The sequence below is a fragment of the Sylvia atricapilla genome, chromosome Z (genome assembly GCF_009819655.1).
Source record: "Sylvia atricapilla isolate bSylAtr1 chromosome Z, bSylAtr1.pri, whole genome shotgun sequence".
NCBI lineage: Eukaryota > Metazoa > Chordata > Aves > Passeriformes > Sylviidae > Sylvia > Sylvia atricapilla.
In genome coordinates, this window is record NC_089174.1 from 84,389,133 (window position 1) to 84,533,311 (window position 144,179).

Below are 144,179 nucleotides of genomic sequence, written 5' to 3' on the forward strand. Positions count from 1 at the left end.
ATAATAACATTGTGCTCTAGAAGCACAAAAAGCTCTGAGTTCATCCAGCTCTGCTCCCTGGTACTTAATTTGATGTTTGATGCAAGCTCACAACCCAATGAGCACTTTCTCACTAGTATGCTCTCAAGCATTTTGAGGCATTTCTAGTTCTTGTTGTCCTGCTTCAGACAGCTGTCTAGACCTTTCTATATGTGATTAGGACTGGTTAAATATTTCCTGGAGGGGACAGACGAAATTCTTAGTAGTAACACTAGCTCATATTTTTGGAACACCTCTCCTAGAAATGTTCCTTCACATCCTGTTTTCGTTTGACTACAGCTGTGATTAAGATTAAAGCTACTGCAGTTTCTCCCTTGTCAGTATATTTCTAAATCACAGGAGTGCATCTTTCTTCATGGAAGTTTTTGAATAATTTCCCCACTCATTCTCCTGGTGTTTTTATAGCTGAAGGCAGGGGAAAATCTCCCATTGCTATAAGCAGTAGCACATTGGCATGCATAGTCACTGAGCTGTGACAAGCAGCCCAAATAATACCTGACTGTGGTAGTGTGAGTGGTGCAAAATTCCTGGACTTGTACATGCCATGCAGTGTTAACAGCTCTCCCATGTTTTCCCAAGTCTGGGAGAGACCCTTCAAAAATATTAGCCAAAAGAAACAGAGGCAAATACAGAGGCAAAGCCTCCTTGGTATGTTGGTAAGAATTTGACTGCTCTTAAGAGAAAAAAAGCTGCATCCCAATTCAAACCCATGACAGACACCAAACATGCTGCTGCTGAGGCAAGCAAATATGTAACTCTTCCTCCCTTGAGTGTTACTGGCAGAATAGTTCTAGCAAAGCACTGAAGGTCATTATCCATTATTCACAAGAAGAAAATTACATATTTATACCCTTGCAGCTCAAATAAATGTTGCCAGAAGCCTTGCACAGATGGGCCCTATTTATGGTAACACCTGACCTTCCCAAGATAAGGTTACAAGATGCTTTCAGATCTGGTCATATGCTGTGTCCTACACACAGTGCTGGTGTCAAGCACCTGTTCCCTCCCTAAATGGCCTGTCCCAGCTGCTTGCCTTCCCATCCCAGGGTTCTCTGGTCACCCTTAAACTGTAGGACTAGGATTATGACACTTGGCAGCTTTGGGTGAGGGTTGGCTGGTACAAGGGGATTTCTGACCTGAGCAGTCATAACTGTGCTGTTGAGGCAGACAGAAGACAGCCTGGGGCACACATCAGCAAGTGTCCTCTCTTCCCCTGCCTCTCAGGAAGCTGAAGTCAGCAGTTACAAGAGGGAGTTGCACCACTGATTTAGATGGATGCAAGATGTGGTCTGCTAAACAGCATCCACTTTGGCTGAGGTTCCTGGGTCAGTTTATGTACAAACTACAATTCAGCCCTGCAATTTGAATATTTGAGGACATCTGTGGAGAGTAAAGTTAAATTTACTTTTCCAGAAATGTAGTAATTCAAACTGTTGGGATGAGGAAAAAGCTTTCAACTGTAGAAGAGAAACTACTGCTGTACTACTGAAAACCTGAACTTGGGACAGCGACTCTTTCAAAAAATACAACTGTAGAGAATGAAGTATAGGTCAAAAATTAGTGACAAAACATTAACTTAAAAGTAACTTTAGATGCTAAACATGGTAGAAAACTGTGCCAGCTGCTCTGGATCAGTGTCCCCATGGAAATCAAAGTTGTCACTAAACTCAGCTAGCAATTGCATAGGTACTGAGTCTTGCTACTCTTAAACCTTTCTAATAAACTCAAGTCCACTCTGCCCATTCCAAATTGCAAATGCCTCAGACACAGAAATAACTTTAGAATTAGCGCCCCAATGACAAGCACAGGGCAAAATTCTGCTTTCAATGTATCTTGTTTATTGCAAATCTTGACAATCCCTCCCTTGAGTGATTTGGGCAAATTTTCAAACTTTTTCTGATCCTTACACATGGTAACTGCTGGTATAATTTCATCTTTGGAAACTAAACTCCGAGTATACTGACTTGCACTCTTGAGGAGGGTTCATATTAAGTATTAATTGGCTCAGTGGTTCAGTTTACCTTCAGCTGTTAAGTAAATAACACAGGTGAGCTGAGGTAAAATAACATGAGGTTTGTAAAAGCTCAATCAAAATTATTTTCTGGACTCTATCAGGTATAGAGGATACAACTCTAGTGCATATAAGCATTGTTATGTATGTTGAGCTTTCTTTCTATTAGGGCATAAATACAGATATTTCAATAATCTTTTTAGTGTGGTTCGCAAGCATAGGTGATGGATTAATCTGCAGTATGATGTGTAAGTCATGGCATGCAGTTGTTCTGGCAGTGAAGCTGGCATCAGATGCACAGTCAAGCTCTACCTTGACAGCAATTCATACTGGGGTTGGCAATGCTGGAATTGTTGAAGTGCAGAGAAACAGCTGCATCAGGATCCATGAGGACCAGCAAAAAATGCTTGTGAAGACTACAGCACCTGCTGATTTAGTTCTGTAGTTTTCCTCTGATTTTTTATCTGGTGGAAATGATGCTGAACATAACAGTCAAAACCCAGCAAATCTCCTGCTATCATGAGGGCAGTCAGCATTATGCAGCCTCTGGTAGTTCTGCGCTCAATCTGAATCACGGTATCTCAAAATCACAGAATCACAGAAACACAAAATCACAAAACAAACTAGGCTGGGAAAGATTTGAGAAACAGGCTTTTGAGATTAGCAAGTCTAAAGATGACCAACTCTACCTTGTCCACTAGACAATGGCACTATGTGTCACATCCAGTCTTTTTAAACGCCTTCGGAGACAGTGACTCCACCACCTCCCTGGGCATTCCAATGCCAAATCACCTCTTCTGTGAAAGTGTCTTTTTAATGTCCAACCTAAACCTCTCCTGATGCAGCTTAGGACTTAGTCCTCTTGCCCTATCACTGGTTGCCTGGGAAAAGGGCCCAACCCTCACCTGGCTGCACTCTTCTTTCAGGGAGTTGTAAAGAGGGATCAGGTCACCCCTGACCCTACTCCAGGCTACACAACCTCAGCCCCCTCAGCTGCTCCTTACAGGACTTGTGCTCCAGACCCTCCACCAGCCTTGTTGACCTTCTCTGGACATCCTCCAGCACCTCAATATCCTTCCTAAATTGAGGGGCCCAGGACTGAACACAGGATCTGAGGTGCAGCCTCTCCAGTGCCCAGCACAGGGAGACAATCCCTGCCCTGCTCCTGCTGCCCACACCATTGCTGGTCCAGGCCAGGATGCCATTGGCCTTCTTGGCCCCCTGGGCACTGCTGGCTCCTGTTCAGTCACTGTCACCAGCAGCCCCAGCTCCTTTTCCTGTGGGCAGCTTTCCAGCCCCTCTGCCCCAGCCTGTGGCCCTGCCTGGGGCTGTTGTGAGCCAAGGGCAGGACCCAGAATTTGGTCTTGTTAAATCTCATATTGTCAGCTTCTGCCCATGATCCAGGCCTGTGCAGATCCCTCTGCAGAGCCCTCCTGCCCTCCAGCTGATTGGGAAGCCCTCCTACTGGGAATTGGAGGGTAGGAGCCCTCCTACCCTCCGGCTCACTCCCAGCTTGGTATCATCTGCAAATTTGATCATGGTAGACTTGATCCCCTCATCAATAAAACTACTAAACACAAGTGGTCCCAACACTGATCCCTGTGAGGCACCACGAGAGCACAACCAGATGCAGCACCATTGACCACCACTTTCTGGGCCTGGTATTCAGCCAGCTCCTGACCCAGCAAAGGGTGCACCTGTCCAGGCTGTTCCAGGAGTGTGCTGGGGGAGACAGTGATGTCAAAGAAGGCACACACAGCACAACTGAGGATGGTACATGCTCGTGTAGACTAGTCACGTCTGTGGAAGATGAGTAGTAACTATAACAGCAGTCAGTGGTCAAAAACTGCATGCTGAATGAAGGACATGGGCAATGCTTACGGGCCTAGAGATGCTTTACAAAGCCAGGGAGTTCTGTTGCAACACTGGGCACAAGCTGGATCTATGGCATGTCACTGTAGCTGATAATCAGAGACCCCTCAGCACCTCTTTTTTACCGCATCCTGGGAACAATGAAAAGCTAACATTTCCTCCTATCCACAGAACACTAGAAATCAAGAATGAACAGTCTACTGGTCTAGGAAGCCACAAGATCCCCCATTTTTGACAGACTGAAAAGATCTGAGGAGCCATCATGTTCCCATGGAATCTGAAACACCTCCATAAGCTGATTGAACCTGTTAAGCTGTGTTGAAGAAAGGAGCTTCCACGTGGCATTTAGAAGCAGCAAGCCAAAAACTGCACACCAGGCTGGCCTGGCCCCTGCCACACCTATGCAAATCCAGAACTGTGCTAAGCAGCTGCAAGTAAATGACTGGGATTGAAGCTTGAGTTAGTCTCCTCTGCACAACCATTTCAATGTATTTTAAATAGCATCAGTTACGCCCCCACAATAGCTTAGAAAACCTTGATTTATACATATGCAGAATTATACTTAGGATATAAGATTTGCAGCACTTGACCTCCCTCATCTAGTCATAATTCTTCTCTATTTCACCATGCTCAGCCCAATTCAAGCCAAGTACAGCACTTCTTACTGTCATATAAGAAGCTACAAATAAACCCTTGGACTTTGGAGATGAATAATGGCCTGCAAAAGAAGACTGCTGCCTGAGGGTGAAGAAAATCCCACAGGACCTCTGCTTCTCCTAGGAATGAGCTCCCCTTGCATTCTGCTGCCCCAGCCTTTACCTGCTTTCATGCCATCACCATTGACTGCTGCACCCCAGTACAGCAGGCACTGCAGCAAAGCCTGACCTTACAGCATCCCTCAACAGCAGCAGAGGAATTCTAACATCTGTAGAGTGAAAAATTGAACTGAGGGCTCAGATTCCCCAAATGCTGTCCCCTCTAACCAGGGTGAATGGGCAGTGATGATCCAGGAAAGGTCTTTTGTGTGGAAACAAGCTGCACACTCCTGCTGAACTGCTAGAAGACCTCAGGGTGGGCAGTTTGATATAACTTCATTTGGCACCATCAGTGACTGTGTACTTACTGAAAATGAGGTGCTTTCTCATTCTGCTGAGGAACACAGAAATAAGAACGAAGAGAAGCCATGTCATGGTAATGTTTTACACCACAAGATAAAAGTATCCTCCCACATTTATTTTCCAGTTTCTAAAGGGAGACTGCGCTTTATCTGGCATTCAAATAATCACTGATCTTCAGGAAAAAACCCCATATACTAGGCAATCATGACTAAGAGAAAGGGAGAACTTAAAAATACATACATACACAAAGACAAGAAACATGCCAACACCACTTTACCACTTTTGTATTTTATTGTGGAACTGAGTTTGATTCTTTTACATCAAATATCCTCAATGGAAGAGGGGATATTGCACACAAATATCATAAAAGCACTACATATTACTTTCACTGGAAACTAATTTTCTACATTAGATATGACTGGATAGAATAGAAGTGATGCAGGATTATAAGACATAATACCATACACAGCTGCAGACTGACACAAACACCATTCAGAACAAGAGAGAGGAGGTGTGTGAGGTGCTTCTCAGCCAGCCACAAGACTTTCTTTCCATAGTTTGGAAGATAATGGCTGCATGCAAATGCGTGAAAGCATATTTCAGATTTTGTCTTCTACATTGAGATTACAGCCCAGTCTTGAAGAGGTAGCTCCTGCCATCTGGAGCTCTTAGCCTAGTAGAGAGAAACTGCTTCTTAATTTTTTTTCTTCCTATATTTTATGCCATTGTTTTATTTAGTTACTCATTTTTTTTAGATTTTTTTGTAAAGTCACAACAAACAAGAGTTTTTTTCTTTATTTTAAATTTCAAATAGCAAACATTTTTAAACCAGGTGAATAATATAATTGCATTCTAAGAAATGCATACCCCTAGTCGATTTTAGTATTTTGTTCAATTATTAAGTGAAAAGATGAAAGCTTTTGTTTCAAGTGTAAACATTATATTTCTTCATATTCTAGTAAATCCAGACCAAGAAAATTACTATTTCTCTCAAAAACATTATTACTGAGCAAGAACCTCTGGCGACAGATGAACAAAGAGAAGCGCATGACAGAAATGTTCCAAATGCACAGCAAGTGCTCTTTGGAGCTCATTTGCTTGTGTTGGGAGGGATTGAAAATTCAATTAACAAATTTATTAAATCTTAGTAAAAGAGTACCAGAACTCTCCTAAAATGCATAAGCTATCATAGACAATTAAAAAAACCCCAACATTCATATACACAGTTATCTCCATTCACCACATTGTGTAAAATAAGTAAAAAAAAAATCAAAAGTGATTTCTATGAAAGATGGGGTGAAAATAGAGGTCAATGAGTCAGGCCCACCTCAGGACTTTGAAAAGGCATGCAAGAGAGGCCCTGTCCAAGTTCAAGAGTGGGATGGGATCCCCAAAGTTAATTCTTCATTGAATTATATGAAGCATTATATTAATAGCATAAAGATCATGATTGGGAATGCTGTTATGGGTAAATACCATCATTGAAATGGAGTGTTCTTTGCACTCAGATATTGAATCTTTACAATTAGAGTAATCAATAACAAACCATGCTCCTAGAAATCTATGCTGATCAACAGCACTCATCGTTAATGTACACAGTACATTTTGATGACTGTTACACTAAGCTAGTTGTGTAGTACTAGGATTAGCACAGGTAGATTAGTTCCATAGGCAGGAAAGTCATTAAGGGCAAGAGGAGCCAATGGAGGAGCTCATCGCTGCGTTGTGCCATTGCCATTTGGAAGGGAGTGGATGGAACAGGCACTATAATACCTCAGAATAGCCAGACCAGGGTTTTAATATTCTTGTAGCAGCAAAAAAAGAAAAAAGAAAGAAAAAAAAAAGGAAAAAAAAAAAAAAAAGCAAGCAAATGTACATGTTAGGGTTAACTGCAACTGTCTAATTATTGTTATTATTTCAGAAGTAAGACAAATGCTTCAGCCATCATAAGCTTGCTTGGGCATATTTAAGGCTTGGTTCCAATTTAATTTACAGTAGGATCAGATGACTGTAACTTCCCTGACAGTAGTGAAATTGCTCCTGGTTCACAGGAGTAAGTGGCATAAGTGAGATTAGTCACAAGACCACTGCTGTACTTAAAACAATTTTCTACCAAAGCAGAGATACAAACCATTTCAGGTGTTGTCAGAAAATCAGAAAATCTGTTCCCACCCACTCAAAAGGTTTGAATTCCGACCTATACAATAAAGTAGACAAATCAGAAAGAATTGTAGAAATAGTACAACTATTCTGACAAAAATTTTGCCCATCTCTTTGCAGACTGTGTATTACAAAAGCATTTTTAAGTGAATGACATGAGCCCAGCAAACATGCTTGTTTTCACAATACATTTCCATCTGCCTTTTGTGCCATAGTCACTCTGAGTTATTCTTAACTACTTAAAAGGTATAGCAATAAATAAAACAGCATTGCTAAAGAAACCTAATAAAACAGAATATATTAAAAAGAAAACCAAAACCCCAACCAATGACAAACAGTAATTCACAGCATTAAATGGGCATGAGAAGCCCACATTTACAAGACTGTAAACCAGTATTAAAAACCCTCATAAAATTGGGAGTGCAAACATACACTATTAAACAAAAATATCCTAAAAATGAAAAATAGAAATAAATTATAAGTAGAGAAAATAAAATGAAGTTGTAGTTCACTACACTGTAAAACTACATACCAGCTATAATGGTGAATCATACAACCAGCACATAACTCCATGCTGGAGGCCTTTATACCTTCTTAAATTCAGATTTGCAGACCTTCTGCAATGCAAAAAGATTTTTTTAATTGGGGTAAAACTTCTGAGACTAAAAAATCCAAACTGTCTTAAATCACAGAGCAGTGGTGCTGTTCCTCTGTAAGCAGTCTAGAAGGGGAAGGGAAGGGAAGGGAAGGGAAGGGAAGGGAAGGGAAGGGAAGGGAAGGGAAGGGAAGGGAAGGGAAGGGAAGGGAAGGGAAGGGAAGGGAAGGGAAGGGAAGGGAAGGGAAGGGAAGGGAAGGGAAGGGAAGGGAAGGGAAGGGAAGGGAAGGGAAGGGAAGGGAAGGGAAGGGAAGGGAAGGGAAGGGAAGGGAAGGGAAGGGAAGGGAAGGGAAGGGAAGGGAAGGGAAGGGAAGGGAAGGGAAGGGAAGGGAAGGGAAGGAAAGGAAAGGAAAGGAAAGGAAAGGAAAGGAAAGGAAAGGAAAGGAAAGGAAAGGAAAGGAAAGGAAAGGAAAGGAAAGGAAAGGAAAGGAAAGGAAAGGAAAGGAAAGGAAAGGAAAGGAAAGGAAAGGAAAGGAAAGGAAAGGAAAGGAAAGGAAAGGAAAGGAAAGGAAAGGAAAGAAAGGAAAGGAAAGGAAAGGAAAGGAAAGGAAAGGAAAGGAAAGGAACTTATTTTTACTTATTGCTAGTTCTATCCTTTTTCAAGATCTTGTGAGGGTTGAGCACGTAGGTTACAACCTTGTAAGTATTGGGCAATCAGCTTCTCAAATCCTGTTTTCTGTGATCATCAACAGAATAATTTTACAATGAGGGTATCCTTCCATACCCTTCTCCCCAAAAACATATTGACAGTTGAATGTTTTCAGTAAATTTTACCTCAATATCCATTCTCACTAGAATCTTAACATCACTACTCATTTATCTTACAAAACTACTAAAAAGAATGCCTTCAGCTGAAAAATTTTCCTTTGCATTTACCTGTAAATGAAAATGTTTGTTAAAATCATGTATTAAAAATTCACACAGCACTAAAAAGAAAGGCTTCTGTACATTTGTTCCCATGTTCACTCTTAAATTAAACAAATAAAATCAAGTAAGACAAAGGAAGGTTGAATACTGTACAGGCTCACAGGTAACCTTTTCCATCATTCTGAATGTTTCACTAAGTTTTGTAACTCTGATACTGGACACCACTTCAATCTTGCTTCCACAGTACGAAAGGAGCCTTCAAAAACAGAGCTCATCTTGCCTTGTTGAGCTGTCCAGGTGCATCAATGAAGTGTTCACATAACTAATATATGCAATTCATAGCACCAAACCATTTGACCAGTCAGATAAGTTCCTAATACCACACATGCACACTCACGCTTCTTTACTGGTGTAACTATGATCCTACACAGATGTTTTATAAATTTGCTGTCTCAGCATTAAAAAATAAGTGCATCAAGTTTCTTTGTACATTCAAGTCACTTTCTAAGGCAAATTGTCTACTGTATGTACTCCCGACCGCTTTGGTATTTTGCTTCAGTTAATCGACAGTGGACATGGGTGTTCAAGCATGTGGACTGGTCAGTTCTGGCTGGAGTGAGTGGGCTTTCGCTGGAAGCATGCCTCAGACCAACAATTCTGCATGTTGTAAGAAAGGTTTTAGACTTCTGGATGGGCTGCAGACTACATGCATATTTGGCCTACGATTGTTACAGTGTGTCAGTATGCAGAGCTCAAATTAAAGTGGAAAGCTGCTGATGAGTGATTAGGTCATACATCCCTTCCTAGCCATGTTCTCTTTCTTTTTATTTTTTGAGCTAACTTAATTCTTTAAAAAAAGGATCCCCATAGTGATAGCTCAATTGATAAAAATTTAAAATTTTCTTCTCATGAGAGAACATAAGCAGACTGTAGTAAGCGATACATCTATTGCCATGAGACTAATGCAGACCTAATAATTTACTACTTTCTCCTCCTACCCCTCTCTCTTTCTCTCTTTTTGTTTCTTTAGAGGGCAAATGCCTCTACCTGGCAAAAGTCAGTTAGGGTTGCTAGCGCATGGTTTCAAAATGTTCAGTGGAGATGCAACAGGATCTGTATTTTCGCAGTAATTCGTACTCTACTATGGGAAGACTCTTATTTCCCTTAGCAACCAACAAAGACTGAAAAATATTAGTGACTTGCATCACTGTGACACAGTATAGCATTTGGCAGATATATAGTTCAGCAGTTGAAATAGATGAGTTGAATTTTCAGAAAAGGTGTTTTCAAATTGAAGAATTTCTGGAAACCAAGTTTAATCTTGTGATGCGCCGTCTTCTTCTTCTTACAGTTCAATCTTGCATGCAGGAAAAGATTCATCTTGCATAACAACAGTGCTGCTGCTTGCCAAAACCATGATGTTGAGATCCTGCTGTTTCTCATGGGTCTCCTGATACCATTCCCTCATCACTTCTGAGTCATGGGTTGGGATTAAAGTCACCTGCAACACAAAATGAATGTCCTGTTGAATGGACCACAGAAACAGTTGGTATGAAAAATATCTTTTCAAGAAGTCCCAGACAACAGGTATGTTTCCTTTCTGGAAAGAGAGGATTTTAATGTAATAAATATTTGAATAAATTGATGGATAAAAGGAAATCAGCAATAGGAATGTAAGTAAGGTAGAATGACTGCAAATAACTGGTTTATAAAAATGTTGGTTTTGTAAGGTGCTGAGATGCAGCTTTCAAGAGAAATATCAGGTTGTAATCTGCACTGGTAATTCTTCAGATTATAGACAAATATTTCGTCTACTTACTCACCATAATGGAAAGGCACATTAAATTTCCAAAGGCATGTAATTACTCTACAGAGTGTGAAACATTTCTTCCCTACTTAAAACTGCAACAATGCCAAACTCAGATCATATATGTGGTGTAGTAAAGTCATGAAACAGCCAGTCTTATAAACCAGTTCTCAACTGTTTTAAAAACCAGAACTGCTCTGAAGGCCAGAGATGTGGGAGCAGCTGAGTGCAGTGCAGCTCTGTGCTTCACACATCATCAATGGTTTCACTGGTGCTCAGCCTGGGGGCCTGCTGGGGTTTAGTATTATTCCTTTTGTTTCTTTCTCTTAGGGAATTTTCTCCCCTATGTGTTGCTAGGAGACAATAAAGACCGGGTGCTTTAGAGAGGCAAAAGAAGTTGCCACACTTTAGGGAAGGAGTGCAGCTAGTTACTCTCTGTTTTTACCTGGAGACTCTTTGGGAAGGGCAGAGATATAGGGAGAATTGGTCAGGAAAAGGTGTTGGGCGTGAGTCTCAGGTTTCTCCTTCCTCTCATCATTTGGATGGGAGAGAGGCTGCAGTACACTCATTATATTATAGGCTTTTCACAAAAGTTAAAATGAATGCTATATGTATAATGCTAAGAAACTTTGCTGTATGAATATAGTTTCTTTTATTTCTCTTATTAACAAAACTTAAAAATAGTAGTGTGATAGATATATATATTTCTAGGCTATAGCATGATTTGTAGAATGCTTTTTTGTTCATGTAGCTAACTAGGAGAATGGTACAGATAATCAGGAAATCCCCCACATTCTTGGATTATTCTGTCTGGATGAAGATAATGGTGACAGACCCCAGAACCCCAAAAGAAGAATTTACTGATCCTTTGTTATCAGAGAGTGGGACAACAGAATGAAGCCACAAGGAGATTTAATCTGCAGGATGGAGCCACAAGGAGAAATAAAAATATTGATCTACAAGATGGAATGAGGGCAGGCTGGAGGGGGGGTTTGAAACCAAGAGAACATCTAAACTCAAAGGAATGTTTGAATAATGCATGAGGGTCTATGAATATGCAACATGCTGATGCTTTTAAGAAATGTTTTCTGAGTTAGCCCTGAGCTCTTGGCTGAATGCCAAGCACCCAGCCATATTTTGCTTTTCTTTCTCCCAATTCTCTTTTTTATTAAACTTTTTAAATTTTACCAGGGTTTATTAGACTTTTTAAATTTTACCAGGGAAGTGAACCTCTTTTTTCACAGGCTGCCCCAGGGGTTTGTGAAGCAAAGCCTCTCCTCCATCCCTCCCCACCATGGCCCAGCCGCCATTACCGTGCACTCCCTGAGCCCCGCCCCACAGCGCCCCCTGCAGGCGTGGAGGAATCACCGCACTGGCCCCGCCCACCGGGAGCCACCAGCGCCCCTGCTGGCTGTGAGTGGAACTGCACCAAGGGGAAAGTGCTTAAAGAGCAGGGAAGAGACTGCTCATTGGGTTTTCTGGGGTTATTTTCTTTTGGTGGTTGTTGTTGTTGTTTGCTTGCCTTGTTATGCATACAAATTAAGAACTGCTATTCCTTTTTCCATATCTTTGACTGAAAGCCCCTTAATTTCAAAGTTATAGTTTATATAGTTATAATACATCATAGCTTTGAAATTAAGGGGGGTAGAGGTCACATTCTCCATTCCAAGGGAAGTTCCTGCCTTACTTGGCAGACACCTGTCTTTCAGACCAAGACAGAGCCCCATTCTCTGAAGCCACCATCCACTCCAGAGGTGCTCTAGTTACTCATAGCTGAGAAAGTTTAGATTTCCAGGCTGAGACAGGAGTGTAGAGCTTACCTGCATGTTGCTCTCCCACTGCGCCTTGCCCTCCAGCAGGGAGTCCAGAACAGCCCTGCTTGGTTCTTCGGCTGCGGCATCATTCCCGCTCACCACATAGTAGGATGACCGCACCCTCTTGAAAAACTCCACATCAACATTCTTGCTATTGCTGTGGTTGGGAATGTACACCAGATCCAAATACACTGGAGGTCCTGGAGGCACCGCTGTAGATTTTGCCACCTTAGTATTCCCGGGTCCTTTGGAAACCAAACAAAAGAATTCATCACAGGCTGGTTAAAAGCATGCATTTATTAATTACTATTATAACCACTGAGGTAAGATGTATTCAATTATGGAATTACCCTCCTACATATAATTACATGTTACAGCTTTGTTATACCCCAATTATGATTGTAATGGGAGGTAAAACCTGAAAAACTGGAACTATGTAATACAATAAAAAAATCACTACTGTGCAACAAAAATTGGGCTGAACCTTTTCCAGTAATATATTACTATTATCCAACAATTACTACGCAGGGTTGTGATTACTGAATTACCATTCAGTAAATGGTGGTATTATTTTCCGGAAGAAGAAGTGCAGCTTTCTGAAAGTCTAGGGTATGAATGATTATTAAATCTAGTATCACACAGGAAGCCATGAAAATTTAAAGAGTCCTGAAATCTGAGGTACATAGCAAGACATGATAGCAATTGATATGCTCAGGCTTCCTTACAGATGCATCAGGAAGCTACTACATGTGAGCACAAAGAGGGTCAAGGAGGAACTTGAAAGGAGAAAGTTGGAAAGCAATTCAGGGAACAGAGTCAAGTATTTGTCTGCCTGGTGTATCCTTATTTGCACACACAAATTAGCTACTTATTGCAAAAAGTAGGGGGAAGCATTTCTTTGCTGCTGCACATCATATAAATAGTGCTTGTTCTAAGAAGAAGAGCTTCGGTCCAAATGAAGTGCAAAATGTACACATTAAAAATGTTACACAAAAATTTGCATGTTTTGCTCTAAAATGAATCATGATATAAGCTAAAAATCTGGCTTCTGCCAGTAATTTAACCCAGATGATCAACGTTTGTGGTTTATTAGCTTTCTCATGTTTATTAAGCTTGGTAAACAATTATCTGAGCAATACAATCAATTCAGAGTCAAATAGTATAAGGGCAGCAAACTCCCTTACAGCTGTCTAGTATCTCCTGGCACTTACCATAGGGCAAAATGCCAAATGAAGTGATCAGATTTCCTGATTTAGAGAATTTCTGCTATTGTTTTTGTTACAAAATATTTTCTGATCTTTGATGATAAAAAAATCTCTGATGTCTTAATTGTGCACACTGACACTAAGATACTTGCTGCTACATTTTTACAATTTTATGTCATTACTAATTATTCCAGCACATACCTGAGAAGTGTGCCTAATGACTCTGATGTACAGCTGAAGTGCTGCAGAAATGCACAGCCTGAATAACTACATTGCTGCTTTGAAACGCCTCTTTTAACAAAGAGATGCAAACGATGGTGTGAGAAAGGAAGAGTGGATTACCAAAAGTGGGGAAGCTAAATTCAGCTGAATGCTGGTTTGTTTGTGCTGAATCCTAGAACTGCTTCTTGTAAAGAAGCTTTCAACAAAACACCAGTCCTCACAGCAGAAAAATCAAAGTATCCCCCAAATAGTGCCTAACAAGGTCTGCCGGAAACAACAGATTAGCACAATACCTCCTTCAGTAATCTAATTCATATTTTATTGCTACTTAGAACATACAGCAGACATTCAAAATTACATTAACTTTCTGTATGTTTAGTCATCACTGACGGCACAAGACCGGATTATGTGATGTACATGCTTAGTTCACTCAAAATGCTATTACTAATGTTAAATACTTTTAAATGCTGCTTCTAAAATCAATCCAGCAAAGTAATAAGAACATCCAAAGAGAGATAGTGACTTTGCCTCCCACAATATTAAATTGTATTAATTTATGTTAAAGAGAATTATATCTACTTATTTCTCACAATGAATAAAGGAGTTTACTTTACCACTGACTTTACTTCACCTACAAAAGTGGTACTTTAAATTCTATAAGATAGTTAACTGTTTAGACGGCTTTTATTAAATTACTTCTATTTTATGTAGTCTCTGGGCAAAGTGACATCAATTATCTCAGATTCCAGAAGTAAAACTAGTGAACTTCATGAATTTAAACGTGGCCTTTACATGCCGGGTTTATACTTAAATCTGAACTTCGAGGAAATAACAGAAGCCACACTCTCAGCTGATGTAACGGCAAACTAACTATACTGCAACAACTAAGAAAATCATAAAACTAGGGGATTGCTATTTGTCTTTACCTGTGGTTGCAGTCTTTGCCGACTTGGATGTTGTTGTATTTGCGGCGTTCTTGGTATCCTTATCTTTCTCTTCCACTCGAGACTTTACCTCTGGATTAGAGATATTTTTGGTTGCCTTCTCCACAGATTCCTTCTTTTTTGGAGAAGCTGTTCTGGAGATTTTGTCTAAAGATTCTTTTGTAGCCGGCTTTGGTGAAGCCACTTGTTTCGATTTACCATCGCTTTTTTTAACAGGAGAAGACGACTTGGTCTTCGTACCTTGCTTTTTTGTCTTTGTCTTCTCTTTGAGGTCCTTCTTCAAAGGCTTGCCTAAGTTCTGTTCAACTGGCAGAGCCTCTGGATCAACCATGGTGACATCAGGGTGCCTGGGGGATGGGCTGCGATCCTGCATTGGGACAGGTGGTGGGTCAATGTGTTTGTAGGTAATTGTCTTGTCTGTTGGAATGGTTTCTGACTCATCTTCTGAGTCAATGTTAGCATCTGCAGTGATGGAAGGGCACTCCTCAGTTTCGGGGGGAACATCTGAATCAGTCTGGGATGGGGCAGACTCGCTGACAGAGGTGGGAGGGGTTTCATCACACTGCCGCCCTTGCTGCTTTCCCCCAGAAGGAGGCTGAGCCCCCCCAGACTGAGTCAGCGGCTTCTCTTGATCTTGAGACTGTTCTTCACTCGCAAACCACTCGAGGGGATTTGGGTTGATAAACGAGGGTGAAAGCTCAGTTTTGGGATGTTTATACTCGCAAGAGGACACAAGGCATAAGTCAACATCTTGGCGGGATTCTGCTAACGATTTACTTGGCGTAAAATGTGCACTTGCTTCATAGGAATAGCTGGAAGCTTCGGGTGATCTCCCACTGGCAGCTCTCCCAGTTGTCTCAAACGAGTAATCTGTGGCTTCAGGTGAACTGGAGGCTTTCCCAGTTGTCTCATAGGAGTAACTCATGGCCTCTGATGACCTGGTGGTCCTCCCAATCGTCTCATAGCAGTAGCCAACAGCTTCTGGTGACTTAGAGGTTTTCCTCGCTGTCTCATAGGAGTAATCCATACTATCAGGTGATCTGGTACCTTTCTCAGTTAACTCATAGGAATAATCTGTGGCTTCAGGTGATTTGGTGGTTTTCCCAGCTGTCTCATAGGAATAATCTGTGGCCCCTGGCGACCTGGTGGTTTTCCCTGTTATCTGATAAGAATAATCTGTGACCTCAGATGAAGCCATATTTTTTGCAATTATCTCATATGAGTAATCTGTGCTCTCGGGTGACCTAGTAGTGTTCCTGGTTATCTCGTAGGAATAATCTGTGGTCTCAGGAGACCTAGTAGTTTTTCTGCTTGTCTCATAGGAAAAATCCATGGCTTGAGGTGATCTAGTAGATTTTCCAGCTGCCTCATAGGAATAGCTGATACTCTCTGGTGATCTAGTAGTTTTCTCTCTGGCCTCATATGAATAACTCAGTTCTTCTGGTGACCTGCTGCTTTTCTCTGAATCTTCTTTATCTGGGCTGAGTAAAGGTTCTGGACTGTGCTTTGATAGAGGTTCCTGATAACCAAAGGCTTTGACAGAAGACACTTGCTGTGACAACAAAGGCGCATGACTAGCTGACACCGCTTCTGTGATGGCAGGAGGTGAATCTGGAAAAGTAGGAGAATACAGGGGAGAAGATTCCCTTGGAGTTAATGGAGATAGGTCAGATTTTGGTGACAGCTTTTCTCCTAGGCTCTGCACCTTTTCTGAGGTAAAAGAAGAATGCAGTGACATCTCTCTGGGTGGAACACCACCTGAAAAAGTTTCATCTGGCAGTGGTGAAGCTACCTGGGAAGGTGTATGGGCTGATGAAGTTGACGATGAAGCTTCAATCTGAGAAACTGAAATAATTTCTGAAATGTCTTTGTCTTGAGAGTAAGATGACTGTTCCACAGGTGAAATCTTCCGTGCAAAAGGAGACTCCTGTATATCTGAAGGGCTGTAATCCACTTCTGTTGGTCCGTTTTCAGATATATGGTGTATACTACTGCCTACAGCAGGATATTCTGGAGACTGCCTGCTAAAATCCATTGCTAAAGACTGCTCAGGTGACTCCCGACCATATTCCACTGACATAGCTGACTGCTCAGGAGATCTGTGATCAAGCACCGGTGTTCTTGATTTTGCAGTTTTAGGTGAGAAATCTGGTGGAGAAATTGACATAGGCCTTGGGCACTCTTCTTTAGATGGAGACATTTCTGTTTCCTGAAAAGTTGTTGGTGTTTGTACAACTGACACTGAAAGGGAATCATCAACTTCAGTGGAGTGGGGAGAACCAACCTCAGCATGCAAAGAAGGAGACACATCATCAGTAGTTGGTTCTGGAAACGAACTAGTGGCAACAGATGCTGTAGAGACAGAAGCTACTCCTTCTATATGGGAATAGGTGTCTTCTGCAACAACCTCATCAACGGGAGTTGCAGACTTGTCAGAGACAGTGCCTTCAGAAATTGACATTTTGGTATCTTCTTTCAAAGAACCAAACTGACTGATATCTACTTGAGTTGGTGAGAGATCACCTGCTAACTTCCGCTCATCCAAGACCAGTGAAGACTGGGAGCTGCTGGGTTCTGTGTCCTCCATTTTCCTTTCCAGGCTGAAGCCTTCCTTAATTGCCATAAATTCTATGCTTTTCTCATCTTGTTTTTCCTGGAAGAGGCCCACAGAGCTGGCTTCAGAACCTGGGCTCATCTGAACAGGTGATTTATCTTTTTCAGGTTTCCCCTCAGAAGGACTTCCATAATCTCTGGTGGGAGACTTTAAATCAGCACTCAAAAATGTATCATAAGTGGTCTCTGAACCTATCAGTGGTGGACTCCGCAGAGGTGAGAGAACTTTTTCAATAGGAGATTCTGAATCTGGCACAGGCTCATCCATAGGGCTTATTCTGCATTTTGCAGACTCATCTTTGACTTCACTGAACTCAAAGCTAACAGGAGCTTCTGTCGACTTTTCACTGGTTTCAGAGGGAAGCTGACTGGACTTTTCATCAGTGGGAGACTGATAATAAGGTGTGTGGCCAGCACTACCAGCAGCAGACTGTGAGGGAGATGCTACTTCTAATGTTTTATCTTCAGGGCTTGCACAGTGCTCTTCAGCAACTTCTTGGTGTACATCAGGCAATTTAGCATTGGGGACAGACTCAGAAGGAACCTTGATCTCATTTGGAGTGAGTGAAAAGTTCACACTGCGTTCACCCAGTGGTGTTTTGGCAACAGGAGATGGAGGGGACAAACTGTCAACTGGGCTCTTTGCTGAACTATGTTTTCCATCATCTTCTTGATAGGGTTCTTTGATTTGTAGTTTGTCAGTGCCTTGGATTTCACTTTCTCTTTGCCGGTACACATCTTGGAAGGCAGATTTGCAGAATTTGTCTTCCTCTAATGAAGAAGGTGGGGAGATGGTGGAAGCTGAGGCGTTATAATCCTTACCTTCTGTGGCCTCTGTTTTGGATCCTTCAGATACTCCATTAAAAGCATCTGGGAGTGGAGAAAGTTTAGCTCTGCTGAACTCCTGAGAGTACAGTGATGTCTCATACTTGGTAATGTTCACATACTCCTGAGAAGGTGACTCGCTTTCCTCATTGTTAGTTTCATCACTCATGACATCTCGGGGTGTTGACATTTCATCCATTGGAGTTGGTTCACTGGATATTTCAATGGTGGACTGTGTATAACCTGAAGTAGCAGTGAATTCCTCAGGTTGATCTTCTCTGTTTTCTTCATCAGAAACAGTGGCTTCACTTTCTGAACCACCAGGCAGTGTCTCATCATGGATAGAAGAAGCTGGTTCAATCACTGGAGACTGAGACTCTGAGCGTTTAGTTGGTGTAATAATGAGTAAGCCATACTTGTCCTCAGCTTCACGAGATTCTGCAGCTTTGTCTACCACAGCCATCACATAGTCTTCTTCGGCTTCTGTTTTTTCAGTTTCCTCTTCATCTCTGATGTCTTCTGCTTTGTCTTCCTCATCTTCTTCAGTCTCTTCAGTTTCTGCCTTTTCTATTGCTTCTTCCCTGTCTTCTTCAGCTCGTTCATCGGATGGCTCATAATCTGCCTTTTCAATATACTTTTCATCTTTAATGTTGGCATCTACTTGAGTCATTACTTTTTCTGCAATTTTTCTTGATTCTTCCATGTATGGTTTTGTGCTGTCCAGTCGAGTTTTTTCTACTTCATTTTCATCTCGTTCTTCAGCTTCTTCTGTCTCTGCCTTTTCTTCATAATCTGCTTCAGATGATTCTTCCAAGCCAGTTCCCTCATCTTCAAACTTTTCATTGTCATCAACCTTGTGTTTCTCCACAGGTTCCAATTCTTCAGGTGTCTGTTCACACTCACCCTCAGCCTCTGTGGTAGTTATGCCTTCATCAGATGATTCAGCAGGTCCTTCATTATCCAATTTTTCCTTTTGTACTTCAAAGGCGTCTTTTTGTACTGTGCCGGTGAGTTTCAGATCATCCTTTATAAGGTCAACTTGAGATTTTTCTTTAGTTGTTTCCACTTCTTCAGCTTTTAACTCCTCAAAATCCTTTGTTAAGTCCTCTGGTGAAGACATAAGGGATCTCTCTGCTTCAAGCTCCTTTCCACCAGCTGTAATTTCTGCAGCTGCCACAGTTGCAGCTCCAACTGCTGCAAGGGCAGCTGGTGCTCCACTGACCTTGAGGTCCTTCTTCACACTTTTAACTTTTCCTTTTTCCTTTGGCTTTCCAGCAGGTACTGCTTCTTTTTTAGCAGGTTCCTCCTTCTTTTGTGGTTTAGGCTTTGCTGCTGGCTTTTTGGCTTCATTTGAAGGAGTAGCTGTCTTCTTTGTTTCTTTAGGAACCTTCTTGATGTCCTTTTTGGCTTCTTTGTCTTCCTTCTTGATTTCCTTCTTCTCTTCCTTTTTAGCCTCTTTTTTCACTTCTTTTGTTGAAGTTTCTTTCTTGATTTCCTTCTTAGTTTCCTTCTTCTCTTCCTTTTTCACCTCCTTTTTAACTTCTTTCTTGATGTCTTCTTTTTTTGGCTTTTCCTCTTTTTTGATGGGTGTTTTCTCCTCTCTTTTAGAAACCTCTTTCTTTGGCTTTTCTTTGTCCTCTTTCTTTTCTTCAGGTTTTGCTTTGACTTCCTTTTTCACTGTCTTCTCCTTTGACAGTTTTGGTTTTACATCTGTACCTTGTTTTTCGGCAACTTCAGATTTCACTAATTGTTCTTCCTTATTTGCCACCTCTTTTTCCACCACTACTGGTTTGGTCTCTACTTTTGCTGGTTTTTCTTTTTTAACTGGAACTTTTTCTTTGCTTTCCAGCTTCTGAGTTTTTTCTGGTACTGGACTGGGCTTCACAGGCTCTGGTGTTTCTTCTTTAGACTCCTTTCTGACAGGCTTACTTGGTGGTGTCTTTGCAGCAGGCTTCAGACTCTCCTTGCTATCTGTTCGTTGTTTCAATTTTGTTTGTTTTACAGCTGGACTAGCAATGTTCCCAGTCAGGTCTTTTTGTGTAACCACTGGCTGTTTAAGGAAGTCCAAGTGTTTGAGTTTTTCTAATCCCTCTAGAATATTGTACTGGGTGCTGTTTCCAGGGAAGAGAACTCGGATTATTTTTTCTGCAGGATTAGCTGGATGCCACACAATCAGGGATGAGACAGAGGTGAAGTAGGATAATGGAATGTCTAGCTCTTGGCCATTTGGTAGCAGGAATTCGGCTTTATCTCTGTTAGTACCACTCCACTGCTGCATAAAATATTGCATCTCTTTGCTATTTTTGACAGGATTAAGCACATACATCTCCAGCTTGCCAACTCCCATTTTCTGAAATAAAATGATAGGGTCAATGGTATTTCCTGTATTTCTGAAGAGAGATTCTGGTTTCATAGACAATTTATTTAAATACTGCAGAGTAAAACAAGCTTCTTCTACACTCCTTTTTACTTTAAAATTAGGATCCAGGTTTTTCAGGTTCTCAGGTACATTAAGGAACACAACTCCTAAATCAGGTGAGATCAGGTTTTTCATCCAGTCACTGTTGGTAGTAGACCCTTGAGACTGTTCCTCTTCCAGTTCAGCTATCTTTCGCTGGAGCATGCTGTTGATTCCTGGCAGATTGTCATCTCCAATGTGAGTGAGCAGAATGGAATCTACCCTGTCCAAGTGCCGGATGAGTTTCCAAAAACAGGATTTTCTTTCAGATCCTCCATTGATAAGCATATTGAATCCATTCACTGCGAACAATGCAGAGTCTCCTCTTCCCCCTGGGAAAATGTAACAGCAGGGTTTGGAGAGCTTCAAGAAACCTCCTGAGGTTGGAGGTTCCAAAATGTCAAAAGGTGATGGCACTTCTACTGATTCTGACAGATACTCTGTGAATTCAGAGAGTCCTTCCATCTCAGGCAGTATGGAAGCTGAGTTGAGTTTAATGTTAATGAAGTCTTGAAGGTTGTGTCTGTCAAGGTTAGAATTTTTCCAATCCCCTTCCTCAGGGCAGAAGAGAGTTAGGCTGGCTTTGTTGGCAGGGTGTGTGGTGCTCAACAATTCACCGATCTAGGGTTATAAAACAAAAACACAAGAAGATGCACACAAATTCATTTTTTTAAATGACAATTAATGTCAACATGTAGTACTTCCTGATCAGATAGACAAAATCTTTTTCATTCGGTTCAGCACTGGTAAGCCCCATCCTAGATGCTCAAGTAACCTGGTATCACAATTAGTTTACTGCCGTATTTTTCAAAATACAAAAATATTTTTTATTTTTCTTATTTCTGGTAAGTACTACCCAAAGGATGACAGGATACGACGTTCCCCCTTCCATACTTTATAGAAGGATGCTACTAACTATCATACTGAGAGTGTATGAGGACTGTGGGGATAATGTAGCCTGCTACTGTGTGACTACCATGGGCTCATGAGTCTCCTGCTGGTCCAGTCCATCCAGAAGAGACAGCTAAGTGTCTAAAGGACAAAGTGCAAGCTCTTAACAGGCAGAGTAACTGCAACAGAGGAGGCCAGCATCCTCCCATGGGCAGCTGCCATCTTTTCTCATTCTCTCACGGGACAGATTCCAGCACACCACTGTTGGTGCAGGTCTTTCTGTGGGCTGGCTCCTGAAAAGCCAGCATTGCTCCCAGATTTATCAAGACTGGCTGCAGGAGAGTTTTTTTCAGAACAGTGATCCACATGAGATGGTGGAACTCAGAATCCTGTGAGAAGGACGCAAAGCAGTAAGCAGGACTAGAATCCTGAACTTTGACCTCTTCAAAGACTGCTTTTGGAGGAATTTCATGCTTTAGGGCTCTAGAAAATACAGGGGTTCAAGAGAATTGTTCGGTATTCAAGCATCCTTCCTTCAAGCTCAAGACCAGTGTCCAGACCCCTGAGCAACAAATCATCCAAAGGGGTCAGGAGACCTGCATGGAGAAGAAGGGAATTTCTAGTAAATTACAAATGGAAGAAGGAAATCCATGAGATGTGGGAAAAGGCACAGACCACATGGAAGGACTATAGCAACATTGTCAAAACATGTAGGGATGTAACAAAGAAGGTCAAGGCCCACCTAGAAATGAGTCTGGTAAGGGCTATCAAGGGCAACAAGACGGACTTCTGCAAGTGTATCAGCAGCAAAAGAAATACTAAGGAAGAGGTGGGGTCACTCATAAATCAGATTGGTGTCCTGATCATGGAAGACTTAGAAAAGGTGGAATTACTGAATGCCTTCTTTGCTTCAGTCTTTACTGCTGAGGCCAGCCCTCAGACCTTGGAGATTAGGGATGCTGGGGAAAGGAAGAGTTTTCTTGGTCGTGGGGTTGCATTAGAGATCAGCTGGGCAGACTTAACATCCATAAATCTGTGGATCCTGATGAGATGCACTCACAGGTGCTGAGGCAGCTGGCAGATGTTGCTAAGGGACTCTCTGAAAAATCATGGAGAAAATGAGATGGATGATGACTGACGACTGCAGGAAAGTCAGTGTTACTGACAGGGCTACTCCTGTCTTCAAAAAGAGCAAGTAAAAGGACCCAGGAAACTACTGGCCAGTCAGCCTCACTTCCACCCCTCGAAAGGTGATGGAACAGATCATTCTGGAGGTCATCACAAAACAAATAAAAGAAAAGAAGGTGAGCAGGAACAGTCAGCAAAGGGGTCCCCAAGGGAAAATCATGCTGACCAACCTGACAGCCTTCTATGGGTCAGTGAGGGGAGAGCAGTGGATGTTGTCTGACTCTAGTTCAGCAAGGTTTTGGACACCATCTCCCATAACATCCTCAGAAGAAAGCTCAGGAGATGTGTGTTAGATGAATGGACACTGAGGAGGATCAAGGACGGATGGCAGAGCTCAGAGAGCTGTTATCAGCTGAGGAGAATCCAGTCATGTTCAAACTGTTTATCAACAACCTGAATGAGGGGATGGAATGGACCCTGAGCAAGTTTGCTGTGGCTGATATCCCTGAAGGCTAGGCTACCATTCAGCATGACCTCGTAAGGCTGGAGGACTGGCTGTAGGGAATGAAGTTCAACAAAGGCAAATATAGAGTCCTGCACCTGGGGAGGTGTAACCCCCAGTACCAGTAACAGGCTGGGTGCTGAACTGCTGGGAAGCAGCTCTGCAGAGAACAACCTGAGAATCTGGGTGGATGACAAGTTGATTATATGCCAGAAATATGGCCCTGTGGCCAAGAAGGTCAATTGTATCCCTAGGGTATAGAATTCCTGAAAAGCCAACACCACTCCTTCCATCAGGAAGAGTATAGCCAGCAGGCTGAAGGAGATGATCTCCACTCAGCCTTAGTAAGACCAATCTGAGGTGCTGTGTTCAGTTCTGGTCTGCACAGATCACGGAAGACAAAGAGCTACAGAGGGTCCAGCAGAAGCTAGAGAGATGATGAGGGGACTGGAACATCTCTCTTGGGAGGTGAGAATGTGGGAGCTGGGCCTGTTTACTCCAGAGAAGTCTGAGTCAATACATATTAAATATCTCAAAGGCAGGTGTCAAGAGGATGGTGCCAGACTCTTTTTGGTGGTGGCCAGAGACAGGACAAGGAGCAATGGCCATAAGATAAAACACAAGTTCCACTCCAAAATGAGGAAGAACTTCTTTATGGATGTTGGCATATGGAGGATGGCAGAGTGCTGGAATGGGCTGCCCAGATATTCAAAATCCACTTGAACATGTTCCTGTGTCACTGCTCTGGGTGACCCTGCTCTGGCAGGGGGTTTGGACTGGATAATCTCCAGAGGTCCCTTCTAACCCTGATGATTCTGTGGATCTGTGATTAAGAAATAAGTTAACACTTCAGAAATGGAGCCAGCTGTAAGTTTTTGGGCTCCTCTTGCCAAAGAAGACACTGAGGTGCTTGAGCATGTCAAGAGAAAGGCAAAGAGCTGGTGAAGGGCTTGAAGCACAAGTCTGACAAGGAGGGGCTGAGGTTGTTCAGCCTGGAAAAAATAGTATCTGGGGAATCCCATTGCTTCTGCAAATGCTTGAAAGGAGGTTGCAGCCAGCTGGGGGATTGCTCTCCTCTCACAAGTAACAAATGAAATGATGACAAGAAATGGTCTCAAATTGCACCAGAGGAAGTTGAGATTGGGTATGAGGGAAAATTTCTTCCCCAAACGGGTTGTAAAACAAAGAACAAGGCTGCCCAGAGAAGTGGTTGAGTCACCATCCCTGCAGGTATTTAAGATATGTAGATGTGGTGGTTGAGGGCAGAGTTTGGTGTTGAATTTGACAGTGTTGGGTAAGAGTTGGACTTGATGATCTTTGAGATCTTTTCCAACCCAAACAATTCTGTGAATTTGTCTTTTCCAACCTTAACAATTCTATGAATCTGTGATTCTAAGTTTTGCACTTTTGAGATTCCATGGTCCAGAGCCAAAGAAAGATCAAGAAAAAAAAAGATATAGAGTTAAAAATGCTCTTGTCACTAGTTTGATTTAAAATTCTTGGACCACAGAATTTGACATCTAGAGTAATTCCATTAATTTTGACGGTATTAGTTAACATTCTAGTACTAACTAGTGCCAAAACCAACTGCTGCAATAAAGGCACAGAAAATATGAATTTCCATGCCACAGTACAAAGATCTGTTTTCTACTCCAGGGTTCTGAACTAAAAAACAGTATTTAATGGTCCCAGATAAGAAGACAAACATGAAAAAGTGTGACATATTTTACCTTATCTCAGTTTCACAGATACTTTCATTTGACTTTTTCTAATTGACAATTCAGTTAAATGTAGCTCATTTCTGTTCTATTTGCTTTTAACAAAGATACCACCAAACTTCTATAAAGAAGTAATTCAGATGTAAAACAACCTCCTCTGCAGAGACTCAGTTGTCAGTTCAAGCTTTAAGAACAGTTTTCATAAGGATGATATAGATAACACTACAGCTGAATAATTAGAAATTCTTGGACCACAAGCTGTATCAACAGAGAAAATGAATGTATAAAAGATTAATGATGTTTGATTGTGTTAGATCTCTTCGGGCCTCTGTGTGTGTAGGTCTCGCTTTTTTCTTTATGTTATGTAACTTATTTTTAGCATTTACCAAACATAGAACTCAACAAAGATGCAGTGGCTGTTATAAAAAAACATGAAAACAAACCAGTCCAACCAAGAGATAAATAAAGCCCAAAATAAATATTTTCTACCTTCCTGTATCATTGTTACTGAGTATCTAAACCATTTGACAAGAGTATAAATAAATCTCACCCATATGTCAGACATGGCCCTGTCTGAATGACAGCAAATGAAAAAACTAAGCAGAAAGAATAAATGAAGAAAATGTCCTGAAAGAAAAGGACAATAGAAGAACCAGTGCTGTTGTTTATTGCAGAATTAGAAAAAGAGGAGCAGCAGGGATGACAGCTCTGAAATGGATTTAGAATCTCAAGAGTACTCCTCATGATATGTCTCTGATCAGGGTTGAAAACACATTATTAGGAAAAGCCAAATGTAATAAAAAATTATTTCCTCTGAATAAATAAATCCAAATCTGTTGCATACATAAGGAAATAAAACTGGAGAACAGACTGTTTCTCATAAACGGCTGATTTTCTGTCAAGATTAAAAAAAAATCATGTGGTGACATACTGGGCTAATGATAATACTGTGTCAAGGTTTGGGGTGAGTCCTCTTCAGTTTATATTATACCATATTTGGATTTCTGCTTCATACTTCTAAATTCTGATGGTTTTTGCTCCTTAATGTTGGCATGCATAATGCAGACAGTGTTAAGGCACTGGAAGCCCAGGCAAACAAAAAATTAAATAAGTTTATTCCAGGCATAGATTGTAACTGTTAGGAATAGCAAGTTCAGTCATGCCTCAGAAAAAAAGTATCAGTGGATTTGAATTTCAAGTGGTGACACTGGGGATAGACAGTATCACAACAGGAAGATGGAGCCACTCTTCTCTTCTCCAAATTCAAAACCATTGTGTAATCCAAGAAATACACGTGTAAACCTGAATGTCTTTTTAAATACTGAGATACATCTGTTGAGGAGTGATTAAGTTTTAAAGCTGTCCCAGCTACTGAAGACAAACAGTAAATTGGCTGCTCAGAGAAAACACAATTTTTACTTCTTACCCTGAATCACAAAGGTGCAAAAAAAAAGATTTTCCTGTTCTAGCTGTTGTTTGCAGAAGCAGGGGACACTTTACACCTTCCCACACAGGAGAAATTGAAAATCCTACTTTCAGGCATTGCCTGAAGAGAGTTCTGCATGCTAGAGACGGATTTCCGAATTAAGACTTTATACAAGTATCTCCCAAAGTTTATTGCAAGGACATTTCTTGACCTTAGTTCAGGTTTGGCCCAGTGAAGTAAAAGTGGGCAGAGGCCAGAAACACTTACTCCCACCTTACATGGTTATGGAATCATAAGAGTTGTTTAGGTTGCTACAGTCTCTTAAGATCATGGAGTCCAGCTGTAAATCTGGCACTGCCAAGTCCACTAGGATCAGGACAGCACAGCAATTTTTTCATCTCATCACCACACAGAAAACTGTGAAGGTTCTGGCTTCTTTCTTTCCTTGCCAAGGTCAGGATTAATACATGGGACATGTAGGTTTCAAGTTTGGACTTGGATGTTTATTATTTCCTAGCTATTAACAGACTCACAAGCTATGAGCTCTAATTAGCAGTTTAGAGAAACGAGGTAAAATGGAGTACCTATGACTCTTTCCAATGTTATTTAAGTGCTAATTACCCAATAACAAGGTGACATCTATATTTTTTATATTTCTGACCCAATAATGACCACCCAAAGCCCACAATGCAGACCTCTTTCACCCAATTACAGAAAACCACCCAAACCTACAAAGAAGAAGGAAGAAGAAGGTGAAGAAGAAGGACTCAGACAACATGCAAAATCCTCCATCTTGACTCACATGTATTACTATACACTAAAATCCAAACTCTCCACACAATACTATTCAAACTACACACCCACAACCCCAGTGCTATCACTCAGTTTTGGAAGCCTCTTCCATGGCCTCAAGTCAAATGTGATGCTTGCCTGAGGGTCAGCACCTTTTAGCACAGAAAGCCTGAAACTGTCGGCCTCCACGGTTCCAACAGAAAACCACTAACCTCTTTTTCTAGACCCCTCTTTACCTAATTTTTTTTTTCAATTTTTAAAGAAACATTGCACACACGAACTGAGGCATGGCAAGCATGATCTTTCTTTGGTTTTGTGAAAGCTTGCAGACACACTGAGACCCTGAGGCTTCAGAAACAACAGGCTGGAAGCCAGCACTTGCTGAGAGCCATGCCAGCTGGCTGGTGACCACACTGCCAGCCACAGAGATGAGCCAGATGAGCCTTACTCACAGCCCATGGGTCTGTGAACACCCTGAACACCCACTACTGCAGCAATCCCACAGCACCTGCAGCTCATGGCCAACCCCCATCCTTCCACTTTCCAAACATTAATTTTGTTTCCTAATGGCAATGGGTAGCATTTGCTCCTAGTTTTGCATGCAGCCATAAAGTAATTATGTGTTGCTAATTAGACATGAGGGACTTGAGTTTGTAATTTCAGAGAAAAGTAATCCTGAGAAGTTCCAGTGAATCTTAAGTTGCCAGGGCTGTCTCAGAGAGCAGGAACCAAAGCTCTTTCCCCAACCATTTGCTGAACAAAGAGGCTTTGAGGATGGATCATATGGATGCAATAAGGTCAAGCTAGAGCTCATGTAAACTATGCTGTTTCAGTGCTGAACTTTTATATCTCAGTCTACTGACATGCTCCTAATTAACAGTGGAAACTAAATTCGTATGGAGGCAGCCATACAGTTTATTTAAATATATACTTTACATGGCAGCCAAATTAAGTATGACAGCTTGTTTACTATGGATTTCTGCCCTATGGGAGCTTTCAGACACAGTACATTAAGGAAGAGAGCTAAGTAACAAGTCATGAAACAAATGGAATTAAATGCTGGTGTATTTCATGCTTATCTTTTCGGTATGTAAAACCTACAAGCTTTACAGATTCACTGGCTGTATTTTAGACACTACCATAAAAAAGTTAAGGAGGTAGATGGTGTAAAAAATAGTTATTCTAACAGCCACCCTCTGTCTTATTAATGCCACGTGCTAATTTGCCTCAGAAAAAGAACCTGGTGTCAAGTTCAATTTGGCCGCTTTGTATGTGCACCTTAGATGAAAAACCTGTGTATTTTAAACACAGCAACCTTAGATTAACGACCTGTGTATTTTAAACACAGCACTATCTCCTTCCATTGTCAAGGGCTCTTTGATTTTTCTCTTCCCGAAAGCTGTAATTTAATTTCCCAAATTATTATTTAATTTTTTTTTTTTGGTTAGGCAATTTACATGAAATCTAAAGTAAATAAATGTTTTGCGAGAAAGTTTATAATGACGACTAAAGACCAGCAGCACCCGGCTGCTTCTGGTAACTGTAACAAGACAAAGAGCCGCTTTTAGTCTTCTAGGAATCTCTGCCAGCACATTGCCTGGAAGACACTTTTCTGAACATACCTCCTGATCTGTGAAGATCTCAATGAAGTTCTGGAAGGAGAAGGATCCTGACTGAAGAATGAGTTCTCCTGTGTTTTCAAAGCACTGTCCAGTCAGAACAAGGAGCTTGTGCCTTGCAGCATCTGTGATCATTAAACGCACCTAGAGTGAGGAAGAGAAGCACATCAGCAATGGGAGTAACGACGTGTTTCAATGCAAGGTTATCTCTCCTAATTTAAAACCAGTCTCTGGAACAGGACTCCCAAGGCATTATGGAGTCTACAGTGCTGTTTACAAATGACAATGAAAAAGGGGAAAACAGGAAAAAAAAAAGGAGGGGGAAGATGTAATTAGAAAGAAGGTCTGAAGAATAAACCGCATTAATGAAAAAAACAGCGAGGAGCAGAGCAGAATAAAACTTAAATGAAGAAATATTTTTTTTTTTTAACAACAAACTTACTTACAGTATAGTTCTTGGTATACTTGTACAGAATTGTATCAGGACAACCTTGGTAAACTATTTAAAAGCACATGTGTGTTACTCTACTTGACCCTTGCTACAGCTCCTAAATATTCTTGTTTACCTCTCCCAAGAGGGAGATTTATGTGCATGCTAAGAGAAGCTGTATATTCTAAATTCAGGAACAAAACCAAACACAAAACCTGTGTAAGATTCTATACTGTTGAGTAAATGCTTTGCAAATACTTCAAAAGTCATACCCAACACTGAAAAAACAATTCAGTCTATGGTAAGCTATGAATTTCAAATGCACTAATTCCTCTATTAAGGAAGAATTAAATCAAACCAGAACAGTGATTCCAGAACAAAGCTACCCACAAATTAAACTAATTGAGCAGATGAGCAGAGTCCATTCTGGGACAACTCCATAGAATATTGCATCCAAGCTCCATCTCCATGGAGATGACACAATCAACTCAGCTCTACTAGCAAGATATTGTTTCCAAGGGTTATATTGATTGTTAAACAATCAATTTTTCTAAATAACTCTTGTGAATGCCAGGAGGCTGAGCCAGGAAGGCTTAACCTGAATCTCTGCTGAACAACTCACGTTTCCACTAGAACTAGAAAACACACACTGTAGAGTATGTATCTCAAAGAAGATCCCAACTCTACCATGTCTTCAGCATTATTTTATTAAATAAGTGACCCTGATACCAAGCAGCAGAAAGTCCCTTTAATTCAATGTAGGACTAGTTCTGGCCTGCCACTAATTGCACTAAATAATTATAAATTCAGAAATATCATGTATGAAGTGTATCTATTTCTATGTCAGACAAAAATATAGATAAGTGCAAACATTTGTCTGATCTGCATTACTCAAATCTTCTCTGTTTTCATGTTATTAAAACCATATCAGAACTGGCTTCCTCTTCTAAGTTTTCTTTTGTTGCTGCCAACAGTGCTCATCAGTTTGACAACTTTTGTGTAAACCCATCAGGTTTTCCAACATTAAAAACACATCCTGACTTGTGAATCACTGACATGTGACTGTCATATAATTCCCCTTCAACCTATTTTATTAATTGACAATAAAGTACATTCTGTAGAGTTAGCCAACTATGCCAAGAAAGTAAGTAAATAAATATTTGCAGATTACACATCATAATGTGTACACATGGAGGACCTTAAGAGAAACATAAATTATGTGTCTGGGTACAAATAAGATTTTTTGAAAGACTACCAGAAATTTGTCTTCTGATTTCAAGACTACTCAGTTTTAGAAGAAATACTGCAAGGTGATGATTCCATTCAGTTTAACTGTTGGTTAAAGTTCAAAATTGGTTGAAGGAAGTGGCATGGCAAGAGGCAGGCTCAGTCAAGACAGAGTTTAGGATGGAATGTGAACAGAGGGCAGCACGTCAGTGGTTTCCCAAACCTATGGTACAGTCACAAGAAAATTAAAGCAATGGAGTGGGGACTTCCTAAAAAGGAAGTAAATGTTCATCAGTGTTTTCTTCAGGAAACAACAATCTCTCTCCCTTTGGGCCTCTTTCTCGTGGGAGGTGTGTGGCATTTGACAGAACACAACAGGAACTTTGGGCACAATCATCAGTGGACTACCACCAAGTAAGGCTATTAATAGCCAGGTTACCAGGTATATTGTATTTCTTTCTCTTTTTTGTTTGTTTTGCCTTTTTTTTTTTTTCCCACTGTTTTACTTTGGTTTGTTTTTTGTTTCTTTGTGCATTTTGTTTTTTTCCTGAGTAAATAGATTCCAGTTCCTCTTCTGCTGAAGTCAGAGCTGCATGGTATATCTCTGTCTCCCCCAAATGCACCCTGGAAATCTCTGATATATGAAATTGAGTTTTCTATTTGCCATAGTGAACAGAGAATGCCTACTCCAAGCTCTTGCTTAATTCTGACACCTCCTTCTGATGGTCTCTTCCTGAATTGTGTCTATTCAGAGCCTTGCTTATCCAACCAAATTAAATCTCATCTGTCTGACTGTGACCAGTTTGGCAGGATGAAAGCAAAGCCAAGACTGCCTCCCACAGTCTTGTGAGATGATATTTACAGTAACTTAGCCAAACATCTTCCAGAGCCAATGCAGTATGCTCAGGGTTCAGAAACCATTAATGGCTGTCAGATCATGTTCTTCCATGTAGTCATCCATCAAAGGAACGACAAGTAACAGAAACAGCATTTCCCTGCATTTGTCAGTTTTTCATCTCTTCCACACCTTCACACATGCACAGTCAATGGCTCTTTACTCAGAAAGAAGGCACAGATCTGCACAGACCCCTCTGTCCTTACCAAACATCTCTAATGGGTTGTAATGAGATTTTCATGCATCGTATTTCAGAAAGTAAGTTCCCATTGACTAATGTGGCTTTTAAACTTCTACAGGTTCAGAAATTTCATTTGTTTTGGAGTCCTTTCTTCTGTTTGTGCTCAACATCATTTAACAATTGATAGCAAAATAGTTTTTTCAGAACCCTTTATCTTCCAAAAGAAATGAGACTGTGGCAGTGCTTCCCAGCACAGACCACCAATGCAATTATCCCTATTATTTCAACCTTCAGTCTGACTAGCTAAATAAATCAATTTTGTCTTTGAGCAACATAATCAGTTCTTTGACTCTACTGAGTTCATAAGGAGTTGGCAGTCCTCTTATGGGCACTCTCCAGGGTTCACTAATCATGTCACATGCTTTTTGAAGGACAGATAGATCAACCTAGAGTCACCACCACATAGCTGGTAATTCCTCTCAGAGCCAAATTTGTCCCTAGGCACTTTCAGACACTTTCATCATAAGTAAAAATAGGCATTTAGAGCGACCAAACAACAGCAAAGTAAAAGAAAAGCAGAGGCAGCTTAACCAAAGCTGCCTTCACTCCATCAAGAAGAGAATTTGATGCATTATGAGAAAATGTATGCTAGGATCAGAGGCATGTTTCTTTCCTATGCTTCTTACAAGTTGTCAGGAGTCTGGGAAACTAGGGACAAGATCAAGGGATGGGTAACATTTTTCATTATATTTACTCCAAATATATTCTTTCATTCACAGTCAGGACCTGCTCTCAGCATCTGCTAAGACTTTGAAAAATAGTATTTTAGTTAGTCAGTCTCTAAGCTGGCAGGCAGTGACTGATGCTCCATAATCACCTCAACTACATTTGCTTCAGTGCCCTCATCATGTCCACTTAATGGGGCTTTTAGGACATGTCCAACAAAGTATTTCCTGCTTACCTCAGTACTAACTGCTTCATCTGAGGGATTGATGAGGACTACAGTTTCTAAGACATCACTTCTGTGGTGAAGGATCTTCTGACCTGCAGAGAGGAAAAAAGAAAAATTAAATTCAACCATCAGGGTACAAACCAGGACTTCCCATGAGTTTGCTGTCACTGTGTGACAGCCCTCTGGCTGAAGGAGTGCCCATAACTCACCTTGGCCTCACAGAGCTGGGGCACATAAGGGAGTAACCATCATCATCTGAGCATTTGGCCCTGACAAACCAAGTGAAAACTAGAACCCACGCTGCCAAAATGTTCCCTTCAGCCTTCCACTGGTATTAACACTGGGACACTGCAAGAAGTTCCCTATGGGGATAGTTAGTCACTTGCCATGCTGCCTTACTTTATCTCACTCCTGCTCACAAAAGCTGCAGCAAGCAAAGTCAAGCAACAAGAGTGACAGGGCGTACAAATAACATCCAGATCCTGAATTAGTAAAGTCCGGGCAAGTTTGGAGCAGCCTCACTACTGGCTTTCATACTTACTCTGTCTCTGTATTTAATAGTGATATTCATCTGGCTGGGAGTGAATGCCAGAAAAACAAACAGGACTGTTGATTTTTTTTTCCCCTTATGTTAAATTGGCAAGTTCTTATCAGGGTCTCTTTCTGTGAGAACTGCAGTGAGATTAATTAGCATTGGATTGTCATTCAGAAATCCAGACTGGTAATTGGTCTAAACAAACCAGAAGAGCTGTCCCTTCTGAGCAAACTGCTTGGCGCAATATTAATCAATTAAAATAATTAATTAGGCTTAAAAGGGAGTACGGGACACAGACCTATTTGCCAACTCAGAAAACCTCCCCTGTAAAGAGACGTAAATTAACAAGGCTGAGGACAGGCAGGCTGAAAGGGGCTCCACATGCCTGAGAGCATCGTGTGAGAGGAAGGGCAGCCAGCCATTCCCACAGTGTTCCTGGCTGGGGCAGGCTCTGGGCTGCAATTCTTGCCCTGATGCCTTAAGTTTTAGCTCTCATGTTTTTCAGACTCTGTGCTGCCCAGGGGTGCAGTTCTGAGCCTCACATTCAGTGTCACTCAGCTTTTCACAGAGTAGGGAGATAAAAAAACCCTTTCCTGATGAAGACCAAGGACAACTTTCACGCCCAAAAGCACAAACAAGGGTGGGCTGAAGGAACAAGAAGGATGGGACCTCACAACCTGAAGCTGTAATTGGACAATAAAACACCAATATGCAAATAGAATAAAACTTATCAAAATGTAAGACCTTGTGACTGGTCAGCCATTTTGTGACATCTCTAAATCAACCTTGGGTATAGCCCTGGTCAGGCTCTGTCCTGCCCAAGATGGATCCTAGAGGCCTTTGAATAAATACCTACTTTATTCTCTAGCTCTGTCCAGTCTCATATCTACTTGGTTTGAAGAAACCTAGTTTCCTTTATATATATTCTTTCTGCTATACTTCCTTGAAAGAAGGATATAGATTATATTTTGCAAAATGGAAAGAGGGCAGGTCTCACTCTCCCTGCAACATCCAGTTCTGATATTACCCTTTGCAAATCCATTTATTTTTAAAATTTTTGTTCCTTGCCTATCAGAAATGCACATATAAAGCAGTACAGTACATATAAAAATCCAGATGGTTCTGTTACCACAGGCTGCTCTAGAAGATGTTCTGTGCTCTGATATTTTAGTTGTTTGTCAGATTTCCCTTAAATTAAGAGTTTAAGTGGAATTTATTGAATCTTATCACTAAGGAAATGAAAGGAACCATCACCCTTTAATGGACACTGAAACTTCTTGCTTAATAGCTGGTGATACTAACATATTTTGCTTCAGGCTAGACTAAGCCTCATTTATCATTAGACATAAACACATTAAGCAGAGGTAGAAAAAGAAATGCAATTAGCCACATGCAAAGCCTGACAAAGATGCACAGCTTTCACTTGCCTCAAAGAACATCCTTTGGGCTTGACTGAGGCTGCTCCAAGTCTGTGCAGCTGGGAAGGATTTGACCTGAGGAGCCACAACTCCTGCAGACCAACACCAGTGGTGGTTACTCACATCCTCCCACCCTGCTCCAGTGGTTGTGTGGGTTCATGGGCCCTGAGAGGGATCTCCAGAGGCAGGCAGGTTCTCTGTGCCACGCACATGCTGCCCACTCAGAGATGCCTCTGCGACTGCCTCCCTCATCAACCCCTTGGCACAAACATGTTACTGATTCCCATGCAGGGTGGGAGCCAGCACTGCCAGGGTGTGAGTCACTCCCATCCCCTGGAACACCTGGGAAGTCTGCAGCTCCTTGCTGATGTCAGTAACATGGTCCCATCTCACTGCTTGAGAAATAGCAAAGGCTTTGAAAAAAAAACTACTTGCAATTTTTTAAGAATGATGCAGGCTTGCTGCCCAGATTGATATCCTGAGATGCTCAGCTGGAATGAAGGAAAGTCTCCCACGGGAATAGTTTTATCAGAAAGAAATTAACTATGACAGTGAGGGTGCAGAAAGCAGCAACAGCACCTCATAAACTGGCAAGAGACTATGACTTGCTAAATTGCACACGGGAGTGGGAGAATGTGAGACTTGTGTACATCTGGGGCTGCTTTACTGGATTTTTGCAGCCTCTCTCTACACGTGACAGATCATTTCTGTGATTTGACAGAGGAAGAAAGGAAGAAACTTCCACATTGCATGGTTGGGTGGATAGATTTTACCTTCCTATAGTTCCTAGGAAACAAGTCAAAGCCCTTTCTAAAGACTTTAATATGTAAATATTATTTGTGTCTAGAAGAAATCCAAGTATCTGCTCATCTTTTGACTTTATTAATTAAAGCTTCAAATTAAAAACCAGCATGAGTAAAGAATCTGGCAGCTGTTTGATTCAGAACAAGAACAGAGAGAGGTAAACAGCATGTGAAAATTACTTAAAATTGCACTCATCAACCCAGTTTCTATGGCCATAGGATCCTAAAGCCCTCCTACTCACCTAAATATCAATTACATTTTTTGTGTGATTATTGAGATGGGGATGGTGCTAGTCACATCTCCTAGAAAAGTGACAGAACAGTTTTCTTAACTTACACAGTCAATTTTTCAGGCCAGTCAAGCAGCATGAACATGAGTCACCTTTAACAGTGACCATGTTAAATTTGTGCAAACACAAAATGCAAATGTATGGCAAGGGAAAGAAATCAAGTCCTCATTCAAGTTTTGTTTAACCAAGGATCACTACTGACACACTTCTTCCTGGGCATGCCTGTGCAACCCAGCCCACAGGTGTGCCTGCTCTAACAGGCCACTCAATAGAGGTGTATCTGTATCTGCAAGTAAGAGGAACATGATTTGCAGACCTGGAGAAATGCAGAAATGTCTAATATCCACTGGACTACCAGAACAGGACTTCACAAAGCTCCTTCCAGGAAAGGTCTGAAAGCCCAGCAGGTGATGTCAGGGACATGACTGCAACATTCAGTCCTATAACTAGCTGATACAATGGGGTGTGCATAGCACAGGCATAACTTCATTTATGCCACAGAAGATCCTATTATTCCAGGCAGACATCAACATTCACTTGCTCCCTGTCAGTACAATTCCTACACAAAGCAAACACAGAGGGCAAATCCTTCCCGGGGTCACTCTTGGCAAGACACGGCGAGAGGAGTATTCTCCCTGGAAGCATGCCTTCTCCCTGAAAATGCTAACTGTTTGACACCTGACCTGGCATTCGCACACATTCCTCTGGGAACTTTAAACACATCTCTCATTTCTCATTACAAGGAACTTCAAAGTCTCCATTGCACTGCCAGGAGACGTGACGGCCGTGTTGCGTCAGCCACCGCCGTGCTGGGTGGTATTTACAGATGGCACAGCTTGCAAGCCTGGCTAATGAAACTTCCCACACACCATGAATATGCAATGACCTCCTGCAGCTAGAAACCCTCAGTGCTCTGCACTTGTCAGCAGCTTCAATGCCCAGGTCCCCCACCCAGCTGCCCCTGGTCTCGTGGAGGAATTTCCAGACACTAAGGGGAGAAATCCTGCAAAAATGAGCCATAAAACATCCACCCCTAAAGTTCTAAGGGATGCTTAGACTCTTGAAAGACAGTATGGGAGCTTGTGCTGGGAAGCAATAACTGATGTACAAGACTCATCTCAACTACAGTCTGTTTCAGATTTACCATGTCTGATGAAGGTTATTGGAAGGTTATCACATTCCTTGCACAGGATACACTGAAAGCAATAAATTCCTTTGAAAAATAAAGAGCTTTTTGCATAGCCAACAGTAATCTAATAACTCATACATTTTAAGCAACTTCAAACTGCTTACTATTTCATCTGCTATTTCTAGTGTGGACTTAATTTTTTTCCTCCAAAACCAGGTGTGTAAATTTTGGGGTCTTTGTGGTTGTTCTATATTAGCAACAGAGTCTGGAGGAGTGTCATCTGATGGTTGCTATGTCTTGTAATAAATTAATAAATCTACTTTTCTTTGTCTTCAATACAAATATCAATGGGTATAAATTGTCAAACAAAACTGTAATCTGTACTGTGACCAGCCCCAAATATCCTGTCTGCCTGGAGGCACCACATTGCAACAACAATTTCAGACCACAGAGAAACAAACAAGATTCCCTTTTAGAGCAGACTATCAATTATCTGATGAAATCTTGCATAAATGATGTGGAGCACTCCATCCTCTTCACCTTCTTTGCTGAGAATGGTACATCAAAGCATGCTAAGCCTCCTGCTGAACTGAACTGCAATCTGGAGAAATAGGTAAGTGTCCAGCATTGAGCAAGGCAGTGATTTTACAGAGTCACTGAAGCAAATTCTGATGTTCTAAAACTGCAGAGTTCTGTATCTGCAAGTAAGAAGAAAATGATTTGCAGACCTGATGGAGAAATATGTAATATACAGGCATTGGACTACCAGAACAGAACTTCAGAAAGCTCCTTCCAGGAAAAGGTCTGAAAGCCCAGCAGGTGATGCCAGGGGCATGACTGCTACATTCAGTCCTCTAACTAGCTGACACAATGGGGTGTGCATAACACAGGCATAACTTCATTTATGCCAGAGAAGATGGATTCACTGCCTCTGGGCTCAATTCAGCCCAATGGCTTCTTAAATTTAGGCTGTCTGCAAGGAAGGTATAATAATTTTTTTTTTTCCTAGCAATAACTGCTATATACTTACGAATATGAGAATATTTTACACATTTCTAGGTGAAAATAAAATCCTGCTAGGATGCCAAGCTGATGTGACGGCTGTGAACAAATCTAATACTGAGTTAACATTGCTGAGCCCTCTGATGGAGACAAAGATTTGGAAGAATGACACCACTAACTGCAAAGTGTGACTATTTTCCTTGCCATCATTTAAACCTGCTTGCTCTGGACGTGATGGTAGGTTCAAATCCATATCTAATGTTACATGCTTTTTATAGGGAATTATGCATTATCTCTGCAAAGTTAGGTTAATCTTTCATGCACCTGATCACCTGGAATACTGAACTGTGTTGTGACTCTCCAGCAAGCATAAATCTCTAGTTTATTTTCTCCCTCTCCTTGCATAAATGGAATTGATATTTGAGTTTCATTAGGTTCAGTTGCAGTCTGGTGAAAGTTAAACAATTTTCCTACCCACATTTGACTTTGAACAATTTATTAACTGCAAGACCTGAGAGGCAATGTCCTGCATCCTCCTGTATTGTAATTTTTCATTTTTAAGCTCACATTTATTTAATGAAGTAAAGCCCATTGCATTCAATTTCATTTTTGTTTTTGGGTAAGTCCTTATCTGTCAGATCTCATTTGGGTTTATACCTCCAGATAATAACAGAGCCCTGAAAGTGGGAGGCTAGACACAAGATGATTATGCAGCCTGAACAGAGATTCCAAGATTCAGCCTCCAGTTACTGTACACAAACCTAGCTCACCAATCCTTGCTCAAGACTCTTAGACAGCACTGAGAGAATACAAGATGACCTGCTTGCACTGATTTTCATAGCTGGAGTCATGTTTTCTGCCTCAAACTTTAATCTCTAATACTTCCAGACTTAGGAACTGAGTTGTGCTAGGAGATGTTGCAAGAACTCACAGTGATTGCAGGGACCTCACTGCTCTGTGACCATTCACCCTGAAATATTCTTGAAGTTAATTCAAGACATTACACCACCTTCTTCACACCCTGTTGATCAACTAATCAGACTAATTGTATCATCTTTTCACACTAAATATTGATTTCTTGCATGCTTGCCAACTTTGTGTGACATCTAATCTGCTGTCAAAATACAGCCATTTATCAAGTAGAAGCAAACTGCTGCCCTTTCACTCCCATCTGTTGGTGTTGGGCAGATTAGTACTTTCAATTCTCATTCCTCGCCTTCAGAAAATGGTATTTCTTACTTAATTCTTGATACTGTACAATTTCATGATGCTATGATGGACTCCTAAAGCATTAAAAATCACATACTACCCTGAAAAGAGAAGTTTACATACTATAATTTTAATGCCTACTAAAATAGATTTATCTCCCAAAAGAGGGAATATGCTACAAAAACTGAAGAAAGTACCCTAGGGATATCTCTATTGATTTCACCGAGTCTCTGGACAGAAGTGAAATTTAACACCAATACTTTTGAAGACCTCAATAAAATCAGAGTTAAAAAGAAAACCCCCAAAACCCCAAAACCCCCACCTGCTGTTTATATGCTGAATTTGCAACACTAGTAGAATCCAATGCTCCCAATAAATGGGCTCACCCTTGACTTTGCTCAAGAAAAAGTATATCCAATAGTCAGTCAACAGCATCAATTTGTTCAATGAGTTCAACAAGTTATTGCTATGGAGCTCTAAAATTCAAAACCAGTGGGAAAAAAAGACCAGCCTCTTTGTGAAATGAGGGACAGTCTCTGATTGCTGGAGTACATTTTGGATTAGGAAATCAAACATTCCTGATCTATCCTATGACAACCAATTATTCCCAATACATAAGATTTCATCTCTCTGGGGAAACGACACAATATTCTAACCAGTTGTAGAGACAACAGACCCCAGGCAATAGTCTTGGCCTTCTTACATGATGCCACAGCCATGCATGGCTGTCTCTGAATTCTGTAATTTCTGTTCTTCCATTGACCTGTGCCATTTACAATTCACATGACAAGTAGAGATTAAATCTCAGAACCTTGTACACTAGTATTTAGCAGCACTGTGATTTCAGCAAGAGGATGGCAAGCACAGGACATAAATCTGAACTAGAACAGCTGGAATGAAGCTTTCCAAAAGGAGAGTGCAGCTTTATGATTCTACTCCAAGAAATTATCTTCTGTGACTACATAAAGAGAAAAAAATAAAGGAGAATTTAGAGAACAGAGTAGTTTATCATCAGGGCAGAAAGAGAAGAAAGAGTGATGGGTGTTTACTAGAGCGCCATGCAATGTTCCTAGTCATGAGAACCACCTTAACCAACACCATGGCTGTAGTCACTGCAGCTTTGAGAAAACACCTCTTTCCAGCTCTGACATGGGCTTTCACCAACAATTCATTCACCTGAAGCCACTATCTCCCTGACAAATCACTCTCCCAACCTTGAAACACATAGTGTCAAGAGATGCTAGAGGACTGCTCAATTCATCAACAGGTTTGCCCTTTGATCCTTTGTATATGGATTGTATAGCATTTTCCATTATTTTCAAGGCAACATACAGTACTTTTTAATGCTCTAGATAATTAAAATTTAGGATCTTCCTCAAAAATATTCAGAGTGGCCTTCTGAAATACATCTTAATTGTGTTGTAGAATATTTCCACATACTGGTTTTGTAGATATAACTCTATAGATACTGTGCTCTCTAAACCACTACTTTCACAATTTATTTTATCTTTAGAACAGATCTGATAAGTGTGACAGAATTTTAATCCCATAAAATACATACAGGGAAACAATTTCCAAGGTCATACGGAAACAGAAACATGAACCTTTAGAAGCCAACTAGAGTGCTGCAGCTAGAAAATTACTTTTGGTTCTGCAAGGACATTACAATTTTGTGTTTTAGAGAATACTGAATATTTAAAAAGCTAAGCTATGCATAATGGATTTTTTTTCTAATGGATCCTGTTAGCTACTTCCCAGAGCTGAAATTCTTCCATAAACTACTCCCCTGACTGCTCAGATATTGATATTTTTTAACATTAACAATGTTATCACTGCAGAGCTTGAAAACCTAGCTTCAAACAGCAACAGAAAACAACATCCAGTGAGCTTGGTGAGGAATTTGTCTGGGACTATCTAACCAAAAGCCAAGAAATTTCATCTTTTTTTCTGAATCTTTTCTGTGCAGATTCTGCAAAACTGAGGCAGGCAGGTAGGTGAACATGAGGTTCTCTGTAAGCATTTGCCTTGGGTTACATATCTCTGGATCACAGAAGTAATAATCTTAAGGAGCTCTTAAGAGCAAGACAGTAAATTAATGGCATATATATACACCATAGTCAGCCCTGCATTTTTAGGCCTTTTCATTGCCTCTCATTAATCTCTCTCCTACCCACAAATCTTAATTGCACAGAAAATAGCTTTGCTCTAGGATGCACTGCAGAACTGGTCCGTGGAGCTGGAGATTTATTTTCCAGCAGCACAGCACAGTGCCCTAGTGCTGCATAGAAACTGGCAGCCAACACACACCACGATGGGAGACTGCAGTAATGCAGAGCTGACTCATGAGTCCTGAAGGTCAGTGAAAGTCCTCAGCTGAAACTGCATTTGGGAGGGTTACTAACCAGGGAGAGAAGGAGAGTTGCACAACACCAGTCATCTTCCACAACCCTCTCTGTCTAGAAAGAAAGAAAATTTCTTCTTCTACTTCTGGAAAACATCTTGGACCCCGGGATTAAAATAATCCTGAGCAGAGCAGATAACTTCCCAGCATAATTTATTTAAAATAGTTCCTGCAATGTGATATTTTAACTTTGGTCCATTACTCAAAAAAGGTATCTTTCATATCTCAACTGTCAAATAGCCAAATAAAATCTTACTTGGGAAAAATGCTCTTTCTTTCTCAATACCCTATCTCATACTTCATGATTTATCAAACACATCATATTTCATAACACACAGGACTAGTCAGAAGCTTAAGTGTTCTTTTGTTATACCAAGTGACCAGTATATTCACATTACAGACAAAACTGTTTACTGGGCTGTTAAAGATGCTAAGCTGATTTTTGCATCAAACATGCTTGACACTTTTTCCAAGCACTGCTTTTAATGGGAAAAAACCAAAGTCAACCAACCAAACTACCAGATTTATTTTAATTACTTCTTTAAAAAAGTACAGTTGTGCCAGTCTCCATTAATTATCTTAGCATCTACCCCAAATCCAAGTGTACTCCACAGGAATATTGCCACTGAGGTCAATGAGGAATGGAAAAGGTTCTTTGATTATAAAGCTCTGCTTTTGAAATCAAGATAGGAAACATCAGCAATTATGGTTCTCTTTAGTGGTGTTTAACCAAGTAGCCAAGACCCTTCCTGTAGTTCAAAAAAATACCGAACAACTTCAGTTAAATTTATTTTATTTTCTTTCAAATGTTGCCATTGCTAAAACCCTTTTTTTTTTTTTTTTTAAACATCCTTTTATTTTACCTCCCTGTGCTGCAGTGCCTGGCTGTGCTGTTCAGCCCACAGCATCCTGACTGCCAGAGGAGGGAAGTTTTTTTTCTCCTTTCCTCTGCAGCACACTCTGCAGATGCTTCCTTGCCCTTCACTGCAACTCCCACTTTTATAAGGAAAATGGAACACAGCAGCATCAGGGAAGCAATGACGTAAATTTAAAATGCATTGCAAAGGGATAAATACTGAAACGAGTACTTCAGAAAAAAAAAATCCAGAAGTTTGCCTTTCCTCTTCCCAGATATCCCTACTCATGAATACAATTTTAGTCTTTCAAATCTCCTTAGGGAGAAGTATCTGAATTTTGATCACTTCAGAAGGTTTCTGTTAATGTTTCTAAATTGCAGCAGCCTTCTTCTTACTAATGGGTTTTCATCACTATGGCAGCTGAAGCCAAACCCAAAGCTCCAATTAAAATCCTCTGGAGGATATTTCTGGTCTTGGTATCATTACCTTATGTGCAATTAAGTTTTAAGTTCATCTGCCATTCCTGTCGAAAATCTGAGAAGTCAATACAACCTATAAGGGCTTCACACACAGGGAATCCGTTCTTTCCCTAGAGCACGTTTTCTTTGCCATGTATTTATTAAAAATTCCTCAGTTTAGATACAATTTTTATTCTTTCTCCTAGTTCAAATCAGAGAGGATTCCCTCATCTTGGCAGCCCACAAATAATGAATGACAGATCTGTTTGCAAGCACTAGGGCTGTTCCAGGAGCCTTGCACTGCAGGTTAGACACTTTACTTTGCAGTATTTTAAAATTACTTATGTTTGAATCTTCCTATGGTCTGGGAATCAGTGTATTTTCTTGGGCTAAAACCCCACAGTTAATAATCCACCCTTGATCCCTGTACTGTAATGTTTATTTCATACCACAAACCCCTATGTTTGTCAAAATATCTCCTTAAACATAATTTTCCTAGTGGTGCTCTTTGAAGAACTGTGAAGTTTTTCTTTCTCAAGTAACATCACAGCTTTATTGTTATTCCCTGAACAAACCATAGAATCATCAAAGTTGTATTACAGTGCAAAAGTGGTATTTTTTAATAATTGGGTTTATTGTTGTGCACTTTGGGAAACTGGGATTCTACTGAACGCAGTATTACTATCAACTAATTCACCAGCTGAGGAATACCCCTGAGTCTCTGTAACCAACACAAAATACAACAAGATGCTCTGTAAGCCTCTAATGAGAACCAGGTATAAGCTTTTCCCCTGGCAACTGCCCAGCTTCCTAGCTCTGCAGCAAAACTTGCCCAAAGCTTTTATTCTGCTTTACATATAAACAGTGTTGCTAATCAATTTCTGGATTAAATTCACTGTCTCTTTTTAGTAGCAACCAGTCTGAAAGAGCAGAGCAACTGTTCTGCCCCTAGGCAGACAAGAGAGAGCCTCTTAAAAGCCTCAAAGTACCTTCCTCCACTGATTCTTTACTGGATGTGTGCAATTCTTCACTGCCATGGTTTCATACAAACTGCAAATGTAATATGAAATCGATTGCCTCTGTGGGCAAGACAGGCAAATACTATTAATTAATGCTAGATTTTACAGAGAAGAAAATGAGAAGGCATACCTGTTTCAGCACAAAGGGAACATTCTTCTGGGTTTCATTTCTGGAGTTAAAACAAGCCATAAAATAGTCCCTCCAGTCTTTGGCCTTAAGTACAACCAATATTATAAAGCAGAAAAAGACAATACTACCCTCTAATTAGATTATCAAAAACAGGGAGAGGGGAAAAATCCAGCATGCTATCTTTGGGAAATACAAACTCATATTCAAACATTATGTTGCAAAGGCAATCTCTTTTGATAGGTAACCTCTAAAATTTCACAAACCAATTACCCTTATCAGTGGTTGGAACTGTAACAACAAAAAGCAATGCATGAACTAGAAACAGTGACAATCCATATCCACTGATACAAGAAAAAAATACCACCAACAGAGACCAGGGGACTTGGTGACCAGAAATCAATAAACCATCAAGTGTGACAGGAAAAACCGGCCCTCTAAATGACAAAGGGGAGTGATTTCAGAGGCCAGTCAAGCACCAGTTTGGATGATTTAATTTCTTTACTAGTCCTGGATTCCCTCCCTATACAAACTCTGTACAGAAGGATATGTGAGAAACAAATCTAGTTCTGAAAACATCTGTTTTAATCTTCAAATGTTTAACTTGTTAAATCTTCTTCTTAGGAAGAAGCAGGTGCTCCCAGAAATAGTTCAGGTAGCCTCTGAGGTGAGGAGGAGATGAGAGGATCTGTTTTTTTGCTTAAGCAGCCACAGCTTTTACAGGAGGAAACAGAAACACATGGTGCAAAGTTTACTCCTGTATATGCAAGAACTGCTGTGGAGAAATGTGCCCTCTCTAACCAGATAAAGATCCATCAAAATTCCAGAGAGCCCACAGCAATGCTCAGCACATACCAAAACAGTCACTTTAAAATGAAAAAAAGCAAAATCTCACCCTGTCACAGAAAGCAGAACATTTAATTAAATATGAGCTCTGCCTTAAGTTCTCTCTCTTGCAGATAAGCCTTCTTACCTTTTACTAAACCTTTACTGTTATTCTGGTAACCCTAATCACCCTTTATGCCTCAAAAACACTTCTCTCTGAAAGCACGTATTATCCAGTAGGAATAGTCATACAATTTGGGCCTGGTCCTTTGTGAAACTCTTCGATAGTATGATTGCTTTAACTTCCAAGTTTTATTCTTCTCTTTTTGTGCATGCTTAACTCCCACTAATGCCAATGAGAATTATGTGCATACGACAATGAAAGATTAAACTCTTTCACTGTCTAAGGGATGCTATCAGCCCTGTGGTGCTTCAGTGGAAAAAAACCCCTCAAGGATATTGCAAATACTATGGGGATTTAATCTCATTACACGCTACTAACAGCATTTGTGGCAGTGTTTGCTTCTTAGATCAACCATAGGTGACCACCTGGTGCCTGGTAACTAGAAAGCTGCTTCCACAACACATGCACAGGCCAGACTCTTCTTGGGAGACTAATCTCTAAGTTGCTATGGCTCTAGTCTCCTGACACTTTCTCTCCCACTGAGAAGAACATGTGGTTTTGTTTTCAGTTTGAATATTTTAAGTGAACGACAGAGCTTTGTGAAAAAACTGGGTTTAAAAAAAAATAAATTGTGGGTTCAAATACAAAGATTTTTAGTTATAAATTAATATATTGTGATGCTTTCCAGGGCAAACTTCATGTAGGCTTGTCTTCTTGAGTTACCAAGTGATTACATGATCAGGCTTCACCTAGTCCTTTCCAAAAGTAAAATTGCTGCGGGGCTGATTTTAAGTACTCTTCAGGAGAACCACCAATGAAAATAAAGACATCTGTAAAAGAGAATCTAAGATACTGAAAAACACATGAGATGCCTCTTTTATTGGTCAGCACTGTCATGTCTGTAAATGTTACAGAAGATTAGTATTAAATTTAAAAAGGTTTTTTCAACTAGATTTCCTTAGTGTATACCAATTAAATCAGCAGGATCATGCTGACTTAAACCCAGCACACAAATGAGTTTCACTGCAGATTTGAACAGAAAGGACATGATCACTAAGCAACTGTTTGCAGGCACCAACTGAATAATTAAAGCTGGTTCCATCATACAGATGACACATCATGCTGTGAAAAAAAATTACCTCTGGCAACTCATGTTTCTCTGTCTGAAACCTAGAAAACTTAGGATTCAAAGCACAAAGAATGGTGATCGCCAACCTTTTAAGCAAATTTCAGATTTCTAATTACATCTGGCAATTGATACCAAGTAGCCTCCAGCAAAGGACTGCCAAGATGACACAATTCTAGTGTCAAAACTGAAATCTCTAAATGTGTTAGGAGAGTATTTTTAATACAGCTGATGTGCTAATACAGTCATACAGCAATGAGGATTGTAATTAAAATACAGTTCTTTCATTTTGTGTGTTTTAAAAGACGACTTGTATCCATATTCCACCTAGGGATTTCTTAAGGACACTGACAATTTATTTTAAGGGGTATCTCTTGAGCAATACAAAGTGGATACTGGAGATACAAAGGTTATGTTTAAATCAGAGAATTTAGAATAGTTTTTATCCCCTCTCCCCAGCAAGCTTCAGGATTTGCCTCTGTGCACAGACTGGAAATGTGCTCCTGCAGTTCTCACTTGTAGACCCAAAGGTTATACTGTTGAAATTATCTTGATGCTGTATCTCTCCCATTAAAAATAAACAAAACAAGGGGAACACAAGAGCCAGAGAAAAGAACAGGTCTTGAAAGTTTCTTAAAGGAGAAAATCCAGGTAACATTGAAAAAACACTCAGCTCTCGCATAGTTGTGAATGAGGGAATATTGGTAGATAAATGGTAGTTTGTTTGGAAAAAACTGAAGTATAAATTATCTATCAATAACCAATATCTACATTTTGATTAAACTAAGCCTCAAAAATTCCTGCAGGCTTTCCTCTCAAAAATTCTGCAGAATCTAAAGTGGCAAAAGTGGGAATTTTGTAGCATTTGGCAAGAGTCCATGAGGATATTAAGAGGCTTAATAGTTAATAATAGTGTGCCCTTGGACAGCCATGCACAAAAGGAGGTCCATTTCAACATACTTTGAAGGAGACTGCTAGAAAAAGCAAGAGAAAAAAAATCTTCCTGATTCAGATGTGATGGTGTACCACTGTGTATTTTCCAAGAACAGATGTAGACACAGTAAACAAAGGAAGTCAAGTCTGAAAGCAGCATTAGGGCAGTCAAGCACTGTACAAATTTAGAATGAATGTGCCTCCAGCTCTGTCTGTCTCATAGTGAAGAGTTTGCACTAGGTCTGCACAGGTGGCAGGGTGCAAGGAAACAACACCTCTGCTCAAAGGGTGAGGTTTCACCACGTTATCTGAGTATTGTATATTGCCTGCATTTCTTAACCTAAAGGCCATTTCTGGAGACCTCTCCTCCAAAGTACAGTCACTGTACAGGTTTTTATTCAGGCTTTGTTTTTTTCCCAGCTAACACATAAAACTTCTGTCTTTCAGCTTATAGCTCACACTCTGCCACAGGATGTGTTCCATATCCCACTCCCCTCACTACTGTGTAGTCCTACCTAGGCTGGTGAAAACCTCACCCATCCCAGATAACCTTCCTCATTTGGCACTGAAACAACTGATTTTTAAACACCCAGAAAAAGTAAGTTCCCGGTGGTTATAGAAAGAGCCATTGTTTACAGTGGCTGTCCCCACAAAAGCCTAGCCATGTGGCTAAATTCCATATGCTGCTACTCAGTTTTTAATAGGTCATTGGGCAAAATTTCATTCATTTTTTATGACTGCTAAAGTTAAGACTGAATATGACTGCTGATAGACATGGGGTAGGAGATTGTATATTTCCCTAAAGAGGTTTATATATTCTCTGCATACAGCTAAGAAAGATAAAATGGAAAAATGTATATGTTTATCCTTTCACTAGGACTGCAGTGCTGGAAACATTCAGTGCTTATCCTAAAGCTGCTTGTACACAGGCACTTATAAAGAACCAGAAGACCTATTTACTCATCATGGGGATTTTAGAAACACATTAAGATCACCCTTGAACAGAGCAGGTAACACCCAGACAAGAGAGAGCTTCGGTACTCTGGGGACAGTTCACATCAGGAATCCACAAGGAGGTTTTGGGACCCATCCTCAGATCTGCTGAGGTGAATTTACTGCCCCATCACTTCCTGGAAAAACCTGGTGGGCCAGACTCATGCTTTTCAGTGCGTTAGTAAATCACTAACAGGGTAGGAATAAATCAGATTTAGATTGCAAATCAATGTCTCTAACCCCCTCCCTAACTTCCCCTAATTCACACTTTGAGGTCTCAGCAAGATCGCTGTATTTCACCAGGTCTTTGGCCTCTTTTCTCCAAATAATGCAAGAGGGTGCCTGTGCTTTTGTTTTTAACTTAAGTGACAATGAAGCATGGGGTAGAGTCCAATCAAATTATAAACAAAGATAGTGTCTGGTATGAGTATTAGGCCCTGACACTAATATTTGATTTGTTCATCAATAAAACCCTCATAATGATATTTACAACTGAGGGAAATGTTCCTCTTTTATATGCCAAAGAATATATTAAAAAAAAAAATAAATTAATGGATCTCCAGAAAACTGGCACACTTATTTGCAAACTGTCCTTGGACTGGTTGTTATAAAACAAAACTACGTGTTCTTTGGCATAGCTCTCATTGTTTATAGATTTAATCTATTTGCTGTTCATGAGTGTTAGATCTTGATCTGCAACTTTAAACAAATGCCTGCTGTTCACCGAGGTGAAAGCATGGAGACTTATACTTTATATCAAGACAAAGTATGTTTGCTCTTATTTCAAAACATTTATACAACATCCCATTCAACTCTCCTTACAATTCTATTAATTGCTTTCATTTACTCAGGGATACTTAGAATTCAGTTGGCACATTTCATTTAATGCAAGAAACTCTCAGAAACACCTTATAATACTCATCTGAGTCAGATGAGAGTTCTTAAAATATTAAGGGCTCATTTCTATCTTCAGAGTCTATGTCAGTTTTCAAGTCACATGAATTGTATGCATACACCAAGTGCATGGGAAGGATATATTCATGAGCAAAAAATCCATTAGTAGGTCTGACCTTAAGTTCTAATTACACTGATGCAGTCCTCTTTTCCCTCATTTGACTTCTCTGTATTAACATTCCTGTGTATTAACATACCTATGAGACAGTGCTTCACTCTCATTTTCTCTGAATGTTGATATACACCAATATACACATTAATATGCTCACATTTTTTCCTAACCATTACAAGTAACTGAGCACTATCTACTCCACTATTATCAGACTTACTGTATGTGCCATTCTTCATCCATATGCCTATTTTCAGTTTCTAGAGTGCCCTTCCTTCTCTTATTTTCACCTCCAAGAAAATCATTAATTTATCTCACCATCAGATAATACATTAAACAATAGGTTCATCTAAATTTAAATTAATTATTGCAGTACAACTCCACAGTTTGTGTGGCAGCAAATTCTAAACCCTTCTGAATCACAAAAGATCTTAATCCTGATTCTGAGCAACTTAATTCCAGTGTTTGGATCTTTCCTTCTTCATAAACCCGAGATGTGAACACTGGTGAGACAAACTGCACCACTGAGGTATAATCTGATGGCTGGCAAGGATCTGTCTTCACTTGGCCAAATCCACTGCTGGATACATGCAGCTCCTGGTGGCTTGGAAGGAAATAGGAAGGCAGATCTCCTGGGAAGGTTTGGCTCTCCAACCTTACAATGAGGATGAGGTGTCCCATCCCACTTCACACCATGGAATTTTATCTCCTTTGCACCATCACAAAGCATCACAAAACGTTTAATGTGTTTGTGCGGATTAATTACAAAACTGCCCTAATTTCTTCGCTCATTCCTTCCTCTTCTTGCTCCTGGCCTCCTCTCTGTCCAAACTGCAATTTCCAGGGGCAAGAACTCACATGTGGAGGTAAGTGAGCTGACACACACATGCAATATAAACAAGTAACACAAAAGCAGCATGAGCTGCCCATGTGCCCAGCCTGCATTAGGTGTGCTGAGGCTAAGGAGACATCTGGGACATTCTGTGCCTTCAAGTCCCCCAGAGGACTGGACATGGGCAGTATCACCACATCAGGCCACAGCTGTTACTACTACTTCTGGACAGGATAAGTGCTCATGCCTCAGCTGTGGAGGCCTTCTTCCTTTCACCCCACTCCAGAACACAATAAGGGAAAGCAGACCTTTGTGAAAACATACCTGGTAAAGCCAGTCTTACATTAGATGGAAAACAATGCTTTTCTGGTAATAAAAGCTTTTAAATGGAATTAATTTTTTTACAACGTTTCAATTAGGAAGTTGTGGGGGTGGCCGCGACAAAAAAGATGTGTAAAATATTAACCTGTTTGCTTTCATCTGAAAAATCCTGCACAGAAAGAAAAATAAGACCTTTTATCAAAATGTGAATCCTTTTGAAAGAGCATTTTCAATTAACTATGTTTAGCTAAAACCTTTGGGCAGTTTTGCAACCTTTATTTTCAGTAACTAAGGTCAAAATTACACTTTTGGTTTCCTTCAAGTGTGCCTTTCAGCTCACTCCCTGAGCTCCTGGGAGCACTTGACTGCTTTATCCATGACAAAACCCCTCCAGCCCACAAGGACAGGAGGCTAGTCCCAGTGTGTGCCACATTTACATTTGGAGTGAGTGTCTCACAGCCCCAGCTGCTGGCCTGTCCTTTCTGTCATTATTTGCATTTCAAACAGGATCAATGGAAGCAATGAACTACAAAACAAACTCAAGTTCTACAGAGAAAACGAATGCCTTTTTTCATTCTGAATCAGCTGCTGGAACACTGAAAGACTGAAAACTTGGTAAGACTAAGTTTTCAGTCCCTAATGCAGAGTAACATATCATGTAGACCAACAGTACTTATCTGCCAAAAACTGTAATTTAAAAACTTCTACAGCTGGTAGTAACCTAGTTTTTAATACGTGATTAAAGCCTGGCTTAAATACTTGGAAATATTATTCCAAAAATAGTGTAACAGAAAAGAAATTGAGGCTAAATAACTCTTTCCATTTTCTTCCCCCAATACCTTTTGCTGCTCTATGTTTCACATGCTATAAAAGTCTGCAATTCCTGCCTGGAATTTTGATTTCCACTTCCCAGACTAATAACTATCTCAGCCTATTGCCATATACTTTAGGTCATTTCTCACTTGAAAACTTGCTTAGGAGGTTAGTGTCAGATACAACAGAGGAACTGCAAGCAGATATAAAAATCCAGTTATAAATCTGCAGGGAAATGGGAAAGGTAGGAAAGTCAGAGCAAACACCCTGTAACAGTCTCAAGTGTCTAACATTTTAATCCTGTTCATTCTCCCCTACTAACAAGCAGCACTGTCATCCATGCCCTGCTGTAACTCCAAATGATATATATCGTTGTCTGAATACTGAAGAACATTCCTGACAAAAAAATCCCCAGGCCACAGCTATTCCCCGGTAAGCAGGGCAGTAAGGGAGCACTGGGATTTGAACTGGCCACACTGATCCTGTGGGTATGACATCAGACCTCTAAAGCTGATGGCTGGGGCACTAATAGCAAGAGTACTTTGTTTAATGGACCTCTGGGTTCTTCAGCACACCCTGAGTACAAATAGTTCAGCATTAGTCCTTCCCTTGACTCCTTCTCTTTTTCTCCCCTCTACAGAGCTGACACAGTGGTAGATAAATAATCTTTGCAGGAAGTGGCAGTACCAAGGTAATTATTTTACCTTCCAGTCCTTGACAGCAAAAGTTCAAAGGATTACTAGATCCTGCAGGGACTCATTTCTTTACAGATCTCTTACAAAGATCTCTGGATGCACTTGGAACTGTGTCTTGGACTCGGTGAGACACAAAATCCAGGTTCTGTCCACAGAGCATCTCTTGACATCTTGCAGGATAGTTTTTCTGTCACAAATTAATTCCTACCCAGATGCAATCTTTTTTCTGCCTACTTAGAAGCTCCCTGGCTATTACATTTGCTAGTTCTTGTCGTATTTTCTGAGTGTCGTGAAAAAAGTTGTCAAACAGCTTCACTTCAAGTAAGCCAATGTCTGTTCACTGCTTACATTTCTGTTTGTAAAGCTTTTTAATGAGCGTTTAGGAAATAATTGCATTTTATAATGCTTGCTAAGCAACTGGATCTTTGTTCCACTTATAGCCATTGTACATGATTTGCAATAAACATAACAGAAGTATTACAGAAGATTATAGAATCATAGTAAGATTATGGAACCATAGAATGCTTTGGGTTGAAAGGACCTAAGGGATCACTTCTTCTCAATCCCTCTGCCATGGGCAGGGACACTTTTTGCTAGACCAGGTGCTCAGGCTCCATCCAGTCAGGCCTTGAACAACTTTAAGGATGGGGCATCCACAAATTCTCAGGACAAGCTGTTCCACTCTCACAGCAAAGAACTTCCTGCCAATATTTAATCTAAACCTACTCTCTCTCACTTTGAATCCATTCCCCATTGTCATGTGCTCTTGAATTCTCTGTGCCCTTGTGAAAAGTTCCTCTCCATCTTCCTTGCAGGTGCTCAGAGGCTTCAGTTTTTCCATCCTGAAGCCTTCTCTTTTCCAGACTGAACAAACCCAATTCTCTTAAAACAGGTTTTCTATCCCTCTGGTCATCTTGATGACCTCCTGCTTCCAAATGGCTGTTCCAATAAAAACTGCCAAGAAATGCTGTTCTTGTAATTAAAAACAACTGTCTAGAAAATGTGTCTTATCATATAAAAATACAGGATTTTTCACACCCAGTATTTTAACTTGCTCATTAGCAAGCCCAAAGAAACTTAATGTTGACAGATTTTAAAAGAATTAATATATTTATTTGCTGTGCACTACAATGTGAATTTTCATTTGACTTCAAGAGTAAGTTAATTGTGATTTGGTTCTTGGTCCAATATTGTAAATTCAGACATAAATTATTCATCCTCTCTCATATACTTCTTTATCCCATTGCAAGTTACTTGGAAATTGTCCCTATAGCACAGATTGATCTCACGTAAATTGGCACAGCAACAGTAGGCTCACACCTTGTGTTTAGCCTGTACTTAAACAAGACGCCCAAAAAATTCTGCTTGAGAATGTCTTTAGCAAATAAACAGCCCCTGTGGACTGAGTTCTACAACCTATGTGTACAGCACTGGACCCAGCATAAACTCTCTGATTGTATTACCAGATGGATTAAGAGCTGCTGCAAACAGCTGAAAGAAGAAAAAGTATTTCAGTAGAATGCTTAAACCCAAGTTAAATGGAAGGCCTAGGTCTAACTCTATTAATTTAGGTCCAGGCACCTGCTGATGTGTATGTCCTTTTTAACCATCTCATTCAAGCTCTTCTTAACAAAAACAGACTAAGAAGACAAACTGGAAGACAGAGGGAAAGTGTAAAAAACTGCACACTTAGGAGATATTTTTGTATCTCTATAAAAAAAAACCCTAAACATGAAAATACCAGCAAGTGTTTACATCTTTGAATGACAGGATCCAGCCAAATTTCTATGACCATGGAGTGAGTCATGGAACTTCTTACCTAAGAAATTCAGAAGTAGACCTAACCATGTAGTAGTAGAACTTTAGTAAAGTTGTAGTTAAAATTCTTTATAATACTGAAGTTATTATAAAAATATCAGAAGACAATCTCTTGCTTTCATACCTTGTATTTCATCCCATGTATTAGCTTTTAATTGTGCCTTAGGTTAATGTTGAATATGGATTTTAAGGAAAAATGTTTGTGAAGGTGCTTATTATTTTAAAACACTGCCTTTAAATTCTCACAGCTTATTTCTCTAAGTGTATGTGCAAACCAGAACCCAGACTTGCACCCTCCTTTGGCCCACAAACACTACCTTCTAGTTTGTGCTCTCTTCTGCTGTTGAAGACAAATCCAATCATATCAGATACTTATCCAGTGGCAACTTAAGGACAAGTGAAAGATGAAAAGAAAAGTTATTTCACTTCCCCCTCTTACCTCCTTGCATGTCTGATTTTATTCATGCCTGTCTTTTGTGATCTCCTTTTGTACCACACAGAGCTTATCAACTGACATAAAAATAAATGCATAACAAATATTTTATAAGACCAGACAAAGGGATTTGCTAAATATAAAGAAGCTGCCTGGTCAGACTTCTACTCTTGTCCCTGAGGGTGAATGCTGTTGCTTCTGACATCTCTCAAGTTCTTGCAATAACCTCTCAAGTGCTGCTGGCAACCAGTGATTAGTCTGGTTCTCAGACACCTTGAGGGTCAATAGAGAAAAAAAAAGGCAACAAGTCCTACAGATTACCTTAAAATCAACTTGCAAAACTGGAAAGCTAAAACTGGATGGCTGTAACACTTCAGATGGGATGGGCAAGGAAGGAGAAGGTTTTGGGTAGGAAGTGTTAGGAAGCTAGGAAGTGTTTTGATTATCTTGAGCTTAATGATGGTCACAATAGAGTTCAGTGTCTAGGGTAAGAATCAGCGGGAAAGCCAACACAGCAAATATCCTGGTTATACACCAGGATATGGTCTGTTATAGACCAGTCAGCCAGGATTAAGAAGCGGATGAAATATTCTATAAGCAGCTAGGAGAATCACTAACCCTTGTTCTTGTGGGGAACAGCAAATTAAAGGATGTCTGCTGGAAATTCAACACAACACAGACAAAACAGCCTAGGAGGTTCCTGGTGTGTGTGGAAGACAATGTCATGGCACAGCTGGTGAGGGAGCCAGCCAAGGAATGTGCCCCAAGGAATGTGCTCGTCTAACCTGATCTCCTTCCAAAGTGTCCCACTTAGTGGATGAGGGAAAGGCCATGGATGTTGTCTACCTGTACTTCAGCAAATCTTGTGACACCATTTCCCACAGTACTGGAGCACAGGACAGAGAGCACTACAGATTTAATTAGCATAGCCAGTTTGATAACCAAGATGCCTTGACAAGAACAAACAGAGCTTTGAAGATTACATGAAGATTGAATTAAGTCTGGTTATGGGAAAAGAAGATTGAATCAACTTCTGCAAGCAAGATACGTTGTAAAATGTACGAGTTTTGTCTGTGTGATGTTTAACCTAATCATTGTAGTAAAAAATTACTAGCCTTCCTAAAATAGTATAAGCATTTGGAAAAATCAGTAAGAATGAATTCTCATCACCAAATCAGTCTTCCTGTCTCTGTCTCAATCATCTATGACACAGAACTCTTCTGGAGAAACTGTCTGCTTGTGGCTTGGATGGGTGCACTGTTTTCTGGGAGAACAACCAGTTGTATGGCCAGACCCAGAGAGTGGTGCTGCATGGAATGACATCCAGCTGGCAGGTGGTCACCAGTGGTGTTCCCCAGGGCTCTGAACTGGGGCTGGTCCTGTTTAATATCCTTGCAACTGATCTGGACAAGGGGATTGAGTACACCCTCAGTCAGTCTCTGGATGGCACCAGTCTGGGTGGCAGTTTTGCTCCACTGGAGGGTGTGAAAGCTCGACAAAGATATCTCGACATTGGCTTGGACATCTGGATTGATGTGCTGAGGCCAGTGGTGTGAAGTTGAGCATGACAAATTGCCAGGTACTCTTTTAGTCACAACAACTCCAGGAACCACTACAGGCAGGATGACAGGGAAAGGACCTGGGGCTGCTGGTGACAGCGACTGAACAGGAGCCAGCAGTGCCCAGGGGGCCAAGAAGGCAAATGGCATCCTGGCCTGGACCAGCAATGGTGTGGGCAGCAGGAGCAGGGCAGGGATTGTCCCCCTGTGCTGGGCACTGCTGAGGCTGCACCTCAAATCCGGTGTTCTGGTGCTGGAGCAGCTTCAGAGAAGGGCAACACAGGTGATGATGAAGGGTTTGGAGCTCAAGTCTGGTGAGAAGTAACCAAGTTTCGTACATTGTTTTCTCAGATTCACTCAGTATTGTATTTCTGCCTCATTCTTCTTAAAAACTCCTGGCTACCTCCTATAACAATACATTTAATAGTTTAAATAAGGCTTGCATGTAGGCCTATTATGAGCTGTCATCTCTGCTTTCTGTGTGGAGCAGGAACAAATATAAGACAACATCTGGATCTGTGGTGATACGCATGAAGTGGTCCAGCAAAGGAAATCAACAGAATGGATACAAATTTCCTTTGGTTTTCTTTTATTTCCTCCTGGGATCTGGCTATATTTCTAATCAGAATTCATCTGACATTTCAAGATCATTTGTAGCATACCTGCCAAAGCTAGGCCATACCAATATGAAATGGCCCAGGAGTTCAGACACAAATAAGACATTTTCAGGGTTTTTTTATTCATTAGCTTGTTCTGAGTGTTTTATCATTTGACTATAGTAATTTGCTTTCCTTAGGAAAAAGGTATTCATTTTTAAATGAATAATTAAAGTTCACAAAAACACTGGTTTTCAGCTACATTTCTAGTGCACAAATTGCTTTTGTTTCTTCTATATTGTATATTGCATTTATATACAACAAAACATGAAGCCTCATTTAAAATTGCTCCTCTCAGCTTAAAACTTTCTTGTGAATGATCTAGTTCTGGCCTTTACAGTAATTCAGCAGTCTTTTATGACAATTATATATTTCCTATGCTGACAGGCTTAGAGTCTAACTAGATGGAAAACCCTCAAAAGATGTGGACTAAGATCAGAAACAAATGAGCAAGTCCAAGCAAGTGTGACAAAGGGAACAAGGGTTTCCAATGGATCAAACATACACCAGGGGGTCTCTGAGTCCCTGACTGATGCATTCAGAACAAGAGCACACCTGGATGCTCTGTAGGGGAATCCAGCCCTTGTCTCTGCCTTCATTTCTGTTAGTGTGCACTACACCGTGGTCCACACCACCATATGGGCCATAAAACCAGTGTGGCAACAGCAGAATTACCTTTAGATGTGATGGCTTGCAGCAGCACTGACTAGTCATATTTGATAATACATGGACTATACATATCAGAGTTCCTCTAATAATAATGAAAATTTCCTCAACTTTCTTTCTAACAGAAATTCAGAGTGGAAATGTGTTAGTATAATTTACAAAGGTGTGGCTTCCCATCTCCTGTGTCTCATTAAAGAGGAAGAAAATGTAATACTAAAATAATTTTTCAGAATGGTCTCGTGTCAACTTTGGCCACTATATCACTCATGCAAATTATACATACACATATAAACTGCTAACTAAGCATTCCTGTGCACATATGGTCTCCCACGTGGGGACAGATTCCATATCTGCGCATTTCATTACTTTGTTAACAAATGCAGATACATTTTTAATTAAACAGACAATTTAATGTTCTGAAGTATGTGACCATGTCAAGATTTGCTGCAATTTATCCCCAGTTATCAGGTACACACCGTAGAAGGGAGCTGTAAACAAAGGAACAAGACACCAAAAAACCCCATAAACTCAACTATAAAGAAACACAATAATGATGAACCTCTCTCCATCCTCAAATATTTTTATGCTGATGACTGATCTGACTCAGGTTGACTGACTCGTGAAGAGCCACTAACCTGGTATAATTTTAAAGATCCAAGCTTTGCATGAATTCTTTTTTATACCTGATTAACCTCAAAATTATGTTTGAAGAGCACATGTAACATGAAGTATACAATGCGCTCTTTTCTTCTTATGGGAACACAAAACCTATTTCCAAGTCTCAATTTCAGCATAGGCTATTAATAAGAATTGTCTGCAGGGGAAATAAATCTTGAGATAGCAAGATTTCCTTTGGGCTGATATATGAAAACAATAGGCTTTGATTGAATCTAGAATGATTTTTGAATGAGTCTAGATTGAATTTTTTTAATGGCTTAAAAAAAGAAGTAAAATTACGGCATTGTTAGTTACACTGCACTTCGCTATAACCAATAAAACATTTTTGCTAGTAATGAATAAAGCAAATTCAGTGAGCCTTTGAACAACACTAGGGAGAAGAAAGTTTCCTCTGTCTTTTTAGGTGAAGTCTCCCACATCACCACTCCTCCTCCTCCTCTCAGTCAGCATTAGACCCACCCTCCCGTAGGCCTGGCTGAATCTACCAAGTCCAGCCCTTTGGGGTGGTCTTGTTTTAAAAGCCATCTCAAAAACAAAGAAACAAACCCAAGCCTTTTTTGCAACACCCACAGTGATTCTGGTGCTCTTTCCTTGCAGCCTTACCTTGACGATTATCAATCAGAAAATGCAGAAAAGTAGTGGCCAAACCTGGCTCTCATTTTAATGCCAGTGTCTGCTTTGGCTTCAGTGTTCTGTACCTATGACTAAGAGAGCATGAAAGCAGCTGGTAGCTGTGAAAATTGAGGGGTCTCTGGCCATCCCCATCTTAAGGGATGGGATCTCACTCAGTGAGAACTTGTCAAAAGGTATGAGCAGGTAGAGATCTGAGCAGACCACAGCTCCAGCCCCATGCCTGAGAGCCTTTTGATGGAAAGAGCACACTAAAGGGCAGAAAATGAAGGAAAAAAAATAATAAAAAAATCCTCCTTTCCCTCTGCAAGGCTTCTTCCAGCAGCAGCCACAAAAACTGGACATAGTTAAACCTTAAGGAACTCAAGGACATTCTTTCAGCCCATGTAGAAGCGAATGATACGACAGTAAATTTCTGCCATTTTATTCTTTTATAGCCAGGAGGGACACCTAGAGATTGCATAGAAGGTGAGTAAAAGCCATCTAGTCTGTCTGCTTACCACTGATCTCCCCCTTGATATATTCCTCAGTCTCTATGGTTCCTCCCCTGAGAACTGCTGTCACTAACACATCACTCCTACTCTGCCTGAGAGGCTGTGCTGGAGTTGATCTATTCATTTCCTGGCAGACAAGGCTCTCACAGGCAATTCCATTAGCAATATCCATCTCAATGACAAAGTACATCTTTTACGTGTCTGGTTTCCAACCACTGTTATTCTGTTATTACCCTTTTTTTTTTGACATTGGAAATCACTGACATAGTGCAAGTTGTGCTTATTGCCCTCTTCCTTTCAAGCTGCTGGATTGACAGAAGTTTTCCTTTAAAAAATGTCCTATGTGGTTTGGTGGCAAGGACACTGCTATGGACTAAGAGAACTAGTAACAAGCAGCTTTCCACATAAGGACTACAAAAAATAAAATTAAATTTATCTTTGACACGTGAAGCTGCATTTCAAAAAGATTAGTATTTCAAAATAAGGTTAAGAATATTGGGAAAGGACCCTTGTAAGTCATTTCAGCTCAGCACTTAACTTCACATTATTTTATTGTTGTTTAAATGAAAAAAAGTAATCCAGTGAAAATTAAATGGGCAATTTTCATGTGAAGGCCCCTGGGCATTATTAACATTCACAGCACAGTGTCATGCTGCTTCATAATAAATTGATCTGAGTAAGGTACTAAATATCTACTGCCTTTATAACTGAGAAAACATTCTGCATTACCAGTGTTTCTGAAACAGACTGACAAACAATTTTTTTTCTTAAATCCACAACCACAGGTAAATGTTCCAGCATTTTCCAGTGACAGCATCCATCCTCCTATACTTTGGCAGGCAAAATAACCCTGATTAAATTAATTAGTGTCTTCAACTACTGTCGAGCTCATTAACAACCCTCTAACATTGTATGTTCTGAAGATATATGCTTAAGTGCAATAATTGTAGGCATTGGTTCATTAGCAAGTATGATCAACATAGGTTATCAAAAACATTTTTCATGCATAACAAATAGAGCAAATTGCTAAAACAATACAAGAAATATCTAAGATCTAGAACAGGTTCATCTACATGATGTAATACTTTGTTAACATAATTAGAAACAGATTTATAATAACTTAATTTTCCACCTTCTTTGGTCTAAGGGAGACCAGGGATACTGTCCTGCTTTCTGCAGGAAGTTTGTGCCCTGGCTAGCGAAATGTCAGGTGAAATTAAGACTGTGCAATGAAGAAAGTGTCATTTTGGATGTGATAAACTCCCTTTAGAAATCTTGCTGATTGCACACAGGCTGTGTAATTACATGCACTTGTGAACTGTACCTCATTACAATGACAAAGTGTTGGCACTGGTGAGACATTTAACCTTCCCAGTATTAAATGAACACAATTCAAGCACTTTTTAGAATCACCACCATCATTCAAAAAAAACCCAAAAAAAACCAACAAAAAAACAAGACAAGGGCATGCTTAAGGAACATGGTAACAACATAGGTGCATTTTTCCCCCAAAAGAATATTTTTGGGGAAAAAAACAAAGTATTTATTTTCTCCTTCTTGGGCAATAGTAATCTCATGACTTTTAATATTTTCTCTTGACAAAAGAAATATAAATGTTGCCACTAGATTTCCACTGGAAGCTTCTGCTTTTGTGTATTATAGGCAGAGTTGCAGCATTTTAATTTTTTCCACAGGAACCATGATACATTTTAAGTTTGGGACACTTTATTTTCTGAGGGAGTTACACTAAAAGGAGAACTCTTACTAGAAGCCAGTGAATGAACCTATGACTAATGATAGTTCTAAGTTGTAGAGGTGCACAAGTATTCTTTCTTAGCTTACGACAAAAGTACTTACCTATGGAGAAGAGAAATAAACAGTGGAAGGGTTGACCTTGCCTTCATTGGGATGAAGTGCAAATTTCTGACTGATTTCCAAAAGCAAAAATTTTACACACAAGACTTATGACAAATTCAGTTTATATTTGAAGGCATCATCAAAAAAAAAAAACAGAGATTCCTGTATGTTGTACTAGTCAAATCAGAGGTATCTGCCAGTTTGAGCATACTTTTAAACTTTATGATTATGATCCTTATCATGATTATGATCTGTATTTTTTGGAAATGGCTACACTTCCACAAAGTTACATTACTGTGTAGTTCATAACTCATTAACCTGAGAAATGCAAATTTAAAACCAGAAATATTTCTAATACAGAGCATTACAAACATACATTAAATAAAGCCATACATAAAGAAAATGAACTAAATTTTAAGTCTTTGACTTTTTTTCCTAAAAAGTTTTGATTTATGGCTTCTGTTTCAAGACCTTTGTGTATGTTCATAAATGAGCAGAATTTCCATACTGTTCTACCATGTTCCCAAAAGGAAACATTGCTTCCCTTGTAGAAAACACTAAAATTAATTTGAGAAGAAAAATCATGAAAAGAAAATGAACAATGACCTGGTAATGCAACTCTCCTCATCTGGCACTTATTGGATGGTCTCTGTACACCTAGACACTCACGTAAGTGTTTAGAATGCTTGACCATGTCACACTTTCACATCAAACCTGGATAATCGTAATAAATTTAATGGAATTATGCTATAGAAGCTTCGTCCCAGCACAATGCTTGCAAATCACCCTATGGCTACATATTTACATTTGGGCTTGACAATTTTTAGCCAGTGTTCTGACCCATTTGACATCCTCCCATTAGGCTCTGCACTGCTGCAGTCCCTGAACCAAACTCCCTTCATAAAACCCATGTATCAGATGAGAACAGCAAAGCACAGGAATGCAGATGAAACTAGGGACAATACATGGTCAGTCAGTGTTGATCCTTTTTAATATTCCACTTCACACCAGAGAGGATTTAATTGTTTCTTAAATGGCTCTAGGGCTCTGAATGAGCAAACCTGTCCAACAGAGCAGACATTTATCTGAAAAAAAAAAAAAAAATCTCTGTAATAAATATTGATCTATCATAACCACAGATCATTCTGGAGTCACAACAATCTCTCCTTGCCTAATTAAAACTGTGCTAATAGGAAAATGCAGGCCAGGCCCATGAGGCACACCAGATCTGAGGGAGTGTGGAAATGCCTGGAAGTTGCAAGCTCTGGGCAGGGAGGCAGGAAGGCACAGAACTGTGTCTGCATGCTAATGAGCTCCACCAGATCGTAATCCATACAAATGCAATTTAAATTCCCTTCCACGTCCTCAGCCTCAAATTCTTCTAATTAACCCACAGCCATGAGATAAGCCCGTGCAGAGGAGGGGTGGCTCAACAGAGGTGACAAAAGGCAGAAGACAACTCCCTGCCACTTCTCTTTCCTCAGGATTTGAAGTTCGTGTCAATCATTAATCCAGACTCAGAGGGGTAATCAAAATGTCATTTACTTAATTTCCCCATGACATTTTAACTCCTACCTTATAAGCATTCCTGGATTTAGGACTGGCAAAAATCACAAAAAAACACACTTCCACAGGCACGTGGCAGCACTTAAAACCATTTCACTCCCACTTGAGAAGCAGCTTTGTTAAAGATGGCAGGCAGTATTTCACCAGCTGGGCTCACACTTCTTGTAGACACACTCAGCTTCCTACAGAGGTTTAAGTCAATTTATTGCCAGCTCCAGCACCATGAAGACGTGCAAGGATACCATAGAAGAGAACTGCTATACTTTATTTTAAGTGGTGTCACAGGAACCCAGCAGTGTTGCATGTTATCATACGCAGAAAGCTGTTACAAACCAAAGTTCCCACAGCCATTTCCCTCAAACTCTCTAAAGACGGGATCTACAAATTGCAATTCTTCAACATCTGCCCTAACATGTAAGAGGGCAGATCTGGAGAGACCCATATCAGTAAAATTCCTTTAAATTTACACTGGTTTCAAGCCAGATTTGTCAAAGTGTTTTAGTAATCACAGTAAGACAAACTGCTGTCTATAGTTTTGGGCATTTTCTGATTTTTTGCTGTTTGGGTAGTGGGTTTTTTTTAAATGAGTAGTAATGAAGAGCTTCTTCCAGTAAGCAAGAGCCCTGCTACTCCACCACAATTAAATGAGATGAAAATTATTTGATTGTCCATTTACCAGTATTTGCATATATGAAGAGATTTTGCCCATGCAGATGTATGCAGGTGTTGTTTATCAAAAAGGTCCTTGCATGTTCTTTTTTTTAAATACAACTCAGAAATCTGAAGGAGTTACACAATTTCACAAATGGCTAGTCTCAGCTTTTCATCTCTGTAACTGTTATTTTCAAATCCATTTGAGTGATCCCTTTAGTGTTTACATTAACATCTGGCCAGTATCTTACTAGCTTACTTGAAGAAAGTTGGTGGCCTCATTTTGAATTTTAATGAAGACCACACCGCATAAATCACTGAAATTAGATTCCCTATTGGCACACTTGGCCTTGATGGAGAGCTGAAGCAAGACAAAAAGAATTAAATGCCATCACATTACTGCAACTGAATAATCCAAACCATGGGTTGTCCACAGCATCTGAGTATGACTGCCACAGTCAGTCTTTTACATAGTTCAGAAGCAAAATTAACAAGTAAACTTCAGGTCTCTTGGTTTGTAATATAACACGTGTTCTACAGTCACTTAGAAAGCTGTCATTTCTTTTTATTCTTTTCTTTTTATTTTTATTTTTCTTTTTTCCATCTCTGAGGAAGGAAAAATGCCACGCTGGGGTTTAACTTGTATGAAAGCTTACAAGTATTTTTAGACAGACAATGCTGATTTGCTTTGTCAAACTACCTGCTACTGTATTCCTATATTCCTAACAGACAGTCACAGCACAGACTGAGACAGGGAAAAAACCTGACATACACTAAACTTGACAAGTGAGTCAGATTCTACTCCCTTAGGTCTCAGGTCTTTTATTCCATGCTCTGAGAGAGAGAGGCACTATTACAGGTCTTACTGTGGTTTATATTCCAGCTTCTAAACAGGAGCTCAAGCATACTGGAGATATCCAGAAAATACAGAGATTACATGATCTGTCAGGCTGATTTTCTTACCTGTATCTAAAGATGTGTTAATTTATGTACAAATCTAGCTGTGGGTAATGATCTTGGTTTTTTCCCTACTAGCTCTGCAGAGTTAATGATATGCATTTTCAAAAAACGATCACTATCTGTGGTCTTCAACCTGAGAAAGTTCTTGACCTGAATGAGCTTTCCCTCCATGGACAATGAAAGATCTGAAGTTTGCTGAGCTCATTTCACATTGAGGAATTTCTCTTTCACATTCAACAGAGCTGAACTTTCTGAAATTTAAACTCCAAGCAAGATCTCAGAGAAAAACAGAAACATATGTCTCACATTAAGAACTAAGACCTAAAAACATTACTGAAGTATTCATACTGACTTCAGAATGTGACCATTGACTGCACAGCAGTGAGCATGGTCATTGAGAATGCCATCTGCTGGTAAAATCAGCATGAGGGAGCACAATTCCTGGTAAGGCAACTTCCCAAAATGGGAAAGGTTAAACATAATGAGAAGATTAATATACTGACAATAATAATTGTCAGTTGTTTGGTTTGGGTTTGTTTGGTTTTGGGGTTTTTTTTTAACTGCTAATTTGAAGGGTTTTCTAAATGAAGCAGCTTTACCTGCACAATATGATGGATTTTACATAGAAACTTTGGTGGGAATGGATTTTGAACCAGAAAAAGAGAATTATACCTTTATTTTTCACTGGAAAAGACTGACTTTCACAAATAGCAACAATTTAAAGGGCATCATACATAAGAAGGAAATATTAAGAAGGCTGAAATACTGAGATTACTTGCACTTTCTTGCTCTTCTGGAGGGGCAGACAGGAGGAGCAGCTGAGGACACTTGGATGTTCAGCCTGGAGAAGGAGAGCTTGAGAACAGACCTCACCATGGTCTTCAACATCCTCGTGATAGGGAAACAGGATCTCGCCTCACCACCAGTGACAGGACTCAGGGCAGTGGCATGAAGCTGAGTCAGGGTTGGATGAGTTTTGGTTTGAGTTTAGGCTGGATGTGAGGAAAAGGTTTTTCACACAGAGGGTGAATGAGCAGTGGAACAAGCTCCCCAGGAAAATGGTCACAGCACCAGCCTCAGAGAGTTCAAAAAGTGTTTGGATGATGCTCTCAGGCACATCCTGTGTGAGATTCCTTGGGTGTCCTGTGCAGGGCCAGGAGTTGGACTCAGTGATCCTGGTAGCTCCCTTCCAACTCCTCTGGTTTTATGATTCTGTGATTCTCTTATTTCACAGGATCTCACAAGTAATTGTCAAGATTTTATTAACTACTTGGTGAAAATGATGAAAGTTTAAATCTCTACAGTAAAAACTGAAAAAAAAAAGAATCAAACTCAGCAGTGAATCTGTTTGCTATTAAGCCATCACCTAGAGCAACTGTGATTCCAAGCTTTCTGCAGCCAGTTTGTGACCTGAACACAAACAGTGGACAATACCTGTCTGGTAACTCCACTTTCAGAACAGTGACTGTTTTAGGACTACAGCAAGGCAGACCCACAGAAGCCACATCTCTGTAGGTTTCAGAACTGTCTCTGCTGGTTTGAAAATGTCTTTGCTCTCTCTTTTCCCCCTCCCCTCAACAATTATTGATGAAATGTTTTATTGTGTCCAGTTCCACAGCTAATAACCAAACAAGTTACCTAAACTATCTAACAACAAAAAAAACCCTGGTGTAATATTGCCCTGGTGTTTTCTGAGAGTGTCCCATCTTTGCAAGCCCATCAGAAACATGGGACAGTACAAAAGACTAAGATTTGGTGGGGTTCAGCAAGGACTTTGGTCTAAATACAATTTGATTACTGCTCAGACGAAGTTAACAATCACTGAGAGATGTCCATCTGCTCAAAAGTGAGATCAATAAAAAAAAAAGTTGGAAGTGCCAGATGTCAACTCCAACATATTAAGTAGCAGATTAAAGTATGTAAAGTTGCCTGGAAATGGTAAATGTACAAAAGCCTAATTAGTATTGAAAAATATTTAAATCTTCCATGCCTAATGACCTTTTGGAATTTGAGCTTTGCAGCTAGTAGATAGGTTTGAAAAAATCAATAGCACTATATAAATTATTATGTACAATGCCATTAAATCATTAGTTTGCGACAAGCATGAAATCCTATCCCAAGATACTCTTGAAGGCTTGCATTCTACATCTATTTAAAGTTCTGGCCGCATACAGAATAATTTTTTAAGTTTGTCTAAGGGCTGTGCAAGTTCTAGAAGAGCAGGAAAACTACAGGACACAGTTTGAGGTTAAGAAAGCATGCTGAGAGCCACAATGCCCATGACAGGATGTGTGCTGTTTCCAAGCCTGAAGATCAGAAGAAAGACTCCTGTAGCTGGTCTCTCCTAGGGCTCTGTCAAATTTCAACCCCTTTACAGCTCAACAATGGTGTCAGCAAAAAAAAATCTGACCAGAACACAAATACCTGTGTACAATACAATGGTCAGAAGCAAAAGCTAGAGTAGAAGAGGAAGGTGAGGGTTTTAGTTACTAAGGTAAGGGCTGTTCAGAAACTGGCTGGGCATTATTTTGCCTGTGTGAGGTGCTGAGCAATCTCCTTCACTGTGCTAGTTGGTTTGGTTTTGTTTGTTTCTCTAGTTTTGCCTTCACCTATTAATTCAGCTTTATCTGGACCCATAAGTTTTCTTACTTTTGCTAAGTAAAGATGTGGGGGAGATACTCAATCCTCCAGAAAGAGCTCACAAAACCCAGGAAAACTTATTCATGACTTAGGACATGGGAGCCAAAGCTGGGATCAGTCTTTTTTCCAGAAGAGCCACCACTGCCGTAATACTGTCCCAGCTTCCAAAGACAGCCTTTGAGAGTGGGGAGTTGACTTCCAGATGAAAGTCTGCACAGCTCCTTAGAATCTCTCAAGATTATACAGTCTAAAAACATGGCTAACCTTTTGCAAGAGGTTTTTTTGTTGTTGTTTTGCTTTGGGGGATTCTTTTGTGGGGTTGATGGCTTGTTTTAAATAAAACCCCAAACTTTCCAGAGTGTTATCCCACACCCAGCTATGCAGGAGACAGGGGCAGAGGGACACAAGACAGTGACTCATCTCACCATTACAGACAAGTTTTCAAGTACTGAAATACACAAAATTGCAACACCAAAACAATACTGAAGTTCACACAAGCTTGTTTATGAATTATTATCTTAATACAATTTTTTTACATAAATATTTTTTTTATTTTATCAGCAATCGATTTTGAATCACCAACAGATTAAAACCTGCAAATCCAGGTCAGGAGGAGCACTGATTTTCTTTCTCAGCTCTAGGAACAGATTACCACTAGCAACTACAACCCCAAACTAGCCATCTTGTCTTGCTGGTGGGACCATCTGTGGGTTTGATGCAAAAACATGCATCTCTGTTACAGAACTACCCACCTTTCTATTCGTGACTGACTGCAGTGCTTAACTCCAGCACTCACAGGAACTGTGAGGTACTGTGAAATACTCCTGGCAGTCAGAACCACAGGGATTTGCACCTCTTGTACCTCTCTCTACAAGGCAGATGACAGCTGGAGCACGCCACACTCTTGCAAATTTGATATCAGTAGCCACAGCAGCAACTCTCATTCTACAGATGGCAGTGGGAATAAACACGAGGTCCTCATTCCACCCAGTCTGGAGACAGGGAGTGTCTCAACTCTTCTTACTTTGGTTCTAGTGAATACAGTGGTAGGAAGTTATCTTCCAGAAAGAAGATGAAATGTTCACTCTTTTTTTTTTCTGTTAATTATGGGGTATTTTTGGCTTTGTTCTAACTTCAAAATACTCGATAGTACTTTCTCTAATGCAAAATCCAGTCCAATTATTTCAGAGGCCTTTGGATCAAATCTCTCCTCATCACAAAGTCCAATCAAAACCATTAATGTTTCTCTCAAGTAACCGAAAAATTTGATGAGAAAGTAACAAATTCCAAAAGTGAAGTATCTAAGTCATAACGAAATTAAGAAAAACAGACATCTGACAAAAATGTTGCACATGACAAAAAAAAATAATATTTTTAAAAAGTGGCAATGATATTCTGGTTACACATTTATCATAAATCCATGATGGAAGAGATGGGAGGTAAGTAATCTGTAAACGACACTGGGCAGAGGTCAGAAATAAAATACTGTTGAAATTTTCAGTTTCAGAAATCCCACAGACAAAATACTACGAAAAAGATTGAGGACTCTAACAAGAAACATATTAAGAATTATAATTCCATCAGATAACCCTTAACAAAGTAACCTTTGAGAATATACCATTAGGTATGCTTATCTTCATTCTAATAAAGGGGAATGGGGATTCAAATTTCAAAATTCTATTAAATAATTCCTTTAAAATGCTATCGTAATTCATAACTAACTTAATCCTGTGCCTCTGGTAGCTGCCTTACACAACCCAAAGCCTGTTCCCATAAAACACGGGCTATTCTAAGATGATTAAACTTACTGTATTTAATTTTGATACAAGCCATTTAAAAATAACCTTTTATTAATTTTGCTGATTCACACTAACAGCTTAGCATCAGTAGGTACAGGTGTTTTGGCAGCAATGCAAATTCATGCTAATTTTCTCTCAGGTCTCTCCTAAAAAAAGCAGAAATTGAAGTCAATGCCAAAATGATTGTCACGTAAGTGCAACACCTTAAAAGGTGTAAAAAAAGATGATAAAGAGACTTATTAGCCCATCTCTGGAATTTTAAATAGCTCTAAGAAAAGTAGGCTTTGACAATTCTTGTATCCCAACACACAGGCTATTACACTGTAAATCCTCTCCACCAAAATCTCAGCATCTCCAAACAAAAAAAGCTCAGGAGCAGTCCAGTGGATACGTTCCCACCAACATCCTGTAGCAGGACCCAGGGGCTCCTGGCTTTGTGCTGCAGCCCTGGCAGCTGCAGGTCACCCTGCAGGGACACCACCACTCGCAGCCACTGCAGCGTGAGTCAGCTCAATTACCTTTCCCAGCCTGCCTCCATTTTCTTTCTCTCAATGCGCAAATACTTTTTGAGACACAAAGCCAGTCTGGTAGCCAACTACCAAAATTAACTTCTCCAAACACACAACAAGCTTAAAGGATTCCACTCAATAGCTACTCCAGCCTCCAGTCATCACAGCCTCTAAATACCTGAAGGATATATTTGTGGCATGACCGTAAATGTGCATACCAGGCTACCTGAGATCTTAAGCAAAATTAATTCCTAGGCAATTATGGCACTCACTCTGAGAGTGCCTGAAAAATCTGGTCTTGACTTCTTCTCTCTTTTACCTTTCTTTGATTTCAAATGATAGGTTTAGCTCAAGTACCTATTCTGACTTGGGGAATTTTGATGAACTGCAGTTTTCAAGTAAGTCAGCACAAAACCCACACTGGTCAGGATTTTATTAGTGACTCCATGAGCTTACACGGCAAGCTGCTAGGTGTGATGCTAACTGGTTTTAGATCTGCTTTGACAAAGGAAATGGGACTATACACTCCTTTGCCAAAGTATGGAGCTGTGCACATTGATGACCAAAATTCCCAGATCCAAAAATTCTCCGCAGGTTATGAGCAGTCCTAAACAGTAACTTTTGAAATGGTAACTGTCAGAAGGGAAGGTGTTAAGGTTTTATGGAATAATGACAGTACCATAGAGCAAAGACTTCTTAGGAAGCCTGAAGGAGGCAAGCCCACTGCTGCAGGTGGCTGCCAAGAGGAAATAAAATATGTCTTGCACTTTGCCAAGATCCCCTCTGGCTGCAGGAGGCTGGCAATAAAAAAAGTCTTAAGCACAGGTAAGGAAGGACTTAGTTAAGTCAGCAGTTGATGTCTGCACTGGCTAATGGGCAACAGGAGGCCTCATGGTACTATTCAGAGAGAAAATATACATACATGTTCTTGATAACCACAGGACAAAGTAGCCACAGTGCATAACTTGAGCAGTATTTATTAGAACAGCTTTATTTAAATAAAACAGATTTTATCCAGACAAGGGCCTGAATATGCACCAATGCAACAGTTAAGTGTCCCCAGATGGAAACTGAGGGATAAACTATGAGTGCACAAGTCTTACAGAAGGGCCCTCAAAGGCTTCACCATCCCCCACCCAAAAACATGGTCTTTTGTGATGCTGCTTTATGCAGCTGAAACTTTCTTGTTAATTAAGCAAAGATTAGTAGGTACAGCTGCAATTTCAAATGAGCTCTTTCCAAGACTCTTCACTTGTTCTGCCTCACTACCAGATGCATATTTCCTTTTCCAGCCTGTACACTTGTTTGCATTTTTTTGTCCTTTTCATACTACCATAAGATGGAAGTTATCAGTGCATGACAAAGAAAACAGAGGCACCACTGGAGTACCCCTTTAAAGTCATGCAGCCTGTTGTCATGGCAACCACTTAATTAGTTGTGTTACTCATTTCTCACCAGCACCTGGCAACATCACCTCTCCAAGATCTGTTATTATCGAGGAGTCTGCTAACTCAGCTGCTTTACAAGGTGGCAGAAAAGATTTGCTGGCATTTCCACTCTGAATCTTATTTTTCAGGAATCATAAAACACTCACAAATTGCCCCAACAGCTGAATATAATGTGCACAAATACCACTGTGACAACCCATCCCCTTGAAAAGAACACAAAGGGAGTCTTGGGATCTAATCATGCTCCCTGCAGTATCAGCATGTATGTACACTGCTATTCACTACACAGGGAGGGGGAATCAGACCTTAAATTCTGTCTGTCAGAGTATTTGTGTGTTTTCACTTACAATCTCCTTCTTACATCTCTCCTCTGGCATTACAGGTGTATGGCATAGGGACAGGATTGGCCCCATCTCCTCCAAGCTTCCTTTTGCAGAAAGATTCCCACCCTTCACATTGCTGCTGTCCACATCCTCAAGCTGTGCTGAGAAGCACACAAGCATAGACTGAGCCAGCACTGCAATTATCATAATTAAACAGGGCAATCAAACAGGCTTCAGTCAGCCAGCAGTCAGACCTGACAAATCCAGGAGCCTTCCTCAAGTGTAAACTGTCCCTATATGTGAGCTGCACAGAGACTTCAGACTCAAAGGGCTGAAAAGAAAAAAGGCTGTTTAATTACATTCCACAGGCAACCCCATCACCTTGGATAAATACTTCCCTTGGACAAAAGGTCACCTAGTTACCTAAATTCCACTTCTGAGTTTGGGGCCATAAAGGAGTACACGCTCACAAGCATCTCTTCAGTTTCAAAGTCGACCGTTTCAATGGTTGAACACCCAAAATTTAATATTTGGATGCTCTAACAGAAATTACACGTTCTGAAGTCTTATTAGAGTGTGGCAACAAAAAAGCCTTCTCTCTACCAAAGAGCAGAGAGCACAAAAAGGAGCCTCATGCAAAATTCAACATCAGAGAACAGCAGAAAGAAACTAAAATAATTCTCTTATCTGTACACTGGGATTCTGGAGGTAAAAACGCTCTTCTCCACAAGATTTTAGACAAGAAGTTGGTCCGAACAGATAGCTTTATCCCCTGATACTGCCTTTATTCAAGTTTCAAGGCTCTCTTAATGTTATTTAAAGACAGATTTTGGGAGTTTATTGTTTAAATATTGAACAGTACTGAAAAACACATCCATTTCTGCTTGTCAGAGATCTTGATGAATTCCAGTCACATGCAATTAGGATGGAATTCAACACAAAGACAGATTAAACAGTGAAGTCTAGACAAACAAGGGGAAAAAAATCAAAAATACAATTCCCAGAGAAAGAATTCTAAACAATTCTACGTGCTTTCTGCTGCAGAAGGTGTGCACGGTCTTATCTTATTTATTATATGAAAGTAGAGTATTTGTTTTATTTTAATTAACACAGTGGTATCAGAATCATCTAAAAGAGACAGTAAAAATACTAGTCATGCTGTAATATTTTTGTACAGGAGCAACATAGATCTTTAAGTTTTAAAGTAAAACACAGATATGTCAAAAACGGGATAAAAACTGCATTTTACATTTATTAAAGATAAACTCCCTCTCTGCAAAGCAAAGCAACAAATGTCAATGAGAAATTTGAATAGGCTTAATGACATTTAAAATTAAATGAAAGACAAGTACTCTAGGCCCCAGTTTACAACCACATAAATAAGGGGCTAGATAAGCAGCTACATGCCTTTATTCAAAAAATCTTTATGCTGTATATTGTTTTATTAGTTTTTTATTGGTTTTCAAACCAGAGGAACAATCATAGAAGTATACAATTTTTTCTTAACTCCTGCGACTGCTGTTAGGTGCACAAAAGGCAGCAGGAGGTCAAGCAGGAAAGCTCTACTTTATTTTTCTGACTCCATTTCTCTACAATTTTACAAACAGGCCAAGACTGGCTACACAGGTAGCCACTTCTTTGACCTTGCTGGTGAACATCACCATCAATCATCTTTCTCCTCCCAGAGGAGAAGAATGCAAACAAATATACGATTTCTAAAAAACATACTTTACTTGAAGCTGTGTGAGAACAAAATGCAAACAGTGAAAAGCAGGCAAACTTGAGGCAACAAACTCCAGCAGTGCTTTACTTTCTCCAGATATGGGGAGATACAGCACAAACTGCTTTAACATATGCTGCAAGAAGAAAATATTAGTTACACAAGACATTTTTATACATTACTCAAAACCATCAGGTCAATGCCATCATACTAGCAAGGCATTGGGGTCTCTTTGTCACCAAAGTATAGCACCTGACCTCAGGAAGGTGATGTAGTAGCATGATAAAAAATTTCATAGCCCTTTTTCACCACACTTGAGATGTTCCAGAAGCTGGAATTTTTAACACTTGTCAGTACTAGGTTGTACTGTACAACAGCACTCAACACGCACGTGGCCACGATGATTTTACCAATGACAGAAACCTCTGCTACTTTGAAAAGGTCATATATGTTCACATGAGAAATCTGGTTAAATTCATCCATACTCATTCAGCAATGGTACCAAGGGAAATGAGATCTTGGAAAACTTACCAAACACTTGATTCTCATGAAACCAGAAAAACCCCAAATTTTACACTTCACAAAACTGATAAACAAATGTTTCATTTTATTGAATGAATCCTCTTAAGGAAGAACGGGCTAGGAAAAAAAGGCAGCAAAGAGATTTACATTTCTGTACATTTCTGATTTCCTCATACAAGCCAAAGAAAGTTCCTGTGAATGAAGGCAGACTCACTATAACTCATCCTCTCATATCAAGAAAGACAACTCAGCCCAAGTCCTTTGGGAAGAAACACAGGGCTTGAGCTGCAGTTGTGCAACAGCTGTGCCATCAGTTCTGGCTAACCTTTCCAGTTATTGTTTTGTATGGACTCTACCTACCACAATAGGCTTCCATCACTGGACTACCAGATTGGTGCTACATGAAGATACTGTTCAATCAAAAAGTGAGTTTTCTTAGCTTTAAAAAGGCCCTAAAACTAACAGGCCAGGCAATTTCAGAGTGTAATTTAGGCAGTTCTGCTCTTAAACTCACCTCGAACTTCAGGAGAGAATCGAGCTGAATGGCGAGACACAAAAAGTTTCAGTTCTTGATCCAAGTTGCATTCGACCAAGTTTGTGTTCCATGACCGGATTCCTAAAATTCAAAACACAAAACACATCTGGCTTGACACATGAGCACTGAAAGAAGTTTTAACCGAGTATTTTTCCATTTGCATTCAAGCTATTTGCATATTTCCAAATTCCAAGCCCAGCCTCACTTCCTTCCAAGGCACAGCGCTATTTTTTAAAGTGCATTCAGAAGGATTCTGACAGGAATCAGAAAAAGATAATTTGCCTTTCCAAAGGGTGACCATTCTTCAAGGCCCCAGCTTTTGAACTGCAGTAGCAGCCACTTCACATTAAGTTACCAATGCCCCTGACGTGACTTTAAAATCACAATATACAGGTTTAAAAAAATTGAAGAGTGAATCACCCAGAGGACACTTCAATCATGTTGCCCTTTTGAGAAGAAAAAGGCAACATCACCTAGCATGTTGCTAATTAATATTTAAATACAAAGTATTAAATTGCTGACTTCTTCATTCAGTATCTTTGAAGCATACCATATTTTAAATTAAAATTTAAGTGATCTTTTATTTATGAAGTGTCAGAACCCTAGTTTTGAGATTTGAAAATGCTGTGCTTGATCTTTTTTTCTTTTAAAACTGAACACACATCTCTGTTCCCTGCTGGTTTTCCCCCAGCTACTTAAGAAGTGAGACACTTAACACTTATATGACCAAAAAATACATTATTCCAAAGGAGATTTTTAAGGACTGAAATTCGACCAGGAAAAAAAGAGAAAAAAAAGGTCATTGCAGCCAAAAGACAAGTTTCTAGTTTTCTTCCATAAGATTTAGATGAATAATTTGGGGAAAAAACAGAACATACTTCAGATTTTTCTACAATTTTGTTTTGAAATTGTTCTGAAAAATCGTCTACTTTTGAAATAATGAGCAGGCAGTGACACTACAAGTAAGTCCAGGCACTGCTGCAATTTTGAAAACCAAAACTGCACTCATTTTTTTGGTCCTAAAAAGCCATCATTACATCTACACAAATGAACTGGCAAACATAAAACGGATTGCTGGTGAGGAAGTGTCTGGTAGCCCCACCCCACAGGACCATGCCTTTGCATGGAATTATTTGGTTAGATCACTTTGGGGTTTGACAACAAGATACCTCAAGCGGTGTGTGTCCAACCCCTCAGAATGAGTCTAGAATTAACACTGCTGGTTACTCTGTCAGGATTTCAGGTGGTGGATGTTACTGTCAATGCCACTTCCCATACTGTATGTATTTTCTGTTTCAAGGCAGCAGAAATGGCAGAACTTAGACTGGCAGAAGCCATGTTGCAGGGATGAAGCATGAGGAGAAAAAAGGGAACAGCAGAGAAACCAGATCTGCAGTGCCTGTTCTCCCACTGCAGCTCTGAGGAGGTTCTCCATGCAAATATGAACAACTGCATTTCAAAAGCCTGAAGCCTCTACAAGAACAATGCATCCAGGGCTCTTCCTTGTCAGCATCCAAAGGTAGTAGCAAGCTTCCTGTAACCAGCTACCAACAGTTAAGGCAGCTGCCATTTGAATCTCTAGAAAAATTTGAAAATACAGAATAAGTGTTCCATAACCACTTGAGAAAAATAACTGAGCTATAACCAGCCACCTCCACTTCCTGACTGACGCATCATTGTTCAGAAGGATAAGCAGCAAGACTCTTCTGCAAGTCTCCTTACTTTGTCTTCCCAGAGAGCTCTTGGCCATATGGTACATTTTTGGGACAAGTTTTGGCAGGCAAATACATCTAAACAGGCTTTAATATCTTCCAGGTGTTGGAATATTTGAGAGCAAGGGCACCAAGATCATGCAATACCATACACATAGAGCACATATGAAAACAGTAATTATTAAACTGACATTTATCATAAAGCTGAAGGACATTGAATGAATGAGTGCTGAACTTCAAGAAGCTTGAAGATTAACAGCTCCCTGGCCTATGACACCAAGTTTGGGCACAGAAAATACAAGACTTTCTGGAGGTGAGTTAAAAACATGGATAATGATTCACCAACGCTGCTAATGTAGGGCTTGTCCACCACCCCTAGATGCTTTAGATGAAATCCTAATTTGCTGTAGGGATAAGATTCTGATTAGATGTAGTCAAGATTGCTCAACCATTGCCTGGTTGAGCCAGGCAATGTTCAAAATACAGAACTCAATACAAAATAAATAGAGGAAAAAAAAAAAAAAAGCCAAGGAGAAAAAAGCTTGCATGCCCTATGCACACAGCAGTCCTGGAAGCTGAAGGTGGAATTTGGGTAGACTATCCAAAATTTGCAACTGCATGATTCAGCAATTTGGATGCAAAAATAATGCATGTGTATTATAGAGTAGCAAAATGTATTAAATGAATGATATCACTAGATCAGGTTTTGGGTGGAACAAAGGTAAATGTGGAAATAAAATCCAAGGTCAATCCAATGATGGATCAGCAATGTGGATGTAAACTGCTGTAAACATGGCTGAACTGGGGATATTTCTTTCTTCCTGCAGTCTTAGGAGTGCAATGCCATTAGATACAGGACTAATCAGACAGCAGGCAGGGCACACCCAGAAGCATCTGCTAAACGAGTGGAAAAATCTTGAAGCTTCCTCTTCAGTCCCCTCTTCTCTCTTGGTGGACGGTGGGTTGGGAGGATTGCCCCCTTAGCCAAGTCATATCCAAAAATGTAATTACTGAAAATGCGTCTTGCCACACCATTCCCTCCCCACGATATATTAAGAAATGACTCTGCATTCCACCAGGTTGCGTAGCATCACGCCACTGATGTGCTATCAGCAGATGTTTTCTTTGACACGTTGCTCTGCAGTTTGGCGCATGAATCCACAGTTTTCAGTGATGGGACTCAGGAGATGTACCAGAGAAGACAGTGAGGCAGAGTTATCAAGAACCAAAATGCATCTAAAACCCTACTGAGAATAAAGGCAGCAAGAAGTGGTTTTTTTTTTCCAGACTACAGCAGACTTTCCCAAGAGAAAAATATTACCTGAACCCATAATTGCCTCATGCAGATAGAGCAGTCAGACTCCCACTGTATTCATCCAGAACAATGCACCTTAAAATTTCACCATGGAGTTTTCTTAGCAGGCAAAAATGTCAATCAGATAGTCTGATACTACCAGCAGAAGGTACCTTCTAATCCAAAATGATGAATTAAAAGGCCAAAACATTCTGTCTGAACACCTAAACCTGTAAATGGGTGTTATGCTTAGTGGCAGGAGATAGCAGCAACTGAGCTATGCAGCAGCAACTGTACAATAGGAGATTCAAGAAGAGACTGAAGAGCATTTCTTCTGATGAATGGTATTAGCTGTCTTGAGGGACGAAATTTTACCAATTTACTTTATAATCTTTGACAATTTCATTAAAACGCAGGGAGTTCTCTTCTAACACAACTGAAAATCAAATAGGGTTAAGGAAGTGCAATGCTGAAGAAGCTCTGAATGACAAAGCACCTGCCTCAGTAGCTCTCCCCAAGAGACAATGGTAGCAATAAAGATGAACAGGTTATGATGAAACCAGTTAGCTGAGATGAGGATGCCTTTAACCTCAAACAGTAATGAAAAAGAACTCAGAGAAATAATCAACTGAAGCAACAATGGTTGAGAAAGCAACAATAGAGACAGATGAAGTCCTAGCTGGACTGCTGAACCACACCTACATGACAAGGCTGCTACCAATTCCCCGTTCCGAGATCTCTTCTCCACTCTTAACAATGGCAGTTCCTGAAATCTTTGTTTTCACCAGCCCAGAACAAAAATATTACACATTATTAAAATCAGGTATCAACTGAGTTTAACTAACTGTAACGTCCGGCAATAATTTTCTTTGTGCTTTATTCCACTAATACCGCAACAGCTTGTTGGGGTTTTTTTCCCCCCTCTCCGCATATACACTGCAATCTATTGTATCAGAAACCACAACGAAAACTTATAAAACTGTCATTTCATTTGCGATACCACCCTGCATCGCCGTCTTTAAGAAAAGGACAAATAAACGCCGAGTCAGAGCAGCCCGCAGTCGGACAATAACGATGCTGAGCCCTCGGGTTAACAGCCTCGTTACTCATACGGGTTTTCTTTATTGCAATATCTATACGCCTATATAGAACTCCAGTCCTGAAAAAATTGCCCACACAAGTCCCATCGCCCAAAGTTAGACACAAAGGCGCGGCCGCGCTCCCGCCCGCGCAGCCCGGAGGGAAAACGCCCCGAACCCCTCGGGCTGGGCGCAGCGCTGTGGGGACGGGGCGCAGCGCTGTGGGGACGGGGGGCACCGCCGCCCCGCAGCCGCAGCCCAGCCCAGGCACCGCATCCCCGGCCGCCCTTTGTCCGCCCCGGGCTGCCATCGGGACCGCAGTGCGGACCGTGCCACGCCCACCCGCCGGTGTCTCCGGGCAGACGGGCTCGGCGGCGCTCCCGGCCCGGCCCCTCCGCCCCGCCATGGCGGGCACGGGGCTCGCCGCGCCTCCCGCAGCCCCGCTCCGCGCCGCCCGGGGGGACCGAGTGCCTGGGCGACTGCGGCGGCATCCCTCCCGGGGAATAAAGAGCCCTGAGCCCCGCGGCTCGGCGGGATGGGTGCCGCGGGCGCGATCCCCGGGGACAGGCAGGGCGCCGGCGGGGGGTGTCGCGGCGCTGCCTGAGGCGCCCCGGCTCCCGCCGCCTCACCTCGCTCGATGTTGGCGATGGCCCGCCGCAGGTGCTCCTCGGTCACCAGCTCGCCGATGACCACCAGCAGGTAAAACTTGCTGTCTAGGAAGCGGTGCGAGAGGCTGGGCGAGGTAGAGGTGGGGTTGGGGATGCTGCAGGAGGGCTCCGAGTCCACTTCCACCACGACGGTGGCCATCGCCTCCGCCCCGCGGGCTCCGGGGCGCTGAGCGCTCGGCGGCGGCTCCGCAGGCGGCAAGGAGGGAGTGAGGGCGGGTGGAGAGGCGGCGGCGCTTTTATACGGAGACGGTGCAGGGCAGGGACCTGGTGAGGAGGAGGAGGAGGAAGGGGGGGAGCCGGCGCATCCTCCGCGCCGCCGCCGCCTTTCCAGCATCCACAGCTGATGTCATCTGCGGCAAATCCTCCCCGCGGCGGCCCCCGGAAGCAGGAAGGACGCGGGGGGCGAACAACGCCCCGAGGGGACGCCGAGGGCTTCGCCCCGTGCCCGGCTCCCGGCCCGGCCGAGGGTCCCCGCTGCCCGAGACCCGCCCGACCCTCGCTCGCCGCGCCCGTTCGGGCGGCGCCGCGGCCGGTGACCGGCGCCCCGAGGCCCGTCCCGGGTCCCAGCCTGGAAACAGGGCGATGCGGAGCCGCAGGTGATGGCCTCGCAGAGCCGGGGAGCTCCTGTGGGAAAGCCGGCATCGCCACTCCAGCGCTCCAGACGCGCTTGAAAAAGCAGTGCCGCTGCCCAAAGCCGGTTCTCCTCTCCTGCATCTTGCTGTAGCACTGCAGCAAAATTTGAGTCATGCTTGAAACACACACCCTCACCCAGCAATCTGAATGTTCTTGCTAAGTTTTTTTTTTTTAATTTTAAAGCAGTCCATTTAATATAATACTTCACACATAGCCTTTCTGCACATAATTCAGTGCCCATGGATATGGGCAGAACACTGGTTTTGGATGACGTGCTGAAACGTGTATTCTTAGCTTGCTCAAAGTTGCAGAAGTTCAAAGGGCTTTGGTAAGTAGTGTTAACCAGGCTCAAGCAACTCCAGGGAGCAATGAAAGCAGAAAAGTTACACAATGACAGAACCAAAGGTTTCATTTCTCACAGACAGTATCTACTTGTATTAGTACATAGATCTTGGTATCTACCAATGCTTAGTGATAACTACCTCTCAAAAGTGTGTTACTCTCTCCTGATGTGGGATAGAGAACTTAAATCTGAGATGTTCCTCTGACCTTACTGACATAAACAAGCCACTCGTTTGTACTAAGCCTATTGTTTATATGGCTCAAGTGATGTCGGATAAATTTCACTGTGATATAGGAAAGGATATAAACTTTTATAGCTTGTTTTTTAAGATAACTTCTTGTCCCTGATGGAGAAGACACTTCCTCTGCTTCTTACAGTGCTGGGAAAATGCTCAGGAACAGAGTGCTTGCCTGGATGAACCCGTACATCAGCCTTGTCTTCTTTGTATTTTGTTCCAGGGCACAGTGGACTAATTCACATGCGTTTCAGGTTGTCACTGCTAGAAGTTTTTTTTTTGTCTACAAAAAAGGCTGCATTTTCAACCAACAAAGTTTAGAACAGGATTGTTTTAAGAGGTATCTCTCTATAGCACCTAGTGGGTTTGATATGATATTTTATATGTATTTACTGCATAAATACAGTGCTCAGAGAATTGTTTGTGGTGCGTCTGGGTGGTGCACCCAAAGCAGACTTTCTCTGAACTTTCTGGAGGTTGTAGAGCGCTGACACGTGTTTTCACAGGCGTGTCAGGTGGCTGAGATGACACAGTGGTGAAGAGCAGCAGAGCTCATTCTTCACTGGAGCTGACACTGCTGGTAGAACAAATACACTCACACAGACTCAGAAGAACTAGCAGCAGTTTGAAGGTTTGCAAGGTATTCAGAGATGCATTGTGTTGCCTTTTGGATACCCCTGTTCACTTGGGCCCCACTCTGACTTTGCTGTTTCCTTGCTAATCCTGTCAGTTTCTGTGGGATGGTGTAGATGCCTACTTAGAAGTAATGTCCATCCCCTGTGGCTTTTTTTTCTATGACCCCCTTCCTACTAATTTATTATAATTATAGATACTTTCAAGACTTGCAAAGTGGTGCCCACTGGACAAAGCCAGCTTCAGGCTTCCATCACTGCCATCTGTAGTTTTGGGAAATGCTGTTGTTTCCATCACCAACAAGACCAGCTAGACTCTAAAGCACGGAAGAGGCTTTCCAAGAGGACTTTCCAACTACTTGCAGAACAGACAGATACGAGTTCCTGGATGTAAAGGTGAGACAATTACTTGCCTCACAAACACAGCAGGTTAAATGTGATAGTCAGAGAAATGCACACCAGTACTCAAAAGTCGCTGTTTGTGCTTTTAAGCACTTTCTTATTTTAAGGAGAAGTGGAAACATCCATAGCTGGAAAGATGCCTGTGAATTTGAAAAGTAAGAGCTGAAAAGAGTGCATTTTATCATGCTTACATGCAGGTAGGTAATACAGTTACATTTGAAATAGCCTGCTCAAAGGCTCTTTTATATTGCACTGTAAAATTACATGCAGTTAGAACACGGGATGGTAAAAGATGAACTGTTACGGTCAAACTATTTTGTGATGGGTGATGTGTCACACATTAAAACCCCAAGGACAAGAGGTTGTCTTTGGAAAAAATCAGTCTTGTACTAAACTCCTCAAAGGATACCAACCTCCGGTCTTGTTCATTCACAAGTGTATGCTGCATCATCCGAGATGGAAGGAAGACAAGAAAGGTGCTTTATCCTCCTGATCATATCTCTGAGGAAGCTGCAGGGTCCCAGCTCCACAGCCACTGTTGACACTGTGACTGGCCCTGTCACTATCACAGTCAGGTAAATTTGCTTGTCATCATTTTTTTTTATCTGGAAACTAATCTATATTCTACAATATGGAGCATCAGGTCTGCTGCTGAGTGAAATGTGGAGATAAAGCTGCTGCTTAAAGCTGACTTAGAGTTCTGTGGCCCATACTATTTGAGAGTGGTAATACCTGCCTACCTTCAGCTAAATGACATAGATATGCCCCTTCAGTAGAAAAAAACACAAACATTCATGGACTGTGGAATATATTTTACTGTTTCAAAGAGACAGCAATTGAGACCTGCACCTGTCTGGCTTTTGATTGTTTTGGTTGGATTTTGTTGTTTTATTATGTTCAATACAAAATTAGGGTCCCACAGTTGACTATGGTCAAATACTGCATCCAGAGCTTTACTTTTTAGATGTTGTATTTTTTAAATGCCATTTGTTATCTGCTAATATTCAAGTTTCATTCAAGTCCAAACTTCTAATTTTAAATGAAATTTCAGCGATGTACAAGTCTTTAGGCTGGTCCATTGTCTTAGGTCAAGTGTCATCCCTGGCATAAAAGAAATACATATCCATGTGGATTGTTTGACATATAGGCTGAGGAACAAGAGAGCAGCACTGTGGAGAGGGACCTGGGGTTACATTTGAGCCAACAGTGCCCTGGCAGCCAGGAGGGCCACCCATGTCCTGGGGACATCAGGGACAGCATCTGCTGGGCAAGGGAGGGGATTGTCCTGCTCTGCTCTGCCCTGGGGCAGCCTCACCTCCAGTGCTGGGGGCAGCTCTGGGGGCCACAATGACAGAGAGATATAAAACTACTGGGGAGTGTCCAAAGGAGGCCACAGGGATGGTGAAGGGCCTTGAGGGGACCTTATGAGGAGCAGCTGAGGTCACTTGGTCTGTTCAGCCTGGAGGACACTGAGGGGAGAGCTCAGTGCAGTCACACTTCCTTGTGAGGGGCAGAGCAGGGGCAGGCACTGATCTCTGCTCTGTGGTCACAGTGACAGGACCCGAGGGAAGGGACTGAATTTGTGTTAGGGGAGGTTTAGCTTGGGTATCAGGAAAAGGTTCTTCACCCAGAGGGTGGCTGGGCACTAGAAGAGGCCCCCCAGGGAACAGGTCACAGCACCAAGCCTGACAGAGTTCAAGAAGTGTTTGGACACTGCTCTCAGACACATGGTGTGATTCTTGGGGTGTCCTGGGCAGGGCCAGGAGTTGGACTTCAGTGATTCTCATGGATCCCTTGCAAATCAGGATATGCTGTGACTTTTTGAATTTAAGAACTCTACTGAAACTGAAATGTCTCAGAAGGCTCTCTTCATTGAGAGAAATGCCCATCTGAGAACTGGACAATGTGTCATGAGGGGGTAGGTGGGTAGGATTTCTTAAGGATAAGCAGGAAGGCCTGACTCCTAGAGATGGAGATCTGCTAGCCTAGACATGAGGTGACGGATTCACAGAATGGCTGGTTGGAAGGGGCCTTTGAAAGTATTTTTGTCTCGTTCCCCTGCTCAAGCAGAGCCACCTAGAGTAGGTTTCTGAGAGCTGTGTTCAGTGGGGTTTGAAAATCTCCATGGATGTAAAACACCACCATTGTGGGCTACTGCTGATGCAAGATGAAGTCAAGAATATGCAACCAATACTAAATTTACAATATACTATTATATTAATAGTATAATTATCAATATAATAGCAGATAGTACGTATATGATTTTGTACCTCACCTGATACCTTCTCAGTGTGACCATCATTTTCAATACCCCTACTCCACCCCCATTTCCTGCAATCAGATGGTCTGCCATCCCCATGTGGTCCAGCCTTTACCTCTCAGAGTCTCCTCCCTGCATTGTTCCTTTGGGACAGCTCAGCAGAGCATGCAGCAGCAGCACAGGTGCAGAGGGACAGCCAACACATCACCCTGACCCCACTAGAGCAAAAATGTCCCCCTGCAGCTGCTGGCCATGGTGTAATTAGGCATGAGCCTTCCCTACCAACACCTGGATGTGTGGCTCATGAAGAGAGCTCCTCCTGCCTTCCCCCACTTTTTAGGCAGGGAGGCATCTTCATTTCTAGCATCCTGAAGCTGCCAGAGGAGCTCTTCCTGCAGCAGTGATGTGGCAATACCCAGGGGTCACCAGAGAGAGCTGTACCTGCATGACCAGATAGAGACTTGGACTCTCAGGAAATACTTTACATTTTAGGATGATAGTCTTTATATTTAACTACATGGAAAATAAAAATTGCTTGACCAGCATTTGTTTCAGGGATTTTAAATACATTACTGCAGTTTTAATGATTGCTCTTTAAACTGCAAAGGAAAGCTTTTATTTGCTTTTGGTGAAATAACCATTTCAACTGCTGTTTCATCTGTTTCCCATTCCTTCCACTTTCTCCACAGAAAATGAGAAGTCAAATATGAAGAAAAAAAAAAGTGAAGAAGGCAACACTGTTGCTTTTAAAAATAACATCTTCTCTCACTTTTAGCTCTCTGTCTTGAAGTGAGAGAAAAATAACACCAAGTAACATTTTGCCTTAGTTCCCAGTGGAAAAAATAATTATCTTTTATCAGAGTAATTTCCCTCATTTTCTTTATGGAAAAAAATTAAAGTAAAAAAAAGAAAACAGTACTTTATTTAACTGCAATGAGAATTAAATGAAAAGAAAAAGATTTTCCACTGGACTATTAAAAAGACAAATTCAAAAATAATTAATTTGCATAATTTTATCTTGACATTTGGTATGAAAAGAACATGCAGCTTTTCTTGAAAATAAAATGCTTGCTTCTCCACTGTTGGAGGGAAAATACAGCAGTTTAAAGTAATTAGATCATGTATAGAAATTAGCACAATACTTAAAATTCAGCAATAAATGATAATAAAAACATTTAAGTCAATGGTACGCGTTGTACCACAAAGCTGGATAGATAATTAAAACATCATCAGCTGCAAAAACAATGGCAAGACAAACTGGTTGGCATCAAGCAGTAGTTTTGAGCATCCTTTGAGCTCAGGGCTCAGTAGTCAACCCTTCTGAACACGAGAGAGAATGGTCTGTTGACGTGGGAGAGTTTCTGGAGATGAGTTTGTCAGGGTTTTAATTCTTGTTAAACGACTGCAAGTTACAGAATTTTATTTGGTGCTAGGAGTGAAATACATTTTGTCCCCTATTACACCAACCTGAAGGAACCCTATAGTCCACATGTGCTCCCTTTCAAGCCAGTTTTAGAGCTCAGTCTTGAGTTGGGAGGGGAGACAAATCAAGCCATGGGTTTAGAATGTCTATTTGTACACTATCATCTGCCTAGTTTGGGAGCAGCTGCAAGCTGAGAGGTCCTGCACTGGGCTATTGGCAGCCAAAAACCCATGTTCAGCCTGGTCACAGGCTGCCCCAAACCTGCCTGCCCTGGCAGCACAGCCTGGCCATGCTGGAGGACCATCAGCTGAGCTGGTAGTCCCTTAACTTGCCATAGGCACAAAAGAGAAAAATGTCAATGGGCCACTGGCCATGTGCTGCTCCATCCGAGATACTCAGGTGCAAAGGCAGGTGGAGGTGCTCTAAAGAAAAGTGTGAGTTGGTTTTTTTGGTGTTGGTTTGGTTTTTTGGAGTTGGTTTTTTTTTTTTTTGTGGGGTTTTTTTGGGGGGGGTTTGGGTTCGTTGGGGTTTTTGTGGGTTTTTTGGTTTGTTTGGGTTTGTTTGGTTTTGTTCGGGTTTTTTGTGGGTTTTTTGTTTTGTTTTGTTTGGGGTTTTTGGTTGGGTTTTATTGTTGTTGTTGCTTTCTGAGTTGTTTTCTCTCCGGGTTGAATTGTCTGAAGTTGCCTCTGGGAACCAAACAGCAGGTAGATATTTTACTGAATATTTTCATGTAGTCTTAAGACATGCATTACAACACTTTTCAGAGGTTAGCTGCTAGCTCTGCTTGCTCTGTAGGATTTAGAATTGCTTATTATTATTTTTTTGTCCTAGGGTCCTGTTCACTCAAGCACATTACAATAGAAATGATAAATCGCTACTGCACAGAGAATAGGAAGCAAGAAATATAGACAAGCATCATTTCACACAGTGCACTGACGACTTCTGAACACCTAATCTGGGGAGCTGCTCCACCTTCCTGCTGGAAAGGTCCCACAGACCCTGGTCCTTACACTGGAGGGATCACAGCTCTCCAAGGCTGTACCAATTTCATGTATTGCATAGCTGCACCCAGAGTAGTGCATCATTTTGCACCCTTGCCCAGGACCTTTTGTGCCTGCAGGGATCTTGATGCAACCTTTCATTCTAGCTCTCTGTTACAATGAGTCCTATTCCTAAAAGAATAGTTTGTGACTCTGATACTGCCTAAAGAGTGTTTAGCAATTCTACTGATGTAGCCTTTAATCTTACTGTTACAATCATCCCATCCTTAAAGTGTTTCAGCTACCACAAAGCCTCATACTTTTTCAATGGAACCTGATACTTGAACAGCATAAATGGCAGAAATGGTTAACTTAATTTTATATGTGTCTCAAAACAAATTCCAGTGTTGTTCACTCAGACCACCTACATGTTTGACCATCTGGTTCCTTTCCCCTTTTGTGCACTTTATTATTTTGCCTTAACAGCAACGTTACTATTTGTACGATTTTGCAGCATCATTTTTGGATTTTGTTTGTTTGTTTTCCTTTCTTTTCTATTTTTATTCATTTGTCTGCCTGATGTACTCTAATAGGCTGACACAAAGTAAAGATGATTTAAGGGTGCTCTTTAAATTAAAAAAGTCATTCCTCGCCATTGGTATTTTGCAGTAGGTTGGGATGTGCTGACTAAGAGTTGCACTGCAGAATTAACTGAAAGGCCTGAGTGGAGGGCATGCAGGAGGGTGCCCAGAGAGCTCAGTAAGCTGAGCATTTTGCTAAAGGGCCCCTGATTCTGGTCAGGGGGTATATAAGGGTCATTCTGATGTAAGGGCCCACCATCAGTGTTTGCTTTGTGCCTGAGGGTGTGCCTTTTAGTCCTGCCATGGCAATGCCCCAAGAGTCCCTGTGGAGCTGGAACCATGCTATGGGATAGACAGGGTCTGACATTATTTCCTCCTAATACTTGTCCTGATTTTTTGTCAGGTTATAAGGCAACTGTTTTGCCAGAAGTTGCATTATAACCTCTTTGGGTAACTGTAGAGTGGTGGTATATTTCTGAAATACAGAGAAATTTTGTTCTTTCTCATTATTTGCAAAGGCAGTAGAGCAAGTGTTAGAGCCATTGCTGAAAGGTATGATTTCCAATGCAAGAATATAGATCCATGACCAAGTACATTACAAAATACAGAAAAGAAGCATTTTTTCAAATGTTCTTTTCCAAATATTTGTAATCTGGTTTTTGGGGTTGTCCTGTGCAGGTCAGGAGTTGGATTCAGTGATTCTTGTAGATTCTTTCCAAGTTATGTTTATCCTATCATTCTATTAAATATTCCATTCAGTTTTCCCTAAGATAGCTTGAACTTCTTTAACCGTGGGGGTTTTTCCAAACTTTTCCTTACGGTGTTTCCAAAGCCATTTTGAATTCCAAATTTGAAAGGGTACAGTGTTCTTCAAAGCTCAAGGAAGGCAAGGCTTGACTTATTTTACTGCAGTCACCCTGCAGGCATACTTTTGAGATAGCAGCTATTATATTGTCATTACGTGGAACAATGGTATACACTTGTGTATATCATAAAAATGATACAAGAAAAACCTTTCTCCTCCCAGTAATACTGGAAGTACTGCTTTTTACATGCACTTCTTCCACAGCAGCACAGAAATGTTGCTCTTCCTGGGATAAAACAAAGTGCCATTGCACTCAGTTTTGTGAAAAGGCATGAATGAATATATCCTTTCCAAGCAAAGTCATGGGTATAAATTGCATAGATAGAACATAATCTCTGTTTTTGAGTAATACAAAGGCACTGTATTTTGGCAATACATGGTCAGAACTGTTTTTTCATATTTCCCTGAGAAAAGCCCAGTTCCACAAAACACAATGTGTCAACTCTGTAATAGGAAACACATTTACTAATAAATTGAGGGAACAGTTTTATTTATCTGGATGTCCTTACCACAAGCTCTGTATGTTTTCTTTGGAGGATTTGGGTTGAGTAGGTTCAGTCACAGTAGATTTTGTCATCACTGAGAGAAAGCACTTAAACAAATCCCTATGACCCATGGGTCATAAAATTGTTCATTGCTATATTCCTGCATTTATACATTGTATTTTTAGCAGCATTTCAGTCATTATAGATGATTCATTCAATGAGAATATTTGCTTATTTCCAGAGGAGTTAATGGATTAAGAGGATTATCTCTTTCTTTTTTGACATCTCAGGCTATAGGCTCAGTCTTGCAGTTTCATCACGTCATTTTCCTTGGGTTCAGTTAATATCTCAATCTGATTTAATAGCAACATACTCAGTAGAGAGCATAAAGCAGCTGTCCATGGCCACTTTTATAGAAAACTAAATAAAAGCTGTGGTGGAAAGACCAGTAAATCTCCATCTAGAAGAAAACTGCTAAAGCCACCTTATGCTGCAAAATACTAAGAAGAGGAAATAATGGAAGAAAAGATTGGGAGAGTATGCTGGTTTTGGCAGGAGTAGAGTTAATTTTTCTTTCACAGTGGCTCCTATGGGCCTGTGTTTTGGATTTGTGCTGCAGTGTTGAAAATGTAGAGATATTTTCATTGTTGTTGAACAGTGCTTCCTGCCAAAACCTTTTCTGCTCCTCACATGGCCCCACCAGTGAGGGGGCTGGGGTGTACAAGGAGCTGGGAGGGGGCACAGCTGGAATATCTAACCCTAGCTGACCACAGGGATATCCCAGGCCATATGGCATCATGCTCAGGATATAAAGCTGAGGGAAGATGAAAGCAAAATGTTCAAAATCATGACATTTTGTCTTCCCAAGTCACTGTTATGCATAATGGAGCCCTGCTTTTCTTGAAGACAGCACGACCATGGAAAGCAGTGAATTAATTTCTTGGTTTGGTGTGCTTGTTCATGAAATAGGTAATAGGTAAAGCTTTTGCTTTACCTATTAAATTGTCTTTATCCCAATGCACGAGTTTTCTTGCCTTTACCCTTCTAGTTCTCTTCCCCATCATGCTAGCGAGGGAGTGGTTGAGCAGGTGTGTGAGGCTTTGTTGCCAGCTGGGGTGAAACCTGACAAAGGTGAAGTGCAAAGAACATTGATGAAGTTATAATAAAATGGACAGGAAGTTATTTTCTTCTTCCTAATATTTTCTGAAGTCTAGGTTTTGGTTTTATGCCCATGTTTTTTTGGGTTTTTTTCAGTGATGATCAGGGTTGATGGTAAGATTTTTTTGCCATTGGCTTTGCTAGTTAGGAGGCTAGCCTGGCAGTCTGGCTCCAAATGGAATTGTTGGCAGGCAAAGCCCATGTTCTGCTTGCATCCAGCACATAAAAGGGGTAAATATCAAGGCTGTGAAATATTTTAGGAGAAAAGGTTTCAGAATAAGAACAACATGAAATTAAGGAAGAGTTGTGTTTATTTTGGTTGGAAAAGATGCCCCAGATGCTGTGCAACCTAATGTTAAAACACATATTAGTACCTCCTGTCAGGCTGTCAGCACTGGAGGAAAAGTAGAGTCAGAACAAAGAGGTGACTAGCAAGAGGGCCCTAATATTGTCAAATGAAGTTGGAAAAAAACAAAGAACCAGATGATGTAGGAAGAGTCTTGAACAGATACAGTTGATATTGAAACAAACATTAAATATAATCACTTCTTTTCTTGTGCATTCTTCTTGCAAGTAACATTGTAGGAATTCATCGTTTGGGGAGGACGAGGAAGAATGTTGGTTCTGGCACTGTTCCTCTTCAGGCCTGCAAGACCCAGGGCGTGGCACAGAGGGTAAGTCAAGGTATGCTCTGGCATCCCCTCCAGCAAATAGAGTGGTTTCTTGCAGTTGTGGTTGTCTGTGTTTCCCATGGAGCAGAGCAGATGGAGCCAGCACTGTGAGAGCACCCAAAGATTCTCATGCACCTGCAAAGGACACAGAAGTCCCTGCTGTAACCAGCAGAAGTGGTTGTCCAAAACAAGGGCACGGGTCTTGAATTGCTGTGCAGTGTGCTGCCCATCAGCTTCTCCTCAAGCAGTGCCAACATTCTCTGGGTCCAAGGCCAAATCCTAATGGGAATGCTCTTGTGAGTAAGCACTTCTGGACTGAGTGCACTGTGATCTTCATGAATTGCACATTTCTGGGGATAAATTTCTCAGAATTGCTTGCAGACCCCTGCCTCCCTTCATCTCTGCCTTGTGCCATTGGTGGCCTGGCTGTACATCCACTATTACAGCAGCAATGCAGAGGGACTAATGACAGGTGTCTAACAGATCTCCAAATCGCTGCTGCCTTGATGTCTGACCAGGGTAGCCACTAACATTTTCCATTTTCCTTCCAGGAGAATTGTCTTTCAGTGTCTTCAGCATAAATGCCCATTTACAAGTTTTTCCTAGGGCTTTTGTTCTGTTTTGCTTGGGTTTTTTGTTGTTGGTTGGTTCATTGGTTGTGTTTTTCAGGATTTCTTTGTTTTGGTTGGTTTGTTGCCTTTTTTTTTTTCCTGAGCATGGGGAGGTAAACATACACTGGAATCTAATAAATACTGAAACCCAACCTGGGCTATTTTGGGTTGATGAATCTATAGTGATATTTTGCAATGAGTAATTAACAGTTGTCTTTATGATAAATGAATAAAACCACCTGATCTTCCAATAACTGAATTTGTCCTCTGCTGTTATTGGCAGTAAAAATTAATAAAATATTATTTTAGTGTGCAGTGTAAGCTTGAATAATTCTCAAAGAGTGAAAGGAACCCACATGCCAAGGGAAACCATGTATTTTACCTTTGTCACAAAGATTTATTTATATTAAATTATATATTTGGCCTTCATTGTTCTTCTGTATTATCATTTATAAACCACAGATTTTCTGGCTTTGGAAAGCTGTTTGAAAAGGTGGATATATAATTTTCAAGTACAGCAAAGTAAGAAGTATTTCTTCTCATTTCTTCTCTGGATTTTTGTTTACATTAATTTTCTTCTGCTCAATTTCCTACATGTATATCTTGATTTTAAGGATACTCAGTTGATACTCAGTTTTAAGTTACTCAGTTGTTTGAGGGTTTTTTACCTGATGCATTTATGCTCTTCCTGTCATTGATTGAAAAAGCAGGGAGATGTCCATATGCAAGGGAGTGAAGGTGAAATTATGTAACATGAGAGGATGATCTCTTTTGCAGTCTCCTAACCTACGGGGTCAGCTAATTTTCTATCCAGATAAATTCTAAGCAGGATGTGATAATATTAAGAAAACTCGTTTATCATATTGAAAATTTATCATTCACACAGTATTTAAGAAGCAGGCATGCTAAAGAAAAGTCTACCTTAAACTCAGGGGTTTTTATGTTTTCCTGAGAGAGTAACAAGTTTACTCTGTTGGTATAATAGTATATCCAGTAAAATATAGCAGCACAGCTCTCTTTTTACTTGTGATACAATGCCTCTGGCTTAGTACAAAGTCATTATGCAGTACGCCCAGTTTACTGAAATCCTGGAAGCTGATAACAATAATTAAAATACTACGTGACAAGTAGTAGTTTATTATGCAATCCCACAATGCCTCAGTGAGTTGTTGGGCACACAGCCAACTGCTTTGAACCACCTGGAAGAATTATTTTTACACCTATCATGGATAGTGTTAGGGAATGATCCGATGGGCTCTCGGATCTGCAGTTATCACACGCTAATCACCCTGGTAAGATTTCCTCTCCTGAGTAACTGAACTGATACTGAGTTAAGTGATAATGACCAGGGGTGGATATTGCTTCTGCCTTAATGACTGATGGAGCTGAACACATGGCCCAAGGCTTAACAACAGGCCTTTAGTCAGCAGGCAGAGCCCCAAATGCAGCTGTGGGTGTTGTTATCAGCTCAGACTGCCTGCAGGTGTTTCAGGTTTCAGGAGGAAGGGGAAGAAAAAAGCAGCATCTTTGTATAGGCATAGGATATGCCTAAGGAATAAGGTGTGCATGAGCCATATGTTGTAAATATGCTTAACATTTCATAGCTGTGAATACGTGTAAATTTATCTGAGCAGCTTCTCGTCTTCTTTTTTTTTAACGATATTTTTTCAGGCGAATGACTTAAATTATTTTAAAACATTACATTTCTGGAAAATGGGATACCCTCAGTCTGGATACATCATCCTCTGATGTCCAGTTTGATCAATTATTGTCTTCATTTTCAAATTTATTTGTGTACCTTTCCAAGCCTTTGCTCACACTGGGACTAACCTGGGGCATGATGAAATCACAGCAAAAAATCAGTTGTTTTACTGGGATGATAATTCTTGTGTGGTGGTTTTGCAGATTCAAGACACTGCCAGATTAAAATTTATAATATTTCCCTAGTCTGGACCACAATAACTTCATTTCTTATCTTCACTGAAGCCTTAAGAACACAGTGATTGGTCCTTTTTTATTGCTGCTTAATGTTGCATACATGTACATTAGAAAGTAAACACATCAGGATTTCCCAACAGCCATGACAAGTTAACTTTGAAAATGCACCACGGATATTGGGAATAGTCGTGTTCTCCAAGAAAGACACCAATTCTGGGTTTCTAATTAGGAAGGATTTTTTTTTATATACATCTAATAATTCCTTCCTAATTAGGAATTATTATGTAAGAAGCATGGTGCAGTAGCATCCCTTTTCCTCTGCTTGTTATAGGGGGAAGAGAGGATGCTGAACCATTCAGGACACTAAATTAGATGTCTCAAAAAAAAAAAAGTTACTTGAAAAAAAATTAAAATTTATCATGCTACATTTTGTGTTCTGTATGGAAAGTTTAGAGTTACTAGTTTTGCATGAAGGCTGAAGTAGTTTTGATTGCTCAGCTGATGACAACTCCTTGTTTCTTAGAGGATACTGAACATCATTGGTGCATGTAATGATTTAAGAATGGTACTCCCCAGTTTAGTGCTTCCACTGAGACTCTCCAAAGCATGTTGCTTCTTGCTTGCTCCTCTTCCTCCTCCCCGTCTCCTGCATTGGATGGAGAGGAGGATTGGAGGCAACAAAGGTAAAGGTTGATATAAGAACACTTTACTGGAAACGGCAGTGAGATAAGAAAACAAACACTGACAGCAAAAATATCAATAATAAAACTGTACAAAAGAGAGAGTGATTCACTTGCAAAATGGTCACTGCAGAGCTTGACCTGCCCACAGCCACACCACCTTGGCTGTTCCATCCAGCTCCTAACTGATGCTACTCAGCTTCTCCCTCTGGCTTGGAACCAGCATTGCCCCACTGCTCCTCTGCCCTGCTTCCTCCACAGGAAAGAGCCCCTTCTCCTCAGAAGAGAGTTCCTTTCCCCACCCTCAGCAATGATGTGGTCTAGAATAACCCCCAAGTCCTAGTGATGCATTAAGTTTTAGTTTTCATGTTTTTCACCTTCTGTGCTGCCCAGGGGTGCAGTTCTGAGCCTCATAGTAAGTGTCACTCAGCTTTTCACAAAGCAGGGAGACAAAACAAATCCTTTTCCTGATGAAGACCAAGGACAACTTTCAGGCCCAAAAGCACAAACAAGGGTGGGCTGAAGGGAGGAACAAGGAGGATGGGACCTCACAACCTGGAGCTGTAATTGGAAAATTAAACCCCAATATGCAAATGGACCAAAACTTATAAAAATGCAAGGCTTTGTAACCAGTCAGCCATTTTGTGACCATTTTGGGTCCACCTTGGGTGTAGCTCTGGTCAGGCCCTGTCCTGCCCAAGGTGTATTATAGAGGCTTTTCAATAAATATCTACTTTATTCTCTAGCTCTGTCCAGTCTCTGTTTTGGGTCAGCCTTCCCAAGGCATCAACACACGTGTTCCCTCCTGGCTACTGCAAAAATTAACCCTGTCCTAGCTGGAACTAGGACAGTAACTGAACTGAAGAGCGTGAACACTTTGTCACTTGTTCAGTGGTTTTATTGCTGAGTTTCATCTAAACTTAACTGTCCAATGAGGTGTTTGGAGGAAAATTGATTTTCTGTTTTTAGTAAGTGAGGGGCCTTTAAGCAGTTTTGCCTTGAGTGTTGCCTCTGGAACATCATTCTGTACCACATAAGCAACGTTTTAGAATGCAAAATCCGAAAATATATTAACACAAAATTCAGGCAGCATGATCGTGACAGTGCCATGCTCTTTTAAACCCATCTGGAAAGAGAACTCGAATTCCACAAGTCTTTGCCATTTTCTGTAACACAAAAGGGTATTTGTAACATGCAGTGGTAATTTCAATTACCTGGCTTACTGTAGGCCAGTTTAGGTGCTGTCTAACAATGGCTTGCTCTTCTAACAGCCTTGGTCTGGTAGATTACAGCAGAGGGACCATGTGGTGACAGGAGATGCGACTTGATTTCTCACCTGTCACCATAGAATCAGTCATAAAAGAAATAATAATAATAATAAAAAAAATTGGGATAGCTGATCAACATCTGAGCTGAAAAAAAAATAGGTAAGTGCTGCAGGCATAGTTTGTGAGCCTGTACACAGAATGGAGTGTACAGTATTAACCTGTCATTTAAAGCAATTGTGGGAGAGAGAAACTTAGAGAAGATGTCTGGGAAATCATAAGCCTGGAAAATTTCCATGCAACAATTAGTAAGGAGGGTGTCTGAATGTATATTTAAAGACTATGTAACTCTCCATCTTAGAGAAAACACTTTACAGAAAGCTTTGGGCAAACTTCATTCATGGAAGTTGCTGACAGCAAAGTGAAAGGGCAAATGGCACAGGGCATCATCCTTATAGAAACACCATCACCAGAGGCTTATGAACTGTGTTTCCAAGAGCAGAGCTGGACAAGATAAGTGGAGCTATCATAACTCTCCTTTTCCCAGCTTTAGACCTGTCATGAATAGCTACGCTGCTTCTTGCTTCCCTGACAGCTTAAACGAAATGCAGCCTGTAACTCCACTGTTGCCAGCCCAACCTGACTTCTCTTTGTTATCAAAACATTTGCCATAATGTGTAACACTGGAGAGCACAGACAAAACCCTCCACTTTAATTTGCTATTGTTACCCTAAGGAAAAATGCTATCCATGAAGTTTTCCATGAAACATATTATGAAAAAGGGTTGGGAAAAGTAAGAAGACAAACAAAGGTTTTCCTGCTGTGATACTCTCCTTGGTGATGTGGTGAGCTTTAAAGCTGGTTTAAAACCAGGTGACTGCAGAAGACCAGCACAGTCTGTACCACCTGGCCCTGAAGAAATTTCCACTTTCGTTGCTTATAAGCAAGTTGCCTTGAAAGGTGCTATACCATCAGCTACTGCTGCCAAATGTGCTCCTTCTCTCGAAGTTTCAAGCTTTTAGCACTAGGACCCCATCCAATTGAAGGCTCAGCAGTGATGATAAAGCAAAGCTAACAATCAGTTCTGCTAGACAGAGAGAGTAGTCTCTTTGATGTGTGTAAGGAAAATTGCTTTTCTCAAACAGCAGCATTCAAGATTTCCTTTTCATTGGTTGTTTTTTTTTTCCATGTATTTTATTTGGACAGAAAAATGGGGGGTCTTGAGACTTCTAATGCATACCTCATTATGAAAACAGGTTAGTATTGCATTCCAGCATCAGTCTTGTACAAAACAAAATACTATCTGTTACAAAATTCCATTTCTTCACCTTCTAAAAACTCGTCGATATTTTCACTTTTTTTATCTGCTGTAGTGCTTTGAGTCCTCAGGCTCCATTAGTCCTGTCCCTTCTCCAAAGGCAGTGCTGGAGGATGGCTGAACTCCCTCACACAGAGCGCAGGGAGTGGTGCCAGAGCAGATTGCAAAGGAGAGTGATGCAGCACAACTCAGCTCCCTCCTTCTCTCAAGATAGAAACTGGGCTTTGAAAACAAAAAGCCTCTCCACCAGGCATGCTCAGAAGCTCCCCACCGACTGCTGATTACTGTCGGCATCCCCTTGCTGCCTGGAAGGTGTGACAAGCCAAGCCTCAGCTCTTTCCTGATGCACCGTAGGGTGAATCACTGGTTTTGCAGTTTTGGAAAACATAAATGTTTGATGAGCTACAGACTGTCGTTGCCTCCCAGCCCCTTTTGCTGCACTGTGTTTTTCACACGGAAACCAACTTAAAATTGGTGTCCATACAAAGATCACCTATCCAGCCCTGTGAAATGAACTGCTAAAGTGAATGCATCTAGGTGTGCTCTAGTGATAATTTAAATCCTATTATCCTATACTTTGGATGACAAAAAGACCTTGCCATGAGTTACAGATTTTCTCCTACCAATTTCTGTAGCAATTTCCCTTGGATTTTTTAAATGTAATAACTTTACAGTGCTACTAGTTGAATTCAGCATTGTTTAAAAAAAAACTCCTAAAAGTGCTGCAACGGTGGTAAATTTTATTGCCTCCACCAGAGTATTGATTTGAGATTGGACAGTAGCCCCCAGTTACTTCAGAACATTGCAGTGTCAAGCTGGCAAAATAGAAATCAGGCTAAGGGCAAGGTCACCAAAAAACTGAGAACAGAAATACTCTATTCAGAATGATGCAGAAACAACAAAAGCAAAATAATTAGCATAAATTTTCAAGAAAGAGTAAAGATTACCAAAGTAAAATAAAGGTGGGTTGTTTTTTTTTTTAATAAATTCAGTGTCATTTTTCTATGGCATAACTTGGCAAAGGGATTTTTGAGAAGCCTGATACAAGGAGCTAAGAGCTTCCCTGTAGTTACTGGCAGAAAGGAATATTATCTGTTCATGTCAACACCTGTGAAAAATCAAAGCAATCCTGACTCTAAGGTCACCATAAAAAAAGGCATGCCTGGTAATTCAAACCATGAGTTTTGACAAAGAACATTCACAGAGACAAAGAACATTCACAGAGACCAAGAAAATTCACAGAACTTGATAGTAAAGTTTGTTCCTTGTTTTCTCTGTAGCTAGAACATTTCTTGTAATTTACTGCACACTGACAATAGTTTACTCTCTAATTTTCAACACTCCCCAGTTACATTAGAAATTTTATCCCACCACTGTTGTATTACTTCCTGAAACCCAATATCATGCATCTTCACACCTCACACACATTTTTAGACTGAATGCTTTTATTTGGATTACTGCAGCAAGAGCAGAAAGAACTATCACATCTCCTTGATGAAGCACACAGCCTGCACAATGCACACATCAATATAATTGGTCTTTGAATGGAACAGCCCCACAACAGGATGTGTCCCTCACAGTTCCCCCACAGCAAGCTAAAAAAATGTCAGATCTGTACACTCCCATGTAAAAAATAAGTGCACAAAACCCCAGACCTTCACTTGGGAATACTCTGTTCGAGGGCATATATAAATTCAAATCATCTTGAATTTACAGCATCTTGAATTTAAAAGATAACTAGATGGCAAAATGATCAGGAGAAAGAGGCAAGACATAAAGAAAGTTAGAGCCATACAGCTTCTTTGTTTTGTATTGTCATGGACTCTTTCATCCCCAGAAGAGAAGGAATAATATCTCTAACTCTGATCTCTTATCCTGGATTATTTCAGTTACTGGGTATTATTTTTTTCCTGATCAAAGCACAGCAATCTCTTTCATGAATTAACTTTTGACAAAGAATCAGCTTTGGGGAAGTAACAGATTTGAGTTTCTGAAACAGTTACTGCAGGCTTGGGTAAGCACATCTGTAGATGAGGACCAGAGCTATTTCCAGGTCCATTAGAGAATAAGAGTGATGCCATGGTGATCAATGCAATTATTTTGCTTCAGATGGAAATGGTTTGGCAGGGACATTGCAAGAGGACATTAACTGAAATGGTTTTTTTATTAGATAAATGATGAAGATGATTCCTGTATTGTTTTAAATGCATGTTTGCTCACTTGTATTTTCCAGTGTAATCTGTAATCCTATAAATTTATAATCCAAGCATGTGTCCAATAAGAGCATTTGGTAATCAGGACACATGATGTACAGAATAGCAATTTAATAGTCTACATCCAATTGCTGAAAAGTAAACCTAACCTGGAAAATACATAGTATGATCATAGAAGATTAAGTTGTAAAAGACCTTTAGGATGATTAAATCCAATGCTGGAAGTCCTCAGCTAAACCAAATCCCTCTCTAAGTGCCACATTTACACACCTTAAATACCACCTGAGTGGATGGTGACTCACCCACTACCCTGTTCCAATGCTTGACAGCCCTTTCAGTGCAGAAAATTTTCCTGGTATATAATCTAAACCTCCCCTCGTGAAACTTGATGCCATTTCTTCTTACTCTTGTATCACTTGTTACTTGGGAGAAGAGAGTGACCCTCATGTGCCTGCAGCCTCCTTTTGGGCAAGAGTGTGATAAAGTCACATTTCATACACCACCCCAACCCTGACCCTCCTCTTCCCCAGTGAACACCCCCAGAGCCCTCAGCTGCTCCTCACAGGACTTGTGCTCCAGACCCTTCCCCAGCTCCATTGCCCTTCTCTGGAGATGGTCCAGCGCCTCTTTTCTTCCAGCAAGTGGCCCAAAACTGAACACAGGATTTGAGCTGTAACTCTTTCCCCTCCTCCATCCAAAAAAGGGTGGAAATTCTCCTTAGCCCTCTTTCTGTGGTTAATGCATTTACAGAACATAGAATTTGTGTCACAGTAGCAGTATTAATACAGAAGAAATATTCTATTCCTTCTGTTGTTACAAACAAGGGGCATATGCCGTGGAGATAATTTTGCTTTCACTTAAGCCCTTCATAAGTATTATTTCTTCTTTTCAACCGAACCAACCCCACCCCCCAATAAAAAAAAAAAAAGTAGTGATGGATGAGCTAGCTAAAATGTGGTTTAAGGCTCTCTGCATGCTTGATATATGTGTACAACAGTATTCAACATTTGAAAAGAATAAAGTGACGTACATTTTACTTTGTATAGTTACAGACCTTTGCACAAAACGATGGTTTAAGATATCATCAGATATTTGACACTCCCCTTTAATTTGTATCCTGGGTAATGCTGGAGCTGTTGGATGGATGCCATGAGTACAACGCAACAAACTATCCAGACCATTTTGATTTTGTCCTCCATCAGTGTAATGATGTCCCAGGAGGCTGATGATGGAATTTCTTGTTTGTGCCATGACGCTCCTTGCAGTTTTGATTTTTATACCCAGCAGTCATGCTCTTATGAACTGAGGTCCTGGAAAGGAACATTTTCATACTCCTGCCTTTATGGGTACCTTTTTTTCCTTTCCTTTTAAGAAAAAAGACAGACTATTTGTTCATTTTTCATGACCAATTTGAACCATGATGAGACCATAATATTTGTCCTTTTTCCTTATTTCTTTAATCACTGTCTTATGGACTTGTTCTCTTTCACTGAAAAAGAGCCCATTAATAGACTCTTCAGTGGTATGATTTGTTACTCCATACCAATGTAGCAAAGCCTTTCATGTAGTTTGCCAAAACCCAGAGGTCTTCATTTCCCTGGGTTTTACATTCCTGCCTCAGCTGACAATGCTGGAAATGGAATAATAAAAAAAAGTTGGATGCATACAGTGATCTTCCTATAAATAAGAGATGTCACTTGGCTGTCAAAATTGTGTTTTACTGATAAATGGTGTTTACCTTTTAGATTTAATGCATTATTTTTTAAATATGCTTTAACTCACAGAACGAAAACATCTACAAAGGAGTGGTGCTTTCTTTCAAGGCACAGGCACATATGCTTCATATCTCAGTAGTAACACACTGATTCACAGCAACTACAGTTTCTGTGACATGTGTTTGGATTAAAGTAATAGAAAATACATGAAATGTTTGGATTCCAAAATACTGGCCAGATCTTTTATTTATTCAGTTATGTAAAAGAACTTGCTTTTCAGTGGACGCAAGAGGAGGCAGGGAGCATTTGGATGCACTAGAATGAAACCAATTTACAGAGAAGTCTTTCTTCTGTCAGAAAAAAAGCACTGCCACTGTCTTATTGTCCACAGCCAATCACATTAGTGTGAGACTGGGCACTGCTTTCAAAAGACATTGCACTAACATATACTTATTTACTTAATCCCATCCCTTGAGCAGGCAGTATTTAATTGCATACTCAGACAAAGTTTAATAGCAGTCAGGTCAGAAAATTCATGAAAGAATCATGATGAGAGTGGATTTGATCTTAATATCTACATCACTTGTCAAATCTTTATTCATGAAAGAAGAAACAGTGCTGAGTTTCCACTTTGTGATGTTATTCTGAGACTACACCGAGCTGCCAGAAGAGGTTCAGAAAAATCTAGGATACAGGGCAGAGAAAATCCATCTGCCAGAATTTTTAAAAAGAGGGTCTTGCAGGCTCAGAACTGATTCTGAGATTTCTGAAGAGCTGACTGATCCCTGCTTTTCAGAATGTAGGAGCTTCAGACAATAATAGCCTTTTGAACCAAGATAACATGCATTTAACTGTCTGCTATGTTAAAATCTCTTTTTCTTTGGTAAGGAGCCTCTTCTGCTCAGTGCCATCTTATTTCCATGCACTTCCTCCCCTCCAAAAAAAAACCCCCACCCAACAGTCTGGATGTTGCAACTGCAGCAGGTGCTTAGTTTTTGCTTTGATGGTGGTTGCATCTCCCAGAGCAGGCAGGGCCAGTGCGCCTGGTGTGGGTGGAGCAGCTCAGGCTGAGGTGGTACCCAGGAGCAGCTCTTGCTGAGGAGCTGGCAGAGCAGCTCTGTGTAGGCACGTCAGTGGTGTGCAGCATGTGTACAGCATTGCAGACATGCAGATCTTGGGCCCAAGGACACAGAATTGGCTAAGCTGGCTGCTCTTAAGGCTAAACAGCATTTTGGAAGCAGCCAGTGATTAGTAGGTAACGGCTGCTAATGGTAAATAAATGAGCACACTGTAAGATAGCCACTGCCATGTGTTGGCATCAAAGCTGGTGTAGTTATTCTGGGGGTGTGCAGGTAGAGATCAGCATCCTGCCTCCTCTATGGGAAGTGCTGTAAATACAGAATAGTGTAGCATATTAAAATGACATGTGTGCCAGCTTTGTATATACCGTTTGATTAACTTCAAAGGGGTTTGTATAGCACAGAAGCCATCTCATTTACAGAAAAAACAAACCCAACCAAAACATGCAGAAAAAAAACCTTCAGAACTGAGATAATTTACATGCAGTATACATACTTATAATAGTTCCAGTGTGATTCTAAAGGTAAGAAAAACAGCAGTCATATATTCACTTTTTTTTTTTTTTCCTACTGCATCTTCTATGTTAGACACTTTTTACTCCACAGCCTTTCAAGATCATCCCTTTTCCCCCACCCTCTGAGCTGCTCTGTGTCTGAAGTCAGGCTTGTGCTTTGCTGTACAGACTGAGGAGGGGAAGGTGTGGAAACCTGCTCTGTGTTACCACACATCCATACACACATGTCTGGGAGCACAGGAGACCCCAGTGGCTGTGCAGCCCCCTGCCCATCCCCGTGGTACTCATCCTGCAGCTGCAGCCAGGCTGGAAAACAGCCTTTCCCCCCCTCCCCACCACTACCCATGCTAAAGCTCCAACAGTGCGGAAAACAGAGTGCCAGGCATGACATGGGGTGATGCCTGATAAATCATATACTGCAGATTCCCAGGGGGCAGTGGAAATTTGGAAGTCTTGCGCTTCCAGGCAGTGCTTCCTGGGGTTTTTTGAGGGCATGAGGCCAGTTCCTAGTCAAATGTGTGTGTTTGTGGGGGTGCTACCCACCCCATTATCTGGGAAGTTCAAAGAATACATCTATTGCAAAAGAACTGGGAATAAAAAAAAAATCTTGTCAAATTCAGCCTACGTTCATAGCCACACAAAATCATAAACCTCCTTATTTCCCAGTCTTCAAGAAAGTCTGCCAGAATAAAGAAAATGTGGTTTACTAATGTAAGAAACTAACACATTGTGCTATATAGAGCAGGGGAACTCTCATGCAGCACTCACAAGCCTTTGTATAATTTCCACCTGGCTAGAAGCATGTAGCTTCCATGGAAAAAAAAATATGTTCTTTGTTGAATTATTCAGTTTTGCTTCATTTACACTCAAGTGTACTTTATGATTACTATCATTATTAACAATGTTGTTTCGTTGCTCACTAGCTCACTTCCAAGGGTGGACAATCTGGTGGTGGACATGGCAGAAATCTGAAAGACACTAGTGACTACTTCACACAGATGAAAATGTCCCTCTCTGGCTCAGTCTTGGCTTTTCCTACAAAAGCATGAACTGTTCAGTATTCAGGGCCAACATATTTCCACTAATAATAGAATTAAACAATTTCCCCAAACAAATAGATGCATGAGGAAGAGAAGAAAGCAAGGGTAACCTGAGAGGGTGTTCATGTAGATTAGCTGTGTTTAATCTCACTTTAACTCACCATCTGCCTCCTCCTAACCTGCATGTTCAAGCCAGTGCTGTGTTTCACAAAGGAGTGAGGATTTGCCTGATGCACATGGATGAAATTGCTGCTTCCTGTACAGTGGTTTGTTCACGGTTCTCTTTCTGTCCCATCAGGGTGCCTTTGTTTTAGCCATGCTAAAAATAAACACTGTACACTTGCACTGTGGTTCTTTATGTACATTTTTTAATATGTGCTACGTAGAGAAACTAAAATGTGTATCTGCATGCATGTGCTATCTCTGCATGTGTGCACAAGTACACAAACACACACACCACATTTTTCTAAATTCATTCATCTGCATGTAAAAGTTTCATAGGAATAAGAGTATTTGAGAAGTATATTAAAAGTGTATATCTGGACATTCATGAGAGAAAGGGAGTAATAGAAATCCAATGTCAGGTTTCATCATGTTTGTTATTAATTATTATAATAAACAGCTTGTCCATAGGGAAAATAGAATTTTTCATGAGATTAATGGAAAATTTAAGTCTTAATATATTTAATGCATGAGTTAATTTGGCTTTGTATTAGAAAGAAACAAATACACTGACAAACACCTCAAATTATATTTGCTAGTAGCTGCTAAAAATAAAATGATGACTGAAAATGTATGCCATTTTTCCTCTTATTTTCAGACTTCAGAAGTGGACTCACACTGCTCTCCCAGGAGGATCTAGGCACTCTTGGGTTTTTGGGCAGCTGAGTCCTTTCCTTCCAGAGGAAAGGACTTGTGCTACTCTCTATGGTTTGCCCTCTGCCAACTTACCTGTCTCTATCACCCCACCAAGCTTTTATAAAGGCTATACAGAGAAGCGTCCTCTAAACTCTAAAACATTAATGAGCTGGAAAGATCACAAGCATGTTATGATCTCTCATTCCTGCAGATAACCACACTTGGTAGCCCAGATTTGTTTCTGATTGCATGGGCTGATCAGCAGTTGAAGTGAATTGCCCTCAAGAGCACGTGGTATCCCAGCTCCCCATCTGCATTTTCATAGCTTTAGGGGTTTTGTGAGCAAACATGATGCTTTGCAATGAGCTTCAAAAGCAAAGCACAGAGCTGAATAATTCAGGCCTCCTGTTTTTATTATATTTCAGAAATTGCCCCATCTATATGTTTCATTGCGAATTTATACTCCACAAGAACCCTTTTGGCTACCCAAAAGTCCAAAAAAACCATGTAAGGTCACAAAGATAGTGCTTTCAGTTTTTCTGTTATAAGCAATCGAAAGTGTCCTGCCACTGTCACTATTCACTCCCTAAGGTGTTCCCCCAAGTGTCAAAAAAAAAAATCTCATTTAAAATCCTGGGTGGGGAAAATATTGAGATCTGAAGGATTACAGGAGACACAATATCTGCACAGGCCTGTGTGGATTTCAGGTGAGAGCTTGTCCCCTTGTTCATCACTTAACAACAGAGAGGAGTAGAATTCACCACTTGCATATAAATAAGTAGGTGAACTCAGTGGTGTATTGCAGGGACCACCCCCTCTGCTCCTGCAGCCTCCTGGAAAGCCTCAGGTTTTATAAGTCCCACCTTCCTCATCTCTGCTGTTTTCTTCTGACTGGCTTGATTTCCTTCTGGTTGGTGTTTGTTTTTTAAATTTTGTTCAATCCATCTTTCATATCCTCTCAGCATCACTTTCCTCTATTCCCTCTGTTCTCTTTCCTAACTAGATGCTTTTAAGTGTCTTCACCATAATTTTCCAGCTACTATCTATTTCTTTGCATGTTTACTCTAGGGAGAATGTGAGCACAAAAACATCAGTTTTCAGTCAATCAGTGACTTTCAAAATTGATCAAACCTCTTCTCCTCATTTTGTAATTACTATTATAATATTCCCATTTTGCTAAATGAGGTTTTTGAAGTGCTTTTCTTCTGTCTGTGCTTTCTAATGGCTTTCTAATTACCCAAATTTATAGAGCGATTTATGTTTAATAAAGCTGATGTCTGTTTGCTTAACACAAGAGAACGTTTGCTAATAAGAGGGCATTTAAATAATCAACTACACGTTCAAAAGCAATGCAAGAAAACAGGAAACTGACTGTAAGTCCTAGTGGGTCTGTGATGGAACAGTGCCCTCCTCCCAAGCACGAGGTGTGAAGGGAGCACCTGAGCTCTCCTGAATCAGCTCATCAAGGCAGTGGAGGCCCTGCCTGCATGAATCAAAACCAATAAATAATTAGTACCTCAGGACAAGCTTCAAAAGCAGAATAATGAGAAGGGAGGATCTTAAGCCTGATGCTGCAGTGTTTTCCAAGGTAAGGGATTTTGTACTGTAAAAGTTCAGAGCAGACATTGCCCAGGCAGTTTTCATTCAGTGCCTGCATGATTCCTATTTCCTATTCCTATTTCCTATTCCTATTTCCTGCCCTACCCTCTGAAGTTTTCCCACATGCTCCTCCCTCTCTTTTCAGAAGCACTGTACTTTACTTTTGGTGTCCTAATTTATTTTCCCATCAATGTATTTTGCGTCACCTCCCAGAATCTTTGATTTGCTCACTTTCCATTGTTGGAGAGTCTTACAACTGGAGTATTTCCAAGAGTATGCCTCACAAAGACACAAGAAAAGATAGCAGAACAGTTTGAATCCCAAAATGCCTAAAGTTCATTGATAACAAAATTTTCTTATTTTTCCATTTACACGGTTTTTTGGGGCACTGCCACCTTCCTCAGAGCCCTTGGCCTTTTGCCATCACTTTGAAAGGGAAACTGCCACAGAAGTCAACGGGAGATTAGCAGAACACTCAGTGACAGATTTGGCATGTCGCAGCTCTAATACTGAATTTTCTTGAAGGGTCATAAGACTTAGTAAGTGTTCATATCAACCCCCTTTGGCTATGTAATAATATACTCCATCACTGATGCAGCATTAACAACCTGAAATTCATTACACACTGAACCACCCATGGTAATTTTGCTATCACTCAATCTGATGCAAGTCGGCTTTGGTACCATGGATATTGTTTCATGACAGCTCTGCAGTTCTTTTTAGTAATTTAGTATTTTTAGGTTGTCTCCATCCTCTTGCTACTTCTGCCTACCTTAAGATTCTATTTTCACTACTAGTTTTTAAACTCCTGCCTCTAAACCTGTGTGTGAAACAACATAGAGACATGTGTTTTCTGCGTGAAAGTGGGTTCATTCATTCAAATTCTTACATTCATTGTCAGATCCTTCCTAACTGGCTTTTGCATATGTACAGAAATTGCTAATTCTGAGAGCAGATATAAAGGAAGGTTCAGCAAATGTACATGTGAACTCAAACACCAGTTTGATTCTTGCTGCCATTTTGACATTTTCCACTCACCAGCTCAGACTTTTGCTTATGCAAAAATAAGATGGGAGGGAATCTCTGTTTTCATACAATATGTAAGCAATAAGTGACACTATTGAAACGGGGCAATTGTTCAATTACTGAGCGAATGAAGCTAATTCAGATTGATCTGGGATGAAAACACAAAGTATTGCTAATCCCAGCTGAAACGCAGCAAACACAATTACCATTCATTTAGAGAAGTTATACTGAAGATTTGCCAACATTCTTTTACAAACCAAGGACAACTGATAATTCTACACTAAACATTTTCAGCTGAGTCTAAACACACACTTCATAGTGTCTAACTTTAAAAAACAGCAAATAACTCCTAATAAACAGCAAGTAACCTCTTGATCAAATTTTAAATAAACTCTAGGCTTGGAAAAGTGAGCATCCCCTATTAAAATTGGGATACTAATCAGGATCTTCATCAGGGCCTTTCAGCTGTCATCTCTGGGCTACTCCTGAGAAAGCTGGATGAGAAAAGCAAGGGCACACACACACATACACATACATGTGATATTCCCTGGGGAAACGCCACTCCATCACAAAGCAGCAACAAATGGAGCAGGCCTGGCTCTGTAAAGAGTGGCCTGCAAGCTCATTTTCAGCTCACTACCTATTATCCCATAGCATTTCACCCTTACTTTCACAAAGGCCCTTGCTACACCTTCCCTTCTGATTTGCCTCACTGTTCAAAGTGTCCATGACAAAAAATGAGTGTGTGGTGCCTTTGGCTGTCTCTGGCAGCATGGAGATGAAAGATGTCCTTTGTAAACAAGAACCCCTGCTGATGCAATTTCAGACCATTGGGGCAAAACAGAGGCTGACAAGCTTAAAACCCTTTTCTCAGACTTCCAGTTCTTCTTTCAGGGTTTTTCTGGCTGAAATGCTGTTTTCCTAGCTTTGTTACTGGACTTGTATCCAATGTTTACATTGCATTACCAATATCTGCTCTATATTGCTTCTGTCACAGTGTTTCAGATAGCATACATTTTCATTTTATAGCTCTCCTGCTTCTCTTTAACTTATGACCTTTATTGAAAATGAACCATTTGTTTGCAGAATGTCAGGAGAAAGGATTGAGTCACAGGAGCTTGGCATCTGTGAAATGCTTTGCAATCCATTACAGCTGTATTGGGAAAGTAGTGACGGAAAACTGTAAAATGCCTGAGATTAGAAGTTTATTGTGGAGGACCCTAACTTGCCTTTAGATTGCCAAGCACATTTCACTCACAAAAAAAAAAAAAAAAGGCCTGTTAGGAATGACTCTCATGATGCTTCCCTAGTACATTTTTTTGTTGTCTCTTTTTAAGCCTTTCTGTCATTTTTTGTCATATTTTGCTGCTCTCAGTATCTCACAGTTCTCATTGGGCCCTAGGTACTTGCGTGAAGTGCTTCAGGAGCCAGATGGGGACTGGGTGAGTTCCAGAACTCAGCAGTGTTTGGCAGCAAGGTCCACACTGCAGTGCTGGGACATGGCATGTTACAAAACAGAGGCAAAACCCCATTTTGCTTTAATTTCAACAATTCATTAAACACCAGCCAAGCAGGATCTTGCATCTGCATTGTTTACCAGCAGCCTAAAGAATGCTAGTCTGAAAAATGCATGAGTCTTGTGTTCAGAGAGGAGCAGGATGAGCTTTGCACCTGTGCCCCTGACAAAGGGAAGTATTTATCAGGAGGAGGATGGGATGAAAATGACACTACTTATATGCTGTTGCTGCAGATATGGGAACCTTGTGGTGGTTTTCCCTACATGGGCACATCTTTCAAAGGGCTGAAACACAAAAAAATGGGCCAAAAGTCAATGGCACAGGCCTTATTATACATACTTGGCTACTGAACTGGTACTTGGGTTGTCCTACTAGCTATATGACTGTTACTGGCAATTCATACAAGTTCTAATGATCTTGGCACTGTACACAACAGCATCTGTATTCAACCTGAAGTTAGAGGGCTTTGAGGGCCTGACAGTATGTTAGGAACACATTTCTGGAGAGAAAAAAATCAAGAACCACAGGAAAGGAAGTGACAGTGGCATTTACGTATCACCCATACAGCTAGAATTAAGTTGGCACCATAGGAAAACAGAGTTTACTAGAGGCTGAGCAACTCAGATCAAGATTAAGCAGGGGTGGGGAGACAGAGGAAACCCTGCTGCTTAGAGCCCTTGGGATTTTTAGAATGGTTTGGGTTAGAATGGACCACAAAGATCGTATAGTTCCAATGCCCCTGCAACAGGCAGAGTCACCTTCCAGTAGATCAGTGCTCAGAGCCCCATCCAGCCTGGCCTTGAACACTGCCAGGGATGCAGCATTCACAATGTCTCTGGGAAACCTATCACCATGCTTCACCATATTCAATTCAGTAAAGAATTTCCTGCTAACATCTAATCCAAATCTCCATTATTTTAGTTTAAAATAATTCCTCTTCATCTTATCTGCCCATGTAAAAAAAAATCTCCATATTTTTAAAGATAGTGGTTTTTTAAACCCTTTTAAGTGCTGAAGGGCTGAATCCACACAATTCTTCACAGAATCACAGAATATGCTGAACTGGAAGGGACCAACAAGGATTGTCACGTCCAACTCCTACCCCCAAGAACCACACAATGTTCCTGAGAGTGTTGTCCAGATGCTTCTTGAACTCTGTCAAGTTTGGTGCTGTGACCAGTTCTCTGGACAGCCTGTTGCAGTGCTCAGCCACCCTTTGGGTGAAGAACCTTTCCCTGATATCCAGCCTAAACCTCCCCTGACACAAATTCAGTCCCTTCCCTCGGGTCCTGTCACTGTGACCACAGAGCAGAGATCAGTGCCTGCCCCTGCTCTGCCCCTCACAAGGAAGTGTGACTGCACTGAGCTCTCCCCTCAGTGTCCTCCAGGCTGAACAGACCAAGTGCCCTCAGCTGCTCCTCATAAGGTCCCCTCAAGGCCCTTCACCATCATCATGACACTCCTTTGGATGCTCTCTAATAGCTAAATGTCTTCATTGTGGTGTCTAACACTGTACACAACCTGCAGGACACCTCAGGCAATGCTCTCATCTAAACCCCACTCCCTAAAAAAAGAAAACACCACGAAACATAATAGACAATTATGATGTAACTTGCCTTGAAGGTACGGGTATCTGTTGGAATTCTGGAAACAGGATTTCAGGCTTTCTGTGCTGACAGGCACTGACCCTCGAGCAAGCACCACATTTGATCTGAGGCCATGGAACAGGCTCCAAAATTGAGAGACAGGACTGGGATTATGGATGCATAGTTCAAATAGTATTGTGTGATATCACTGAGTGAAAAACTTAGAATTTAAGGTTTTGGTATATAGTAATATATATGGGGCAAGATGGAGGATTTTGGGTGTTGTCTAAGTCCTTCTTCTTCACCACCTTCTTCATTTCAGTTGTTTTTTTCTAATTGGGTGAAAAAGGTCTGCATTGCGGACCTTGAGTGGCCAATTATCGGGTCAAAAGTATAAATAATACAGGTGTCATCTCGTTATTGGATAGTTTATGCTTAAATAACTTTGAAAAGAGCTAGAGATGTTTTCTACTTGTGATGCTGCACTATAGATAAGAATTAATAAACAGAGTTCAAACATGAAACTGTGACTCCCATGTATTAATCCCAGCTCTAACATGAAGAAAAGAAGATAAAAACCTCATAGGTGTCCTTACCTCTCGTGTCCTGAGCTACAGCCTTGAGCATGGAGGGAGGTAGATACAGACCAGGCAAGTGACCTACCCAGGCCCACTGGCAAAGAACCATTAAGGTGTAAGAGAACAGTATTTCTGATATGTTTTATGCAGAATATTTTATGTTTATGTGGAAATTTCTTTCTCAGAACTCAGCTGTGCTATTAGGACCAATGCTTGTCTTAGGAACAATATAGATTTTTTTTGAAGGGTGGTTTTTCAGTGTTGTTCTCATTCAAAATTTTTGTCTGCAGTTATGCAAGATTACTTGTAGGATATAGGATATTTTGTGAACTCTTCTTGATGTCTCAAAGAGCTGGATCACTCCATAGCAAAATCAAGCCTCATCTCCAAAGCATATTTATTATTCCTTGCTCTGTAGCTGAAATACCTAAGTCGTATTTTCTCCATGTTTTGGTTACTATGTAAATTATGTACTTCTGGGCAGGCTTGTATCGATCTAAAAAAGGCTTCCAGGCTCAAGTTGCATTAACTGGAAAAGGCAGATCACTGTAAAATGTAATATATTCTCAAGAATCAATAAATCTTGCTATCAGAAAGGATGAGGGTTTTCACTGCATCCCCTACATTTTCCAGCCAGCTCTTCAGAGGGAAGCAGAACATTTTGCTGTGCAGGAGGAATGGTCACAAACCAAGCCCTCACAGCACCCTCCAGCACTGTTCTTCCCACAGCAGCACCATCCACTCTCTGCCTACTGGAATAAGCCAGAGCAAGAGAAGGCCTGGATTTGGCAAGTTAATTTAAGTGGTGTTGGCAGAGTGTTTCAAGTCTACCAGTCATCTTGCTGTATGAATAGAATTGAGGTGTGCCAGGCCTGCATCAATCACTTGTGTGATCCCTTTTAGCATTCCTCTATTTATTAGCGTTGATTTTTAAATTTTAATCACGCATTTCAGTGTTTCCTTTTTTAATTCCCAATAATTTTTTCCTTTAAAATATCTTGTAAATATCAAGAATAACAGAATGCCATTTTGATTTTTTACTCTTCCTGCATATTCTAGTGTAAAATCATTTTATGGACGTCTGGTCACAACTAAATCTCATTGCAAGGAATGCTCCTGCATTAGAGTGTTTTGCTGTGGACAGCTTATCACAGATTTTTTATTCTGTGCAGCATTTATTCCAGGTCATTGATCTATTTCCAATGAGTGGAGATGAAGTTTTCCTACAATTACTACAGCTACTTCAGTTCTGCCTCTTTTCAGTATACGGAAGATTCATGCAAAGACATTTCTCATTTGGCCAGCAGAACCAAAATATCCTGGAAAACTGAGAAATTACAAAAGAACAGGTGGTCCTTCAGAGAGATTGGACAGGGAGAAATCACAAATTCAAGTGTCTGAACATGTTTCAGGGTAGATTTTAATCAAGACTGTTAAAGTCGTTTGTATTTTACTCTTAGCACAAGGAAGATGACAAATCTCACATACTACCAGTACACCAGCAAGAAGTGAAATATTTAACCCCAGCTCCTTTAGTTCCAGTAACTTCAGAAGTGGTTCCATGAGAATTTGCCTCTCTAGCAATCAGTAAATTCCTTAGAAATCCCGAGGAATCTGTTCCTTTGCAAGTTCTATAATCAGCACCTACCCATGAGGAAATCATACTTTTTTGTTTTTTCTGACAACTGAAAATGCTGAATTAAAGGCAATGTTTCATGCTACTTTTAGTTGCCTTTATCACCTGGGTTAGGACCTGGCACAACACAGTCACAACAAATCCTAACTGAGTGTTTGCAGCAATGCAATTAACTCACATTAATGGATGGCATGGCAGGATTCATCCCTTCTTTCTCCAGCCATGCCAGTGATGCAAGGGAAGACCCCTGCACCCAACAGCAGTTTTTTTTGCTTCAAGGACCAACCAGGCCAACCTGCCCTGGATCCCTGATGCCATGCCATTAGGGTTTTTCCTCATACCTGGATGTGGCCAGTCTGACAAGTTGATGGGAAAGTGAAGCCTTAAGTTTTAGCTCTCATGTTTTTCAGACTCTCTGCTGCCCAGGGGTGCAGTTCTGAGCCTCATACTAATTGTCACTCAGCTCTTCACAGAGCAGGGAGACAAAACAAATCCTTTTCCTGATGAAGGAAAGGACAACTTTCACGCCCAAAAGCACAGACAAGGGTGGACTGAAGAGAGAAACAAGAAGGATGGACCTCAGAACCTGAAGCTGTAACTGGACAATTAAACCCCAATGTGCAAATGGACCAAAACTTAGAAAAATATTAGACCTTGTGACCAGTCAGACATTTTGTGACCATTTTGGGTCCACCTTGGGTGTAGCTCTGGTCAGGCTCTGTCCTGCCCAAGGCCTAAAGGCCTTTCAATAAATACCTACTTTATTCCCCAGCTCTGTCCAGTCTCTGTTTCAGGTCAGCCTTCCCAAGGTACCAAAAGAACAAAGCAGTTAGGTCAGTATCTCAAACAAATAAAGCAGATGTCTGGGGCTCAGTGGGATCCCTCTGTCAACAGGGGAACACTTCCTTTCTTTAAAAAGGCTCAAACCTTTGGCCTCATCTTTACCAACTGGACCCTTCTTTTGTGTCATTTTCCCCTGACTTAGTGTTCAAATGTTCTGATGCATTTTTCAATGAACAAGTAATCTCATTTTGAGTCTTTTGTGCTTTAACCTACTGTTTTCAGCCTTGGTTTTCTTTCCAGGCCGTATATTTTTAAGTTTAAAATGTTATTTATCCCTCTTCAAAATTTCTATTTCATTTATAATTGCTCTCTAAACCCAGAAGACAGATCTGACTGGGTCAGATCTGACAGATCAAATCTGTTTATTTTGGGAAGGGGGGTCAAGGAGAGGAGGAGAACAGGAGTAGTTAATAGCAGCTTTAGCACTAGGCAAAAAGGAACCACAAAATTCTGTGGACTGGCTGGCACCTTTGGAGGTCCTCTAGACCTGTTCCCAGCAGGGTCAGGGGCAGCATGTTTCCCTGGATCATGTCTAAGTGAACTTTTAATATCCCCAACAACACCTAACAATATGTCATCATTGTCAAGAAAATTTAAGTATCAACAGAGAGCAACAGTTGGCTATGATATACTCTTGCTAATTTAGTGTGTTAACCATTTTTGCCTCATTTGAGACAAATAATGTCTCATTAAGAATTTGGGAATTTTCTCTTCTGTTACCAGAATATTTTCTGTTGTATCTTTCCATCTAATCTAAGAAAATTACTACTGCTTTCCTGTTTTCTGATGCTAAGAATTAATTTGTTTTCTGGACGGGGAATTTAACCCCTTGCATGAGGAAAATGCCATTGCAACCAGAGTATCTCATAGGCCTGGGTGTCTCTTTAATAACAGATTTTCTTATACTTTATTTTTCTTATCTGTCTTCTTTTCTTTTAATATCAGATCTTCTTGTGACACTTCAGAAAGGAGAGCTTTGGGACAAGATACCTTTGGGTACTTGTAGCTGCAGGCTGGTCCCATATCCTACAACCTACACATTCATAGCAGTGACAGTGCTTCCTATCTCCTATGAGTTTATCATTTGATGACTCTTACTTCTCAGGTTTCTCCTTGTGACATACAACATGGTACAGCAATTACCTCAGAGTGGCCCCAACAGCTCACCTGCATCTCAGGAAAGCACTCCTATAATGAATCCTCCTCCCTGCTGCCAGATATAAATCAGTCAAGAGGGTATATACAACCTTCATCTGTCCTTGCCTGAAGCAAGCACTGCCTGTTTTGCATCCCATCTGACCTTCTGGTAAGGTCATTGCAAACTTATTGCCCCTGGTGAAAGGCCATATTTGCACTGGGTGACATGCAGAGGTCTATTTAATAAGTTGAAAACACAGTTACAGTTTTTTTTTTCCTTCTGATTTCAGATGATGAAAAAAATCTTGCAGGCAATTTAAAATTCGATTCTACAACAGGGGAGTAACTGAGCTTTCACTGAAAGTGAGCAAAATGTGAATGTGCAAAATGTATGTGCAAAATGAAGCATGAAAGATGTGAAAATGCAATGGGAGAGTCATTACCCTGGGGTGGAATGAAGCAGACCCTTGACCTTGGGAGACACTCCACTCTTATGTGTTAGAAGTAAGTAGCTGCGTTTATAATCATCACAGGCAGGGTGAAATAGCAAGAGAAAAACCAACCCCACCCACCATTTGCCTGGGAGTAGTTGGTGACACCCCTACACTACATGAGAGGGACTCAGGCTGTGACCTGGGAGCAAAGAAGCCAGGAAACCCAACTCCTTGGAAGCCCAGAAAGTGCTGGAGTGACAGCTCACTCCCAGGTTGTGGAGAGCATGGAGTTACAGAGCTGTCACATGAGTCACAGCAGCAAAGTCTGTCACTGCTCTTGTCTCCTGAGAAGACTGGATATGTATCAGGAAGGGAATCCCTAAAACAAAGATGCTGTTTCACACAAAAACCTGCTTGTTCATCAAACAAACAAACAAACAAACAAAAAAAATCTGCAAGATTTCTCCAAGCTCCTCTCCACCCTGCATGTAAATCTCACAAACACATCTGTGCTCAGGTGAAGTCAGCTGAGGTGATGAACTTTTCAATTAATCACGTGGCTGACTTCTTCTTCAGCATATCCATTTACAATCTGTAAACAAATCCTGCCAGGTAGTAAACCAATAAACTTCTCTATGAAATTATTTATCTCTATTCTCCCAACATTCTTACAACAACAATATAGAAATCAATATAGACCAATACAGAAATACAACAACAATAATACAGAAATAATGTGGATGGCATTTACTGTTGCTGTTGCAAACAAACCAGTTGATGCTAGCAGTAATGCTCAGAGGACATTTTAAAGCTAGACTTTCAAAGCCAGCTTGTATTACCTTGAGTCTGATCCCACAGAAGGAAATGAGGTCATCTTTGACAAATACTGAGTATCTCAGCCATGGATGCTAATTTTCTTACTCACAAGGTATATTCTACACTAAGAAGGCAATAAGGCATTGAAATATAAATTACCTTATGCCAGACTAACTCTGGACTTTGCCCTGTGGATGGCTACATCAGTGAGAGTGCTGTAGCTCAGACCATGTACCACAGATCACTTCATGTTGATCCAGCTTAAAGGGTCTGTTCAAGGTCTCAGAGACAGTCCATAGCAGAGTGAGATATTAAAGTCACCCTTCCAAATTTCTGGAGCACTGCTGCAACCACTATTCTTATCAGCCTGTCATTGATTCTTCAGTATTTATGTGTGTACACCATGTTAATTTATGGTGTTTCTTTATGAAGTGTGTCTAGAACAACTGGATTTGTCACAGATGCAGAAGCAAAATATCACATTAGACTGAAGATGAATTACTGATTCCATGATTACATAATCTCATTCACAAACTCCATCTCCTCAACTTAAAGGCAGTTAAGGTCTACTTTGCTAGCACATGTGCTTTGTTTTAATTAAAACATTAGCTAATTTCAGTGTATGTTAAGAGCAACAATTTGGATTATATTTCTCTTGCCAAAAACTCAACCTGCAATAACACTTTTTTCTTTACAAAGCTTTTGTCTTATTCAATATTAGAATATTAATACATCAAACCCATGATTGTCCTTCCAAAATCACAGAATAATTGTATTCAGTACCTGAACATTATTCAGCAAAACCAAAACTAATTATCACAAGAACAGTTCACAGCCAATGTGCCAACTTATTTTTTAAAGTACCTCTAACAAAGATATACAGATGCTTTTCTCTGACTATTCCTTGGAGTACACTCTTCACCTTTGTGCTAATTTTCTGTGATTATTGGTGCAATTTCACTTTTTTTTTAATGGTACTTGAAGAGAACAAGTGTCAAACTCACAGATTTAATACCCAAAGCACCCTTCTCCAAACTAAATCCATCTCCCAAGCTTTTAATTACAAACTATATTCATCCAGAAAAGCCATGAAGCCCTAAACACAAAAGAACAGGGCCACACAATTGATGGTCTAGTCAACAGGTCTCAGTCTTAAGCCCTGAATTCTCAAAATATTTGCCATAAATCCAGAGTTCAGGAAGAAGAGGGAAATTCTACCGAGAAACTCAAGGATAGGAAATAAGGATTGTCTCACTGCCATTCTGAAAGAAGCAGGAACACTGAAAAAAAAAAAGAAATAAATCATGCACTGCTGAATTATTTACTCTACTACACAGGATGTATTTGGAACAGTATTGCTTTAGAAGGGAGCTTAAACTCAATGCTGCTGCAGTCTGTTAGGTGAGTCATATTTCTTTGGAGACCAAGCAGTTAGGGTTTTTTCCTGATGACTAAAGTGCTTATATTCTCTTCTTGTCAATCAGCCACAGGGAATTGTCTGGTGGGCCTTGAAGTGTAGAGTGACAACATCAAGGGGAACGCTACTAATAAAGGAGTAGACACTGGGGGAAAAGGAATTAGACTTCTGCCGAGCCTGGCTCTGACTGTGCGTTCTCTAGGAATTAGTGCACAACCAGGCATTCATAAAAGTCAGCTGAAAACTTACAGAAGGAGTCAGGAATGTGATTTCACTCCACCGTAGAAGCGCTCATATCTCAAAGCAGAAAAGTGGTGCTGTTACACACCCATCAAATTAAACTAGGGCAAGCACGCTGGAAGAGAACAAAGGGCTTAGGGAAACAAAGGAAAAAAAAAAACCCACCAAAACAGAACAAAACCCCCACCATCTTTCACTTTCCCTTGAAAGCACCATAATGTACGAATCTCTCAAGGTCTGTGAGCGTGTGCTGCTCTGTGTCAGCGCTCAGCACAGCCCGCAGGTTTTGGGGAAGCCCGAGTGTCGCACGGCGCTTCTGATGGTGCTGTTCACATCAATCAGCACAGTGATGTGCCTCGGACGGCTGGGATGGCTGGGTGGGAAGGATGGCATTCCTGGCGGGCATCCCTGACAAGGCAGCGCTCCCGCCCAGGGTCCCAGAGAGATGCCACGCCACCAGCAACATGAATAATTCCCCTGCTCTCCGCAGCACCGCTGAGCTGCTTCTGACACCTCCCCCTCCTTTTCTCTGGTGCAACAAAGGCTATTTTATAAGGGAGGGGCATTTCCAATCCAAGGTCTGAAAAGCTGTGTTATTCAGTATTTTTTGGGGGGGAGGGAGGAGGTGATAAGGGGAAATAATTACACAGCAGCAGAGCCGGTTGCTCTGGTTTTGTCTGATGGCTTAGCAAACTTTCAGAGGAAAGCAAGTAGTCACTATAGAAACTACCACGTCTTATAGCTGTTTGTGTTGCCTCTGAGACACAGAATACTTTTTAATAAGATATTTGTATTATTCTCCTGCCTTTAGAATACACTGTACGATAAATAGCTGGGTTTTGTTGTGTGTGGGTGTGTAGTTTATGTGGGGTTTTGTTTTTGATTGTTTTGTTGGGTTTTCTGGGGTGGGGCTGTTTTGTTGGCTTTTTGTTTTGGGGTTTTTTTTTTGGTGTTTGTTGTTTGTTTTTTGGGCAGGGTTTTTTTTTGGGTGAATGGGCTTAATTGCTTGTTTAAAAAAAATTATTATTATTTTTTCAGGTTTGCTTTTCCACCACTGAATGGAGTACAAGGGTAGGGCTTATTTGGAATTTGATTCCCACAAGTGAGAAATTACCAGCCGTTTCAGTCTGTTAGAGCTTCATTTTTAGTAGCCACATCTTATCAGTGTGGAAGAATTCACACTGGATAGGTATAGGAAGGATGGGTATAGCAAAATGGAGTAAAAAAACATCTGTCAGTCCACAGCTGATTGGGAAGGAGAGGTGAAGAGATGACATGCATAAAAGTCCATCAGGTCTCAGTTTGATGGCCAGTAATTCAAAACTCACTGTTGACAGAGAAAAAAGAACTAACTGCTTGCATTGACTTTATAGGTAATTGAGCTGTCACATAAAAGGTAAAATATCATAAAAAGCACTGATATGTGCAAAATCCATTGAGTCAGTGAAGCTCTCAGTAAACACATGAAGAAAAACACAGTGCATGTAACCTTCCAGTGATCATTTCCCTTTAATCAATGGTGACCTATTTCTGTTTTATTATCTGCACCATGATAGAGCTGAGAAGATATAAATCATTCAATGGCACAGACCCACTGAACTTCGCCTCTGTTCAAATTTTCACCTCTTACTTCCTGAGTCTGGTTTTTCTTTTATTTCTCACCACTGAAAGCAACGGAGGACTTTAGTCAGAAGTTTCTGATATCATGTCTGGGCTTCCTCTTTTCCCACAGTGAAAGTTTGGTTTTTTGTTTTTTTGTTTTGTTTTGGTTTGGTTGGTTGGTTGGTTTTTTTGGGTTTTTTGTTTGGTTGGTTGGTTTTTGTTTGTTTGTTTGTTTGTTTGTTTTGTCAAGTGTTTCTTGGGACATTTGCATGAATACAGAATTACGTATTCAGTAGTACAGAATTATTCCACAAGATTTTCTGCATGTTTTTCACTCCTTCAACACAGCTTCCAGCTCAAAACAACCTGTTCCACCAACCCCTCAGCCTCATTTCCTACTGCTCCACCACATAGGCTCAAGCATCCTTACTGACCCTCAGCCTGTATTGTCACCATGTGTGTTGCTGCTTATTTTTTCCTGCCCCTCTTCATCCTCAAACATCATCCTTAAAACATCCTCATCCTCCAATATGCCAGCTGCACTTCCTGTGTCAAAGTAAGCTTTTATCTTCTTAGTTCTGCATGAGCTACTAAGGCTTTACTTTCACCCAAAACTGCAGCTTGCCCTCTGTGCACAGTGCAGAAAGAGGCAGGCAGAGGGAGAAACATTCCTGGGGCCAGGTTGGGTCCTAGAGGGCAGAGGGGACAGAATTGACCACCACTGTTTGGTCTCAAATATCTGGGTTCAAGCAGTTCCAGGAGCTAGGCAAGAAGCTGAGATCAGTAGGACATCTGAACAAGTGGCCTAAACTGTGTCTCTGTCTTGGTTTTTTGTTGTTTGGGGTTTTTTTTTCCTGTTTGTTTGCTTGTGGGCTTTTGTTTGTTTGTTTATGTTTTTCTTTGCTGCCTTTTGGGGGGGGGCGCTTTTTATTGTTTTTTTTAAAATTTTTTTAGAATTTTTTTTTTCCTAAATAATGCCTCCATGACATACTTCATTGTTTAACTACTGGAAAATTACTGTTAATCAACCATAGCTGACTGGCCGTGGTCTGAAGACTGGAATGAATTAAGAAGTATGCAGATCCTGGATCTCTACCAAGCATTACTTCAGCCTGAGTTTTCAGGCCAGTTTTGAATAAGGTACTGGATAATCCCCACCCACCAATATTTACTTTGTCTGTAGATACCTCTGTGTATCAGCTAGGCAGATTCATATTGAGAGGTCTGCCTGCTGTTAGACCTTGATGTTACAAAGATAGATGATAAATGGAAGCATTTCTGATGGGCCAGAGTAGTCTGTTCACAGCCCAGTGCTGTTTGATGCATTTTCATTTAGATGATGACAAACATACAGCTGGGAAAGTTAGATGTCGAGGCAGAACAGGTGGAGTGGTGAAGAGATGAGGTTATGACTACTGTCAGATCTGTATTGCAGTGGTAAGACAATTTCATACTAGCATATGACATTATATCTATGGATAACATCTCAGATTGAAGGCTATAGGACACACAAATACAGTAATAGTTTGGAAACATGGCATTCAGAAAGGTTTAGAATCAAGCAGGTTGACTCACTGACCCTGCCCTTCCAGCATACTCAACAAAAAAAGCAATAAGCACAGAACCATCAGCAGGAGAAGTAGGGATGTGTTACTTCAAAGCTATATGTGGCGTTTGCAGAGAAACTGTGGAATCTCCCACCTCTGCTGGGCACACACCACAGCACTGGGAAGAGCTCAGAGGAAAACAAGGAGGATGACAGAAAGCTATTTACTGAAGAAGCACAGTCTAGTCAATTTAGCCAAGGAGAGGTTGAGAGGTGACTTGGTCCCTGTCCAAGAATTGCTGCATGGACAGGTAGTTACTATGAGCACAGGGCTCTTCAGCAGGCAGGGGCTTAAACAAGATCAAATGGCTAGAAGCTGAAGGCAGCTGAATTCACAGTAAAAAAAACCTCCTGTTTAAAAAACAGTAACCAACAGAGCAATTTTCTAGGCCAGTGTTCTCAGTGTTTTATATCAAAACTCCTGTCTTGATTTGGGAAGACAGGTATTTGCCAGAGAAAGCTGGAGTTTTCTTGGAATAGAAAATGTAAACCCCATCTCTTAAAATTATTATAACTTTGCAAATAAGGGCTTTCAGGCAAAGATTTGGGAATAGGAATAACAGTTCTTTACTAGGAATATAAAAAATAAAAAATTTAGTAGTACAAAAAACCCAAGCAAACAAAAATCCTAGAAATACTGACAGAGGCAGAAATATGACCTGACACCCTGTTGGTCAGGGTGTTGGGAGCAGTGAAATTGAGTCTTCCTAGAGTGACAAATGTGGTTCTGTTGGAGCAGAGATGATCCTGTAGAAGGGTCCTGTGGTGGTGAGATGAGTCTCTGGGAATCCAGTGCACACAGGCTGTGCTGGTGTTTCTGTCTCTCAGGTTTTATCCAGGCAGGAATGCTTGGCTCCTCCCACTGGGTGCAGCCTATCCCAATGGGATGATGTAACTGTATCAGCCATGCAGTGAGCCTCGATGGCCCATTAACAGCAGGTATCCCCTGGAGGGAGGATGAGTCATGGAAGAAATAAAGAAACACTGCCCCACCTGGTTTAACAGCTGCCTATTTACAGAAGACACCTCTGTCCCTCCCCCTGGAGTTATGAGGAATGAGTTATACAAGAGATAAAGAAAACATCTCCCCAACCAGTTTCAACAGACAGAAAAATAGAATTTTTTTTTTTTTTTTTTTTTTTTTTTTTACATACCACAAGGTGTTGGGAAAGATGGGACACGAAGGGCTTATGGATATGATTGTCTGGTAAGAAATACTGGGCATATAAAATGTGTGAGTGAAATAGAAATGAAAGCCAGCTTTGAGATGTAGGCATGGCAGACAGGAAGATGGTGATTAACTGGAGATAGGTTGAAGGACAGAAAACAAAAGGACCCAAGAACGCAGCCCACGTCCCCCCTGCCAAAGCATCAAGGGAAAAGTAGATGAGTAGAGCTTAGAATACAGGATGATATGGTAATTTAGTAGTTCTCATAGGCTGCATGCAAAGTTTGTAGATTGTGTATCTTATGCCAGTTGGTCACTGTAAATTAGAATATTCAACACAAAAGGAGATATAATGTGTTGTAACAAGGACCTCGCTCTCTTACCTCTTATCTCTTACCTCTTACCTCTTGGGCTCTTACTTTCTCACTCCTTCCCCGCTCGCCACTCTCTTTTTCCCTGCTCTTTTCCCTGCTCTTCTCCCTGCACTCTTGCCTCTTTCCCCCTTCTCTTGCCCGCTCTCTCCCTCTGCTTCTTCTACCTCCCCTCCTGCTCTTGCTTGCTTCTTCTACCTCCCTCTCTCCTACTGCCCTGACTCCAGCACTCTTCTTACCTCCCCTTACCTCATGCCCCCTCCTCTCTCTCTTCTTCTCTCTTTAAGGGCTTTGCTTCAGCCGAGGCTGGTGGCTGAAAGCAGGCCCTCTCTACCCACGACCCTTGCAATAAAACCATGTGTTTCTAGAATATCTCAGGTCTGCAGAGCACCTTTGTCCCATCCACGGATGCCTTTGAAACAAGGCAACTCCCTTTTTTCCTTTGAAGGTGTGTCAGGAGTTAAGCTCTTAAATAGGAATAACTCAGTTTAGTCCTATGGCCTACCTAAAAATCATGGCAACAACAGCTGCAGATCTGACTCCCAGGTCCATGTAACACACCTCTTAAGGAGGCCAGTGTGAGTGTCTTGGATTGCAATATGTAAGCAAAAATATGTGTTCTATTTTCCATCTGTTGAAACCAGTTGTGGAGGTGTTTATCTCTTCTCTGACCCATTCCTCATAACTTCAGGGAAAGGGGGTGTCTTCTGTTAATGGGCAGCTGTTAAACCAGGTGGGGCAGTGTTTCTTTATCTCTTCCATGACCCATCCTCCCTCCAGGGGATATCTGCTGTTAATGGGCCATCGAGGCTCACTGCATGGCTGATACAATTACATCATCCCATTGGGAGATGCTCCACCCAGTGGGAGGAGCCAAGCATTCCTACCTGGATAAAACCTGAGAGACAGAAACACCAGCACAGTCTGTGTGCACTGGATTCCCAGAGGAAGACCAGACCCTTATCACCACCATTGGACCTTCAGAGGGAGCCTACAGCCTTCTGCAGGATCATCTCTGCTCCAACAGAACCACATCTGTCACGCCAGGAGGACTCATTTAGACCAACAGGGTGTCATGTTGTGTTCTGACTCTGAGTAGTTTTAGGATATTTTTCTTCCTAGTAAGGAGCTGTTATTCCTATCCCCAAATCTTTGCCTGAAAGCCCCTTAATTGCAAAATTATAATGATTTGGAGGGAGGGGTTTTACATTCTTCATTCCAAGAGAAGCTCCAGCTTTCTGTAGAAGACTTGGTCTTTCCAAATCAAGACACTGTAGAAAGCTGTGGGAGAGGCTGGGCAGAGCACAGTGCTCCCACAGGACAGCTTCCCAGTCTGCTCTGTTGACAGTACCAGGAACGAGCCTGAGGAGAGCTGGATCCCTGAGGCAGGCTGCTAGCCTCTCTTCACCACAGCAAGAGACACAAGGCTTAACCTGCTAGAAACAAGCACAGGCAATAAACAGAAATGCCACCAGGAGAAGGATCAAACCAGCAAGCCTAAGGAAAGCTGAGAAGACAGTGAAATGTCTAAGGAAGAGAACCCTTCCTGCTGGGACCTTGGGTCAAGGGCATTGCAGAGCTCAGCCTTTTTCCTCCTCCCCTGAGGCCACCAGCCCTCAAGCCTAGGAAAGGCTGCTGTGGTCCCTTGGGGCCTCTTTTTTACAGGCAACAAACACTAGCATCACTCCAGACACCCAGCTGCTGCAAAAAGTATGAGGCCATGTCCAGATGCAATCTCATTTCCTTCCTCTTCCCTCACCCATACTCTAATAATACCAACCATTATCACCTGCCAGCTCTCCATCATCAGGCCTCCTCCTGCCCATTATCACTATGTCCCAATTTTCCTCCTTCCTCCACCGCTCTTAGCAATGTGCAGTGTGATAGAGTCCAGCACACAAATCCTTAGGCACAGTTTGCCCCTCTTGTGTGGCCACCAGGAATAGGTAGATACCTGTTGGAAAAAGCCACATTCCTCCAAGGAGCTGGAGTCTCCCAACACACTCTCCCAACAGGGGCTTTTGTCAAAAGTGAAAAGCTAGCACAGAGTTTCCAAAAGCGTAATGTAAAGATCTCTTGGAAATATATAAAAAGTAAAGTGTAGTCAATGCCAGGGATAAGAAACTAGAAATTATCCAGTAAAAAATGAAAAGCTTAGGGAAGAGAAAGGATTTCAAAGCAAGTGTTATGTTAGCAAAAAAAGATATGGTTCAACAAGGCACCAAAAGAGGAAGCAAGGATTTACAATAAAAGAAAAAGAGGTATTGTAGGTAGCCAGGAGACTGTAGCTGTTACCAGGACTACAGATCTGGTCACACAACATATCAGGGAAACTTTTAGTTTTCCTAGTGAGGAAGGACACTCAGCTATAATGTTTGTACTCTTACATATAAGCTCATCAGCTCTTTGGAGCAAAAACTACATAGATGTAAACATAAAACACCATCAGTACTCAGACATTAAGCAGAGTAACAAAACGTTCTGCATGGTTCCCAAAAGGAGACTTGTCTAGGAAACAACCATTAATTCTTGCAAAAATGTTACCAGGAGAAAATTCTGCTTCCATTGGGAAGGATGGCTTTTCACTTCCCTTTGCAACTGGCAGTTATATCTATTTTTGGTTCAGAACTACATCATGTTAAGACCATAAATCCCAGTGACAAGGGTATAGCCTCGTGCTTCTGTGGACAGCTGGCCACCTGCCCTCACAGCAGCAGTTAATTTTGTCATGCACCAACAAGATTTTCATCATCGATCTGTGCATTCAAACCTGATGGTGTCTGCAGAAGTCTCATCCACAGACCACCTCACTTGCAGCAAATCCCAGAAGATTTGGACTCCTAGGTCAGCTCCACGCCTGCTCAAGTGACCTTCACTACTGCCAGCACAGGATGCACTCTCACCAGAGCCTATCTCACATGAGTAAAAACAAGAGCCTCAACAGTTTGCAGCCTCAGTTAAAAGCCTTGCAGCGTACCTCAACCATTAAAAGATGTCTTTCGCTGATTCTTATAATCTGTGAAAGCAGGGTACTCTGTACAGTCAGATGACAGGAGGGAGATCCTGTTCCCCTTCAACAGCCACAGAGGCTTTTAATTGCAGGCTGCACTCCACAGGGATTGCCTTGCCTGTCCCTGTGCTGAAGCAGGTGCTGTTTACAATTCTCACCCTCCCTTAGGAATTTTCCAAAAGGAAAATAGCAGCCTCATTGAACCAGGCCTTTAGAAAACATGTTGTTGAGGATATGAGCATCTCTTTTCTCTTCTCTTATCAATTTGAGGCTAAATCTAGGAAGTTATAGTTATTGAGTAGTGTTGATCATGTCAAAACGTCAAAGATACAATATTGAGTATTGGTTCCAACAGCTTCCCTGACTGCACCTCGTGTCAGATCCTGAGCTGTGCCCATTGCCATAGAGATTGCCTGATATGGCCCTGTCACACTGAATCTTTGATAGCTTCATTAATACACTTTATAGGAAACTGTCCTCACTCCAGTGTAACAGGAGTTAAAACCTTACCTTCTCTGTGTATGCTGAGTTCCAAAAAAAGCTTTGATTCCATGGGGAATACAGGATTTTCCCATCTTGACAGATTTATTTTTCCCTTTTACAACCGATGCAAAACTGTTGACTATCCTATATCTTGGCTATCCTATAAGTTCAATTTTTGGGGAAAAATACAGACCTTGTATTCTGTGTTTTACCCAGCTGTTGGTGTAATGCTGGTCGTGTTTCACACTTACATGTCTGAGGGCAGTTCAGCTGGTAGCACTCTAGCTACTGTGCATGTAGAAAAAAAGATATGTGCATTGTAAAAGCTCCTCAAAGGGAGAATGGTTGGTTTCCACTTCCCATTGAAAAAGCTGTGGTCCTTTGTGGAGAAAGCTTTCTTACTAAGAAGTGTTAGAACAGTTTTTAATAGGCTTTTACAACATAAGTGTTTAGGAATTGAGAAACCTCCCACTTGCCTGACTAAGCAGGCAATAAGGGCTCTCCCAATGACTGCCCCATTCAACTGGGTTACAAAGCATCTCCCTGATGCCGGGGAAAAAATATGCTAAGAGTAAATTCTAAACATTTTACTGAGGTTTTCAGCTATTATTTATTTTTGTCCTTTGAAACAGCCTTGTTCTTTGAAAATCTTTCTCTCTGGAAAACACATTTTTTTGCTGAGAAGCACCAAAACAAAGAAGGTAAAGAATTCTAAGAAGCTATTTCATAGCAAGTGCTGTACCAGGCTAGACAAACTCTTCATCTCATCTTTGTCCCATCATTGGCAGATGCCAAAATCCAGTGCTCAGGGTGGGTCAAAGTGAGCATTGGCCCTGAATGCTGTCCTGGAAGGAACTGGCAGCACAGGATGTTGTCAGCCAGGGCAGCTTCGTTTGTCATTAGCAGCTTCCACAGGCTTTTACTTTGAAAAGCTCAGTGCTTTTTACATTACTGTGGGAATTTGGCACCTACCTGCTACTAATCCTCTGCCCAGGAGTTGCCATGCTCAGCAGCAGGTCACCATCAGATTCACATTCCTGTGGCACAGCATGATGATGAAAGACACATTGAGCTGTTTTTCCTCTGCCCACACACCTGTGTTCTTCAGTGTCCATAGAGCCCTGTCAGCTCATCCCCAAGGTAAAACCCCCTCATTCCTCAGGCTGTGGCTGCCCTTTCTCTGGTTGGGCATTTCTAATTTCTGCTACATCCCTGCTGAGATATGGAAACAGAATTCCATGGAAAAACCAGCATGTGGGGGACATCAAGGATTACACCTCATCACAAGCAGATATGTCCTATCCTCCTTCCTAGTAATCCTATTTTCAATCCCAAGCAAATTTACGTTTTCTGGACTGCTTCTGGTTTTTATGCTTTCAAAGATCTAGCCCAAAACCACCATCTCATTTCCAAGTGGATACAGCAATACTCTTCAGTCCAGAAACTAAGGAAAACTGCCTCTTCCCTATAAAAAGTTCAGATTTTTATCAATCCAGAAGATGTTCATAAAGAAGGGAGGCTCTGCTGAAAGAAAATCCCAGCTGGTTCAGGATGGAAACTTTCACAGGCATCAGGCTGAATTATGAGATTCATTTCACCTGAACTTTCACAACACTGCCTTCTACCCCAAGTCTAAGTGCTCCTCCCAACATCATTGAGCAAACTGGGTTGCCTGCACAGGGCACAGCTCCTGCCTCTTCCATCATTCCCCCAGCCAGCACTGTGCCTGTCACGTTGCTAATTAGCCCACAGCATGATTAGTCAGGTCAGACATACTGTAAATTGAGTTCTAGAGGCTGTTACACCCTGATATTTGAGTTAACCTTTAATTAAAATATTATAAGCACAAAACATCCTCACTGAGCACACTGCACCAGACAAGACACTGAAAATTAATTGGTTTAGTAAAAGTTAAGGACTAAGAAACAGTGACAGTTGGAAGAAAGGACAGCAGACACAGTTTTAATGATAGGTTGCCCTGAGTTTACAGTCAGGAGACACCAAAAAGAAAGCTGTACTATCTCCACAAGTCAGTAACTTTTTCTGTAAAAGGTGAAATCAGTTAAGCCAATAGGTCAAGAGAAACAAATATGTTTGAGAGGGTAAGTGAAAAGAGTAACACGGAACATTTCTAAAATACTGCTGATGTTAATAGAAACACATGAGCTAGCACTTTAGCAGCAGAGAGAAGACTCAGTGGCTCCTGTTTTTTCTAACCACCTTCCTTTGTGGGACTCAACCAGACAAGCTCAGTATTGATCTGAGGCATTTGTAAGGCTCTATAATTTCATTTCTTTCCACATAAATCAACAAGTTTTAGCAAAATCCCTCATGTACATTTAGGAAATTCATGGAATACCTGCACTTCTGGGTAAAAACAGCAAGCATGGACATCTTTTGAATTTGGTTATTCAGTTCCTGTAATGAGCAGCATTTTAGTTCCTTGGAAATTTTGTTGTTTGTTTGAGAAATAAAAGGAAAGTCTCAAATACTTATCTGCCATTTGAAGTCTGTGTCTTGCTGAGAAGAAAACACTGCTCATTACCTTGGAGATACATCCTTATGAAAATCTGTGCACATTTCTAAACCACAGCAAGAGAAAAAAATTACAGCCCAGGTTGTGACTGGTTGATTTATTTGACCTTTTCCATAAAGGAGATGTCATAGATCAGAGGGAGGCACTGGCCTTGTGCTTATTCCAGACTTCCACGTAGGTTTTGAAAGGTTGGGTGTACTACGGGCCTGAACCTTCTTGTTTGGTGGAGTTAACCCTCCCTATTTCACTCTCTGGGCTGACATGCTGTCTTTGACTGAAGCTTGTAGCTCTGTTTTGCTCAAAAGGCTCAGGCCAGACACACAGACAAATGATGGTGTCAAAAGGGCCGAGCACACAGCTCATCAGTGGTTACCCATCACCCAGCTGCAACATTCCCCCTGCCTGCTCTAAGTGCAAGGTGGCTTTCAGCTACCACAGGCAAGCCATTACATGTGCCTGTGACTGTTAAAATCTCTCTCTGAGGTTAGTATTCATTCCTCAAAGCATCTATTTATAGGTGAAAAATAATCTCTGTATTTTTAGAGAGACATTTGCTGGACCCTTTTAGCGACAGCAGCCAGAGCTAAAATAGCCATCTGCTTATAAAGTAAGAGAGGTTTTTTTTCTTTCCATACCCTTCAACTGAGATGGTGGTTTTAGGTTTTTTTTTTTTTTGCACATATTGAAATTCCATCTTAAGAGCACACCCTGTGCAGAAAATGCAGGTGTCTCATTGCAATCACACCCCTGCAATGGCTGTGCAGACTCCTGCTGCGAGGTAGGAGTACACAAGAAGTGTAACCAAAAAGCCAAAGAGAAAACTATGTAGTGGGTACAGAATAACTTAGGGTAAAAACAAGGTTAAAGCTGAGGTGTCCTAGTGTCGCATCAGGGGTACATTTACTTAGGAACAAATTGCAGTAAATTATGTAGAAAAAGACACATGTATCAATTTGTGAAAGGTAATAGGATGACTTTTCTGAGAAAGGTGTGAGGTCTAGGCATCAGTCTAGAATTTTGTAACATTTCAGAGATAATAATAAAGAGGAAAAAGACAAGAGAATCTCTTTTTATAGAGAAAAAAGTATGGAAAAAAGGAATTTTTTCTTTCTTCTGGAATTTCCTTTATAACCAGCTGACATTTGTGATGACAGTTACATGTTTAAATGCAGATGGAGTTGAAAAACTCACATGAAAATGTATAGATATTAATCATGATGGGTTGTTGTTACCTTCCATTGTGAAGGTGCTGCTGCTTTGGGTTAAATCCTGGAGAAAATGCATTGGATTTGAATGTACTCCTACCGGAAGGATGAAAAGCAATAGGTCAGCTGAATTACTTTAAAGACTTCGTGCTTGTTTAAAATTATTTTTGAAAAGGAAGTGTGATAGAGAAGATTAAACTGGAAACACTAGAAAACAAGGAGAGCAGCAAATAACCACATCAGTTGGCAGGTAAGTGAAAAACATGATCAAAATAGAACCTAAGGAAGATTAGGGGTTCTTAAGTGATAATAAATTACTTTAGGATGTTGCATAGTGACAATCATAAAGGTCAGATTAGACCCAAATCCTTGTCTGAAGAGATGTTAATTTCCTATATCTTTGCCACTGTGTTTTTCTCCTCTCTCTCATCACTGCTTTGCTAAGGAGAGACCATCTCCATCTCTTTGTTTCCTGTCACTGACCCTGACTGCTACTCTTGTATGCCATATATCTAATGCAATTTATTATCCCCTTTAACTAGAAACTGAAATACTGCCCACTGGTGATTATTCTCATTTTCCCTCTCTCTACACTGTAAACTTAGCTAACATGTCTTCACAGAGGACTCTCCCATGGAAAGAAAACCCATAAAAATTATAAAAGTAAATGAAGAAAGCAGACAGACTTAGAGATTCACATGCAGATAAACATGGCTTGTTTATATAAAGGGTTTCATGCTGGTGCTGGTTGCAAAAGCTGATTGAGTGAAGCAAGAGTGATTTTTAGCAGTCGAAGTGCTGGCATTACATGGACTGTAATTCTGAGGTGCCATGATAGTATCATGGTGAGAGTAATGATAGATAAATAGACAGATAGAAATATAGACACTCTCTCTGTGCTCATATCATGGTATTTCCACCTGTGGCTTGGTGTGATCTTGCTTCATCATCTTCCCCTGTAGATTATTTCTGCATCTCAAGAACTCTTGAGAAAACTGCTTTGTGAGAAGTTAGAGACACATTTCTCCACTTATTTCATAATTTCCTCTTTTCTAAACTCTCTTCTTCCCTAGTACCCAAAAGATTCAATTCCTGCTTGAGAAGCTTGTGTCACAGCCTGGTGAACTCCCAGACTGAATTCTGCTGCTGAGACATCTAGCTGCAGATACCTCACTGCTCTGAAGAAAAAATTGCACCCTTCACTGTGCCATGATTTGTCTTCAGCTGCATTCAGAGTGTTAAAATCCAGGTCCACAGCTATGACCAGAGGGAGAGGGTGAACCTTAAAAGGACAGGCAAGTGTCTCTAGCAGGGACATTTCTTGGAACACACACAGCCCTGAGAAGGACAGAAGGATCAGTTTGCTGTACACCTCTTGCACTGAGGACTGTAGAAATATCTGTGAATTTAAGCAGAAAACGTGTGAATTTACGTCTAAATCAGGATGAAATACACTGTCCACATACAGTATATTAAGGTCTGAAGTGTGGTGGCCTGGTTCATATGTTCCTACAGAGAATCACAGAAATGTCAGCTGGGATGGCACCATGGAGATCCTTCCTCTGGTACACAGGCTGAGGCAAGACTTTCCCTGTGTCTCTGACAGGTTGGTGGGACTTTGCCTAGCCAAGCCTTTAGAACCTGTGAGGTTGGAGACCCCTCTGTGAAGTGTTGCATCCTCTCTCCAGGGAGTCAGATGCCTGTCCTGAGTTTGCAAGCTGCAGCCTGAGGCCTCATCCCACTGTCTGCTGCCCCCTGCCCTTTGCACAATGCAGGCAGCCCCTAGACTGGAGACTCTCCTCTTTGCAGAACAAGCCACATCATCTGCTCCATCCTTCAGGCCTTAGCACCTGAGGTCTCAGCTGGACCCTCAGAAGGGTCTTGTTCTCCTTGCACAACACCCTGGGCCACAGAAACAGAATTGATAGCTCCCCATAGTGTTATGGCTATAATATCCATATGTGATGTGCCTTCTTCATATAATGCCCACTGCAGAGGACAGTAGGAAAAATCTGAGATAATGGAATTTATTTAGCACCATTATGAGTTACTTTCATCCAAGCAGTACTTGCTGACAAGCATGTTTTCTGCTGCTGCTACTTACTTTCTTCCTAAAGCTCGTCAGGCACAGGACAAACACAAAAATTGCTTTTGCAGAAGTGATTGGGAGTATGGGAATGTACTCAGTCCTCTAAAATTTGTAAGAACATAGGAAAAACCTTTCTCTTGTATTTTTGAATCAACATGGGGCATGTTTTGACATGACTTCTAAAAACAGAATTCTTTAGCCAGGCAGTGCTCCAGGGAGTCCATATTACATGGGCATGGGAATTTCAAGAGCCACAGCTGAAGCAAAGCTATTACCTGGAATTGATTTTGAAGATTTGGTATGAGAAGGCATTGATAAAATTTTTCTAGTTACTTATCCCTCACTGATTAGTTACTTCAGTTTCAAAAACTGGGAGCTTTGAAGAGGAACAGAGGGAGGTTGGAAAGTACTGTTTGAAATGCATAGTCACAGGGCTGCTGAGGGTGTAGAGGCTGTTCTCAAAGGCAGAACTAGGCTATTGCATACCTTGGAAATGCTTACAACTCTGTGGAATCTCAGCATCTTTCCAACTAATATGGTACACATTACAGGAAAGATCATGGTGTTTCTTTATCTTCAACAAGAGCTCATGATATTTCTATAACAATTGTGTAATTCCTGTGCACTGCTCATTGACCTTTGTGTTTGGCAGAAATAGCAGCCCTGACTGAAGTACAGGTGCTGTTCAAATGAAAGGTAATCACAGTATTTGTGTTTGTGGAAAACCTGAGCACCAGCAGCAAGATACAAAATGCTTGATAGTAGTTTTCAGGTGTGAACTCATGCTAGAGGTTACAGACTGCACACTGATCCCAGTGGAGAAAACCTCTCCTATAAAAGTCAATTCCTCAAAACAGAAAAAAAAAATCACTTCTTTCCTCTTTCCAGCAGAATGTGAATAATCATGTCAGCTGCCTGGACATTCATGCCAGATGTGAGCATGGGCACAGCTGCTCTGTGTCCAGTTTGATATTGCTGTCAGAAACGAAGGCTGTCATTTGAGCAGGTATGTGTTGACTGTGTGAGTGTGTGATTGCACACATACACAACCTTTGCTGGATACTACACCACATCTGTGGAATTCTGGAAGCTGAAAATTTCAGGCTTTCTGTGCTAAAAGGTACTGACTCTCAAGCCAGCACTGCATTTTACCTGAGGCTGTGGAACAGGCTTCCGAAATTAAGTGATAACACTGCGACTATGGATGTGTAGTTGAATAGAAGTGTGATATCACAGGGTGCAAAACTTAGGATTTAAGGTTTTAGTATATGTAATATACAGGGCAAGATGGGTTTGAAGCATTGTCTAAGTCCTTCTTCTTTACCTTCTTCTTCTCTTGGTTTTAGGTGTTTTTTCTAATTGGGTGAAAAGATCTGCATTGTGGACCTTAAGTGGTCAATTATTGGGTCAAAAGTATAAATAATACAGGTGTCATCTCGTTATTAGAGAGTTTATTCTTAAATAACCTTGGAAAGAGTTAGAGACACCTCCATTTTCTACCTTGCTAGTTAGAGCTCACAACTCATGAGGCTGTACTAAATAAGAATAATAAACCCTGAGTCCAAACATGAAACTGTGATCCCGTGTATTAACTCGGCTCTAACACAAAGAAAAGAAGATAAGAAACCAACACACATCAATTTTATAAGCTCACCAGAAATATTCCCGGGGCAGAAAGAAAACAGCCACTTCAGTTGACGCAGTCATCTTCATGTGTTTTCATCTTTCTTCAATGAAATGTAACTTTGTGAATGTTTCATTGTCAGAATCTCATGTCAGTGGTTTTCTTCCCCACAGACATGTTTGTAAAACCCCACACAGTTCAGAAATTGAGTTTGCAACACTTAAGCAGTCTTTCCAGATGATTTTTCCTTTTGACTTCAGTTAAATTTAGATTGTAATTTCCTTTCTAAAGATGAAGTACCTTTGACACTGAGGATGAATTAGGGCTTTTCAATGCCTCTATACATCAGGGCTCCAGCCCCTTTGAGGAGGCTACAACAGATTCCCTAAATTCAGTGCTTATTAAAAAATAAATGCATTTGTCCCCTAGGGAAAGGACACTGAGAAATATGAAAGGAAAGAAAATAAGGGCAGCAATGAGGAAAGGACATCCACAAGTCATGGCCAGGGCTCAGGAACTTCCACTATCACCTGCTGTGGGAAATAAGAAACATGGGATTGCAGCACGTGCCTACCTCTCTGTAGACACACTTAGAGGTGTGTGAAAGTGATGATTTGCTTGAAAAAAGCACATGATTAGAGTAGAATATCCCAGGGCTTTTAAAAATAGTTTTAGGCTGGATTTTCATGGCTCAAGAGAAATAGATAAGTGCACTCTAGATTTTGTGATCCTGGTAGGGAAATTGAAAAAAAAAGTAATGACACCATTTTTGCTTTTTTGAAAAGAGCGTTCCATGTAGCTAGGCATTAGTTGTGGGAAACCCTCACCCTGAATTCACAATATTTTGAATTTAGAAGATAAAACATGCTAGTGCAAAATATCTTGCTGATCAGCCTGTCCTTGGTATAAGCTATGGACTCTGTACCACACAGGTTACCTCTGAAATCATGGCTTTACTAATCTATGTGGATAATTGCAGCCTTTAGCTCCTCTGACAGGCATTATGTTGTCAGGCCAGGGAGCAGCCTGCTGATGAACTCATAAAAGAGCAAAAATATGTAGTCTCAGACAGCTGCAAGATCCAGCCCCCCATGCATCACCAAGCATTATTATTAGACTGTTAAACACGTTTTAAATTTTAGCTAGAATGGTGATTTAAATTTTATTATAAGTACGTTTTGTTGCTGGGCTTCCAACTAAAAACTTTGATTTTTGTTTCATCGAGGAAAGAACCAGCACTCCCATCTGGAGCTCCTGAACCAAGGTGCAAGGAGCACACTGTGTAGTCTGTCTCCACCAGGGCAGTGAAGCTTTATGGTCCCCAGAATGTCTTCAGGGAATGGAGGAGCTGAGGGAACAAAGGCCTGGAGGCAGGATATCTGCAGGTCCTGACTTTTCAGCAGGATTTCCCCCAGGTAAGCATCCACCTCACTGAAAAATGCAGAATAGCCAAGAGACACACTGTAACTCCAGGCCAGAATTGAAATATCACACCTGGGTTCTAATTTCTTCGTAATGAATAAAATAATCTAAACATACACATAAACCTATCAGTAAAATGCAGATGATTTTAGTGGGTGTAGTCTCCTTAATACAGATGAGAGCTGCCATTCTCTGTGCAGAGCCAAACACCACTGCCATGATGCAGTTATGTAAGGTTTGCCTCACAGTTGGTGGGGGATGAGGGGGGAGAGCTTGTGTGAGAGCTATCCATGAAATAAAAAAAAAAACAAACAACATTTTGTAAAAGTCAAATAAATCACAGCCCAATACCACAGGATGGAATATGCCTAACTAGCCGTCAGAACACTACTTAAAAGCAAAAATCAGAGAAGTAGTACTATATTTCACAATGACAAAGGTGGCATAAAGCTCATTTGTTTTAAATAATATGATGTATTTCTGAATAACACCCTCGTAGCTGCCCGCTGTGCCTGTGCACGCTCAGATCAGTGATCATGAAGCTATTTTCTCAGGAGGTTACTTTCAAGTAAGTCACTTCTCTGTGAAATGTCACTTGTAAATGAGGAATGGGGTCTATATAACCATACATTTGACGGGAGACAAATTGCTGGGAGTGTTACTTTGGTCGTTGCTCTCTCTGCAGAGCCAAGGTAGGAGACAAAGCATGACACATCTCTTATAGACTCAGTGCAATAAGGTGTAAATACTCAAAAGCTTTTTTTTTTTTTGTTATCCTGCCTTCTTTCAGAATCTGTCTTTAATATTTTTTTCCTCTAAAGTGTTTTGTTACACATCTTCAGTCATTTCCACAATTTTCTTGATTAACCTTGGGTAGTATGATTTACTTTATACATGCATTTCCATTGCTGTATTTCTGTTTGTGTGCTGTGGAAAATTTTTTAAGCAGAATTAAGATTCAAGACCTGCAGTTTCTTCCTTCTTTTCACTAAGTCTGTCCTTGCTGCCCCTGGAGAATTCAGCCTGCCCTTCTGGGTGCTTCAGAGCATCACCTCCAAGACGCTCAGGTGACAAAAAATATAGGTAACATCCTTCATGAGACCAAACTACCCAGATTTATTAACCTCACTTTATATTCTATGACCTATCAAAAACAAAACAAAATCAGAAAACTACACCACGCGACCCACCCCCAATATAACTTTGAAAAGTTTTATTGTTCTACTCATAAAATGTTACGACTTTTTAAACTTAGAGATTTTGAGGAAGAGCTTTTCTATATTAGAAAACAAATTTCTGGCTAAAAATATCTCATTAATGGTCTGTATAAATACGTCTCTCCTTCATTCATCTTTATGATTTGATTTCTATGCTGCTTCTGCTATTATTTCTGTCACCAAATCTACTGCTTAAACAAATACTGATGGACTCAACCCCTGAAAGTTTTATTCTAAACACTTTTAGTTTTTACGTTATTTTTACTGTGTTTTCCATCCCCATTAATTGATTCAGTTTTGTGGTTCTTTGAATAAAAATGTTTTGTTGCTTTAGTGCTTCAGAACGAGTTTCTTTTGCTGAAGCTTTCTTAATCTTGAAAGACTGTTTCCAAAAACATGAAAGAACAATACTGAAGAGGGTAAATTGTGGAGACAGTAGATAGGAGGCTCAGAGTAAAAATGGTTTCAAAATAAAATGTGTTAGGAAATTGATTGCTCCTCACACACTGTAATTAGCACTTCACTAACCTTTGGGAAAAACAGACCCAGAGCAAGGCAGGATTCATGTTCTGAAGACAGAAATAGAAAGCATTAATGATTTTCCTATAATGTCTCATTTACATTTTTGCTGTGTTTCATAATGTGCATTGGATATTTATGGTATAGTTTGCCATTGCAATCATTCTGCCATATTATATTTGGTAATAATTTCTAATAATATAAATATTTATCTACCTGGATCTCTGTGTGTGTTTATATTCATGTGCATGAGTGTGATCCTTCTTGCATTAGTACTTTTACATGTCTAAACACAATTCTGAAGTCTGGCACATGAGATACAAAATATATGGTTTATTAAGTAAGTACATACAATGCCAACTGAATAAAAAAATTCTATCAGTTCTTACAAACATATGTAGTACATATGTTTCTGATGCCTATGTTTTCTCTGATTTGTCACCTTTGTCCAAACTAATTGATTGAGACAACAATGTTCTTTCATTACCTTTGTGGGGCCAAAAGAATGATATTTCAGTATTTATCCTGTAAACTGGTATGTTTAATATATACTTCACTGAATACACACCTATTTATGGGTAGAGCAGGAAGTCCACTCACCTTTGCTAAATTTCTTCCAGACTGACACTTTATTTACTTAGCTCAGCTGAAGTGCATAATTATTTTTCAGTAAGATCTCCCTGACTGTGAATTTTAAAACACTTTGAAATGTACACTCTGGCAGTGTTAGCTGATGTGCCTGTACCAATGGGTATTGTTATTCAGGACACACAGGTGCTTCTGTACAGCTGAACACATCCATGAATGTGCCAGCTTAAACACCACATATATGACCGGCTCAGTGAGGGCATCATTCGCCTTGATTTGACTTTCTTTCCTTACCTGGCAGATTTTCTACATCTGAGGTGGCTCCAGCTAGATGTCTGGAAATGCCTACTGTTTCTATAAACTAATAATAGTAACACCACTCATAAAATGCTTCCTGACATGTATTAGTAGAAAAGATCAGACAAGACAAAACAGAAATGGTGAAGCAAAGAGGGTGAAGAAAATCTGTACACATAGCATCGAAATAGGGCCTGACATTCTGAAAATTTTGTAAAAAATGGCTTCACCTTGGACCAAAAGGAACCTATTTACATGTCATATTGTCCTCTATAGAGCCAAGATGAAATGGAAAATGGTTTTTGAAATGGTCTATTTTGCAATTACTGTCTAAAAAATTTGTATTGGTCTTAAGTGTTGAACCTCACTAAAAATGGAAGCAACACCCACACCAGATGGAATCAGATCATTCACTCCCTTTCTTTAAGCAGGACATGGTGGAAGGGAGAGCAGTAATTGATCCTGTTTTTGTGTAGCCAACTACACTGACTTATGGCAAAATATCTTGCTAGAAGAAGGACTGTTGTCAGTCTCACCTGTTGAACATCCAGGACACAAGAGTGAATTTTGGAGGAGATGTCATCAAGATGAGAGAGGAAAAGGCAATTATGCTAGCAACCCACCTCACTACCCAGAAGACCGAGGTCCTTTGGAGCTACATGTCAGTGTTGACTCAGAATTTATGTAATTTTGGAGATCACCAAGCTGTGCCACCACTGGTCCAAGTTTTGATAAACAGACTCATTTGTGGCATCAGGTCTTCAGGCTTGGTGAGGAGGGAGAGGGGTATTAACTTCATGGGTATAGTTTGCAGTCAGCACGCTTTAGATATGCTTCAGAAGCAGCCTTCCACACTGAACAGAAATGTTTACATAAAAAGTTTCTTCCCAGAAGAAACTGTGCTGGAAGGGAGCCCCAGAGGAAGCCTCCCTGTTAAGACAAGCACATTGCATACAGCAGCTACCCAAACTCACCATCAGGTACTTCACATTACATGTTTATGTGAAGTTTGTGACCTACAGGGTTTATACAAGAAATTATTACATGTACTAATGGGGCTTCTACCACCAGATCATAGTGCTAGGAGAGGCCAGGGAGAAATGAAATGTGTAAACACTGCAGTAGATACATTTACTAATCACATATAAAGACATGAAGCAGAATTGCCTGTCCCAGCACCCAGACAGCACAACCAGTGAGAAGGAAAATAGGAATGAGAAAATGCCATTTTGAGTGAAGAGAGCTTGTTTGAAAGCAGCACAGGATAAACGATGTTGTGTTACCCCTCTTCTAGATATGCCAGCCCCCTGGACTTCCTCTGGCAGGGAGTCACCTTCCATCACCTTGGGTAAACAAGGTGGCAGGAAAGACACTTCTTGACAAGAAGAGAACTGGAAATTTTCTGGTTTCATACCTTTCTCTGTAATTGCCAGCATAATACTTGACCCTTATTGATAAAAAATAGCATACTTGGTATTTTCTCTCATTTGACTCCAGGAAACTGAACACAGACTGCTCCTCACCCAGAAGGTGTCAGACATGTCAGAAAGAGGAGGATGGCTCCTGAAAGGCTGTGCACTCCCTGCAGATTAGGTGATTTAGCAACACTAAAGGCAGTTGTCTACTAACCTGAAAGGCCCTGATTGGGACCTGCTGACATCAAACACCAGGATTGTAAGGAGATCCTGAGGTTTGTCAATAACTGCAAACTCACTGCTGTTGCCTACCAGAAATAAGACCCAATTTACATTGCTAATGCTCTCAGGGCTTTAAAAGCAAAACCAAGAAATCTGCTTGCACATTGTGCCATTCAGAAAGAAAATGCAGAAAACCAAAACACCAAAAACCAAAAAACAACCAACCAAAAAAAAACCCCAAAACAAACAAAAAAAAAACAACAAACCAACCAACCAAACAAAAAACACTCTCAAAACCCAAACACAAACCGCAAATCACACCAAATAAAAAAAGAACAAAAAAACCCCCTCAAAACCCCCAATGCAAAAAAAACTTAAAAAAACACACCAAATAAAAAAACCCAAGAAACAAAAAAAACTCAAAAACAACAACAAAAAAATCCACAAAATCCAAACCAAACCAACAACAACAACAAAAACCCAACCAACAAAACAAAACAAAAAAAACCCCAAACTAATCAAGAAACACAAACAGCCAAAGATATACTGTGTACCATACTAATAAATCATATGCTTGATAAAGAGTTTGCACATGTAGAATCACAAATTACAGTCAGGACTGAAGAGATGGCAAAACAGGCCACTTAGCGTTCTTTGGGTGCTCCCCAGAGGATTTGGATGTGGAAAGCTGCACTTGTCCTTGCCTTCCAGCTGACCTTGGGCAAGTAACTCAGCTGGGCCTCAGATAGCTGGCCATAAAATTGTGCCCACATTCTAAATCTTTTACTAAAATGATAAGAAGCAAATTCAAAATAACAGAATTTATTTAGCAAATTAAAAACAAAACAAAAACAAAAAACCCCAAACAAACAAACAAACAAACAAAAAAACAACCCCAAAAAAACAATTAAAGCCACAATAAATTCGACGACATCCATCGAATGCTGGGTGGGCAGGAATGACAGTAACAACAGTACCATCCACCCTCAGCCACACACACTGGATCTTGGTGTAGGGTTTTTATACAGTTTATTTGTCCTGAGGCTAAGTCCATTGAAAGTCCAAATATTGATGTATCTCTTTATTTCCAAGAGAGGTCTTGAAAAGGGTTCCTGTAAGTATGAAAAGACTTGATAGTCTTCCCGGATCTCATCTTTGGGGTGCTGATTTGATCATCCTCCAGATCCCCCATCAAGATTGATATCAGATGTCAGCAGCTGTGAAGTGGAGGCCCACCCCTGATGAATGGGCCATCTCCATTCTGGCCATGTCATTTCTGTTCCAAATGTTGTGGTTTCACAGCTTGCACCACAGGTCTTGGAATCTCAGATGCCCTGGAGTAGCTTTTTAATAGACCAAATCTTGATACACGAATTAATCCATTACATTTACCACGCTGACTTTGTTTTATGCTGCCTACTAATCAGAAAAGATGTTGTTGCTCACTCTGTGTTTGTACGACAGGTAGCAAACATAGACCCTGACCTTGTCTGGAGGTCACAGGTGACCCACCATGCTGTGAGAAATTTCAGGATGTATCTTCTCAACAGAAACAAAAATGATGATAATCTTTCTCTTGTCTCAACCTCTACATTAAAGAATTTGAAACAGTATAAAAACAGTTAAAACACTTTAGCTATGCGTGGATGGCATGTTTTTCTATATGACTTTTTAAAGTTATATCTAACACAGAGAATGGAATACAGTGGACTTGGCTTCTCCAGCATATAGGGGTATTTGTTACACTCAATTCTTCTGCTTCAACAGCAGATTCAGTTTGGCATGACTCTGCAGTTACAAGACTTGTCTCAGTTTAAAGAGATGTAAGCACTCCAGGTGCCTGTGCTAAATTTAGAGAGGCTATTCATAATGTAGTGTCGTTTTCTTGTCAAAGGCAGAAGAAAAAAAATCCCCATGTAAACAGAATACTACCAAGCCTGTGTTTGTTAATTCACCTAAGGATGGAGGCAGTGAGTGGCTTCTGGCAGAGGACACCAGTAGGACAGCTGGTGGCACAGGAGATTGCAGCTCCAGAAAACCAAGTCTCAGCACTACATAAGAAATACTTCCATGTAGACTCAACGTAAATCACTTAATTTTGGAACTTTTACTAAAGTGGTCACAGCACTGTGCTTCTTAGCATAGGTAGCAGAGTCTGCAGAATCCTGAGATGCATCCATTTTATTTTTTTCTACCAATTCTAGCAATTATTTTCCCTAAGGGTGATTTTTCTATTACCTGTAAATTTACTCTCTATTAAGGGTAAATTTTTATTACCTGAAGGAGTTGTCCTTCAGAGCATCCCAATCTCAAGCTTACAACAGGCCATGCCAGGCTCATCAGGGAGGGCAAAGCCTTTAACTTTCCTCTATATCAAAATAGTGGTACCCTGCTGTGAAGCAGGACCACACAGCAGAAGCAGGGGAGACAGAGGGATGTTCAGGGACCAGATTTGCATTAGGGAATATAAGGATTAGCTTTACCCTCATGCCACAGAAACAGCAAGGGAATGCTGGAAAGGCTGGAAAGCAAAGAACAACATGGGCTAGTATAAAAAATAGCTCTGAAAATGTACTGGAAAGAGTATAACTGTGTTCACCGCAGTGGGAAGTTGAAATTTCCAAAATTTTGCAACCTTAAACATGCAAAGCAGCTCAGTGAGAGGTGCTGAGGATTTTCACCAGCTGCCAATGGTGTTTACCATGCACTTTCTGCCAAGTCCACTGATCCTTCTCTCTCTGATCTGCAGTAGAGAGTTGAGCTTTGCAGTTATGATGAAAATTCCTCTCCCCTTTGGGACAATGATCAAAACCCCACCTAAATTTAGCAGACACACCACCATCACCAGCAGGCCAGCTCTGTGCAGAAAACATGCTTGCTGTGTTGTGAATGAAACCAGGCAGGGCAGGAGAGGACGGGACAAAACCCATGCCTCTCTTCTGGCACAGTGCCCGTCCTCTACCGCTCTGCTGCCCCTGAAGCTGACAGGTGTCTTGGTTGCAATGCAAGAGGTAATCCATTCTCATCTGTTGAAACTGGTTGAAGAGGTGTTTTTATTTATCTCATAACTCAGGGGAAGGAGGCTGGTGTCTTCTGTTAATGGGCAGCTGTTAAAACCAGGTGGGACAATGTTCCTTTATCTCTTCCACCACATCTCCCCAAGGGGATCTTCTGTGTTAATGGGCCATCGAGGCTCACTGCAGGCGCTGATTACATTACATCATCCCAGTGGGAAAGGCTCCACCCAGGCGGAGTAGCCAACTGTTCCTACCTCAATAAAACCTGGAAATCACGACACCAGATGCCTTGTTTCCACTGGATTTCCTAGAGGAAGACAGGACCCTTCTACAGGATCATCTCTGTTCCAGCAGAACCACATCTGTCATTCTAGGAGGACTTAATTGGACTGCCCCCAACACCTGACCAACAGGGTGTCGGGTTGTATTTCTGACTCTGTCAGGGTTTTTTCTTTTTTATTTGTTTGCCTTTTTAAGTACATTAAAATGTACTACAGCATTTAATATTCCTAGTAAAGAACTGCTATTCCTACTCCCATACCTTTCCCTGAAAGCCCTTAATTTCAAACTATAATAATGTGGAGGGAAGGGGTTTACAATCTCCATCCCAAGGGAAGCTCTCGTTTTTCCCCAGCAGGCACCTGTCCTTCCAACTAAGACACGAAGAATACCACTGGAGCTCCTGCTCCTACTGCAGGCTTGTCTTGCTTCAGGGAAATCCCTTCTCTCTGAGCCAAGGCCTGCTCTTTAGCACAGCCATTGCTTCATAGGAACAGTCAGGGTACAGCTGCTCTATGCCCAGTCCTCTCCACACAGATGCTCAGCCTCACCTAGCTTTTGCTTCACTGGGCCTTGAATATTGCAATATCAGGCTTCCCAGCAACAATGGATGTGCATTGTTTGGAAGATGTGCTACCAGGTGTATTTTATATAGCATGGTGCTGTGGTGAAGAGATTTTAAAACCACTGAGGGCCTGTTCTGAGGGCAAACTTCACCTTTATCAGTGGGCACTTACAGAGCAGGGTCCCACATCAAAAAAACCTCAAAGAAGGTTCTATTCAATTTCTTTGAATTCAGGGGAACAGAAATACATGGGAAAACAGAAAATACTAAAGCAGGTCGCTATAGGTTCAGTTCCTGCAGGCATAAGACAACCCCAGGAAAGGCAGTGCAGGCATCAGGGCTGCAGACAGCCTTACCAGGGGTCACAGGATGCTCCTACCCCTGTCATTTGTCCCCACAGGCATCTGACCCCGTTGGCAGCAAGAGAAGGAAGCAGCCCAGGCCACAGGCAGGCATCCAGGAGCCTGCCTGTTTGCAGCCGAGGCAAAGGCCCATGCAATTACACTGTGAAGCTGAAAGGCATTTATTGTGCTGTCTTTTTTCTCCTTCTAAGACAAGGAAAGCCTGGGTATACAAGCTGAACACTGCTGTGCCACATTGACAGCATTTCTTGTCGATGACCTCAGTATTGTTCATTCTGACATCACTGTCAGGAGCAATATAATTCAGGCTGGTGTCCTGAAATGCTCTCTGGGCAGATTTACAAGAGAATAAGGCATGTGCCCTTCTGGACAGCAAGCCACTGTGTACTTATCTTTCAAAACAGTCTGTGAATAGTAATGAGGGAGGTTTGAAACATTCCCTCTCATCCATTAAAAGGTCCACTGCTGATGACTTTCAGGACATTAAGAAATGAGGGCTTAAACCCTGAGGCCTTCACAGCATTTTCAGCAGACTTTTAAGGAAGAACATTCTGGTGCAGAGGTATTTAAAGAATTTCAGAGCAATATCCATCTTCTGCAGAATTAGGAGTTAGGTGTTCAACGTAACACTTTGCTGTGCAAAAGATAGTTTTGTCTGAAAAAGAGGATAGAAATGGCTTTGTAAAAGTCAATAATTGCTTCCTCCTCCACGCCTGAAATTAAAGGAGAGTTGCCTGAGCTCTAGATCTCCCTTTAATCCCAGGGATAACCTTGTTGCGTTTGATAAATCCCATCTCCTAAGGGAAATTTCTATCCTTGTACGAGTGGTTGTAGTATCATCAAAGAAATGAGCCCATCAGAGGCTGGACCACACTGATCAGTACAGTACCACAAACATATTGCCTGAACATGTGTGCTAGTTAGCAGAAGAGCAGCATGCATGCTATTTATTCATAGAACTACCCTGCACTATTTTTGTCAAGCACTGAACCCGCTCACACTGTACCTGTGTTTCAGACAGCGTGGAATCACTAATTGGATTTCGATGACGTTCAACTGAAAAATTGGATAGCCTAGGTCCTGAGGATTGCATCCTGGCCAAGGATCCCTACCAATTTATGCTGGTGCTAGGATGCAGTTATATTTCCTTCACTGTGAGCAAAAGGCAGATACCACAAACTGCATATAGAAGTGAATGAGGAGAGGAGCCTAAATTGTCTCAGATCAACACAATTGCAATTATGTGACATCCCTCTGCAGCTAGAAAAGGGCTAGTAATTGAGGTAAAGTCCTGTCCAGCCACTGCCCTAAGGGCTACGAGGCAAGATGTGACTTGATTACTTCCTTTTCCTATTTACTGATCATCCTCAAGATGTCTTTTCTCCACAGTTACCTCCAGCAAAATGTGCAGGCAAGTAAAGCACACCAGGCAGTTTCTTAGCTGACTGTCTCAAACGTGTAGCAAATACATGACTGCCATCCAACTAGATGACTGGATATGGTGGTATTAAGGATCAGAAGGGCGTGGAGTTTCAAAAAATTTTTGTGGCCTTTCATGCTATTTTTCAAGCTTCCAAGACTTACAACACTCTACCAAGTTACTTATATCCCCTCTAGGTGGGCAAACCTTTTGTGGTTAGGCACAGCATGCAATCTGCAACATGATTTCTTCAAACAGGAGCCAAGAACCATACACTGACTTATTCTATACTGCTGTTGTTACTGCAAAATGAAAAAGATAATCACCATTCAGCCACCACAGTGGCTTCAGAACTGTACAGTGATTATCTACTTATGTAGCTCAGTGGAGGAATTTTATTAGGGAGCTCTATCCACATATGTTTTCTGCTTAAAGGGTTGTGTTCAAAAGAAATTGTGCTTTTACATCTCTGAAGCATGTACTCGGAAGTTATTTGCTGCTCAGTGTAACTATAAAAAAGCCCATGTAAAAATTCCAAGGTGAAATTTCTTGCAAATTATTAGCTAAAGCAGCTGATGTAATTCCTGGTGCCATATTTTTTGTCATGCTTGAAATCACCCAGCACTGTTAAAAGGCAAAAAACTTCCTGTGTTTGTTTTTTATTGAATTTGGTGGGGGTGGTGTTTGAAATCAAGTGGGGGGTTAGATAAATAAGAATAGTGAAGAATTTCACCATGGGGCTTAGGGGTACATGACACATTTGCTTTGCATAGGCCACAGGGACCCCAGAGGGAACCCAGGGAATAAATGCAAACCTTCCTCCCTGCCTGCTCATTCACACCACAGTGAGGCACAGACAAGGACTCAGTTATCTGAGGCTGACCCTAGTCACAAGATAGTTGTGAGAGATATTTTTGGGCAGGGGAACAGGCATGGATTTAGTCTTGTCAAACAAACACCCTGTTGTTTTGCCAGTGTTGAACTGGGTGCAGAAAGAGCCCACTTCCCACATCAAGTTGATCTACCACACAAAGGAACAGTTCTGGTTCTCATCATTCCCACATAGCACAAATCCTGGCACCTGTGATAAACAAGAAAGAAATTGCATTTCAGTTAATTTCTCTTCTGTCCTGTAAAAGCTAGTTATGAGCCTCCTTCCTACCAAATATGGTTTCATAAGAAGAATATATTACATAAATTCTGCTCTGAGTTTTTGTGGGAAAAGGTAAGGCCAGCACAACCCATTTTTCCTGTCTGCATGCTGGCATAATTACCAAACAGATCACCAACAGGTCACCCACAAGGGGAGTGCTGGCAGGGCAGGCTGAGGTGCTTCTCTCTCGTGTTCTGTAGAAGAGGAGTTTTGGAACATGACACTACTGGGTCTCAGAGCCATCTTTGCTCTTGTGTGGATGGGATGCTAGAATGATGGGGCAAGGTAACTCCTCCAGTTTAAAATTTAGACAATGCATATCTTTCTCCAAGACAAAAATTAAAATCTCATGACCTTCCCCAAACTGCAATTCCAGAAAAACATTTTATCTAGGTCATCTGAACTTCTTCATTTTCTAACATTGTATATTCATTTCAGTTGGTCTTTACCTTTTTTACTGCAATTAAGCAAATGAGACTCTGCTCTAAAAAAAAAAAAAAAAAAAAAAAAAAAAAAAAAAAAAAAAAAAAAGAAAGTACTTTTTTATTTGACAAACTGTTGATGAACAACGTTTCTAAAGGAGAAAACAGTTCAGAGGTCTCCTTTCTGTCAACTCTCCCCAGTGTACCATTGATCATGGTTGGCACAGGCCCTGCCTTCATTTCTGTAGTAACTTTAGAACAAGTTATTACCTAACCAGTAAGTCTGGAACTGGAAATAGTGAATGTTTCAGCATGAATTTTCAAATGGATGTCATTGATGCTTGGCCTTGTGACGTTTCTCAGTTCTGCACACATGGCTGTTGATACAGCACCTCAGCCTACTGTGCTTACAGTAATCACACACAAAGCAGTCAAGCTGAATTGCTGTCCTTAGCTTCCAGAACACTTTGGGGATACTATTTACACTATTTGAATTAGTAGTCCTGCCTCAGATTTGGCTGATTAAGGGTGGCTTTCATCTTCCTTATCTTAATGGTCATGTGTGGCTGCAAGCTTGAAACACATTGTATTGTTTAATATCTGAAGGGAAAGAATGGGCAACCAGCAGCATTTAAAGCTGAGAGTTTTGTGCCTACAGCCAGCACCCTCCACATAGACAGGTATCAGACATTCCTACCTGGTTCATTCCCACATCACCCCAGAGGCAGGAGTTACAACACAGCACCTGCTCCTGAGCGGGAGTTGAAAGTTTAAAACTTTCTGAGGTTCAAAGGTGGCAGAGACAAAAGCACATGTGCCCTCTGCTTGTGCTGCCCAGCCCTGGCACCATCAGTGTGTCAGTGCAGATGTGGTTGCCACCAATAGCTCCCATATATTTCATTCAAATGGATTCAGCCCTGGCAATCCCCAGGAACAATCCTGACAGCTGAAATTCTCCCTAGCCTTTGCCATTTGCCTGATGGTGAGACACAAGGGTACATGAGCATCTCCTTTGGGACACCCAGCAACCTTCAGTGTTGTGTGAGAGTAGTGAAAATAATGAAAATAATGAAAATAATGAAAATAATGAAAAGTCTGTTTGCAATGCAGTACAGTTACTGAGCGGCTGGAAATTTTCATGCAAATTCAATTGCTGAGGACTTCAGGGCTATTATTCTGCTTGTTTTAAATGGAGGAAAACAGTTTTAAAGATACTACTGTAGCTCTTTGCAAAAGCCCTGCTGCCACTGCTGCCTGCAGTTTCACTCATTCTTCATCTACTGTGATTGCTTTATTC

General features: G+C 41.0%; 1 protein-coding gene across 1 annotated transcript; it reads right to left on the reverse strand.

The window, feature by feature from the left end:
• Window positions 1–8,437: 8,437 nt before the first annotated feature.
• MAP1B (microtubule associated protein 1B) lies at window positions 8,438–77,720 on the reverse strand. The gene is made up of 7 exons (XM_066339473.1): window positions 77,523–77,720; window positions 72,788–72,889; window positions 32,381–32,463; window positions 28,690–28,830; window positions 14,697–21,231; window positions 12,350–12,588; window positions 8,438–10,223 (listed from the first exon to the last, which is right to left on the reverse strand). Exons 1-7 carry the CDS (start codon window positions 77,698–77,700, stop codon window positions 10,068–10,070), a joined length of 7,434 nt encoding a protein of 2,477 aa, XP_066195570.1. The 5' UTR covers window positions 77,701–77,720; the 3' UTR covers window positions 8,438–10,067.
• Between the last annotated feature and the right edge of the window lie 66,459 nt (window positions 77,721–144,179).

Coding starts and splice junctions, on each gene's coding strand:
- MAP1B (XM_066339473.1), bottom strand. CDS start 77,700: ATGGCCACCGTCGTGGTGGAAGTGGACTCGGAGCCCTCCTGCAGCATC. Junction 72,890..77,522: donor CATCGCCAACATCGAGCGAG/GTGAGGCGGCGG, acceptor TTTGAATTTTAG/GAATCCGGTCATGGAACACA. Junction 21,232..28,689: donor AGATCTTCACAGATCAGGAG/GTATGTTCAGAA, acceptor TTATAACCCTAG/ATCGGTGAATTGTTGAGCAC.